This window comes from Macrotis lagotis, chromosome 2, assembly GCF_037893015.1.
Source record: "Macrotis lagotis isolate mMagLag1 chromosome 2, bilby.v1.9.chrom.fasta, whole genome shotgun sequence".
NCBI lineage: Eukaryota > Metazoa > Chordata > Mammalia > Peramelemorphia > Peramelidae > Macrotis > Macrotis lagotis.
Window position 1 is genome coordinate 194647153 of NC_133659.1, and position 142773 is coordinate 194789925.

The 142773-nt window shown below is 43.8% G+C and overlaps 4 protein-coding genes across 8 annotated transcripts; 2 read left to right on the forward strand and 2 right to left on the reverse strand.

Annotated features, from left to right (window-relative positions):
• The first annotated feature begins 22144 nt into the window (after positions 1-22144).
• Positions 22145-55429, forward strand: ITGA3 (integrin subunit alpha 3). 3 transcript variants are annotated; one of them, XM_074224244.1, is made up of 26 exons: positions 22145-22460; positions 34709-34836; positions 35298-35377; positions 37132-37381; positions 38705-38791; positions 39144-39351; positions 40009-40202; positions 41494-41582; positions 41984-42120; positions 43069-43155; positions 43506-43573; positions 43970-44106; positions 44867-45016; positions 45392-45489; positions 45680-45827; positions 46286-46354; positions 48054-48133; positions 48245-48322; positions 48615-48717; positions 48947-49123; positions 49379-49507; positions 52074-52187; positions 52693-52791; positions 53461-53586; positions 54038-54188; positions 55339-55429. In XM_074224244.1, exons 1-25 carry the CDS (start codon positions 22246-22248, stop codon positions 54146-54148), a joined length of 3162 nt encoding a protein of 1053 aa, XP_074080345.1. In that variant the 5' UTR covers positions 22145-22245; the 3' UTR covers positions 54149-54188; positions 55339-55429. The 3 variants fall into 3 exon arrangements, with proteins under 3 accessions (XP_074080345.1, XP_074080346.1, XP_074080347.1); XM_074224245.1 differs by lacking the exon at positions 22145-22460 and adding an exon at positions 32113-33432; XM_074224246.1 differs by lacking the exon at positions 22145-22460 and adding an exon at positions 33605-33797.
• A 7564-nt stretch (positions 55430-62993) lies between these two features.
• Positions 62994-90016, forward strand: PDK2 (pyruvate dehydrogenase kinase 2). 2 transcript variants are annotated; one of them, XM_074224248.1, is made up of 11 exons: positions 62994-63219; positions 66221-66362; positions 77532-77603; positions 78408-78592; positions 79151-79240; positions 79615-79692; positions 79857-79933; positions 80060-80158; positions 80508-80615; positions 81066-81179; positions 82186-90015. In XM_074224248.1, exons 1-11 carry the CDS (start codon positions 63102-63104, stop codon positions 82324-82326), a joined length of 1224 nt encoding a protein of 407 aa, XP_074080349.1. In that variant the 5' UTR covers positions 62994-63101; the 3' UTR covers positions 82327-90015. The 2 variants fall into 2 exon arrangements, with proteins under 2 accessions (XP_074080349.1, XP_074080350.1); XM_074224249.1 differs by lacking the exon at positions 62994-63219 and adding an exon at positions 64997-65742 and having other exon boundaries at positions 82186-90016.
• On the reverse strand, positions 85178-97900 carry SAMD14 (sterile alpha motif domain containing 14). Of its 2 annotated transcripts, XM_074224250.1 has the most exons (10): positions 97125-97900; positions 93563-93729; positions 91823-92111; positions 90898-90985; positions 90609-90683; positions 90325-90488; positions 89825-89842; positions 88082-88263; positions 87694-87849; positions 85178-86855 (listed from the first exon to the last, which is right to left on the reverse strand). In XM_074224250.1, exons 1-10 carry the CDS (start codon positions 97162-97164, stop codon positions 86700-86702), a joined length of 1335 nt encoding a protein of 444 aa, XP_074080351.1. In that variant the 5' UTR covers positions 97165-97900; the 3' UTR covers positions 85178-86699. The 2 variants fall into 2 exon arrangements, with proteins under 2 accessions (XP_074080351.1, XP_074080352.1); XM_074224251.1 differs by lacking the exon at positions 89825-89842 and having other exon boundaries at positions 88082-88204; positions 90329-90488; positions 97125-97176.
• A 14160-nt stretch (positions 97901-112060) lies between these two features.
• On the reverse strand, positions 112061-140969 carry PPP1R9B (protein phosphatase 1 regulatory subunit 9B). The gene is given in 11 exon segments (XM_074224247.1): positions 112061-113788; positions 114591-114687; positions 115932-116161; positions 117113-117166; positions 117287-117439; positions 118515-118650; positions 128240-128344; positions 131530-131650; positions 133788-133920; positions 139474-140158; positions 140160-140969. Coding segments are annotated over 11 exon segments (2478 nt in total). The 5' UTR covers positions 140870-140969; the 3' UTR covers positions 112061-113734.
• Positions 140970-142773: the final 1804 nt, after the last annotated feature.

The window sequence follows — 142773 nt, forward strand, 5'->3', positions numbered from 1 at the left end:
GAAATCAAATAGAACGTGTCCATTGAATATTTTAAATTTAATTTTAATAATCATTTTTGTCTATGTCTACTATGTCTACTGTTTATATATCACAGCTGTTCCTGGATATAGCCCACAATTACCAATTCTCTCTCTCTCTCTCTCTCTCTCTTTTTGCAAGGCAATGAGGTTAAGTGGCTTGCCCAAGGCCACACAACTAGGTAATTATTAAGTGTCTGAGGCCAGATTTGAGCTCAGGTACTCCTGACTCCAGGGCTGGTGCTCTATCCACGGAGCCACCTAGCCACCCCCACAACTACCAGTTCTAATTAAACCCTTCCTCACATTAAAAACAAAATAAAACAAAAACTCAACTGATACACTGAACACATCTGACAATGTGAGCCCCTACCTTTATTGTGGAGGAGATATATTTCATTTTCCATTTTCCAGATCCATTCTTTTTTTTTTTCATTTAAGGCAATGGGGTTGACTTGCCCAAGATCACACAGCTACATAATAATTATTAAGTGTCTGAGGCCTTATTTGAACTAGGTCCTCCTGACTCCAGGGCCAGTACTCTATACACTATGCCACCTCTAGCTGCCCCTTCTAGAACCATTCTTTTTTTTGCAAGGCAAATGGGGTTAAGTGGCTTGCCCAAGGCCACACAGCTAGGTAATTATTAAGTGTCTGAGCCCGGATTTGAACCCAGGTACTCCCGACTCCAAGGCTGGTGCTTTATCCACTACGCCACCTAGCCGCCCCCCAGAACCATTCTTAAGGCTGCTTTAAGAAGTTTTGGGGTGGGGGCAGCTAGATGATGCAGTGTATAGAGCCCTGGAGTAAAGAGGACCTAAGTTCAAATCTGGCCTCAGACACTTAATAATTACCTAGCTGTGTGGCCTTGGGCAAGTCACTTAACTCACTGCCTTGCAAAAACAAAAACAAAAACGTTTCAGAGAGTGGGAGATGGGGAAGAAAATGATGCACCTTGACTGAAGTACACTCAACATTGAACTGAGTCCTGGAGCACCCCTGACCTAATCTGCCTGAAGTACCTGAAACATGACTCTAACCTTTCTGGCCCCAGGCTCTCACCCTTCTAACCCTACTACCTTGACTATCAGGGAATACTAGGAACTGGTTGTTGTTGTTTTGTTGATTATTTAGTTCCAATTCTTTGTAACCCCATTTGAAGTTTCCTTGGCAAAGAGACTTTCTGGTCCAGCTCATTTTACAGTTGAGGAAACTGAGACAAAGAGGATTAAGTGACTTGCTCAGGATCACACAAATTTGAATTCAGGTCCTTTTGACTCTAGTACTCGGCATCATCTAGCAGCCCATAGGGGCTGAACACCTGTTCTCAAAGATTCTGTGTACTCTTTACCTCAACCTGCCCTCATATTTCCATCTATTTCTCTGGAACTGATAGTTAAGTCAACCTTGCCATTGTTTCTGTAAAAGATATGGAAATCTACTGGCTACATGTCTGGGCTTCTTGGTCCAACGCCCTCTTTAGTGATCAACATTTCTCTTGTTCAGTGTCTCCTTTCCATGTCAATACCCTTTCTTTCCACTCTTCTGCTTTCCTTCCATTCTGCCCTCCAGAACCTTCATTCTATTATTTACTACCCTTTATATTAGAGCTATACTCTCTTCCTCCCACCTCCAAATCCCTGACCTAGTTAATTAATCAACAAATAATTATTAAAGACCTATTATGTGCCTGCACTAAGCTAAGTGCTGAGGATACAAAGAAATGTACAAATATCCTGTTTTCAAGGAGTTTGCATTCTGATGGGAAGACAACATGAAAAGCAATATGCAAATACATGAAAGACACAGGAAAAATGGGAGGTAAAGCACTGGGAATAGGGGAGCAGAAAGAAGAGGATGATGGAAAAGGCCTCTGGAAGAAGATAGAATTGAGCCTGAGTCTTGAAGGAAGCCAGGCAAGCCAAGAAGCAGGGTGGTGGGGGTGGGGGTGGAGTACATTCCAGTCATCTTGGACAGACCATGCAAAGGCAGTGAATGAGAAGGGGACAGGGTATCTAGTTCTAGGAAATGCAAGCAGGCTAGTGATGCTAGATCATAGCAGAGTACGAAGAAGGGAATAAAGTGAAAGAACAGAAAGAAGAAAGGTGAGAAGGAAATTTGTTCATCTTTATCCTATATTTATTTATATGTGAAAATGTCTCTCACACACAGAACATGACGTTCCTTGAGGGCAGTGATTGTCTGGTTTTGTCTTTGTATTTCTAAAGTCTAGTCCAGATGTGTAATAGATGCTGGTAACTGGACTTGAATTGATTTGAATTGTCTTGACTTGACTTGAATTTCCTTGAGTTGACTTGAACTGAAAAGAGCAACAAATACCCATAATTATAAGGAACCTGAAAAACAACCTTGGCATTCTGGCACCTCAGCCCAGGTAATAAGTTGGTTTAGGGAGTGGGAGAGCAGCCTGGGGGAGATCCTCCAGGAGGAATCAAATGTTTGTGCCACTCTGGGAGGGGGGGGGGCTGAAGTCTAGAATACTTCCTCTAGAATCCAGGGGGATTATACTAAACTCAGATCAGAGAGGTACAGGGAAGACTAGGGACTCATTCTTCCCTTCCTCAGAGACACTACAGCAGAGATGGCTCTGGAGGAGATTGTGAGCCTGGTGACTTTACACAGTCTTCCCTCAATGGAATCTAATTCACTTACAAGTCATGACATCGCTTCCTGATATCATGGTTCTCTTCCAGAATAAAGGGCAAACAAATAACAATAGCAAAGAAATCTATTACTTAGGAAGTCCTCCTTAACTGTGGTCCCTATACCTTTACAACCTTTCTCAAAATCCTCTTTAGTCCCCTAGACTGTTGACTAGAAAACTGCCTTCTAGAAAACTATAGAGTAATCAAACAATAGATCAATAAGCCTTTATTAAACTCTTACTTGATGCAGCAAATGGACTGTGTGACCCTGGGCAATAATAACTAAATACATGTAGGAAATATACTGAGTAGATTGAAGATGATATCAGAGGGAAGACAGAAAAAGGTGGAATTTGAACTGTTTTCTAAAATGGAAACCAGAAAAGCCAGGAAGCCAGAGTTGAGGAGAGATAACATTCCAGGCATGGGGGTCATTTAGGACAAAGAAAAAGAGTCAGAGTGTGTGTTCAGTCATTTTTCATTTGTGTCTGACTATGACTTCATTTGGAAAGGAGTAATATCTCTTCTTCATTTGCAAAACCACTACTGTGTCTGATTTTCTGTAAAAGTCTCCAAAAAGGTCTCCTCACTCAGCTTGTTCTCTTCTCTAGATCTTATTCTGCTTCCACATTAATTTTCATAAACCTCAGGTTTGCATGGAGGAAGGGGGAGGGGAAAACCAGGGAATCTGACAAGTATAATTCAATATGAATCAATTGTTCCCTTTTACCTACCAACTACTATTATAAAATGACAAAACAGAACAGAAAGGGATCTTAAGGATCATTTATGGCAGAACCTAGTATGGAGTTATAACTCCAAGTCTTTAGGCTGGCATTCAAGGCCCTTTCCATTCTCTCTTTTATATATTTCTCCATTTTTTTGGAGGCAATCAGGGTTAAGCAACTTGCCCAATGTCACACAGCTTATAAGTGTCTGAGACTGGATCTGAACTCAGGTCCTCCTCTCTCCGGGGCTGATGCTCTATTTACTTTTTCACCTAACTGCTTCCTATTTCTCCATTTTAAATAATGAATATCTATGCATGCAGTGAATAGCTGATCTGGAGTCAGGAAGACCTGAGTTCAAGTTCTAACTCTGACATATACTAGTTATATGATCCTGGGCAAGTCACTTAAGTCCCAGTCAATTCTATAAATAACAGAACACATAAACTTCTGTATTGGCAGAGAAACTTTCCTTACTAGGACTTCCTCATACCACTGAAATCCCAGATCTGGTCCCCTCCTTTCCCTGGAGGGGGAAAAATAGATATAAAGAAGCTAAAAGTAACCTTAGTTTACTTTGAGTATAGTAGTTTTTAACCTGAGTTCCTGACATATATAAAATTTGTATTTCCCTAGAATTGATTTCCTTTGTACTGCTTTATATTTTATATTATATACTTATTTTTTTAAAAGTTTTAATATAATTTATGGAACAAAACAAGTTTCCATTACACAATATAATAAAAAAAGATAATTGCACATGTAACTGCAAATCTATTTTGCATAACTTACTATTCTTTTTAAATATGTAATAGTTATCATGTAAAACTCTTTTTTCTCCTTTTTTTCTTCCCCTTTCCCTATATTATGTATTTAAAGATTCTTTTGAGAAGGGGTTCATGGTCTTCACCAGATTTCCAAAGAGTTCTCTTCCCCTCACCTTCTTGAACCCCGCCCCCCAATTCTTATTAACAATCTGGATCTCCAGAGGGTTGCTGACTACTCTTCCCATCAGAATTCTAAGCATAACCCTGAAGTTGATGGGATTTTCTGGAACTGTTGCTCATGTGACCCTACTGGTATGCTCCTCATTGATTGTCTGTTAGATTTAATTAGCTTTTAGAAATGATGCTTACTAAACATGTATCCAAAGGACAATTGTCACAGAAACATTCCCCCAAATCAGGAGTGCAATTTCCCCTTGTACATTCCTGGAGAGAATGGACTCAAACTTAAGAGAACACATGTGGTCAGTGGGTAAACTCAGAAATCCCAGTTATTACGAGTTCTTTTCTCTCTTCATGGAGTGGACATTATCGGAATATCAGACCTTCCAACCTTTCAAAATTTGCTGGGTCAGCATTCCCTGGTGAATGGCTGAAAGGAGAGAAACTAAATTGTATTCCCTTTAACTACATGAACTGGTACACTTTACTACTTGACTAGTTAGAGATGTCATTTCAAAGGTGCCTAGAGGTTTGATTGATCCTTTCAGTCAACTATGAGATATTTCCTAAGAAGTGGTTATCTGTTGGGGTTTTTTTTTTGGGGGGGGGGTTAGGTTTTTTTTGCAAGGCAATGGGGTTAAGTGGCTTGCCCAAGGCCACACAGCTAGGTAATTATTAAGTGTCTGAGACCGGATTTGAATCCAGGTACTCCTGACTCCAGGGACCGTGCTTTATCCACTGCGCCACCTAGCCGCACCTGGTTATCTATTTTTAATCTGATGAACAAAGGACTTCACTCTGCCCAGGTTGATTAAAGATTTGTTTGTACCTATTTTATACCTTTGACTAATCAATTGATTTTGTTTAGAAGTCTGGGTCTTCTTTGTTTGCCATAATTGAGGTATTTATAATAAAAATTTTACAAATAGTAAGTTTCTCCTTGGAACTTCCATTTGAGAAAGGACAAAAACCAGCCATACTCACCTCTAATACAAGCTCAGCTCTTGACTCTAGACTATCTTTCAGTTCTCTACTTCGTGAGGGGACCTTTCTCTCTTATCCCTCCTCAGCTCCTTTTATATATTGTCTTCCCCATTAGAGAATAAATGCCTTAAAGGTGGATTCTACCTGTTCTTTTTGCTTGTATTCCTACTGTTTAGGACAATGCCTTGCACATAATAGATGCTTAATAAATGTGTTATTTATATTTATATATAGAAAAGATAAGTAAGACTATCAAAGACACCAGGACTAAAGGACTCCCCTAGACTTGACATTTCAATCTTGGACACTGAAGTTCATGGCTTGCTATCATAATCATTAAGAAAGCAGCATAGATGATGAGGAAGAGAACTCTGAAAAGCTTTGTCATTCTCCCCATTGATCAAGAGGAACTGACTAATCAAAATGTTCTTATTTCTAACTTGCATGTTCACAGATTAAAGCAAATATAGACAAGATTTAACCTACTGAACCTGTATGCTAGTCTTAGCTAGTGAAAAATTGATTATTATTGTCTCATTTCAAAGCTAGCATGCTATTAAAAGTTGCTAAAATTGTTATTAAAAAAAAGAAAAGGAAAGGGAAAAGAAGGGAGAAAATTTTCTACATTGATCTTCGGATATTAAAGTTTGATATTAAAGAGAGTACCAGGTATATTGTGTAAGAAAGTATAGCAAAAGAGAGGCTAATAATTCATGGAAGCCTATATCTAAGAAAAGACCTAAGGAAAAACCCCCAGTTTCCAATGTCTATTTATAAATACATGAAGTGTAGATAATAAACGAGAAAAAGTAGAGATTTAATAAAGAGACACGTTTGAACATGTAAGTATCACTGATAATTAAGAGAATATAAATAATAATTGCAATATGGATCTGGAAAGACATATTTTATTCAAAGGAAATCACATAAAAAGTGAGGGGTTAGTAGTATTAGATAATAAAAAGATGGATATAGACATCAACAGAGGCAAATATGAATATGTATAAGGATATGATATAAACATGGACATAGAGTTAGATAGAATCTATGATAGAGAAGAAAATAGGAAAGTCTATCAGGTTTTATGTATAAAGAGGGTAAAAAGCTATTATGCTTGTCAGACAACAACAACAAAAACCAAACACCAAACCTGGCATTTGCCAAAAAAGGGTAGGTTGATAAATCCCTTCTCGCTGCTGAATTCTGAACCTCAGAGAAAAATTCTACATTCTCTTTCAGCACAGAAATTAAAGCAGTGAAATACACATATGCTTACATGGTAAGCAGTGGTTTAATTCAGTCATATCAAGGATATACACACCCATAATGGTTGATCCAATTTTCCCCTAGGACACATTTCTTAGTTCTTTGTCATCCATGGGTAAAGCCAAAAGCCTGTCTGAGTAAAGGAAAGTACATCTTGGTTCATCTTTTGGATTTTTACATTTTGGATGCATTGGCTCCTTTGGGGAATAACATCTTTTACTTCTTACTTCAAGATCTGTGCCTTTGGCTTTAGTACACTACAATTAGGTGAAGAGATCTTGCTTCTGTATTATTATTTTTATCCTTTGTACTCTAGTGTGAAGTTAGAGAAAGGAGGTGACATGTACCAGGTAAGTACTCTACACAGATCCTGATTGAGACATCTTGGGACTCTGAATTATAGAACTCTGTGATGGGCAATTTCTTTTATGATACAAGCCCTACTTTCACCTTCCAATCCAAAGTCATCACTGCAGAGAAGGGGCTGACCTTCCTTATGACCCATCACTAATATCAGCTACTAACCAACTTCCATTGATGTTTTAGTAGACACAGTAACCCTTTGAATAGCAGCACCTCCCCCAACCCCCCACATACACCATCAATTCTATTACTAGGCTAGCCCTGAAAGCTACAATATAAACAACTTCCATAGAGATGTGGTCCAAAAACTGTTCCTGACAGAGTTATAAGATGTAGAGACCAAAGATTGCCATCGGAGTTCTTGGCACTGTCAAATGGTTCAATAATTGGAATTGATGTGATTTTATCATAGTAGAAACTACATTACTTTGTTGCTATACCTTAAAGATCACTTGACTAGTAGTTAAAAGCTTTTCTAAGTATTGCCTCCCATAATTTTCATAATTTAAACATCTTGAGATCAGAGTCTCCATTATTTTCCTATTTTTATCCCCAAAACAGTGCAATGCTTTACACATTTTTGTTGTTGTTCAATCATTTCAGTGGTGTCTAACTCTCTGTGATCCCATTTGATGTTTTATTGTATAAAATTTTCCTCTTCATTTCCCTTTTCAACTCACTCTATAGATGAGGAAACTGAGCAAACAAGATTAAATGACTTGCCCAGAGTCACAGTTATTGTCTGAGGTCAGATTTTAAATCAGGAAGATGAGTCTTCTTGACTTCAGCTGGTGCTCTATCTACTGCACCACCTGGTTCCCTTTACACACAGGAAGTGCTTGATAACTTTTTTGGTTCATTCTAGCTTAGGAAATTACTTTGGGGTAGGAGTTAAAAAATGATATTGACTTGGCTGGTATCATGCATCCAGATGGGGGATCCCGCTTATGTAGCATGACTTTGCAGGAGGACATGATTTTAACTATATTAAGATGGGAGGTCCAGATAGGAGATGAATTTCTAAAGGACTAAGATTGGTTATTTTTGTTTTTGTTTTCATTTTGTCTTTAGTGCCTTTTATCTCATTGGATTGTTTACATGTGTATATAAAATATATGTACTCTGTACATGTGCTTAAATATGAAATCAACAAACATTTATTTTATTTACATTTGGTTTAATACAATTATAATTACATTTGTAATACATTGTGTAATATATATCTCTATCATTACTTGAAATTTCCTACATAAGGCTTACACTTCTTGTGACTATATCCATGCAGTTATGATCACATCTCCTAAATGACTTAACTGTCGCTCATTTGGGACAATAATAATTAGTGCTCATCCATAGTCTGATCTGGGACAGCAGATATCAAAGGGTGGATGGCCTGGTATTAAAAACCAAAATCCCTTTACTAGATCTTACCTTCTTTTCAACAATCTTCTATCTCCTCTCCATTTCTCAGTCAAACTTCTTGAAAAAGTTGCTGACTGCACGCTCATCATCTTCAATTCTTCCTCTTTCACTCAAGGTTATGCAAAAATCTGGCATCTAAACTTATCACTCAACTGAAATCACTCTTTACATAATTATCAAGGGTTTCTTAATTATCACATCTAATTTTTTTCTTTTTTGGACTCTCTGGAACATTTGACACTTCCAAATGACCTCTCCTAGATACTCTCTTTTCTCTGGGTTTTCTTGACACAGGTCTCTCCTGGTTCTCCTCCTAACTGTCTGACTTCTTCCTCAGACTCCCCGGTTAACTCTTCATGAATATAATGCTACCTACCTATGTCCTGAGGCTCTATTCTGTATTCTCTTCTTCTATCTCTACAATCTATAATATGATCATCTCATTAGCTCTCATGGTTTCAATTATCATCTCTATGCATGTGACTCAGTCTCTTTCCTGAACTCCAATCACAAAGTACCAACTGTCTATTGAACACTGAATGTCCTCTAGGCATCTCAAACTCAACATAATCAAAACAGAACTCATTTTCTTTCCCCTCAAGCCCACCCTACAAGGGACCACCCAGGTCACTGTGACTAGGATTTAAATTGTTACCTGACAGGCATGTTCTGGAGCCCACTCTAACTCCACTCTTAGATTTTTACTGTAAAAGCTTACACCTTAAATATAAGCAAAGCTCCAAATATGGTCTTGATTTATTGTTTTGTTGATTATTTAGACTTAAGAAAGTGATGGAGAAAATGTTAACAATGCAGATCAAACATAAATTTATTTTGTGTTTGCATTTTGGGGTGGGGGAGAATTGGTAAATTGGTAAATATTTACCAGCAAACCATGCCTGTGGCACACACTAAACTCTTACATATGTACTTGCTGTCTCTCCATGCTTTCCTGTAAGCTCCTTGCCAGCAAGGATTGTTTTATCTTCACATCCTTGGTACCCATCATAGCCCCTAGAAAATAGTAGGTGCTTAATAAGTGCTTGTTGATCTAATGATTAATTTAAAGGAGAATTTGATTAAAGAGAAATGTGAAGTTCTCAGAAATGAAAAAAGATACACATAAAAGTAGAGAAGGGGGAAGATACTTAAAAAGAAACATCTCTACCAACTCAGATCTTTAATAGCTCTGTATGGAAGATGGGTACTAGAGAAGAATTCAAAAGAAGTGTATGATGTCAGAAGAACCAAACCTATTAAGAGCTAAGGCTAGTAATCCTCCCAAATACTGAGCTAGCTCTGGCAATGCACATATCAACCTCATTGTCAATGTGTATGTCCTTGTAAAGAACACTGCTAAGGTAAGTGAACTTGTCCACAGCACTCAAAACTCCTCCATTTGCTGTAATCGATGGCCCCACCTATGGATGGTGTGGTACTGGCTGATGATGCACTTGTGTTTTCTTGGTATTAATTGTTGATAAAAATTAGCACAAGTGGCAGAGAATCTATCCATACTTTGTTGCATGTTAGCCTCAGAGGTTGTATTAAGTGCACAATCATCTGCAAACAGAAGACCGTGCTTCAACACTGCCTCCATTTTGATCTTGGTTTGTAGCCTTTTCAAATTGAAGAATTTGCCATCAGTGCAGTAGCTGAACTTGAGGCCATGTTCATCCTTAGTGTAGGTGTTTGATAACATGGCTGAAAACATCATGCTAAAAAGTATGGGAGCAAGGATGCATCCTTGTTTCCTTTCATTGGTGACTGAGAAATCTAGAGAGCATTGTCCACTATCCAGAACCTGGGCAAGCACACTGTCATGACATTTTTCTACAGTACTGATGAACCTCTTCAGGAAATCAAATTTTGAAATAATCTTCCATAAATCTTCATGACTGATGGTATCAAAAGCCTTGGTCAGATCTACAAATGTTGTATAGAGACCTCCGTTCTATTCCTGGTATTTTTCCTGGAGTTGTTGGGCAGCAAACACCATGGCCACTGTTCTTTGACCCTTTCTGAAGCCACATTGGCTCTCAGAGAGATGACCATCTTCCAGGTAAAGGATCAGCCTATTGAGAAAGCAAGAATCATACCAGCAATGACTAAAAGAGAAATACCATTGTGATTGTCACAGGACAATCTATTCCCTTTACTTTTATAGAGATGGAAGAGGTAGGCATTCTTGAATTCTTGGGGGATAACCTCTTCATGCCATATAACCTGGAAAATTTCAGTCAGCTTTTGGATGAGCAATTGGATCTCTTACCCCCTCCCTCCCCCCACTCCCCCCCCCCACACACACACCTTGTGGATCTCAGCTGGAATAGAATCAGCACTAGGTGTTTTTCCTCTTGAAAGGAGCCTAATGGCACTCCAAATCTTTTCTTCAGGGGCAGCTGGAAGACACAGTGGATAGAGCAAAGGGCCTGGAGTCAGGAAGACCTGAGTTCAAATTCAACCTTCAGACACTTAAAAAAATTACCTAGTTGTGTGATCTTGGACAATCCCTTTGCCTTGCAAAACAAACAAACAAACGAAAAACAAAAAAATAAGCTGATTTCAACTTGAGATAAACAGTCACTGGTTTCTGCATTGATTGATGATGGTCTGTTAAGAATACTATGGAAGTGTTCAGCCTATCTCTCTAGGATCATATCCTTATTGTTAATCAATGTGGATCAATCTTTACTGGGTAGTTGAGATCTGAAAAATAGTGTGGAGAGAAGAGGTATTAGACTGACTACAGAATTGAAGGTCTACAGAACCATTGGTTGACTTCATTGCTGTATTCATGTGAAACCTGGACAATCTCCTAGCCCCATGTCAGGAATCTGAATCGTTTCCATTTAATTTGTTTTAGGAAGATTCTGAAGATCACTTGGAAGGAGAAGATACTGGGCACTGAAGTCCTTTCTCTAGCTAAATTATCTAACATTCAAATATTACTACAAAGAGTGCAACTACGATGGACTGGACAAATTGTTAGAATGCCAGAAGTATGCTCTTCAAAAAGACTATTCCATGGCAAACTCACAGAGGGCAAGGGGGTCATAAGAAGTGATCCTGGGATACCCTGAAGGTCACTCTCATTACTGATGATGTTGCACTCCTTGAGAAAGGCAGAATTGAAGCAGTTCAAAGGAAATATGACATAAGCTAAGAGTACCCACCCTAGGTATTCACATAGACATTTGTGTCCAACCTGTGGTAGAGCATTCCAAGTTTGTACTGGTCTGATCAGTCATGGTTGGACACGTAATTTTGTCTCAAACATAGTGATGTCACTTTGGTCTTGTAATGAAGGACAAGAACAAACCAAGGTTAGTAATATTTTTGGTTAATAAAAGGGAAGTTAATAAAAAGGGAGTTTTGTGTGCACACACACGTGTGTGTGTGTGTGTGTGTGTGTGTGTGTGTGTGTTTCATTATGTTGTGGGAAAGAGGAAAATAAAAAAAGAAACTTGTGATCACTGCCAAGGGTAGATAAAATGATGTTAATGTAAAATGCTGAGAAGATTGGGGTACTCAACTCTTGTTTTATTTTGTTTTCTTTCTGTTTTTTCTTCCTAGGAGAATGGTCTTAGGAATGGGACAACTAGAATGAAAATGCTAAGTAGGGAATGGAAACTTTAAGTAAGTGAAGGAATGGTTAGATAACATCTAACTGCATTCAATGGTTTTAGGTTGCCAGACCCAGACGTCCTATATCCTGAGTTGTTAAAAAATCTGGCAGATGTGGTTACTGAGCTCTAAGATCAAAATATCTTAGGGAATAGAGAGGCATTGCAGAACTGTTGGGGTTTAGTTGTGTCAGACTCTTCATGACCTTATTTAGGATTTTCTTGGCAGAGATACTTGAGAGGTTTGACATTCCCTTTTTTATCTCATTTTACAGATGAGGAAACTGAGGCAAATGTTATGTGATTTGCCTAGGGACACAAAATGTTCCTGACTCCAGTTTTTGCCCTATATCTACTGTGCCACCTAGCTGCCCACAGCAAAACTAGAGAAGAGAAATTGTCCAGATGTTCCCCCAATGTGGAAAAAAAAATGAAGTCTTAGAGTTATAGGCCATGAGTTTGACTTGTATTCCTGGAAAAATTCAAGAATATATTATAAAAGAGATGACCCATGAACATGTAAAAAAGAGAAGCAATGATCACTAAAAGGCAGAATGACTTCATCCAGAGCAAATTTTTCTCATAAACTTGCAAATGGATGAATATTGAAAACCACCTTTGTAATTGGAAAAAAATAATAAAGTAAAAAAAAGAGCAAGTTATGTCAGATAAACTTCCTTTCCTTATTTTCACATAGTCACTTGATTAGGGAAATGCCATAGAACTAGTATATTTATAGTTAGGTAATGAAATTGAGAGACCTGAGTTCAAATCCAGCCACAGCTACTAGGTGTGTGACCCTGGACATGTCACTTAATTTGTCTGCTTCAATCTCTTCATGTGTAGAGTGAGAATAATAATAGCACCTATCCCCTAGAGTTGTTGTGAGTATAAAATGAGAAGACATTTTAGAAGAGTTCTACAAATCTTCAAGTGCTTTATAAATACTAGTTATCATTTCAGCAAATATTTGACAAAGTCTCTTCTGCTGTTCTTGTGGACCTGATAGAAGGTTTAATTGTTGCTCAGTAATTTTTCAGTCATATTTAACTCTTTGTGACCCCATTTGGGGTTTTCTCAATAAAAATGCTGGAGTGGTTTGTCATTTGCTTCTCCAGCTCATTTTACAGATGAGGAAACTGAGGTAAACAATTAAGTAAATCACAGGTAGTAAATGTGCAGTTGGATTTGAACTCAGGTCTTTCTGACTCCAGGTCTGAGTCACCTAGCTATCCAGAAGATACAATTAGGTGGATTCAAAACTAGATGAATCACTGAAACATAAGAGGATTGATGTCAACTTGGTGAGATGTCTCTAGTGGAGTGCCCTGGTTCTCTATCCTTGTCTATGTGCCAATTGAACGTGTTTACGGAGGAGTTAGAGAATGCATAGATAGTATGATTACTAAATCTGAAAAGGACATGAAGGCAGGGGAAGCAGTTAACACCCTTAATGATGGAGGCAGGATCCAAAAATATCTCAACAAGTTAGAACAATGGGTTGAATCTAAAAAGACAAAACTGAATGGGAACAAAAATAAAGCCCTATATTTGGGATTAAAAAAGAAATCTTCAGGGGCAGCTAGGTGGTGCAGTGGATAGAGCACTGGCCCTGGAGTCAGGAGTACCTGAGTTCAAATTCTGCTTCAGACATTTAATAATTACCTAGCTGTGTGGCCTTGGGCAAGCCACTTAACCCCATTGCCTTGCAAAAACCAAAAAAAAAAAAAGAATCTTCACAAGATTGGGATGTATTGCTTCTTGAGAAGATCTGGCAAGTTTCTTCAAGAGTACAAAATGGGAGTTTTTCTGTTAGGAGACTTCTGAAATACCATATTCCATTCTGGATACATTTCAGAAAAGACATAAGCTAGAGTACTGTCCAGAAGTCCAGAAAAGAGTGGTCAGAAAGGGGAGAGGCCTGGAGACCATGTCTTAGGAAGATCATCTGAAGGAAATGCGGATGTTTAGTCTAGAGAAGATAAGTTGAAGATGGGGGCAAAAGTGAGGTCTTCTCTTGATAGTTGTCTTCAAATATTTGAAGGGTTGTCATAGGGAGAGGGATGAGACATGTTCTTTTTGGCTGCAGAGGGAAGAACTTGGATCAATGGGTGGAAGTTGTAGAGAAGGCAAATTTAGGCTTGAAGTAAAGAAAAACTTCCCATGAAGTTGTGCTATGCAAAAGGGGGATTTGATCCTTGGCCTCCTTTAAGTCTCAACTAAGATTTCATCTTTTATTTCCCAAACTCCTCTTAATCTTAGTGCCTCCATTGTTGTTGTTGTTGTTGTTGTTGAGTCATTTTTTTAGTCGTGTCTGACTCTTTATGACCCTTTTTAAAGATTTTCTTAGCAAAGATACTGGAATGATATACCATTTCCTTCTCCAACTCATTTTACAGATGAGGAAACTAAGGCAAACAAGGTTAAGTAACTTGTCTAGGGACCCACACCTCTTTTTGAGGTCAGATTTGAACTCAGAAAGATGTCTTCCTGACTCTAAGACCATATCCTAGCTGACCCCTTAGTGCTTTTTCCCCCTGTCAATTATTTCCTATTCATCCTGTATGTAGTTTGGTCTTTATATATTTATTTACATGTGTTCTCTTCCATTACACTGTAAGCTCCTAGAGAGCAGGGACTTTTACCTATGTTTGTGTCCCCAGCAATAGACTGACTTCAAAAATGTTTTTTGATTGATTGAGGGAGGGAGGTAGTGGATTTCCCTTCCCTGGCAGTCTAAACAGAGATTAAATGATCACTTGTTGGTATTATTATAAAAGAGATTTTTATTCCAGTATAAGATCTACTAGTTGCTTCCTGGAATTTCTTCCAATTCTGATCCTGTCACATTATGTTTATACAGGTTCAGTTCATGGCAACTTTTTTGACTAATATATTACAAAGTTTGTGATGGGAAGCCCTGGGTCCTGGACATTCCTGGCAGCCCACCACATGCATTGTAGATAGTAGTGGCAGGTTAGGACAGCCATCTGTGGCTGTCAGGAATAGTGTGTAAAGGGGACTGACCTGGATATGGATCAAACCCACAGACTGACTTCAAAAGCTCCAGTGCTATCTCATCAATTAAGCTCACAAGTCCCAGAGAGGGAGGAAGGAATGGATGGAAGGAGGAGAAAGAAGGGCAGAATGACAGGAGAAGGAAAGGAGGAAAATCTCTTGTGTATCATGTTAAAAGGGAAATATATTAGGAAAAATAGACACCAGTGTCCACCCCTGATGTAACCTATCCAGAGAAACTTGATTTGGGAGCCTGGTAATGGATGTTGGCAGGGAGATGCCCGGAATTCCTTTGGTGAAATAAACCAAATGGCATTTGAAAAAGTCCTACTCCTCCAAATATTCTAACAATCAGGTGGTTTGAGGAGAAAATGGCTAAAAATAAACTTTGGCAAAATCCAGTTGGGAGAGAGAGGTGCATTTGAGAACAGATAAAGAACTGTGACTTTGGGTAGGCAAGGTAGGCAGCCACCTTGGGCATCATGGGAAGAGGGAGTGCACCAAGGGAACTTCTTTACATAAATATACATCTTAAATGCCAGAAAATTCCTCTCTCCCCAGCCATAGGCATTGTTTTGTGATCAGTCAAGTCACTACCTGTGGAACCTGGTTACTTCACCTCTAGATCTCAATTAATCTGTAAAACTAGAGGGCTTGACTATGGAGGATCTAATGTTCTTTTCATCTCTAAATCTATGATCTTAAAACCCCATGTAAGCACCCTTCATTACAGTGAATGAAAAAAACGAAAGCCCAAAGCTTTATATGAACGAAATCCTCTAGGGGGCACAATTTTCAAACCTTACACTAATACCAATTTCTGTTGAGGTGGGTGAAATCCATAATAGGGAGTTTAAGAAACACCTGCAGGCCTTCTTATCTTCCCACCCCAGAGCTGAGTTACCACTGTGCCTCATTCAATCAACAAGCATTTACTAATTTCTTTAATAATTAAGGTCTTTGGGGGCTACTTGGTGGTGCAGAGGGAGAGTGCTGACCTTGAAGTTAGGAGGATCTGAGTTTAATTAAATCTGACCCAGACTCTTGACACTTACTAGCTGTGTGACCTTGGGCAAATTATTTAACCCTGATTGCATCTCATCCAGGACCATCTCCAGTCCTGATTCATATCTGGCCATTGGACCCATATGGCTTCTGAGGAGCCCCTCATTCAAATCCATTTCATGTGTTTATTATCATGGCATCACCTCTCTGATGTCATGATCTTCTTTGAGAATGAAGGACAAACATCATCATCCTTAAGGCCTTTAAAGCACTGAGTGTAGAAAGACAGACAAAAACATTTTTCTGGGCCTCTAGAAGTTTACACACTAAAAAGATGAAATAATGTATGTCTATAAATATGTTTATAAATGTCTATAATATATATAGACCCATATATGGGTCTATATATATGGATATATAATGGGTATATATAGGTATAAATAAGTATACAAAAATGTACATAATATAAGACAGACACATTAAATAGGAGATCATGGGAAGACACACTCTGGGGGTTAAGGATTAGGCAAGGAGAAAAGATAGAAGGAGGGATTTGAATTGAGTTTTAAAGAAAGCCAGGCAATCAGAAAGCAGAAAAGAGGTGAGAGCATTCCAGCACTGAGTGTTCTACGAAAATTAGCCCCTCAGAACTTCCTAGCTCAGACTCACTACTCCAACAATTGACTCAATTCTATCCCTCAATTTCTCATGCCCTCCAACCTCCCTGATTGGAAGTCTGTTTTCTTCTTCTTTTCCAACTCCCCAACCCTGTTCGTGTCTTCATTCCCTCCCCTAACCCTTCCCCTGTTTCTTAGTGGAAAATTCATTCTTTTGCACTTGTCTGTTAGTCCTTGTCTGTGTCCCTGGAGAGCACCCTATCTGACAGAAGTCCTCATGAGACCATGCTTGAGGAGTCTGAGCCTGGAGTGAAGCAAAGGGCGGTGCTGTCAGAGTTAAGTGATTTGAAGAGGTTGGAGAAGTAATAGCTAGCAGAGAGGTGACTGCTTTAGGGGGGGAAGCTAGGAGTGCAGCGGATAGAGCACTGGATAGAGCACTGGCATTGGATTCAGGAGGACCAGAGTTCTAATTCAACCTCAGACAATTGCTACTTGCTAGCTGTATGACCTTGGGCAAGTCACTTAACTCTGCCCTACATCCAGGATCATCTCCAGTCATCCTGATTCATATCTGGTCACTGGGTCCAAAGGAGAAAGTGAAGCTGGTAACTTAGCACAGCACTCCCTCACTGAAATCCATTTCATATGCTTATCATGGCATCACCTCCCAAATGTCATGGTCTTCTTCGAAATGAAAGACAAACATTATTATTATTATTATTATTATTATTATTATTATTATTATCATAACTCCTCCTCTTTGCAGTCACTGCCACCTCCCTTTGCCTTTCCCTGATGTTCCTCTCCTCCCATCAGCCTTTGGAATCTGGGATCTTCCCCACATTCCTTGGCTCTCCCTCCTCTTTTTTCCATGGCTTTGTCACTCTCCCTCCATAAACTAACTTCTCCATCTAACTCCCAGTCTTCCTCTCCTTGACTAATACTCCCCTGTCCTAGCTTCCACTCTAACTTTAAAACTACTATTCCCTCTCCTAAAATGGACAAAAAATCCTTATCCTTTTCCTACTTCTCATCCTTGCGATCAGACATGGCAGTCATTACTGTTTGGAATGGTAGGGGAGATAATTGATATGTAGCCTGGACCCTAATCCTAAGAGATCTCAAAGTACTTTTCAAATAGGAGTGCCAACCTCAAACCCTTGATCACTAATGATATCTCTTCCTGTTGGCACACTATCTCCCCTTTACAACTGACTATCATTTCCTTCTGTCTGGTATGGTCAAACAAATGGTTGGAACTACAGAGCAAAAAAGGCCAAAGGCTGTGTGTCTGTCTAGAAGAGGTACCTTGCTCCATTTCCTGAACCTAGTCTGCAATGTGGTCACTGTGTCACATGGGGAACTGGGATCAGTGCCATAACAATAATAGAGATTTTATATAGTGTTTCAAGGTTTGCAAAGCACTTTACACACATTGTCTCACCAGAGCCTCACAACAATCCTATAAGAGAAGTGTGCAAGATATTATTATACTCATTTTACAGATGAAAAAATTGAAGTTTAGGGAAGCTAAGTAACTTAACCAAGTTCACCAAGGTAGTAAGTTTTTGAGGCAGTATTTAAGCCTAGTTCTTTCTGACTCTCCTATTCATTATGCCATCCTTCAAATTCTAATTTCTTCAACCTCTTTGCAACACTGCAGAAACAAAAACTTAAACATTCTGATCAATGCAATAACAAACCACCATTCCAGTAGACTTATGATGATCTTTGTTATCTTTCTGACAGAGAGGTAATAGACTCAAGAAGTAGAATGAGATATACATTTTTGGTGATGGATAATGTGGGGATTTGTTTTGATTAACATTATATCATGGAGGGGGGCAGCTAGGTGGTTCAATGGATAGAGCACAAGCCCTGGAGTCAGTGGGACTGGAATTCAAATTTGACCTCAGACACTTAATAATTACTTAGCTGTGTGACATTGGGCAAGTCACTTAATCCCACTGCTTTGCAAAAACAAAAAATAAACATAATATTCTTGTTACAAAGGTTTTGTTTTTAAAAAAAAAATGTTAAGGGGGGAAGGTGGGAAGGAGAGAGGGATTAGGGAGGGTTTTCTACCAGATTGAGAGAGAAAGAGACAGAGAGGTGAACAAAAGGAAAGCCAGAAGGAATGACAGACAAGAAAGACAGCTTTGAACATTATATGTTGAATTTTTATTTACTTAAAAATAAAAGCAAATTCTACATAATAAAGACTCACAGATTCATGTCCAATTCTCTCCTGTTCCACAAGGAAATAAAAAAATAAAATAAAGAACTCTTTCTCCATAGTCCAGACCATCATCTATCTACAGCTCTCATCAATCTATTCTTCAATTTATTGTCACTTTTCAGTTGTGGTACTTCATGACCCCATTTAGGGTTTTCTTGGCAAAGCTACTGGAGTGGTTTGCCCATTCTTCAGCTCATTTTACAGTTGAGGAAACTGAGACAAATAGGGTTTAAGTGCCTTGCCCAAGGTCATATAGCTAGTGAGTATCTGAGGTCAGATTTCAATTGAGGAAGTGTATTCCTGACTCCAGGTCAGGGATTCTATTAACTTTGCCACCCAGCTGCCCCTCCTTTGATTTTAGACACAATTAATTTAATGTATCTTTCTATTTGATAGGGCATCAGTGAATAGAACCTGGGCCTTGAAGTCAAGAGGGTAGGTGTTTGAATCCAGCCTCAGTCACTTGACACTTACTAGCTGTGTGACCTTGGACAAGTCACCTAACACTGCCTCACATCCAGGGCCATCTCCAGTTGTCCTGATTCATATCTTGCCACTGGGCTCAGATGGCTCTGGAGGAGAAAGTGAGGCTGATGACCTAGCATAACAATCCCTCACTCAAATGCAATTTATGTACTTGTCATGGCATTACCTCCTGATGTCACGGTGACTTCCAGAGCAAAGGATAAAAACATCTGTTTGATTGCTCTCCTTGTTTTATACCTTTGGATGTAATGATAATAATAATAATAATAATAGCCAACCTTTTAACACTTACAAAGCACTTTACATGTTATCTCATTTGAGTCTCACTATGGGAGTAAGTGTTATTTTTTACAGATTTTACAGATGATGAAAACTGAGATAGAAAGTGATTTGCCTGGGTCACACAACCAGAAACCTGTCATTCCAACATCTGGAGGTACATCAGTCTCCATGAATTGATAATAGTAGCTTATATAGCTGCTTACTATGTCCTGGGCATTGTGCTAAGTATTTTCTTCTTTGATCCTTAACAATAACCCTGGAAGGTAAGTGCCATTATTATTTTCTTTTGCAGACAAGGAAACTGAGGCAAACAGAGATGAACTGATTTACCCAGGGTCACACAGGTAGCATGTCTCTAAGGTCTACTTGAACTTCCTGACTCCCAAGCTTGTTGCTTCCCCCACTGTGGGTTGTCACAGACTGCAAGGGAATGGATCTGGCCTAGTCTTAATGACTACTAATTGAGGCTTTCCAGTTAGAAAGGTAACCAATTAGGAGGTATCTTAAAAGAGGAGATGGTGAAAAATTGAACATCATCCCTTCCAAAGGCAGGGGAACAGATGAGGTATTTTCAGGGTCCTTTCTAGTAATCTTGGTCGTGGTTGATTGTTTAGGAGATCCACCCACCTGCATAGGAGCCGACACCCAGGTCAACAGTGCTCACTGGCTCTGCCTCTCTGTGCAGTCCTCAGAGGCTTGGCTAAAGGTCAGAACCCAACTGAAGTCAGAGAAAGTCCAGGGTGGGGCTGCCCCCAAAAGATAATGGAGTATGAGAGGGGGAGGGTAATGGGATCACCCTTTCCAAGAAAGGCTCTTTAAGGAAAGGAGAGGATAAACCAGCTAGGTTGGATTCAGTGCAGTGATATCTTGTGGCAGTTGAAAGAAATAAATTTCCTCCAGTGGGATTTGGGAAATATCAATTAGGCTAGAAGTCTCTCTGGATTTGGAGGTTCAAATTCTGCCCCAGACACTTCTTAGCTGTGTGAACCTGGGCAATTCAGGGCATCTAGGTGATTCAGTGGATGGTGCAATGACCCTGTAGTCTGGAGGACCTGAATACAAATCTAGTCTCAAAGGAAATAACTGTGTGACCTTGGGCAAGTCACTTCACTCGGTTTGCCTTATTTTCCTCATCTGTTAAATGAAGTTGTAGAAGAAAGTGGCAAACCACTTCAGCACTACTGCCAAAGTAAAACCCAAATGGGGTCAAAGAGAGCCAACACCCGACTGAGAAAAATGACTCAACAACAACTTTGGCAAATCATTATAACCTGTCTGCCTCAGTTTCCTCCTCTGTAAAATGGTATGATAATAGTTCCTACCCGAAAGAGCAATGAAGATAGAATGACAGAACAAGGGTAATTATTGTTACTGTTATCAAGGGAGGTTGAGGAACAAGGACTCCAGCGTCCACCCATTTCCCAGCTCTCTAAACAATATATCAATAAAGGGGGATGGAAATGTAAGGGTGACTTAGTTTCCCTTTGGTAAAATAGTTCTGGAAGATGCTTTGTTAGGGCCCTTCATGCTGTGTGGTTACTAATTAATGTTAATGCTCCTGTTGTCAGTCATCTGGCATGTTCTATCCCCGGCTCTTTCCCAGAAACAAGCAAAGCTTGGGATAACCGTCCACACACAGCGCCTTAGAGAAGAGAGGATGGATGGCTCAGGGTCGCCTGCGTCCTTATCCAGAAGGAAGCCAGGAGTGAGGCGAGGCTGGGATCCAAACCAGCCCCAAAGCCGGACATTCCTCGCCGGAGAGGAGCGATGACCCCGAGAGGCTCCGGCCGGCGGCTGACCCCTCCCGGAGGGCACGGGGCCGGAACGCGATGGTTGCGGCAGCACCGAAAGCCGCAGTGGCGGCGGCGGCGAGGACAAACCCCGGGGCACCTTTCCCGCCGCCCTGGCCTCCGCACCCGCGGGCTGACCAGCGGACTCCCGGAGACGACGTGAGCAGGTCTTGGGGGGGGGGGGGTGAACAGGTGCTCAGGAGAGGGCGTAGAGGGAGGGGCGCCGCTGCCCCTTTAAGGGGTGGTTTGCGGATCCCAGTCCTCCTCCACCCTTTCCCCGGAAGAAAAGCGGAGCCAAGGCCGAGGCTGCTAGGTGGGGAGGTGCGGAGCTGGGCGTGGGGAGGCGGGGCCGTGGGACCCCTCCCAGCGGCGGTCCGGCCCCCGCAGCCCGGAGCCCGGATCTGGTGGCAGCGCCGGCAGAAGGCGAGGAGGGCACCGCCAGCGCGGAGCCCAGGCGCTGCAAAGTAGCAGGAGGGCAGGGCCGGAGACGCAGGGGACCGGGGAGTCCGCCTCCGCCGTGCAGGCTGCGGGGACGCGGCCCAGAGAGACGAGGAAGGGGAGGGGAGAAGCGGGGAGCCCGACCCGGCTGGGTGGGAGAGCCGGCGAGGACAGGGTGGGACACTGGCGGGGGCACCCGACTGGACTAAGTGGGGCCACCTGGCGGGGCTGGCGGAGGGGCTGTAGGCTACGCTACGGGCGGCCGCGGGGCAAGCAGGTGAATCTGAGCCCCTACACCCCTCTCGCGCCCCCAGCATACACCCAGTCGCCCCACCGGGTCGGCTGTAGCCATGGACCCGGGCCCCCGAGGCCGCCGCGCCCCCTGTGCCCGGCGCCTGCCCCTCTGCGCCTTGGCGTTGGCTCTGGCCGCTGCGGGCTGTCGCGTGGCCTCCGCCTTCAACCTGGACACCCGGTTCCTGGTAGTGAAGGAGGCCTCGAACCCCGGGAGCCTCTTCGGCTACTCGGTCGCCCTCCACCGGCAGACTGAGCGGCAGCAGCGCTACCTGTGAGTGGGGGCGGGGCGGGGGCGGGGGGGGGGTGGTGGTGGAGGGAGATCAGGACATCAAAGAGGGACCTCCAGCATCCCCCATCCAGTCCTCTTCCTTGGAGCGCCCAGAACGCCCCAGGGTTTAAGGATTTATGGGCCCCGAGGGGTAGCTTTGCTGTGAGTAAGGGTTGAGCCGAAGACGGGGTGCAGCGGTGGCGGCGACGGAATCTGCTGGAGGAGGAGAGTAGATAATCCCTAACACGTGCGAGAGAGCTGCCACAACCTGCCTCTCCCCTCTAGAAAAATTCCCAGGCTTGAGGCACAGGCTGGGGGTGGGGTCCCCTTTGTGCCTGGAGACCCCGGCGACATGACTAGGAGCGACTGGATTCCTGAACCCTTCCCTCTCTTTGAGATTTTAAGACTAGACATCCTTTCTCCCTCCCAGCCCTGTCCTCCAGTCCCCCATCCACCCCTGACCTGGTCGTGGGGAACCGGGATAAGGCCTAAGGGAACAGCCATTCGTCAGAAAGAAAGCCTCAGCTTGCTGACCCTCTTCCCTGCCCACTCTCCACCTTTCCTGACTGCACCAGCCATATCCTGAGCATGTCCAGCATCCTAAGATCTAGAACTGAAAGGAACCAAAGAGAAAATCTAGTTTTAACTCACTCCTTTTTACAGAAGAGTAAACTGAGGCCCAGGAAAGGGAAGAAGCATTTATCTAGGGTTATACAAGAAGTAAGTCATTGATTTCTCATTACATCTAGAGCCTTCTTGGCTTACAAAGCAGGTGCCTTTGCTATAGTCACCCTATGAAAAGAGCACGATACTAGAGGTTCTCTTCACTTAACAGATGAGGTGAAGTGAGCCCCCAAAACACTCAGCTAGGACAGGGTCTGGATCTGGATTTGAATTCACATCCTCTGATTCTAAGTGGAGGCTTTACCCAGGGATTTAGGATGAATGAACTGGATAGAGGCTGTTTCTTTCATTGAGGTCAGGGATTGCTACCTTGACCTAACCCATGTCCACCTCCTTGAGGTTCTAGTGGTGGGAAGAGGGCATACCATCCCAATGTTTTCCTTCCCTCCAACAGTTAGGACCCCTATCCCCACCCCCTTTCTCCTCAGCATCTTTTCCACATTCCACACATTCATGCAGGATCTTCAGCCTTGAGTGTGTTTGTTTTGGTTTGTAGAGGAAAATGGCATTTTTTTTCTTCCTTTCCTCTCCTCTCTATTTCTCTCACCTCTAATAGTTGCTGAGAAAAAGGAAGGGGACAGGGAGTTTAGGGTTCTAGAGGGGGAAGATGTTAGCATTCAGCTGTTTGAGTCCTGAGTCCTCAGTTAGACATAGTGGTTGTTTCATTGACTTATTTCTTACTGGATTTTGTATACTTTGGGGTCCTGGATGGGATATTTGTTCAGTCATGTCTGACTCTTCATGATCTTCATGACCCCTTTTGTGGGTTTTCTTGGCAAAGATATTAGCAAAGTGTTCCATATCCTTTTTAAACTCATTTTCAGATGAGGAAACTGAGGCAAACAGGGTTAAGTGACTTGCCCAGGGTCACACAGCTAGTAGGACTCTTTGACCAAGTTTGAATTCAGATTTTCCTGATTCCAGGCCTGGCTTTCTATTCATTGTGCCACCTAGTTTCCTCACATGGGTACAGACTGGGCATTTATTTTATTATTTTATTTTGGTGAAGGTGGGCTTGGGAAGGAAGACCTTCTTGAGAGATGGGGTAATGGATGTGTCAGGTGATTTGGGTTGTTGTAAGGCAAGAGAAAAAAGAGGGGGGGATTAATTTTCTTACAGCTGGATGACGTTAATGAAAAGAGCCCTCAAACTATACTCCTAAGATGCAGTGTACTGGTTGAAGGTACTTGGGGAACTGCAGCAGAGCACATGGACCCACCCTGCCTAGCCTAAGACCTAAGTGCTTCTGAGAAACTTGAGAAGTGACTAAAGTCTAAACCTTCCTAATAGCCTTGACCTTTGACCCCTGGCTGGTAGTTCCCAGCTTCATCCAGGGTTTAGCCCTAATTTGGGAAAGTTGAGAAAGAACTGAGGAGTCAGGGCCACTGAGTTCTCCTCCTGATTCTTGGCCTGAAATCTGCCACTTTTCTGTTTTCTAAAGGAGACTATCATTGGAGACCCCAGTTAAAGCTTCTTCCTTAGTTTATAGTATAGCACTGGCTTTTTAAGCATGAGCCAATATGGTTCAATGGCACTCTCCCAACTCCTGAAAGGCAGGAGACCTGGATCCTAGTCCTGGCTGTATGACCTTGGGCGAGTCAATTCCCTTCTTTCAAATTTCCTCCTGTAAAACAAAAGATTTGAACAGAAGAGATGATTTATCCAGTGAAAAGAGCACTGGTGAATTATTTGTTGCCTTGGGAGGAGGAAGGGAAGGGAAGGTGGTAAAAATAAAAAGTATGGAACTCATAAACTTGCAAATGAATGTTGAAAATTATCTTTGCATGTAATTGGGGAAAATAAAATAGAATAAAATTTAAAAAGATAAGAAAAGACCAGTGAGGATATGGATTCATTGCTTTGCTAACGTAAGTCACTTAATATCCCTGGGTCTGAATTTAATCATTTGTTAAATGAGGGGATTGGATCTGATGGCCTCTGAGAGCCCTTTCAATCCTAAATCTATGATCATCTCTCAGATCCCTTCTCCTTCCCCTGGTTCCCAGAGTGGAAACTATCACAGGGTCATGAAGGCTCAACTCTGAATTAAATCATTAGGTACCTCAGTCTCATTCTTCATTTTGTTCCAAATGTCCTCTTCTGGGGCATCTCAAAGCTCCACTGCTCAGAAATATAAAATTTTTGAGCTAGAATGGATTTTGTAGTGTGTTGCCTCCTTCCTCTTGCCCCAAAATATCTCTTCAGGGTTTTTTGAGTGCAAAGATTCTGGATCTGTGACAACTGAATATGATCTTTGACTTGCCTGAACCTGAAAATCTAGGTCATGTCTAGGGTGGGGGAGGAAGAGTATGGATGAGAGAGGTGGAGAAATTGTGATTTCTAGGTCCCTAGGGAAGTTTTCAGTCTCTTGTTCTGCCAGAGACCCCTCAGCAGGGCCAGATGGGTTTGGATAGAGACAATCAGCTGTGTATCCAGATGTGAGCAGCTGCCTGAAAAGTCAAGCTGTGAGTTGAAACCTTCTGGCCAGGCCCTTGAGCTATTGGGCCAGGACACCTAGGTTCCTCTGGGGGAAAGAGAATCAAAGACAGAGGAAACAGCATTTCAATCCCTGACATTTATTTTGAAGTTCAACTAACATAAGCTGACATAAGGCCTACTGTGTGCAAGGCGATTTGGAATGGGCAGGTGGACTTCTTCTCAGGCTGATACACACACACACACACACACACACACACACACACGCACACAAACAAAAACAAAACCTGATTATCAAAGAGAGACTCAGAATCTCTGAGCTCTCAAAATCCTGAACAGGACATTTATGGGCAAGGGGAAGGAGGGAGAAGACTATACTTATAGCTCTAATTTGTGCATGTGTGTGTGTGTGTGTGAGGCAATTTGGGTAAAGAGACTTGTCATAGGACACAGAATTAGTGGTTGTCAAGAGTCTGAGGACAGATTTGAGCTCAGGTCCTCCTGATTCCAGGATTGGTGCTCCATTCACTGAACAACCTAGCTGCCCCTAGCTCTAAAATTCTATGACTGAGCAATGGGGCTTTGAGGTCATTGGAATTACTCATTGCAATGAGTAAAGGAGGAAGCTGAGACTATTCCTTGGAGAGAATATATTCCAGTGCCCTTTGCTATTATGCCTAACAAGAACCTAGCATTTCTGTAGTATTTTAAGGTCTTTTTTACATATTCATGTCATTTGATTCTCTCAACAACTCTGAAAGGTAGGTACTATTATTACCATTCCCGTTCCTGAGGAGACAGAGGCTGAGAGAGTTCAAGTATAACACACCATCTCTGTGTTTGCCTAAGAATACTAGGTTTCTAGAATCCCAATTTAGGTCATTATAAGCAGTAAGTTCCATAAGGAGCAGATATGATCTTAATGGGGCTAGCTCTTCCTTTTCCCCCCTACACTGGCCCAGGGAGCACTATGGGAAGAGAAAACTGTGGGTACCTGTTCTAGATCCAGGAGTGCCTAGTGTGATCTCTGGAAATATGCTTCCTCTAGGGTAGACTGAGTTGGCACTCCCTGGGCTTGGTGCCAGGTTGAGGAGCACAACAGCCAAGGCCTTAAGGCCTTAGGCACCCATCACATAAGATGAACCTTTTTCTTTGTCCTATCTCTGTTTCATAAGCCAGTGAGAAAGAAAGTCCTTCACCTTGGAACAAATATAGTTGTGTGCTGGCTTCTTTGGGCAAGGAAGAACAGGTTGATGGGGGTGGGATGCTCTTTTTTCCCACAAATGGGCTTGCAGGTAGACATTTCTTAGGATCCAGTAGGGAAGAAGACACCAGAAAGTGAGAAATAGGGAAAAAGGTATCCAAGCATCTCTTTCTTTCAATTAATAATGAAGTATTAGCTAACCCATAGATAGAGGAGCTGGAGAAGATGACATTGACCTTGGCCTACTTTGGGTGTTTTTCCCAGCTCCTTTCTTCCCTCCTTATCTCTTTCTTCTTTTTTCTCTCATCACTTTCTTTCTCCCTCCATCTTTCTCTCCCACTATCTCCCCCAATCTGCCATCTCTCTCCACCTCATCTTTCTTCTCCATCTTTCTCCATCTTTTCCTTCTTCATTTCTTTCCCTCCTCTCTCTCTTTTTTTAGGTTTTTTTTTGCAAGGCAAATGGGGTCAAGTGGCTTGCCCAAGGCCACACAGCTAGGTAATTATTAAGTGTCTGAGACCAGATTTGAACCCAGGTACTCCTGACTCCAAGGCCGGTGCTTTATCCACTACGCTACCTAGCCACCCCTCCCTCCTCTCTCCTAACCTCTCTTCTTCCCCTTTGTTACTTTTTCCCCCTCCTTTTCTTCCTCCTCTTCATTCTTTTTCTTTTTCCTCCTCTACTCTTCCCTTTCTCCCCTTTTCTCTCCCTTTTTCTTCTCTCTTTCCCATCCATCCAGTTACTTTGACTTGAGGAGCTGAGTCACTGGTGGGGAGAGGACAATGGGGGGGGGGGGAAAGAGAGGGAGGAGGCCTGCTGTTCCATCTTGGGCACTATAGAGCTTTGCTACTACCAAGGGAGAGTCCTCCAGGGAGATGTCTAATTCAGGAAACAGAGTTGGCACTGAGTTGGGATCCAGGCAGCAGGGAGCTGCTGCCCCTAGGCAGAACATGCTCCTTCCTTCTTCTTACTGCTCCCATCCCTTTGTGGAGGAATGACCTTAAATCAGAAACAGCAGACCCAGAGGCAGGGTGGTTCCTGGAGGCAGCTCCATTGAATGGAACCCACCTTTGTTTAGCTGTTCTCTAGGAGGCCCCATACCCTTTCTGGAACTGAATTTGCCCTGACTTCTCTTATTGGGAGAAGGGGAAGAGAAGGATCTACCTGAAACTTCCTCTCCCAAACCAACCTCTCCAAAGTGAAGCATTTGAAGAAAGTTAAAAGCTATTGTTACCCTAACACCATCCTCTTCTCCCCTTTCACCTCACCCCAGCCTGCCTTTTTCTTTGGAGTAATGGATGTTGATGCCCCTAACCCTCCTGAGTCCTATTTCCTAGCTTTTATCACTTCTGCTGTTTCTCTACTTTGATGCTCCATTAGCTTTGAACTACTAGAGAGAGAGGGTAGGGGAAAGAAGCATTGCTTCTCAGTATTTCAGTTCCCCAGAGCCTGGGAGGGGCTTAGCTACCTTACAGAAAGAGGATGAGAAAAGCAGCTGCTTTGCAGGAGTTTGTCAGAATCTTTTCTTCATCTTGCCTCTATTTCCCTGATACCATCTCTGAGTGATGAGAGGGGGGGAAGTACTGAATACATGTGAAAGAATTAGATCTTAAGATAATCTTTATCCCTAGGCCTCGATTTCTCATCTGTAAAAAGATAGAGTTGAGGTAACTGTTGAAGTTAGTTTAAAGTTGAAAGTTCGGATTTGAAACTTTTGTGTTTCCTTTCAGCTCTAGAACTATGGTTCTGAGTTTTCTGAAAGGAGAATCCTCATTATTGCTATTCCATCCCTTTTGATGTTCAAAATCATTTCAGTGTATAAACTTTTGCCTTGAACTCCCAATCAGAAGGGTCAGATTTAGGAGATTGGGACAAAGAGAAGTAAGAGACTGAGGGAGGGATTCCTCCCCTATCCCACTGACTAGAAGTTGCCAAAACCTTCTTGGCTCAGAGGTTGGGAATTACTTATTCAACAAACATTTATTTAATACTTATTATGTGCCTAATACTGTGCTTCTCAATGCTGGACATGGTTTGGGCAAGGGTTATTATATATAAGGGCTCTTATTCTATCTCTGGTTTAGGTTTGGTTTGGAAGGGAAGGCTAGCAATCTACTTCACACCTTCAGGCTTTTTCCTCCTTTCACGGAAAGGTTTGGAAAAAGAGATGAGGCTGTGTCACCTCTCTGGTTGACCTCTCTGATTCTTAGACTATACTCTGTGATGGTAGTAAAATTAGTGGTACTTTAGAATGGAACTCCATAGAGCTTGGCCTTCTTCACATGCTTCCTTGAGGGCTCTCATTTGTCTGCTTCTCCTGATTATTTTGGCTATTTTTCTCACTCTGAATAGATAGTATTTTCTCTATTCTAGATTGTTGTTTATCTTTCATTCTCAAAGAAGACAATGACATCAGATAGGTGATATATCATGATATAAAAGTGAATTGAATTTAAGTGAGGTAAAATTGGGCAAAGGCACTGCCTCACTTTCTCCTCCAGAGCCATCTGGGTCCAGTGGTCACATAAGGATCCAGGAGGACTGGAGAAGGCCCTGGTTGCAGGGGGAGACCATGGTCTTTTTAAGCTAAGGTCTTTAAGAGGTCTTAGTTTGACTGAGTCAATGCCCATTCAGTGATTAGGCTAGGTGAGGAAAAATGAAACAAAGAATGACCTCTTTTGCTTAGTCAAAAAAAAAATCCATCTGGGAAGGGAAGACCCTCAAGGTTTCTGGCCCTAATAGAAACAATTGCTATTTATATTCGCTTAGCCAATCAGGACCCAAACAGTGACCAAGTGTGGCTTGGCCTGGGACCTAATGTTGGTCAATTCATATCTGACCTCTGGACCCTGATGCTCCTGAGAAGATAGTAAGGCTGGTGATTTTGCACAGCCCTGCCTCATTTAAATCCAGTTCATTTGCATTTCTTGGCATCACCTCCCTGATACCACGATCCTCTTTGAGAACAAAGGACTAACTACAGCCTAGGTGAGCAGTCAGAGCTGTCCCAATGCTGACCATTTGGGCAAAGGTTTTCTCTCTCTCTCTTTCTTTCTTTCTTTCTTTCTTTCTTTCTTTCCTTCCTTCCTTCCTTCCTTCCTTCCTTCCTTCCTTCCTTCCTTCCTTCCTCTCTTTCTCTCTTTCTCCTCTCTCACCTGTAAGTGCTCTGCCCAAAGGAATGTAAATTTTGATTTCTGAAACCTAGAAAGATATCTTGGGGCTTACAGTTTGGCATGATTCTCTGATTCTCATTGATTGGCCTATTCTAGATAGATTTGAATGGAGGGAGGATGTTTAGGTTGGTTTCTGTAGCTATAGATATAAAGAATTCTGGTTCTCAGGGGACATCAGGCAGAAGTTAGAGGGAATATTTATTTGTTTTGCCTTGAGTGGAAGGTAGCATCTGACTGGAGACCTAGGATTGGAGTTGCCCCAGCCATATTAACTCTGACTCTCCTTTGAATTCAAGGATCTAAGAGTAGGATGAAGGGGGGGGGGGATGAGCTCAGTGATCTGGAAAGAGAGAAGGAACAGACTGTTTTTGTCACAGAAATCCATGCTCATCCTTCTCTCTCCACATTCTCCCATGCTATCTCTGCCCTGCTTGGCCTTTGAGTGAGTGGGTGAGATGTTGAAGCCTTTCAAAGGATCATAGATTTAGAAATAAAAGGGACTCTAGAGGCCACTGAGACCAGACTCTACCCTTTTACACATAAGGAAACTGAGGCACACAAAGGGCAAGTGACATTCCCTCATGGTCATATAGTTGGTATTGGAGGCAAGAGGTGAACTAGTTCTTTCTGACTTCTATGCCCAGTGTACTACCTACTATGACTATAACTTTTTTTTAATAAGTTGAAATGCTTGTCTATGTGGCTCCTAGATTCCAGGAGCTTTCTCCTTTTCTCTTCATCAGAATCTCCCAGTTTAGTTGTGATGAATGCAAAACATACCTTTGTTACCTGCTTCATATGCCTCTTGTTCTGTCATATCTAAATCTTTATGACCCTGTGGATCTTTGTGCTTTGGGTTTTTTTGTCAAAGATACTAGAGTGGTGTCCATTTCATTTAAAGTAGGTCACCAATCTGTATGCAAATAGAAGTTAAGTGACTGACCCAAGGTCACAAGCTAGGAAGTTTCTGAGTCTGGATTTGAACTCAGGTCTTCCTGACTTTGAGCTCAGCACTCAATTATATCTCCTAGCTGCCTCATTTCAAATGCCTTAAGGTTGGTCATTCATTTTAGTCATGTTCTTTTTAGTCAAGTTTAGTTCATGGTAAATATACAAGAGTGGTTTGCCATATCCTTCTCCAGCTCATTTTATGGATGAGAAAACTGATGCCAACACAGTCAAATGACTTGTCCAGGATCACACAGCTAGTAAGTGTCTGAGACCAGATTTAAACTCAGGTCTTCCTGAGTTTAGTACTTATGTGCCTAATAATACCATGCTTCTCAATTCTGGACATGGTTTGGGCAAGTCATGTTTTTGTTATATAAGGGCTCTTATACTGTCTCTTAGGTTTGGTTTTGAAGGGAAAGCTAACAATCTACCTCACATTTTCAGGCTTTTCTTCTTTCATTGAAGGATTTAGAGAAAGAGATATATCTCCAGTCTAGCCTTTTCCTTTCTTCCCTTTGTTTTATGATATTAATGCTTATCTAACAGGATATCATGTGATATTTGTGTTGATGTCCCTTCATCATATGCTGAGATGCTACAAGACTAAGACCATAACTAAACTTTGCATGTCTCCTTGCCACTATCACAATGCTTTGCATATATAGTAAATCTATGTGGAATAGACTTGATTCTAATCTAGGAAAAAAATCAACCTAGTCAAACTGGGGTACACTAGAGTTAGTTACTGCTCCCCCCCATGCTGTTAGGGCTCCTACCTGTTCTCCTTTCTCTGTCTCTGATGCCTACATCTCTCTCTACCCTCCACCTTTCCCTCCAACCTAGTATAGAACTCTGAAGTCGAGATCTGCTCCATCCTGGGCAAGGAGCCAGCAGGGCTGGAGGGGCCTCTGAGCCAGGAGCTAAAAATACCCATGGGTTGGGGGGAAGGGGGGGTTGGTGTTGAGGGAAGGTTCCTTGTGGAATCTCTAGGAAGGGAGGGGATTGGATTCCAATGGAATTGGTGGGGGGAGGTGACTTCTGTCTGAGCATCCCTTCTTTCCCCACTCCTCAGTGTCCTTAGACCCAGGGCTTGAACTGAGGATGAAAGAGAGGAGAGGTAGGCAGACAGATAAAATTGACTGACTTCTATTCTGCTGACTCAAGATTTTAGGAGGGGGCTGAGTTTGGGGGAATGAGAGGGGAGGGCTAGCTTACATGTCAGAGCATGCCAGCTGCTCAGCAAGGCAGAATATTGTCTGGGCTGGGAAAGAAGGTGCCCTACCATTCCCCCTCCCCTGTTCCCCACAAAGAAGCAGTAGCAGTCTATGATTCAGGCAGAGAGAGTGGAGACAATTCTTTCAGTTACATTTCATTGATGGAATCTAGCTTAGACTTTCTCTAGGTCCCCATTCTTCCATCAAGGACCAAAACCATCTTGAGATGATTTCTGCCAGCCCTTTGCCTCCAGGTTGAACTATGTTCAATCTAGACAGATCTGTTTTTTTAAGAATCCCCTACCCAGTCCACAATTTGTGTATGGATGTCCTTAGAGATGGGAAAACCTACAGGATAGCTAACCTCGGTCTCTCCTGCTGTGATGTTAGCCTATGCCTTCCCAACAACCATCTTTAAACTTCTGATCCTCTCTTCTGTCTGACTAACCTGGTAGGCAGGGGTCTGTTGGAGTCGGCTCAGGCTGGGAGAGTGGATTGTTAAATTTTCAGTAAGAACATTGATGCCCCAGAAATCAACGAACTCTGAAAATTAGGACTTAATGTAATGTTGATTCGATAGATTTGAGAAAGTAATGGAGAACATTAATGTAGTTAAAACTTAAGATTGTATCCTGCAATTTCAGAAAAACTGATTCTTAAGCATTTATGAGTAGACTGCAGCTGATAGGATAAGGATTCCAGGACCCAGTAGAAATGGGGCCTAGGATTTCTGGTTTCATCAGTCACATTCCTATGCATAAGGAAGTTGGGTGGCAATTAATTAAAAAGTGGCATGATGGCCTGGGTCATTTTCCCCATCCCCCACCCACCCCTGGCTCCTGGCTCATATACTGAGGGGGTGGGACAGCAGCAGGCTCTAGTGGGTGGTCAGTCACCAAAGAGCAGCCTGGTTTTCCTTGCCCCTTCCTGTATCAGACTAGGAAGTGACTAACAGGGGGCTGACAGGGCAGGGCTGGCACCTGGCCAACCTTGTACATGTTGGTACTGCCAAGGAAAGGGGGAAGGGGACTCTTCTTAACCCCCCCTCCCTCCTCCTAGTACCCCCAGGGCCTTAGAACAAAACTATTGCTGTTGAGGTGTGTAGGAAAGCATAGATTGTGTCTTGCTTCCCCCTTTCTGAGGCTCCTCAGGCTCTGCATTCCTGACATGAAAAGGGAGGGATCTCCAAGTCTCTGCATGCTCCGGGTTTGAACTTCTCCTCCTCCCATCTGCTGCTCAACAGCGACTGAGAGTCACTGTCTAGAGGCAAAGATTGCATCCTGATGCTGCCCTTGACTCTCCCTTGATGCTAGGTGTGTGAGGGTCAGAGAGAAAAATTTTAAAAAAGTCAATGGTGGGTGGGTGGGAGGGAGAGAAGTAAACATGAGGCATCTTAGACCAAGAATTGGATTAGAACCCAGGAAACAGGGCAGGGAGCAGTAGCCTTGTCCTTGTGTGACCTGGGGGAGAGCAAGGGAGGGAGTCATGAACATCCGTGGCCTTACTGCTTCTCAGAGTTTATCTGGTTGACCCTATCCTCTGCTTTAGCTATCTTTGCTGAAGCAGCAGTAGGGCTCTCTGTGCCTTCAGAGAATTAGGAAAGGATACCAGTTAGGTTTGGGCAAAAAATGATCAGAGCCTTCTTGAACTGGGTGGCTGGCAGCCTTCTGTATTGAGGGTAAGAGATGCTATGAAATTATAAGCACTTAGATTTCACAATTGATTAAATATCATGAGAGAGGGGGGAGGGGAGAACAGGTCATCTGGAAGGATGGTACCATCTTCCATAGGAATAGGGAAGTTCGGAAGAGAGGTGAGTTTAGGGAAAGAATTAATAAATTCTCTTAGAAATGTTGAAAAGTCGAACAATGAGAGGAGACGTAGTGGAGTCCTTTTGTGAGCATCCCCAAAGCTTTCTCTAGACATTTAATTAAACAAAGAAAAGAGAGATATAAGCTGATTTAGCTTGAGCAGGTTGATTTTATACTTTAAAAAATTTTTTTTGGAGGGTTTGGGTTTAGTGAGAGTTTTTTAAAGGATGGTAGAGACTTGGGTATGTTTGCTGATAGAAGAGAAGGATCCAAAAGGCAAGAAGAGTTTGAAAACTGAGGGGAGTGAGGATAATTATGGGGATCATTTACTGGAGAAGATGGGAGGACATGGAATTGTATTTGATCAAGTTGGTCTTCAAGGGGAGGAGGATAACATTGTTTTCAGAGACCAAAGGAGGAGAGAATAAGGAATGAAGTCAAGGGCTTGTGAGATGTAGTGATTGAGAGAAGGGGAGCTCCTAGTGCATGGTCATCATTTCCTCGGTATGGTGTAAGATGTTCCTTAGGCTTTACTCAGATGCTCCTGTACCTCTCAGTGTCATGTCAGATTTTGGGGGGAAATGATTGCTTTCCTGGAGGAAGGGGAGAACCGAGGCTTGCACAGACAATCCTTGGACCATTCAGTTAGGGAAAGGACCCAGTTGTCCCATACTCTGCAGTACAGGTACCCTTTTTTTAGGTACCCTTAACCTTGGATGATAGATCAACTGAGAGCCAAATGTTAGCCTGACCGCTACTCTCTTTTCTGCCCCCTCAGACTACTTGCTGGTGCTCCTCGGGACCTTGCTATACCTGATGGCTACACCAACCGGACAGGTGCAGTGTACCTGTGTCCCCTCAGCAACCAGACAGATGACTGTGAACGGATGGATATAGAAGAAAAAAGTAAGGGGGAAGACACTCAAATCTCCTTGTCCTGATTATTCCCTTTGGGCAAAGTCCTATGGGAGTGGAGTGGATCAGAGGAGATGAAGTTATCATCCTAAAAAGGAGATCACAGACCCTGCCCTTCTCAGGCTGGAGATAGATGGAGCATAGATCACCCTGGGAAGAAGAAGAGTGGAACATTTCAGGAAACTGAGACAGAAGAAAGGGACTAGGTTGGGGGAGAGGAGGCTGGTGTCCAGGGTATGCAGAATAGTTTAAAGGAAAATCTCGGGGCCAGAAAAGGAAAGGTGAAGGACATTTGGGGAGTCAATCTACTTAACTGATATAGAGAGTTTGAGCACCCAGTTTTCTGCCCTTGAGAAGCTTTGGGGTACAAGCAATGTGAGAAGTGAATTGTTTCTGTGGGGTATACCTCCTTAGTCTTCTCTTCCTCTGCTCACTCCCACCTTTGCTTTTAGGTAATCCCATGCAGCACATTATTGAGGACATGTGGCTTGGGGTGACAGTGGCCAGCCAGGGACCTGCAGGCAGAGTGTTGGTGAGTAGGAAGATGTGTCTTGGGTCATTCACAGCCCCTATGCTCCCCTTGTCCCTTCCAGATTATTCAGATTTCCCTGGGGGTTGGGGGAGTGGTGGAGGGAATATTACATGGCAGAGGAAGAAGCAGGAATCTGAGTACCTGGGCCTCTGAGAACAATGTATGTGTATGCCAGTGTTCCCTAGGGGGTTCTGCAGCTCTTCACAGGCTGGGTGTGGTCCAGCCCTAGTCCATGTCTCATTGCTCTTCCTTGCCCCTTGGGTGCCCACCCTTCGTGGGAACAAGCTAAGTGAGCCTCTGGGAGGAAAGGGCAGAAGGGGCCCCAGGCAGCACAAACTTGGCTTTAATTGCTTCCTTTGGGAGGGAGGTGGGGCAATGGGAGCCAGGAAGAAGTGACACAGTTCCTGGGGAACCTCGCCTTCTCCAGCTTGGGCGTCAGTCAGGAGCTTCTGTCTACCTTGGGGCACTCTCCCTTTTCTTGTGCTATTCTTCCTTACACCTTCTCACCCTCAGACCTCAGTGGTACTCTTCTTCAGTGCCAGTTATTCCTATGCCAAGCCCTCCACTTCTGGAGAAACAAAATTCTGGAATCCCATTTTGAACTGAGTCTAGACTCTATTACACAGAACCACAGATCCAGAATTCTGCCTTTGAATTTTTTTCTGGATTCCCAATTCTTGACCATTTCTATATCAGTCCAATTCTAGAATAATGTTGTTAATGGTAATGAACTAACATTTATACAGCCCTTTAAAGTTTGCAAAACACTTTACAAATATTATCTCTTCACAATAACCTTGGGAAATAGGTGCTATCATCCCCATTTAACAGATGAGGAAACTGACACAGACAAAGGTTAAGTGCCCAGAATCTTTTGAGTGTCCGAGACAAGATTTGAACTCAGGTCATCCAGACTCCAGGACTAACTGCTGTACCACCTAAGTGGCTTTTCCCCTATTTCCTCTTGTTTTAATAATGATAGTAATAATAATAATAATTATTATTATTACATTTATATAACCTTTTAAGGTTAGCAAATCATTTTATGTTTTTATTTCATTTGATCCTCATAATAATTTGGGAAATAGCTACTATTATTATCCCAATTTTACAGATAAGGAAATTGAGACTGGGAGTTGTTAAGTGCATTACTCAGAGTCACAGAAATAGTAAGATTCTGAGGCAGAATTTGAGCTCAGATCATCCTGAATTCAAGTTCCTTCCTATTCTTTCTCCCTTATCACCTAGCGTTCATAGGCGCACGCATACACATCCACATCCACACACACACATCCTCACACAACACACACACAATCTAATTCTAGGTCAACATCTGTTTTTTGTTTGTTTTTACTTTAAAAGAACAGGGTATTCAGGAGTGAGGGGACAGAGCAGGATGTCTTTAAATTACTCTGTGATCAGTTTCTTTCAAGGACTGCCCCAATTCATCCTTCAATGATAATCCCCCAAACTCCCTTATTTTCCAAGGAGTGGTGCTCATTTTTCCTCTTCTCCCTCCCAGGGGGAATCTAATACTCAGAAAAAAAGATATTCAGCATCAAAAGTTAATTGAAAAAATGAAAAGAACCCAGGATTTCCTTATTTTCCACTTCCAAAACCACAGACAGTCCAGTGAGAGAGGTCTAAGAGACAAGCAAACAACTGCCTGTCCAGGTCTCCAGCTGTGGGACCTTTGGTGTGATATATAGGCTGGGTTTTAACAAAGGCTTTGTCTGGGGGGGGGTGGTCCCCAGGTTTGTGCCCATCGCTACACCAAGGTGCTGTGGTCAGGGCCAGAAGACCAACGGCGGATGGTGGGAAAGTGTTATGTGCGGGGCAATGATCTGAAGCTTGACCCCAATGATGAATGGCAGACTTACCACAATGAGATGTGCAATAGCAACACAGACTACCTGAGCACAGGCATGTGCCAGCTGGGCACCAGCGGGGGCTTCACCCACAATACTGTATATTTTGGGGCACCTAGTGCCTACAACTGGAAAGGTGGGTAAGAAAAAGTGGGAATTGGTAGATAACATTTAACCCAGGCTGGTGGTAGGAGTATCAGGCAGAACCTTTCATCCTGACTTATCTGTTCTCAATACAATAAGTGCAACTGTTTTATAATTGTGAAATGAGTTTCTCATTTTTCTTCTTGTTGATGGAATCAATAGGTGAGATCCTTCCCTGGGGATCAGTCAGAGCAGGAGCTTTATCTATTACTGCAGGCCCAGATGCTTGACTCTTTCTCTACCTTCCTTTCTCTCTCCTTCCTCTCTCCCTTTCTCTTTCCCCCTGCCCTAGATTCTTCCCTCCTTTTCCTCTCTCTCCTCCCCCATCCTCTGTGTGCATCTGTCTCTCTATCTCTTTCACTCTTTCTTTCCCCTTCTCTCGCTGTTTTTCTTTTTCTGTCTGTCATTCTTTCACTTTCTCCTTCTTCTCTGCCTCTCCCACTCTCTCTTCCTTATTTCTTCTCTCACTTTCTCCTGTTTCCTACCTTCTCCCTCTCACCTCTCTATCTTCCTTCCCTCCCTTCTACACTATTCCTCTCCCTTCTTTTTCTGTCTTCCTCCCTACATCTCTTTATCTTTGTCCACACAAACATACCTCATGTACTACCATGGCTGCCAACCAGAGCAAAAGGAGAGCCCTAAAGTTGATGTGAATAGCCATTAGAGAGAATCCCAAGAACCAGGTTTTCTTGGATCTGAAACTATCATGACTAAGAGTCAGAGTTTGGGGGAGCAGTAGGATAGAGGAGGATGCAGGTTGCTAATGCAGAGCCTAGAGAGGATCTCTTTGTAGCAGTAGGACAATAGCAGAATAGAGTAGAAAGGCTCCTGCTCTTGGACTCCCAGGGTCTGAAGTACAGTCCTGTCTCTATGCTCCTTGTTACCTGTGAGACCATGGCACAGTTAATTCACTCTTCTGAACCTTAGTTTTCTCATTTCTAAAATAAAGTGAGTTAATCTGAAATGATGTCTCAGATCACTTCTGATTTTAAGACCTTGGAATCCTTTGATTTTCATAGGGGTTCTTTCTGGGTTGTAGTCAGTATAATTTAGAATAGGAAAGGACCTTAGATGTTGTCTAGTTCAACCCCTTTCACAAAGGAAGAAATTGAGGTTCAGGGAGAGATCTTCACAAGAGATCTCAGAGCCAGAATTTGAACCCAAGTCTTAAGAGTGGAACATCTTTTCCCTGCTATTGTGCTTGCCTCCCTGAGGAAGGGTGAGGGATCCTTGGAGAAGATGGTGGTGGAGAGTTTCTATGAAAATTCAGAGTAAGGAATTGAATTCATGCTAATTGTCCCCCCTTCCCCTTAAGGCACCACCTACATGATCCAGCGAAAAGACTGGGACATTTCAGAGCGCAGTTATACAGACAAAGAGGATCTAGGGCATCACTATATTGGTGAGTCCAGGGCTGGAATTCTTAACAATGGACTGAAGAAGAGACAACTTGATGGGTAGAAGAGAAAATCTGGTGGAAGTAAAATAAAAGCCCAGGTGTCTAACATAGTCACCCCCTTTTTCAATATATTCCAATATAATAGATTTCCTTTGTAACTGTATTTTATTTTATGCATTTTAAAAACATGATTCTAATAAGGGGTTTCCAGAATGGTGCATAGCACAAATAAGGTGTGAAGTATTCCTGGCCTAGGGCATGCATCCCAAGAGAAATCAAGGAAAGTGATTAGAACTGCACATAGCATGCATTGAGGTCCCTTGTGACCCAATCTCTTCTTCTTATTTTCTCCCAGGGTACACAGTGCAGGTGGGGAATGGTATCTTGCACCCTGAGATTCTCACCATTGTGGCTGGTGCTCCCCGGCACCGCCATGCCGGCTCTGTCTTCCTCATGAACCCGGGGGCAGGTGGGGAAATGGAGTTGAAGCAGGTCCTGGAGGGGAAGCAGGTGGGAGCCTACTTTGGCAGTGCCATTGCCCTAACAGACCTTAACAATGACGGGTGAGTGAGACTTTAGATCTTGATGGACCTTGAACTTTTCACTAATCCAGGGATCATTCTTCTCTTCTAAGGCAGTGAATGGGAAGAGACATGTGTAATTATGCTTTCATTTTCATTTCCCCTCATTGATTTGAGATCAGAACTTGTGGTGGGCTCTAAGTTTGAGTATCATTTGTAAACAATTTGTCTTTCTGATGCATGAGTTTTCATGTGGAGGATAGCTGTATATGATTCTTGAAGACATTTAAAACTTTCATGTTGGGGCAGCTAGGTGATATAGTGGATAGAACATGGTCCTGAAGTCAGGAAGAACAGAATTCAAATCCAGTCTCAGACATTTAACTAACAATCACCTTGCTGTATGACCTTGGGCAAATCACTTAACCACATTGCCTGGCAAAAACAAAACAGCAACAAAAAACTTTCATGTCATTTGTGGGACAATCAAGTAGCTTATTTCTCATGGCTTGTTCATACTCTTGTATCACACAGGGTCTTATATGGCCTTCCTATGCCCAAAACTTAAGACTAAAGGCCTTGACCAAGACAGTCCCAAGACTATGTGGATTTGTTTCTGGGTAGAGTATCTGTAGTTCACTTTGAGAGGGGGACATCATAGAGCCATTTGCCCTCACATCTTCCTCTCCGCTGGGGTAGGTGGCAAGATCTCTTGGTGGGTGCACCCTACTACTTTGAACGGAAAGAAGAGATCGGTGGTGCAGTCTACATTTTTATGAATCAGGGGGGCGCCTTCCCCACTCTTCCTTCTCAACACCTCCATGGCCCAACAGACTCAACCTTTGGCTTCTCTGTGGCCAGTCTTGGAGACATCAACCAGGATGGTTTCCAGGGTGAGATTCCCCCTTCTCTTGCCTCCTCCCAACACCCTCTCCCCTTAGTCCTTCAAGTCCACAAATATTTACAGAATACCTACTTTGTGAGGGCAATGTGCTGAATTGCAGGGGGATGGGGGGGGTAAGTACAGAGAAGAATTAGATAGTCTCATTCTTCCCAGAAATTACAGTATAGTCAGAGGAATGACATGCACCCAAGAAAAGATGACTAACAAAAAAAGGGCAGTTGTTTAAATGCCAAATATGTATTACACCCAGAAAGCTCTGGAGTTTAGAAGAGGGAAACCATGTAGCCTTAGGACTTCAGAAGAGACTTCTTAGGAATAGTAAGATAAGATGGGCATTGAATAGATAAGATTTAGATAGTTACAGAGAAGAGAGGCCATGCTGGAGGATAGTATGTAGACTGGTGGGGAACAGCAAATAGGGTTCATATTTGGCTGGGGTGAGCAAATAGGGTTCATCTAGGGAAGTAGGAGCAGGCAAGGCTGGAAAGGTGAATGGAGGTCAGAGTACAGAGGAACTATATCTTTTAGGAACAAAGGGGCCTTTGAAGGTTTCTAAGTTGGGAAGTGAGTAACATTAGTCTTCTACAGCTCTGACTAAGAAAGAATAAGGTATTGGGGGTATGTCAGGGAAAGAATCCTTGCAGTAGTCCAGATAGACTCTGAACTAGAGTGATGTTACAGGGTCAAAATACATTATTATGGAAAAATCCGCAAGACCATAGGTTCAAGGAACTCTGTAGGTCACTGAATTCAACTTACATGTTTTACAGACGATGTGGCAGGTGAAAGTGAAGGAGGAATCTGAATTGGTCTTTAAAGTTTAAAATATGGATAATAACAGGGAAACAAGAGTGGGTGGAGCTGATTTTGAAGGGAAAATGACAGCTAATGTACCCAGAGCTCTAGAAAGAGAGTCAGGACTAGATAAAATCTTAATTCTGTCTCTACCTACCTGTACAATTAGAGGCAATCTTTTTCCTACTCATGATCTCAGTTTTCTAAGGGTGTTAAATTAGTTGATTTCTGAGGGTCATCTGAGTTTATATTTCTATGTTTTTGTTTTTTTAAGTTTTGCAATTTTTTTGCCCTCTTGCTCTGTGATGTCTGGCCTTTTCTTGATGGTGCCCCTCCCTCTACCAACCTCCACCTCTTTCCATAGAGATCACTGGGAAATAGTGACTGTTCCATTCTGACCTGAAAACAGTATGGGAGAAATGGGACAGGTTCTCTGAATGAACTGTTACAGGATGAACCACTGTTTTGCCTTCCTTCTCTCCTAGACTTTGCAGTGGGTGCTCCATTTGAGGGTTCGGGCAAAGTCTACATTTACCACAGCAGTGCTTCAGGCATCAGGGACCAACCCCAGCAGGTACAGGAAGCATGCATGCCACTGGGCTGGCCAATTGTTTATCAATCAGTGTATTCATCCCTCCCTTCTTGTCCAAGTGCCTGTCTGTTCCCATGTACCCGTCTGGTCTTTCTGTCCATCAGTTTACTCTTCAACTGTTGGTTGATCCAGCTGTTTAAACAGCCAGCCACAGAAGATTTCCATTGACCCATCTATGTCTAGGGCTATCTGCCTCTTTACCTTAGTTCTGGCTGCCCCTCTGTCTGTCAGACCATCCCTCTGGTTGTCATCCCCATCTTGCCCGCCAAACATACACATAGAAAATAGGGTGAGGGATAACTCCTCAAACCCTATAGCCCCTGCAATCTCCTCTGCAATCCCTCCCTGCACACACTACCACCACACACCCACTTTGCTCCCAGGTGATTCATGGGGATAAGCTTGGCACCCATGGCCCAGCCACCTTTGGCTACTCGCTGAGTGGGCGGCTCGACGTGGATGAGAATTCGTACCCCGACCTGCTGGTGGGGAGCCTGGCTGACCGCATCGTGCTGTTGCGGTGAGCAGGATGGGAAGCATCCTCAAGGGTAGTGGGATGGACTGGCTTGGGGGCCCCATTAGAAGTCAGGAAGACCATGCCTTGTCTATCCCTTGCTGTCTTTCAATCAGAAAATGTCTATTGAATGTCTTTTCAGTGTCCAGCTCTCTGTTTCTTTGTCTCTGTCACTCTGTCTCTTTCCCTCCTTATTTCTCTGTCATATCAACTTCATTCTCTCAGTTGGAGGCAGGGTGGTAAAGTGGTCAGTCCTTGATTTGAGATAGGATTGATTCTATGATGATATTAACTAGGATTAATTAGGTCCAGTGAATAGAGCCCTGGATCAGGAATCAGGAAATAAGTTCAAAACCAGTCTCATGTACTTCCTGGTTATGTCTCCCTGGGCACTTAATTTCTGTCTGTCTCAGTTGTGTCAAAAATGAGGATAATGCATCTACCTCTCAGGGATGTTGTAAGGATCAAATGAGATAATATATCTATAAAAGTGCTTTGCAAACCTTAATAAGTTATACAAATTCTAACTATTATTAGTTTGCTTCACTTAATGTACTAAATGTCTCCCTTTCTCTTGAGAGGTCACCATTCTATGGGCATCTGGCCTACATCTGGAACTAGGTGATAGGGGTGAGGAGGAGCCCAGGTTGATCTGGACCATCTCTTTTCTCACCCCACCCCCAAGAATTCGAAGTCGATATAAGCTACAGAGAACAGATTGACGAAATATGTTCTTTGCCAAGTCATGCCCCATCTTCTTGACTCAATCACCTTACCTGTGACAAGGGGATGTTGGATTAGATGGGTTTCAAGATCCCTTCTTGCTCTAGAATTCCATGCCTAAAGCTCTGAGTTCTTCACAGAACAGGGAAGGGACTTGGGGGATTGCCCACACTGTACAATCTGACAACCAAATGATATTTGCCAAGAATAGACTTCCCTTCCTTCCCCTAGAGCCCGTCCAGTTATCAACATACTCAACAAGACTCTGGCAGTGAGACCTACCATGGTGGATCCCACCCACTGTACTTCTACTTCTTGGTGAGCTACTCTACCCTTCCCCTTCATCCCTGCCCCATCCCCTGCAGAATATAAGCTTCTAGGGAGAAGGGAGAGTTTTTCATTTTGTGTTGTATCACAAGTACCTAGCACATAGTAAGTGCTCTTTCTCTCTCTCTCTCTCTTTGAATGAATGAGAAGAGCTGGACTTTAGAAACAGGCATTGCTGACTTCCCCACTTTACTCAGAGTCACCCTGCTTTCTGTCTTCCCAGCAAGATTCCACTAGCCTTCTTCTGATGCCTTTCCTTTCCTTTTACTAGTGGCTGGGGAGGCAGGAGCAGGGATGCTTATTGTCCCCTTCTCTTGACCTCCTTCTGGTGGTCCTTGTAGCATTCAGGTCGAGGTTTGCTTTGCCTACAACCAAAGTGCAGGGAATCCAAGCTACAGACAAAACATTGGTGAGTGTCTTGAAATGGGGGTGGTTAAGGGAATCTGGGTATGGGACTTAGGGGTATAATGCAAAAAAACCCCAAAATTTGGATTTGATATTCATTGAGGAATTCAAGATCCCATTCTACTACTTGCTAGTTTTGTGATCTTAGATGAGTCACTTTAACCCCTTAAAGCCTCAGTTTCCCCATCTGTAAGATGGAGGTAGCAAAAGTTGTTAGCCCCTGAAGGCACTGTGGGGTTATTGGGGGAATCAGAGAGGGTAATTTATATAAAGTGTTTTGTAAAGCAGTATAGAAACCCTAGCTGTGATCTCTCTCTATGTGTTATACAAACATTAAACTCTATTATTCTTACTCTATTACATGTCTACTCTGGTTGACCTCCTTGCTGTCTTCTCCCAGTTCTGGCATATACCCTGGAGGCAGATCGAGATCGACGCCCACCCCGAGTCCGGTTTGCTAAGAGTTATTCTTCTACCTACCATGGATTGTTTTCCATGCCTAACACCCGCTGCCAGACCCTTGATCTGCTCCTGTTGGTGAGTAATGGGCAGGTGTGTGTTTTCCAGTGTGTTCATGTGAAAACATTCCCATCTGAGATGATTGCAAGTAGCTGACACCATTTGAGCCAAGCAGTTGATAACACAGATGGATGGATGAAGAAGTTAAGTTTCAGGGAGGACAAGGAAGGGATGGTTCTCATATTAGGGAGCCAGTTAGGCCTGGAATTGAGAAGACCAGAGTTCAAATCTGGCCTCAGACACTTACTAGCTGTGTGACCTTGGGCAAGTCACTTCACCTTGTTTGCCTCTGTTCCCTCATTTGTAAAATGTGGGAGAATAACTATTATCTACCTCCCAGGGTGACTGTGAAGATCAAACTGAGATTTATAAAGTATTTAACCAGTGTCTATAATTTAATAACTTCTTGTTTCTTTCTTTAAGTATTCTGGGAATGAAGTCAAGTTAATAGGCATTTATTAAGTTCTTACTTAACTGCATCTACTTCATCTGTAAAATGGAGGTAATGCAAGCAAACTCCCCCACAGGGTTGTGAGGATCAAGTGAGAACATATCTGTAAAGTGCTATGGAAATAAATGTTAGTACTATGATGACAATGATGACGATGGCCCTGACTCAATTACTTTATGAAGTATGATGTGCCACTTTACTAGAGTGGAAGGGTAAGAGGGTTCTGTCCTCAAGGAGCTCTATGTGGAGGTCTCTCTGGAGGAAAGTTCCAAGAAAGGGAGCTATGGGTGGAGGGGAATGATCTTCAGTTTCCCTCTCCTCTCTCAGGACAACATTCGGGACAAGCTCCGCCCCATCACCATCTTCATGAACTACTCCTTACCAGAGAAGCTTCCCAAGCGTCCACGCCTGGGACTCCATTCCCTGGATGCCTTTCCTATTCTTAATGAGGCCCAGCCCAGGGAGAACCAAACAGAGGTCAGTTGAGTAGGTATTTTGGAGTATACATAGAGGAAGGACTGGGAAAAGGGCCTTGGGGGAATGGAAGAGAAGCCTAGGACTTGAGGAGTCGGGTGGCTGAGGGTGGTATAGGTCTGAGAAGGAGGAGGATGATAAAATATATTGCAGGGCTCAGGACCAGAGCACCCTCTGCAAAGAAGACCTTCAAGGACTAAAGATGGGGCAGTATCTGCTATCTGTCACAACCTATTGCAATATGGATTTGGGGGCAAGGCAGCAGCATTCCTCTTCTAGGACAACTATTCTCCTGACATGAGGATTGGCAGGAATCATGTTTTCTGATATCCTTCGATCCCCCTTACTATTTTCCTCCTCCTCTTTTCTTGTGTTCAGATTCAGTTCCAGAAGGAGTGTGGTACTGACAACAAGTGTGATAGTAACTTACAACTTAAGGCTGCCTTCTTGTCCGAACAGTTACAGTCCATTAACAGGTGAGGGACCAGGCTGAATAGCCTGAATAGTCAGTTTAGGTCATGCCTCATTGTTCTGGTGGTAGCTAATAGGCCAGGACTGGCCTCCCAAATGAGGACTGTGAGAGATGGAATCAAACTGTCCAAGAGGAAGTTGAGGGGTGGGGGGGGGCAACTCATTCCTTACCCTTCTTTCCATCTCAACCTCTAGACTCCAGTATAGTAGGGATGACCAGAAGCTGTTCCTAAATATCAATATAACCAACATGCCCAGCAGGGACCGAGCTGGGGAGGATGCTCATGAGGCCTCTCTCACCATAGTTTTGCCTCCAACCTTACTTCTCTCCTCTGTCCGCCCTGTGAGTTTGCCCATTCCTATCCCCAGTTATGCACTGAAACTTAGAGAGGTCTGATTGGGAGAGTAGGTATATATCTTAGTTGCATGTTGATTTGAATTCATTGGGATTCACTGTGTACCTCCCCCAAATCCCCACCTCCACCTCTGTTTAATAAACAATCCCCCTGTTGCTATTTGTGGTTGGGCTGGAAGAACTGGTTGAATACTACCTGAGCTGGCCTGGTATTCTTGCTGCTTTCCCCTCACTTAACCTCCTGGCCTAGAATTTCTTGGGATGGAGATTCCTGAGTCATCCACTAGAGGAGAAAGCAGCAGTTCCTTGTTTTTTTATGTGGAGGATGGGTGAGAGTCAGTAAATCAGTGGACTCCACCACTGAAGCATGTTTTGAGAAAGATAGACCAAATCCAACTAACTGTTCTTGTTCCCCAAATCTTTCTCCCATCTTGTCCCATCCCAAGGCTGGAGCCTGCCAGGCCAATGAGACTATCCTATGTGAACTGGGAAACCCTTTTAAGAGGAACCAAAAGGTGAGAAATTCGGGGAAGGATATAAAAATGATAGGGTAGATTGCCTTGACCTATCCCTTTGTTTTTATCTGCCATTGTGCTTTCCTCCTCAAGTCTAAACTCTCTTTTAGCCTTCCTGGTATCTCTAAAGCTAAGGAAGGTACCCTGGCTTGGTTGGCTTCTTACTTTGTTCTGTCCTTCTCTATTTCCCCAGTGTCATAGAACTAGAGAAACAGGGAGAACACAAGAGTGAAGAAGAAACCATAGATGCAGAAAATGACAGGGATAGATAATGGACTGGAAAAATTAATTCAGTTCAACAAATGCCCCTCTAACAAATTTAGGGATGAACATCACCCCATAGAGCTCATATGGGTATCAGATATATGCCCTGCATTAGCTAACATTCACAACAACCCTCACTCCCCTCTGATGATGATTGGCTCATTTCCTTTTTTATAATCTGAGACAATCAAAGAGTATTTTCTTTTTTTTTAGTTTTTTGCAAAGCAATGGGGTTAAGTGACTTGCCCAAGGTCACACAGCTAGGTAATTATTAAGTGTCTGAGGTCGGATTTGAACTCAGGTCCTCCTGACTCCAGGGCTGGTGCTCTATTCACTGTGTCACTGCTGCCCCCAAAGAGTCTTTTCTAACATTGCCTCATAAATGAATAAAAACACATAACCTTTCATAATTAACTCTGAGTCCCCATTCCAATTTTTAAATAAATCAAAGAAACTTTTACCCATAAAATTCATTCCTATTTTTCTTTTTCCCTCTCACTTCTTTGCTTCTTTCTCTGTTCCTCCCTCCTCTATCCTAATTTTCTAGTTCTTTATTCTAGTTTTCCTCTTCCTTTTCTTCATTCCCACTCTATCCACTGCCCCTACCATTCTTCACCTCTCTTTCCCTCCATCTCTCTTTTTGTTTCTGCCTCTTTCCTTCTTTCTCTGTTTTTGTTGACCTCTCCTTTCTCTTCTCTCCTTCCATCTTCATAGGTTTAAATAACCTTATTGTTACTGGCTGCGCAATTTATTGCAGTAATGAACAATGTAAAGACATTTAAATATTTCAACAATGTAGCATCTGTGAGAAAAAAATCACAGCTCAGGAAACCTTTAAGTAGAGGTTGCAACTGTTGACTGCTGTAATTTAGTTCCCTCAAGATGCCATCTCCAAAGGATAAAAGTTAAACAGTTCTTTCAAAAAGTTGCTTCTCAATTCTCCATGATTGTAAACTCACACAGTCTTCCAAGAAGTTCTCTTTAATTCTAACTTCCTGGGTCTCACAAAGTCCCAATTAGCCAGGGCAGTTAACTCTTTCCAGATGACAATTAAACAGTAACTCCCCGAGATTCCATTCTCTCTTAAAGATGCAGTAACTGTAATCTCAAGGAGAGAAGCCATTGAAATGAATGTTGTTTTGCTACAGTTAGCACTGTACTAAGTGAAGAGAAGAAAAAGAAATAGTGCCTTAGTAGCACAGATATTGGTAGTAGATGAGCAGCTTTCACCAAGAAAGAAGGGAGGGAAAAGAGACAGTCAATGAGAGTTGAGTATAGAAGAGGAGAGAAACCCTCAGAAACAATAGGAAGAAGGGGAGGGATACTGAATAAATAAATATATTCCCAGTGTTATACTTTCTTTATTTTTATCCTTGACCATGGAGACAAGAATTCAGAGACCATTAACCTCTCTCATTATACCTTCCTCTCAAAGATGGAGTTGTTTATTGCCTTTGAGGTCAGAGGTATCACCCTACAGACTCAGGAAATTGAGGCTCAGTTGCAGCTTTCCACGTGAGTGGGGGTGAGGTGGGTGGGATAAAGATGTACCCAAACTTGACTTTTCCAACTCCCTTCATGGAGGGGAATGCCTTTTCTCTGCCATTCTCCACTCTATCTCCCTAGGTCTAGTCACCAGGATAACCTAAAACCTGTGACCTTGATGCTACAGGTGGATTATATACTTCAGGCCTCACTTGAAATGTGGGTAATTCCTTTTTTTGACCCTGTCTCCACATATTTTGCAAGCTACCTTCCCTTCCCTTAATCTGAATCCTTGCATTGACCCAAATCTCTCATTACATAAATACCTGCCTCTGTGCTATCTCCCATCCTGTTTCCTCCATCCTATATTCTATCTCTTTTGTCCCATAGCCTTTCTCCCCTTCCCCATTTTCTGCATATCCCTCCATCATCATCTTTCTTGCTGTCCTTGTCTCCTTGTCCCCTCCCTATTGCCCAACCCCACATCAAGTTCCTGTCTGTCCCTGCACAGGGTGAATCACCGACTACAGAGTTACTTTGGGGGAACAGTGATGGGAGAGTCAGGCATGAAAAATGTCACTGATGTGGGGAGCCCTATCACTTTAGAATTCAAGGTATGGAAAGTTCTGGTGTTGAGTTGGAGGATAGTGGTAGGGAAGAACTTGGGTCTTTTTGGAAGGACTGGGGTTGATTGAAAGGCTACAGGTTAAGGAAGTAGTCATCTTGAAAGACTAACTGGGAAAATATGGTGACCTAAAGGGTGCTAATGTCAGGTCTGATATTAGAGGGAAAGGGGTCAATCTGGATTGACAATCTTGGTCCTGGCAATTTTTTTACTTACAGGTGAGCTCAGTGGATGAGGGGCTCGCAGCTTTGGGAAGTCTGGTGCTGGGACTGGAATGGCCTTACGAAGTTAGTAATGGCAAGTGGCTTCTGTATCCCACTGAGATCATCATCCAGGGCAATGGAATCTGGCATTGCCAGCCACCTGGGGATCTTATCAACCCCCTCAACCTCACTGTAAGTAAATCCTTCTCCTCAACCCCTGCTCTAGCTCATCTGGGGTCTAGATATCACCTTTACCAATTACCAGGGGCTTAGATCTACCTGGAAAAATGAGGCATTGAGCTTTGCCTGATGAGACTTGCCCTCTTCCTTTGTTTTGGCCCAGACTAACTCTCCTTTCTTCTCCCTTCTCCTCTCTCCCTGTGTGTCTCTTTTTCTCCTTCCTTCCCCCCTTTCCTTCCTCCCTGTCTCTCCTATTCTTTCTGATAGCTTTCTAGGGATGAAGCCCCTTCACAGAGTCGACAACGACGACGAAGGGACCTGGATCCTGAAGAATTACAGGCTCCTCCTCCTATCACCCTGGCTACTGCTAGAAAGGCAAAGTCAGAGACTGTGTTGGTGAGTATCTGGGGAAAGGGACTGATGCTTGGTTGATTGATGTTCACCTGGCTGGGATGTAATGGGGGCTGGATGGAAATGCAGAACTTTGGAGGTTTACAGCAGAAAAGGATCTTGGAGAATATCCAGTCAAGCATTTCATTTTAAAGAGAAGGAAAGTTATGTTAAGTCTAATCAAGTGAACTGTATTATATACCTACTATATGACAGGCTCAGTAGTAGAGTCTTAGAGCTACAAAAAAATTAAAACCAAAAAAAAATCAGTTGCCTGAAAGACCTTATAAGTCTCTAGTGGGAGAGATATATAAATAAATATGTACCAACAAGATATAAATGAGATAAGTTGGATATCATTAATCAAGGAAAGGTCATAGCTATTAGGGGCACTGGGAAAGACTTCTTGCAGGTGATAGGATTTTAGTTGAGACTGGAAGGAAACCAGGAGGCAGAAATGAGGAGGGAAGGAATTATAGGCATGGAGACAACAATACTTGATCAGGAGATGGGGAAGGGTCTAAGGGGACAGTGTAGATCTGACAGAGACTTTGTGGAGAGGAGTAAGGTGTAAAAAAACTGGAAAGGGGGCCAGCTTAAGGTCTTGGAAAGCCAAACAGTAGATATTTAAATTTGAAACAAATAAAGAGATTGTCCAAAGAGTAGAAGACTTAAATTCAATATGATGTTCCCCCTATTATTCTCAAGAAGATAATGGGGGAGGCCACTGAGGTTAGGAGTCAGGATAATGTGAAGCAGAAGGCCTGAAAAACCATTCCTTGGAAGTATCAGTTGAAGGAGCCAGGAGTATTTAGTCTAGAGAAAAGAAGACTTAGAAAGGATCCCATTTGGCCCTTAAGTAATTAGGTTTTTAAAGTATTATTTAAGTATTTAAAGTGTTTAAGTATTTATGATGTCATGTGGAAAAGATATCTGCTTGGACCCAGAAGGTACAATTTAGGACCACAAAAGTGGAAGATGCTACTTAATATAGGGAAAAATTTCTAAGAATTAGTTATCTGAAAATGAGAAGAGCTTCTTAGTAAGGTAGTGGAAATATGTATTCAAGCAGAGATCTAATTATCTTGAATCAAAGACTTCTTCCAGTACTATAATCCTGGAATATCAATTGGCCTGGCCTTTATTTATTTTTAATCATAAGTCTACCAGAAATATTTTTATGTGTGTTAAATTTAACATTGTTTAAATCCAAGCATTTCTAATTTAGAAAGAGAATTAAACAAAGTTACAAAGTACCATTCCTACCCCACCCTTATGTCCTTGCATATTTTGAAGTGGAACTATATGTAGGTTGTTTCTGGAGTCAGGAACATATGATTCAAATTTAACCTCAGGCCTTATTAACTGAATGACCCAAGGTACTTAACCTCTGTCTCAGTTTCCTCATCTAGTAAAATAATATTAGCACCTATCTCCCAAGGTTGTTGTGAGAATTAAATGAAATATTTGTAAAGCACTTTGCAGACCTCAAAGGGTTATGTAAATGCTAACCATTGTTATTATTATGTCTCTGAAATAAAACTTGATGTAACATTTATAAGAATCTAGAATAAGGGAAAGATTATGTTTGAGATCACAGTATGGTAACTTTGGGTTAATATTCTTCTCCACTTAATAGAATTCAGTTGCTTAATCTTCTCCTAAGTCTACTTCAATTATTCTTTTGATTCCACCTCTTAATTGTTCTGAGGATCCTCCTCCTGGTGGAGAATGGAGAAAATTGCTCACAGTTGGGGCAGGGACAGGCTTATCTTTTGTTCTTGATCTTTCTATATTTATGTTAGCCTTCAGCAAACTTCTAGAGAGAAAATGGGGGAGAAAGGACCAAGACTCAATAGGAGTAGTTATTGTTTCAGCTATGTCTAATTCTTTGCGACTCCATTTGGTGTGTTTCCTTGGATGAAATACTAAAGTGATTTGCCATTTCTTTCTCCAAGTCATTTTACAGATGAGGAAACCTGACACAATCAGGGTGAAGTGACTTGCCTAGGGTCACAAAGCTATTAAATGTCTGAGACAGATTTGAATTCAGAAATAATAGCTAATAAGGATCTGAGGTCAGATTTGAACTCAGGAAGATGAGGCTTCTTGATTCCCAAGTCCAACATTGTATTGATTGTGATACCTAGCCACTCAAAGGAGGGGAGACTAGGTTAAAAATGTTTTGGATAAAGGGAGCAGGGCTGGTTGGGAGGGGTCAGGGGAAACTTTGAGGAATGGCTTATGGAGAACAGGGCTGGCAAGGAAGAAAAGCTGAAGTGAGTACATAGGGTGTGGTATAGATCAGTCTATATGTATCAACTTTCAGTGTATCAACTTTCAGTTTTGTCTTTTCATCTCTAGTGGCTAATTAGGTGTTTGACACATAGTAGGTACATAATAAATGCATATGAATCAGTAAATGAAATTGGGGATATAATGGACTGCTTGTCTGCCAGTGGATATATGAATGTATTAGGTAGATACAATAAGGACCACGAGGAGAATGGCTAGGAAAGGAGAACTGAATTCCTTGGACAAGATTCTCTTATTCATTCTCTATTCAATCCAGTCCTGTACCAATGGCCAAGCTCGCTGTGTATGGCTCGAGTGCCCGATTCCTGATCCTTCAGTACCTTCCATCTTGACTGTGCAGGCACGAGTGTGGAACAGCACCTTCATCGAGGTTAGTAGCCATGTTAGGAGGGGTAGAAGAGTCCAAGCTCTTCTGGGCTATCACCCCCATCTCAGCCATTTTTAGGGAGATAAGAGGGGAAAAAACGAACTAGCCTAGCCAGGCATGTCACAGCAGGACTCATCATCCTGGCCCCAAGATATCTTCATTTGGCTCTCTCTGGGTGATTGCCATGTAACTGGTATAGTGGTATTGCAAGTGGGTATGAAATTTAGTTTGCATGTTTCTGAATAGATATTTGAGGTTTCTGGATTCAGTCAGTGTGTCTGTGGGTGGACAGGTGAGAAACCAACTAGAGAAACATTGGAGTGAATAGAGCGAAGTTTATTGGTCAGTCTTTGGAGATGGGTCAGGGAACTGAACCTTTGAAAAACCTTCTCTCCTTAATCTGCCCATGCAGTTGGGTCTTTGTTGATGCTGTTCTGGTTGGAGTAGAGGGGAGAGTCATGAAGAACACTGGCTATCTCTCTTACTTTATCCTGTCTTCTTGTTGCAGGATTATAATGATTTTGACAGGGTCAGGGTAGAAGGCAAGGCTACACTCTTCCTCCTAACTGACATCTTGACTATCAATATGAAGAATACGACAGTGTTGGTGAGTCACAAACAGAAATCAGAGGGTTTGCTTTACTTTCACTTATGTCTACTCACACACAGAAAGCTTTATTTATATGGTACTTTCCAAAGACCTCCCTTATCCATTATCTTGGCAATCTCAGCTATTCCCTTCCTGATCTCTGCCTGTTTAGGAATTCAGTGCAAATGGCATCATTCTTAATTTACAGACAAAGAAACTGAGGCTTATCAAGGTGAACGGATTTACACAAAGCTAGGTATTAGTGGTCAGAAGGAGATCCTGGTATCCTAACTCCCAATCTAAGATTCTTTCCCTAACACCATTGTCAAAAGGTTAAGAAGTAAGAATTGGTTTTAACAGAAAATCAAACACTAGAATCTTCTCATTTGTGTGTGCACATACTAAGGGCAGGAATTGGGGCTGGGGGAAGAAAGGGACACGAGTGTCTTGCACATGGGAGCGATTCTTCTCTAGTTGTGAAATCAGGGGCTTGGACGGTGACCTTTGCAAAGCCAAACAGGAATTTTTCCTCAGCCTCCAGGCGCCCCCTTCTGGGAGACATCCAAACTGCAGGGTCCCATGCTCAGGTCTGAAAAGAAAGGAATTGGGGAGGAGGGAAGGAAGATAAGGAGTCCTTCTAAATGGCCTTTCTCTTTTCCTCTTTCCATGACTACTCTCCTGCTCCAGTTTTCTGTGAATATTGATTCAGAGCTGACAGAGGAGCTTCCTGCTGAGATTGAGCTCTGGTTGGTTCTGGTGTCTGTTGGAGCTGGCCTATTACTGTTAGGGCTTATCATCCTCTTACTTTGGAAGGTAAGTGCCCCACTCCACATTCATCCCCCTCCCTTCTCATTCCATCTCCCAGGTCCCCTTCACCCTCAATTCAGCTTCCTTCCCATTCCTTCTTCCCTTTCCTAGTCCCTTCTTTCCCATCTCCCCACCTTCCCTATTTCTTTCTAGTTCCCATATTAGATACTGCCCTGGTAGCATCAATGAAGGTAAAAGCTCTTGTCAGAGTACAGCTCAGATCTGGAGAAGAGGAGTGGATTCCACAGCTCTAGCCCCCAGTTGTATCCCAGTGACCACCATAGGCCTAGCCATGGGATCCATGGTTCTGGTTGCCCAAGCTCCTTTAGGTCCAAGGAATGGGACCTAAGTGTCCCATCCTTCAACCCTTGCATCTTTGCAACTCCCCTAGCCCCCACTGGTGGGGGCATACCCAGCCTCAGCCCATCTATTGACTCTGAATCGCCCTCCCCCACAGTGTGGCTTCTTCAAACGAGCTAGCACTCGAGCCCTGTATGAAGCCAAAGGGCAAAAGGCGGAGATGAAGAGCCAGCCTTCTGAGACGGAGAGGCTGACCGATGACTACTGAGGGGAGACCCATCCCTCCCCACCCCACACACACACCCCGGGTAAATCCTTCCATTTAAAACTAACAAAATCCAAAACAAAAGAACACTCTTTCTCTCAGATCCCTATAGTCTCTGGGGCTGAATCTATCCTGTTTTCTCTTCCTTTGATTCCCTTTTCACATCCCAAACTCTTTCAAGGTGTCTTCAGATTTCTCCTCTTATCCCTGGCTCTATACTCACTCTAAGAAGAGAAAGACTGATGACCTAGTGGAAGACTATAAAAGTACAAACCAAGGGTTCCTTTCCCCTAATCTTGTTCCCTACCCTTTTCCCCTACCAAGTTTCATAGTTTGCTCTCCAAATCAGAGAAGTAGGATCAGGGAGAGGCCTTTGGACATGAAAGGCTATAGGGGTTTGAGCTTTTGGGGGCTCCAGTCCAGCCTGGGCTGGACATCTTTATCTTTTAGAACTGGAAAAAAAGGCCAGGAAGCAAAATATGGCCTTTCCTAAGGTCTATCTTGGTCCCTTTGCCTTAGGCCCAAAGCTAAGTGGGATCCCTGGAGGAGACATGGAATTATTAGATACATTTCATGCTGGATGATCCTGTGCTTTCTAATGATTCTCCCTGGGACCATATCTTTATTATTATTATTGCTGTTTTGCTTTTTCCTTCAGTGGCCCTATTTGAAATTGATAAGATCGTCCTGATTGATTCCTTCTTTTCTCCCTGCAATACTCCTACCCAAGAACCTCAGTTTTTGTCCCTCCATCTCTACTTTCCTTCTTTTCCATTCTGTCTGTTTTCCAATTCCTCTTCCTCTTTATCCCAGGAGGTTCCCTACTAAGGGAGGGGAGGGATGGGGGTGGATGGAGGTAAGAAATTTTGGGTTGTGGGGAGGGAGTTTCCTGATATTTAAGAATTCCTGACTTGATGAAGGAAGTAGAGGAAATTGTCTGGAAGCACCCTGAAAAAAAAAACTGGTACCAAAGGTTAAACCATATTTTCTTTGGGGAGTGAGAAGTAAATTGAAGAGGGGGTTCTACTGGAAGACTGGGTAGGGAAAAGCAAGGACACACTCCTCTTGGAGCACATCTGACCTGCTAGCTTGAAACAGCTGGATGAAAGGATATTAACATTCTTTGTTTTCTCTCTTCCCTCCTTGGGGATTTGTTACTTTCTGCCCCTTCCCTACTGGCAACCTTTATACAGTGTGACTTCTTCAAACGGACCCATTATTACCGGATCATGCCAAAGTACCATGCTGTGCGTATACGGGAGGAGGAGAGGTACCCACCCCCAGGGAGCACATTGCCCCCAAAGAAGCACTGGGTCACCAACTGGCAGGATCGGAACCGATACTACTGATATTTTCCTAAGTTTCCATCTGTGCCTGTTTTAACACTCACTCCCCACATCCAGCCTCTTTCCATTCTATTTATCAAAAGCTATGCTTCCTGCTTACTGCAGGGAGCATCATTTGGTCCTTGGTACCTCTGAGTCCAGTATTCTTTTCTCCATGTCCACACATTTCCATGCCCCACTGTGGATAGGGAAGTGCTTTCTCCTTCCTTCCTAAACATAATCTCTCTCTCTCTCTCTCTCTCTCTCTCTCTCTCTCTCTCTCTCTCTCTCTCTCTCTCTCTCTCTCTCTCTCTCTCCCACACCTCTGTCTCTATATCTGTCTCTTCCTCCCTCTCTCCCTCCCCTCCCCCAGATACACATATGCTGAGTACTCATTCCTCCCTCCCCTAGCTTCTTTCTGGCTTTGAGGTGGGAAGAGACTGTGGACACCTGTTTTGACCATGTTCACACTACCCCTTGTTCCTGCATACCTGTGATTCCATGTATATGTTCAAGGGATTTACTTGCATACATGTGACTATGCATGGAATATCCCAGTCCTTGTTGGTGCCAAAACCTGGATGTTTCTCCCTATTCTCTTCTGGCCTTCTCCATAACCTTACTTCCTTACTTAACCCCCTGATCCCCTGGGGTCAGGAAGAATGAAAATCCCCAAGTGTTATGGGGAAAGAATCACTCTTGACCTTCACACTGGACCTACTTTGAGCCATAGCCACTGGATTGACTCTTCTTGGGGGGTGATGATGACTGCGCAAGTTGGCTGGGATGATGGCCATCTAAGGCTCCTAACCACTCACAGACAACAAAAGAGAAACTTCTAAGGTGAGGAGGAAGTTGACGAGTCTTTGACCTTCCAAAAGGACTTCATAACTCCTCTCAAAGACTTCTATTCTCCCTCTTAGTCACAGACTGAATCTGCAGAAAATGTAGCATCCAACAGGAAGGCTAGATACAAGATTGCTGCCTGACAGTTGTCCCTGTTCAGGGTGAAAGATATACAAGGAGATGACACTGATGTGATCAGAATGGGGAGACTTACAGGAAAGAAGAGGGATTGGCAAGATGGACTAGGTATGAGATGGAAAAGCCAGTACTTCTCCATCCTACCTCTTTGCCATCCCACCTCCCTTGCCATTCCTGTATCCTAGCAGGGCAAATAGAGGAGGATGAGCTGAGAGAAGCTGATGACTTAATGAATGTAGACTAGGGTCTGAGGCTTTGGAAACAAGCCCTTGCCCTTGTCCAGCTGGACCTCTCCCTCCACCATTACTCTCCATGACAGCTGCTTTGCCACTTTTCCCTTGTGCTCCCCACCTCAACCCCTCATTGTGAGGCAGTGGTCTGAGATCACTGGGGAGAGTATTGTTTTTGGAGGTCAAAGTCTAGATTATTAGTGCTGGGGCTAAGACATAATTTGCCTCCCTCCTCTGCCCAAGGGAAGTCAATGGAACTTTGAGGTTTAATAGACCTCTCTTGAGTCTGGACCCATGGTTAGGGTCAAAAGATACTATTTGTTCCCCTTCCCTAGACCCTCAATATCCCCCTTCCATGGTACTGTAGCAGGGGAGCCCCCTCCCCACCCTCGTGCCTTCACTGTATATAGGCTTCTGGTGGCAACCAATAAATTGCTTCTGATTTGTAAGATGTGGTATCTCACACTTTTGTCCCACTTATATCAAGTACCACCTGCTACTAGATGAAGTCTTGTGAGAGGCCATTGATTTCTTTCTGATCCTCTTTGGATGAGGAGACTCCATCTGACCTCTGAAAGGTCCTCGGTTGATGAAGGAGACCTCCTTTCTGTACTTGGGGATATCAAAGGCTGATGGGTTGGATCAATCAACGGACATAGATCAAGCAGTATTGCTTAACCCAACATTATATGCTGGGAGTACAGACAAAAATGACTTGACATCAGGTAACTTACATCTTTAGGGGGACATGGCACATATGTATTTATACAAAATACAAACTGGACAAATTTGAGGAGTGAGAGGACAGCTGGTGGTACTGTCAGGAAAAACTTCACATTGAAAGTTGTACAGTGATAGCATTCCAAGAGAAATAGAAGATTCTTAAAGGTAGTAGCTTGGCAGAAATGTCCAGTCATGGGAAATGAGCAGTGCAAAGGCAAGGACATGGAAGATGGAGTGTCAAGTGTGAATAATAGCAAGAAATCTATTACAAGACCAAAGAGTGTGGGAAGGGAAATAATGTAGGGGGCAGCTAGATGGCACAGTGGACACACTCATCTGTCCAGTCCAACTTGTATAAGAAAGAAAGCCCCACTATAAGTCATTCACCTTTGAATGACTTGAAAACTACAAGGAGCTCACCTCTCTAGGCAGCCCATTCCACTTTTAGAAAATTCTCATTTTTAAAAAGTTGGGCCTTTCATTAGCATAATATGCACACATTAGCTACAGGTGAAATGGTTAGTCAATGACTTAACTCCCTTATATTTAAGATTTTTTCCCCCTTTTCAGTTTCTACTAGTTGCTCATAGTTCTGCCCTATGGAGTCAAATAGAGCAAATCTGTCACCTCTGCTTTGATAGCCTGTTGAATATTTGAAGAAACCCAACTTATTCCCCTTAATTTTTCTATTCTCTAAGTTGTAAAGTCCTAGTTCCTTTAATGGATCTACATATGATTAGTCTCTATTTCCTTAATGTCTTGGTTTACTTTCTCTGGGCTTATCAATAATGTGTCAATATCTTCCCTTCTTTCCCAAAACTTAGGTCTAGGACAATACAATATTCAACTGTGATCAGTCTGAGACACAGGAGAGTGGGGTTATAGCCTTCATTATTATATAGTCTTAATTGTTCAGCTCAATAATTTTCCAGGCATGTCCAATTCTTCATGACCTCATTTAGGGTTTTCTTGGCAAAGCTATTAGAGTGGTTTACCATTTCCTTATCCAGCTATTTTACAGAATTTTGATTTGATTACTGACTGCAAATTGAAGCATCTCTGAGGTACCACCTCACATCTCTCAATATAACCAGAAAGGACAATGATCAATGTTGGAAGGGATGTGGGAAATCTGGGACACTAATATATTGTTGGTGGAAATGTGAACTCATCCAACCTTTCTGGAGAGCAATTTGGAATTATGCCCAAAGGGCAATAAAAATATGCATACTCTTTGATCCAGCTATACTTCTACTGGGTCTTTTCCCTGAAGAGATGAAAAAAGGGTAAAAACATCACTTGTACAAAAATATTCATAGCAGCTCTGTGTTTGCAAGAATTGGAAATCGAGTCATCAATTGGGGAATGGCTGAACAAATTGTGGTACATGTACACTATGGAACACTGACAGTCATTGTTCTATTAGAAATCAGGAGGGATGGGATTTCTGAGAAGCCTGGAAAGACTTTCATGAACTGATGCTTAGCAAGATGAGCAGAACCAGAAGAACACTGAACAACATAACAGCAACATGGTAGTATTGATCAACCTTAATGGACTTGCTCATTCCATCAGTGCAATAATCAGGGACAATTTTCAGGTATCTGTGATGGAGAATACCATCTGTATCCAGAGAAAGAACTGTGAAGTTTAAATAAAGACCAAAGACTATTACTTTAAATTTAAAAAAAAGTTGTCTTATGTATTACATAAAAAATAGAATTTTGATGTACCCAGGGTCATACAGCCAGTATGCATCTAAGATGAGATTTGAATTCAGGAAGATGTTTTGTTTTGTTTAGGTCTTTGAAAGCAATGGGGTTAAGTGGCTTACCCAAGGCCACACAGCTAGGTAATTATTAAATGTCTGAGGTTACATTTGAACTCAGGTACTCCTGACTCCAGGGCTGGTGCTCTATCCACTGTGCCACCTAGCCACCTAGCCACCCCCTGGAAGATGTTTTTCTGACTCTAGACCTAGTACTCTATCCACTGCGATATCTGGCTGCTATATTCTTTTTTTCTTCAATTTTTTTATTTTGTTTTTACCAATTACATGTTATGAAAGTTTTTCAACATTCATCCACAAGCACATGCATATTTTTAAGTTACATAATTTCCTTTCACCTTCCCCTCAATGCTGAACAGTCTAACGAATATTGTATGTACACATTTGTGATTAACATGCTTACAGATTAGTCATTTTCTATACGAGGAGGTAGAATTAAGGGAAAAGAAAACCATGAGCTAAGAAAGAAAATCAAGAGAAATTTTTAAAAAGTGAAGGTGGTGTTCATTCAGATCTTGTAGGTTTTTTGTTTTGTTTTTCTTCCTCTGGACGTGGATAGCACTGTACATAGTAGGTCTCCTAAGTTTGTTCAAGTTCTCTGAACTGCTGAGAGGAGTTTCATCCATTAAGGTTGATCAGCTCACAATGTTGTTAATGTGTACAATGTTCTCTTGATTCTACTCCCTTTACTTAGGTCCTATAATTCATTCCATGCTTCTCTAGAGTTCAGCCATTCATCATTTCTTATAGAACAATAGTACTCCTTACCAGTCATATGCCATAACTTGTTCAATCATTCTCCAGTTGCTGGACATCCCTTCAATTTCCAATTTTTACCAAAAAAAGTGCTATAATATTTTGGAACATGTGGGACTTTTCCTATTTTGAAGTTCTTCTGGCTATAGGCCTAGTATTAATATTACTGGGTCAAAGGGTTTGATCAGTTTTATTGCTCTTTGGACAGAGTTCCATATTGCTCTCCAGAAATGGTTGGATCAGTTCACAACTCCACCAAGAATGCATTAATGTCCCAATCCTTCTACAACCTCTCCAACACTGATTTTTTGGGGTTACAACACCTTTTTGCCATCTTTGGATGCTATATTCCTTTTTAAGGCTTTTTTTTTGCAAGGCAATGGGGTTAAGTGGTTTGCCCAAGGCCACACAGCTAGGTAATTATTAAGTGTCTGACCCACCTAGCTGCCCCAATGGATACTATATTCTTAACTGAATGCTTAGATAGGAGAGATTAATCAGGTTGAGGCCCCTGATCAATTGATGAGCTTATGTAAAGTATGTGAGCCTTTGGATCATCTGATGAGTACTGCCTCATGGAAAGCATGGGCATGGTCCATTGATGTCTTATTGAGATAACATTTGAGGAGGTACCTATCAGATATTCCAAAGGTTGGACACCTTATAAACTCAGTAGATTGACTGGGTCTCTTGTCAAATTGATCAGGGAACTCCACTGGTCAGTCCCTTTCTTCCCCCAAAAGGATGGGTGATTTGATTATTATGCATATTCCCTCCAATGCTACCAGTACTGAGAGAAACTTCTATTCCTTAAATGCTGTATGATCCACAGGCTCATAGGTTTGAAAGTGGAAGGACCCTGGAGGTCATGGAGCCCAACCCCTTAATTTTATAGATGAGCAAAGGGAAATTGATAAAGGTTAAGTGACTTGCCCAGGATCATGCAATAAATGGCAAAGATAAGGCCTTCCTGATTCCAAGTCCAATGCTCCATCTCCTACTATGATAGTCTTCTCCACTCCCTCTCAATCTTCCAAAGAAGATTCATCCAGCTGAAGCAGTTTTCTTTTACTATAACATTCAGGGAGCAGCCAGGTGGCAAAGTAGATAGAGCAAGAGCCCTGAAGTCAGAAGGACCCTAGTTTACTTCTGGCCTCAGACACTTACTGGCTGTGTTACCCTGGGGGAGGATTGCCTTAAAAAAAATACTGTAACATTAATGCAGTCTGAAATCCCATTAGTTTATTTGACTGTTGCTTAACCCTGCTGACTCATATTGAGCTTGCTGTTCATATAGATAGGCCTATTCCCCATGGAATATTATTTAGCCACATTTCTCAATCCTGTATTCATTCATTTGGTTATTTTGATCTCATGTAGGACTTTACATTTATCTGTCTTAAATTTCACATTGTTTAGTTTCAGCTCCTGGCTCTCACCTATTGAGATATTTCCAGATCTGATTCTCTTGTCTCACTTATTTCACCTTGGTGCTGACATTTGATGACCTTAAGCTGTTCTGGGGGGAAAAAAGTTAATTTCAAATAAAATGGAGGCTCCATCGTATCCTTTTTTTTCCATATAGGAGTTCACAAAGCTCAAGCCCCATTCCTGAGGTAACTGTGTTTTGGAAAGTTTAAGGAGTAGTTATAGAAGCTGGATTTGGACACAGGTCTCTTGGTAATTTGTCAGACGGCTAGAAGGCAGTGGGCCTAGAGAAAGATTTTAGAAGTGTGACCCTGGACGAGTCACTTAATCTTGTTTGCCTTAATTTCCTCATTTATAAAATGAGCCAGAGAAGGAAGTAGCAAATCATTCTACTATCTTTGCTAAGAAAACTCCAGATGGGGTTACAAGAATCAGACATAATTAAGCAACACATTTCTGCTAGGTTTTTTGGCTTCTGGTAGTCCGTTGGTTCTCAAACACCCAAGGGGGCCCCTGCTCTGAAAGTCAACTGGAAGATGAGGCTTCACAGATGGAGGCCCTTTTGAGCCGGGGATCTTCGGAAGGAGCCTGCATTCTAATTGGGGAAAGAGAAAGTATTACAAGGATACATTGTATCTCTCCCCCTTGCCTCCAGGAGGGGCCTCTGTGAAAGTCCGGGTCTTTGGGACATTTCCCAAGAAGAAACTTTGTCTCCGGAGGTGAGGCCGGGCACGGTCATCGCTGCGCACCTGCCCACCCCGCCCTTCGGACTGATACCACCTGTGACCACGAGGGGGCACCTGCCCGCCTTTTCCTTGAAAGAGTCAGGGTGACCCTGAGGAGTGACGCGGGGAGTGGGAAGGAGGAACCCACAGGCGGCGGAGGCGCGAGTGTGGGGGCTGGGCTGGGGGAGCGTAGGCGTGCGTGCGTGCGTGTTATGTAACGGGGTCAGGATTCCCGTCGTCACCCCCAAATGCCCAGTGACGCGGAGGGGGATGGGACCCCTGAGCGCCGGGAGGAGGGGTTCCCCGGGCTCTTAACCAGACCCCGAGTGTTGCATGACAGCTCATCTCCCGAGGCCGCGGAGCCGGAGAAACCCGAATTCGCCCGTTCCCATCACTTGCCGGCCTCCCTCCTCGCAAACGGCCGGCCGAGTCGCCCGAAGACCTCGGGCCCCGGGGCGGGAGCGCCGGGGCGCAGAGGGGCCTTCCACGTCCACTCGGGGGGAGGGATGCGCGGGGGATCCGGGGGTGGAGGGCCGCCCCAAAGCGCAGGCGGAGGAGGAGTCTCATCTCAGGAGACCCGGAGGAAACTGTTCCCTAGGTTGGGGAAGTTGAACTTGACCTCTGGGGAGCGGGGCGGGCCAATGCGGGGAGGGAAGGGTTAACAGCTCCGGCTTCGGGGGCGGGAGCTCGGTCACAACATCAGACGAGCCTAGGCCAGAAAGGGTTAAGAGGGCGGGCTCCCTAGAAAGCCACGTGCCGAGGCACCTTCTCATTGGCCAGGCGGGAGTTGTTTGTGCGCGATTATTGGAGGCGGCCGCGGGAGGGAGAGAGGTGATTGGCCGGAGGAGCGTAGGCCGCTGAAGAGGGGTTGGGGGAGGGGAGGAAGGAGCAGGCTCGGTGGCTGGCCCGGGCGTCGGGAACGGGAGCTGAGCAAGCTGGGCCCGGAGCGGGGCCGCCGCCGCCGCCGCCACCGCCGCCCTCGTCACCGCCGCCGCCATGCGCTGGGTCCGCGCGCTGCTCAAGAACGCGTCCCTGGCCGGGGCGCCCAAGTACATAGAGCACTTCAGCAAGTTTTCCCCGTCCCCGCTCTCCATGAAGCAGTTTCTGGACTTCGGTGCGCAGGACTTTGGTCAGGGAGGGGGCTGGGGCCGCGGGCTGGACGGAGAGACGGTGGGGGCAGCGAGAGCTGCAGTCTGGCAAGGGTTAATGGAGAGTCCGGGGCTCCACCTGGCGAGGGTCAGTGGAGAGTCCGGGGCTCCAGGCTGGCAAGGGTTAATGGAGAGTCCGGGGCTCCAGCCAGGTGAGGGTCAGCGGTGTGTCCAGGGCTCCAGGCTGGGAAGGGTTAATGGAGAGTCCGGGGCTCCAGGCTGGGAAGGGTTAATGCAAGGAGAGGAAGGGGCTCCTGGCTTTGAGGAATTAAAGAAGAGGTGAAGAATTGGCCTTTTAGTCTGGGAGGGGTTAATGGTAAGACTGGACAGGAAGAGGTCTCTGGACTCCAGTCTGAGAAGGGTAAATAGAAAAGCGAAGACTTAAGTAGAGGTTCTAGAAAGGTTTGAGTAGAGGAGACTGGGAAAGGGAAGGGGTTAATTGATGAAGAACTCCAAACCAGGGGTAGTTTATGGGGAAATCTGGAGGTGAAAGCAGGATGTTGAATGGGGAGTCTGTGCATAGGGGCCTAGGGAGGGAAAGGTTAAAGAGGAGAGTTAGGATTTGGAAAGAGTTGGAGGTGAGGGGTGACAGTAGCAGGCCAGATTGATGGAGGAAGGAATTCTAAGCTGCAAACGTCTTTCTTCTGGGAGAATAGATGGGAGGGAGAGGTAGGTTGGGAAGAAGAGTTGGAGAAAGTTTGGGAAGGGGATCCAGATATTTAAGGATTATTTGTTCAATAGGGTTGTCCCCACATGTGGTATCCATATGGGATAGGGAAGAAGGAAACATAGGGAGCTGGAGCTGGACAGGGAACAGCCCACCATGGGGAGGGTCAACGATATAGCTTCAAATGGGATAGTGGGGTGCCTAGGTCTTGTGCAGAGAATGACAGAAACAGCAAGAGGGGGTAAGAAAAAAAAAAGGTTTGTAGACCTCTGAGTAAGACAGGAGAGACTGCTGGGATATGGGACCTTAGCAGAAGAACCTGTCATGGCAAGGAAAGGGAAGAGGAGGTCTCCCACTAGCAACCAGAGGGAGGTATTAGGGGTGAAGGGTGGGTTTGGGATTTCATAGTCCACTCCCCTACCCCCATTATTTTCCAAGGCTGCCCATCTAAACAAGGACATTTGAAGATCAAAGCTGTCCAAGGCTCCCAAGCTGTTTTGCTTGGGGGTTTTTTAGGGTTTTTGTTTTTTGTAAGGCAATGGGGTTAAGTGGCTTGCTCAAGGCCACCCAGCTAGGTAATTATTAAGTGTCTGAGACCTAATTTGAACTCAGGTACTTCTGACTCCAGGGCCAGTGGTCCATCCACTGCACCACCTAGCCGCCCCTCCCAAGCTGTTTTTGTGGGGCAATGAACTATAACTGAGGACAGAAACACTATTAGGTTCCTTGGGGGCAGGGTAGAGGAGAGGAAAAGAAATTACCTCTTGGTCTCCACTTGTCTTGTGGGCCAGGATCACCTTGTACCAGTCCCCATGATAGTGGGTGGGCCAGTTAGAGGCTGTACTAACTGGGCTTATAAAATGGGTATTGTGTATGCACAAGTTTATCCCTTGGGCACTTCTTTAGTGACAGCTGGGGGGTAGGGAGGGAGGTCTCCTAGATCTCTGTGGGATTGGAGAGATAGTGCCTGGCTCTGGTTACAGTTTGCATCACTGTGGGGGGGGGGGGGGGGAGAGGGGGAAGTTGAATACAGAACTTGGCAAGAACCGAGGACCAGAGTGACTGTGACAGCTAGACATCTGCTTATAGGTCTCGATCCTTCTCTGCCATTCCTTTATCATCCTGACTGAGCTTTGAGCTGCCTCCCAGGGGGAGAATCCCTTTGCCCATCCCTAGTCATCCCCAACCAAAAATCTAGAAATCTCAGGTCCTCGGGTATGAGGGATGACCCAGGGTCAGAGAAAGCAGAGGAGGATGAGATCCCAGTTTCCCCTCAGATAGGCCCTAGGGCAGGTGGTTATTGTACATCTGGCCTCAGCAGGGAGGAGAGCCTAAGCCAAAAATGATGAATTTTAGATCTATTCCTGCAGAGATAGTGAAGCAGGAATAGCTTGGCAGTATCATAGTATAGCAGAAAGAGTCCTCTCTGACTTAGCAGTCAGAAGATCTGGGTTTGGCCTCTGAAACTAAAACCTGTATGACACTGTACTTAATACCACTGAGCCTCAGTTTCCTAGTATATAAAATGAGGGGGGAGGGGCATCTGAGGACCTGTCCAGCTTCAGACCTATAATCCTGTTTCCCTCTTCTGACTTGCCTCTAATTTCTCCCTGCCCCAGCTCATCTTCTCTTATTCAGGAAAGTCAATATTCTAATCCAATGGCTCTCCAAAGCTCAAGAATTCAAGTTTTTTCTTTAGAACAAAGCCAATTACATTTGATTTCTCTCCATTTCATTCCCTGCTATCCAAGTTACTAGCTCTCGATGGAGAAGGAAAAAAGGAGAAACTTGTTGACTGAAACCTGGGGGAACCTGGGTTGAGGTAAAATACATATAACTATGGAGTAAAACTGGGGAGTATTAGAGACAGGGTAGATGAGTGAAAGATTGGAAGGCAGGAGACCTGAGTTCTAATCTAGTTTTTTCCACTAGCAGTGGGAATTGAGATAAATCTGTAAAATAAGGGGGTTGGATTAGATGGTCTCTAAGGGTCCTTTCATCTCTGGCAATCATTCAGTAGCTCAACAAGGACTTCTGATATGTGCCTGTACACATATGTGCATATCTACATATGTACATATACACCTGTGCTAGGGATAGGGGCCAGGAAGACAGCAAAAGGAATAATGCTGCCCTCAGGGAGCTCACATTCTATTAGGGGAAGCAATATGTACCCAGGGGACTCTAGGCAGAACCAATAAAAGTTCATTTTAGAGTGAGACCCTAGCGTGTGAGGGATCAGTCCTGGACTCTTGTAGCAAAGCTTCTCTGATGACAGTTCCTCTCTTTTCTTCCATCAGGTTCTAGCAATGCCTGTGAGAAAACTTCCTTCACCTTCCTAAGGCAGGAACTGCCTGTACGCCTGGCCAATATAATGAAGGAGATCAATTTGCTTCCAGATCGGGTCCTGGGAACTCCCTCAGTACAGCTGGTACAGAGTTGGTAAGACACACTCGCTGTAGTTCTCCCTTCAGTTCCCCTCAAACACATACATATACATAAAGAAACAGAGTGAGAAAGAGAGGATGGAGGGGAAACAGAGGGCAGGAAAGAGAGGAGAGAGACAGAATGAGAAAGAGGAAAGAGAGGTGAGAGAGAGGGGGAAACAGGGCAGGATAGAGAAAAAAAAGGAGAGTAATAGAGAGAAAAGGAGAGAGGGAGAAACAGAAAGGGCAGGAGAGAGAAAGAGGGAAGGAGAGGGGGAAATGGGACAGGAGAAAGAAAGAGGGGAAAAACCTATGGATTATATCAAGGCTAAGTGTCTATATTGGTAGGGGAGGGTCGAGGAGGGGAGAAAAGAGGGAGTGAATTTTCTGACAAAGTTACATTTAAAATTCAGTGTTTTAATTTCATGATGCATAATTAAAGAATTTATGTCAAAAGAAAGACATGAGAGAGGAGAGACAGAGATAAAAAGGGAAATGGGGAAAAAAAGGGAGGGCAGAAAAGAGAAAGAAGGAAGGAGAAAAACAAAAAGAGGGTGGGGAAGAGAGCAAGCATCTTCCTTAGTCACGATGATGGTATCCAAGTTCTTCCCACAACTCTGAAAAGATATCTCTATCTAGTGTCTGTCCCTAGATTACTCAGTGTGTCTCCTTCCATGGAGCAAATGAGACCATCCTAGAAATAACACATTATACAGAACTCTCTTTGATTCAATAACCCAGACTTCAAATGGGAAATCCTTTCTTTCCCAACCAACCCTCCGCAGCCAGGCTAGTATCAGTATTATCTGACTAATATTAGAGAATTCAAGAGCTTGGGTGGATTTGGTAAAAAATAAACAAGGTTAACCATAACCAACTGATCTAAACCTTAGCTTTTAAATAGGGAATTGAAAGATCTGGTATCTAGTTCCTCTTTTAGCATGGTAGAAAGAATTCTATATTTGACATCAAGGGACCTGGTTATTCACACCATTCGCATGATCTTGACAGGTTGCTTACTTTTGACTGTGCCTCAGTTTCTCCATCTGTAAAATGGACTGAGGGCCCTTCCTGCTTTTATCGCTGCATTTGTCTTACTAAATTAACTACGTGACTTTGGACAAGTTGATCCTACTCTCTAGGCTAGGATTTCCTCATCTTGAAATGAGGTGGTTTTTCTGAATGGACTCTTAAGGGCTCTTTCCTGATCTGACATTCTGAGATTTTGGTTGCTATTTTTGTCTCTGCTAGTAAAGCAAGAACAATGATGCCAATTTTCTGTTATTTTTTTTTGTTAAGGTGAGCTAACTCTCATTTTCAGTGCAAATGTTGCCTCTTGATAAATTCTATTACTGGAGGAAGCCCCTTCCACTAAACCTTCTCTTTGCTGACATTCTAATCAGAGCATAAGGCAAATGAATATAGTGAGAACCCTGGATTTGGGAACCCAAGTCCCCAGATTTATATCTGGGCCCTGCTTCCTGAGTAGCTTGGATCAAAACCTTTGTTAAACTTGTGACTTTATGTCCCTTCACTGTCCTAAGCACCATACAGATATTATCCTGTTTTATTATCACAGCCACCCTGGGAGGTAGGTACTATTATGATCTTCATTTTACAGATGAGCAAACTGAGGTAGTTCAAAGGTTGAATGTCTTGTCCAAGGTCACACAGATAGTAAGAATTTGAGGGCAGATTTGAGCTTGTCTTCCTGACAAGCCCGCCCTCTATTGATTGCACCACCTACCTGTCTCCAACCTATATCTAACTCCTGTGATCCATTATGACCTAAAATTATTTGAGCAGGCAATACTTTTGCCTTAGAAATACACTAATGAAATATATAAATGCTGTCTCTTAGGCCTTAGTATTAGGGAACATTTCCTATGATGAGGGAGGGAAGGAAACTTTGGAGATTAAGGAGATTAAGCCCATCTTTACCTTCCAAAATAAGTTTTAGCAATGCCTTTTGATTTTATATCAAGATCATATTCAGATATATTTCCCTCATCTCCTTCCCCTACCAACCTTACTCCTACCTCATAAGTCTTCCTTTGAGAGATGCAGACTGAACTCAGGTCATATATGTGCCACACCTATCAGTTAGCCAACAGCTCTCTACCAAAAGGAGAGGCACTCTTTCTCAAATCCTCTCTGGGGCCAACATTGGATAGTACCATTACTCTGATATTCATAAGTTCATATTTACATCCTAGATTGACCCAGATAAAAGGACATTTTGTGCATACATAAGTTCCAATTTAATATACATTTTTTGAACTATGGCCATGGTGGTTTCACTCTGTTCAGTGGTTTCCATATTCCTCACTATTCTGTCATTTATAGTCTTAGAGAGTTGCTTTAAGCATTAAGCACCTCATAACCAGGATGTGTCAAAGGCAGAAGTTGAACCCAGGTCATTCAAGGTTATCCCTCCATCCACTACACTTAATTGCCCCTCATTTAATATTGTATAGGTAAAAATAATGGCTACTGTGAACATTTTCTCTCAGAACTCCTATCCAACATGGAGCAAGACACTGACTTTGGAAAAACTGACTTCAACTAGAAATGAGTTAGGCTGGACAATAGGAATACATAGTTAATTGAATTTTTTCCCCTGGTGCCAGACATTTGCTTCAGGAAAAATCAGGTCTGACCAGGATGAGTGGACAGTGAATGGGTGATGTGCTCAGGAGATTGGGCAGAGACCAGAAGATTCAGAAAGGAGCCAGATTTAGGGCAGGCCCAGTAAGGATTTTCTGAGAGTTAGGATATGTAGCTGGGAAATCATCTTTGGAGGTATCTTTGAGAAATAAAAGACTGAGAACACAACTGTAGGGGCTTAATGGGCTACCCCATAGAGGATGAACTTGACTTTTTACCTTAGTGGGAAAAGAGAGCTTGTTCACACAAATATTCCCTTTGCCTGTTATCTCTTCCCTCCTCTTTGGGGGAAAGGAAAACTTTCCCTTTGGTTAGTAGGATGTCAGACCTTGATTATAATTCCTCTGGTTTAACCTTGACTCCAAAGCTCTCTTTCAAGATCTCAAAGCCCAGTATTTGCTATGTTTTACCTCCACAGCAAATTTATAGGGAATAAATACTCAGGAGGGCTGGTGAGGTTTAGGTAGGAGCCAGGAGATGCTACCATCTGTTCCTCCCCTCCTCTTCCTCCTCCTCCTCCTGTCCAACTGATGATCATACTGTATCTCCCTCTGGCTTCTTGGCATCAGAACAAGACCTGCTCTGATTAACCTCCCCACCCTCCCAACCTCCTCCCTGGACACCATGTTCTTGAGAGAGTGAAGAAGAACTGTACTGAATGTTATTCTTCCCTTAAGTTATGTGTAGATTCCAGTATTGAAAAATGTTATGTGCTTATATTTGTTGACTGAGAAATTTGGCTTGGCCCAAGTTACCCCATTGTAATGTATATAGCTCCAGGGACAATGAAGTTGTCCTTAGATTAGATTTATGTCATGATTCAGATACTGGCTATGTTAGCTTGGACAAATCATTTATCCTTTATGCCTCCTTGTTTCTTTCCTGGGGAATAAAATAGGGATACATTAATTTGATGCCTCTTTCTCTTAGGGGTATTATGAAGAAAGTGCAAGTATGCTAGAGAAATTTGAGCTAGTGTTTTTTTCTTACTCATTTCATCCCCCAAATCTTCTTGTCATGGTGTAACAAGGATGCAGTGCTGGTTTCTAGAAGGTATATAGGTGGAGAACAAGATTCATCAAACTGGAAAAGTTTCTTGTGTGGGCTTTTCTACAGACTGTCTTCCAATGATCAGCCCAATTAAGTGTGGTAAGCCCATCTTTGAAGGCTTGCTAAGTCAACCCCTTAAAACTTCTCCTTTGGTTATGTTCAATGGAAAGAATATCCATATCAGTTAATCTGGATCCTTGAAATATTAATGCTTAATCCCTTAAAATAAAATAGATGTGAGAATGGGTATAAACATCATTTGAGGACCTTAAGTTAATCCATAGAAGACAGTTCATCAACAAGGTAGATTTAGCTTGGTTTAAATTCAGTGTGATAACATTTATATAGCACTCTAGGGTTTACAAAAAAGAATTGTTTTGCCCCAACAATCCTGTGAGGGTTGACAGAATAAGCACTGTTGGTATCTTGGAGTAGAGTCTATATTAGAAGAGACCCATATCACAGGAGGGAAAGAATGACAGCTACCACAGGAAGGAGTAAGGTTAGAAAGGATGCAAGACTTGGTGACAGGAAGGGCTGACTGAGAGATAGGGACATCTTTTTCTCTGAAGGCTCTTTTATAAAAATTGCAGGGTTTTCTTCTGACTGACTTGACTTAATGGGGGGGGTGACTTGAGTGGAGGTGGGGGGTTGGATAATCATCTTTGTATGGTGCCTCTCAGGCCATGAATCTGATAAATCAAGGGTTAAAACTTCTGAGTAAAAAGTTTAGAAACCAGAAAGTGCTGAAGAAATGTAAGGTCATATTTATAGCTTTGGTATATAATTCTGAGGACCATTCTCAGAGTTAATAATTATAGCTACTAACATAGATGGTCTTGGTGGGAAAAGAGAGACAGAGAGAGAGAGAGAGAAAAGAAAGAAGAAGAAGAGGAGGAAAAGGAGAGAATGCTTTAAGATTTGCAAAGCAATTTTCAATGCATTTTTTGAAACTAAATAAACTCATTATCCAGAATATGACATTGACAGTATGGACAGTATGAATAAAGTAGGGAATCAGTTGGATTTGCATAAAAATATGACTCAAATTTAAGGACTTTTCAGATTGGAGTGGGATATTCCACATCAAACAACAGTCCCTCCAAACCCTGGTGTGTGTGTGTGTGTGTGTGTGTGTGTGTGTGTGTGTGTGTAAGATAATGAAGAGACTTGTTTATGATCATATAGTTACCATAAGTCAGAAGTTGGACTTCAGCTTAGTATCCCCTCCATATATATTTTTCAGTTAATCAATTAACATCAAATTCCTACTATATGCCACTGTATTTCTTTCTCAAATATGAGAAAGTACATTTGTGTGTGTATGTTCATATATATATATATATATACATATATATGTGTGTGTGTGTATATACATATATATGCCTACAGATAGATATAATGATAAAGAGAAGCATATATATGTATGTAACATATAGAAGTTACTTGTATGTGTGCATGCACGAGAGAAAGAGAGTCAAACAGAAGCAGAGGGAACTGGGACACAGTAGGGATTACAGAATCAGAATTTGGAGTTAATGTTACAAAGAGAAGCTGCTACCTGGAGACTGTATCTCTCAGCAGGTGTAGTTGCTGTTCAATTATTTTCAGTTTCATCTGACTCTGTGACTGGGTTTTCTTGGCAGAGATATTAGAATGGTTTGCTATTTCTTTCTCCAACTCATTTTACAGGTAAGGAAATTGAGGCATACAGGGTGAAGTGACTTACCAGGATCACATAGCTAGTAAGTGCCTGAGGTCATATTTGAACTCAGGTCTTCCTGACTCCAGGTCCAGCACTCTATCTACTGCATCCTGGCTGCCAAACTGAGATGTCCAGGTTTTCAACTAACCCTATGTATTAGGTACCTTTTCCCATAAGATCACATTTCCTGTATGATAGTAGGTCAACAGGAAAATAGAATTAATGTTACAGAAGCTAACTTACATTCAATGTGATTGATGTAAACTTATCTGTACTCTCATAGAACCAGTAGAAAATTGTCTATAGAAAATAAAAGGGTTAATGGAATAAAATCAAGACTGTGAGTCACCCCTTTCTCTGACAGATTCCTTAGAGTCATAGAAGGAGGGTGCGATTGAAATTATCACCCTTTCTTTCACTTCCCACCTTCTTTTTGAATCTCTAACTTAGAGCATTATTGAATAGAAATGAGATACTTGCTGCCTTTGTGAAGCCCCTAGTCTGATGGGGAAGACATAGACTCTGTCCACAGGCAGCCCCCAGTCTAAGGGAAAAGACAATCTCTCTAATAGAGCAGAAGATATTAGATTGAGAATTTGAAGAGACTGTAGAGTTCTTATTCAACCTCCTCATATTACAGATGAAGAAATAAGCCTAGAAAGGCTAAATAAACTGTCTATACTAAGGTATTAAGTCAGAGAGTTGGGATTTGAGCCTATTTTAAATCCAACATCAGCCTCAAGGAGTTATTCCTCTCTTCCCCCCCCCCCCCTTAGGGAGACATGACTCCTTCCCTTGCACAACTTTGAATACTGTTTCCATATGGTTTTTGGTCACAATCATGGAAGCATCCTTTCCCAATCCCAATTAGTCTATCCAACCATCTTTTTTGTATTCACTCACATTTCCAAATGATAGATCTCCTCAGAGTAACACAAAAACATCTCTTTCTTCACTGTGCTCATCAGACCCCTCATCCTCCTGGTCAGAAATTGTCCATTGGGAATCCAACCCTCTGAGACACCAAGGTGATCTTTATAAAGTGTACCCCAGTGTCCTGGCACAGCAACTGATTGGGGAAAATATTTGAACAATCTAAAATAGGAGAAAATAGACTTGGAAACATTGTATGATGAGTATAACAATCATATAGAGGTGACCCTGGATCACTTCCTGGAGGAGGCAATTGTGGTAAATTTTTTTAAGTCCTGAGCAATGGTTTCAAGGTTGGAAGGAGGTGTTAAAGAAGGGGATTGGGCTGACTTAGGCATTGATCCCAGGAAATAACAGAACAGAGTCACAGAATCATAGAATTTGAGAGGCAGGAGGGATCTCAGTGACCGCATGATCCTTTCTTTACCTGAAAAATCTAATCACTAAGATACCTGAAAAGTGGTCATCTTGAATCTGCTTAGAGATTTCTAGTGAATGCAGCCACCACCCCTTGAGGCAACCCATTTCACAAAAGCTTGAAATAATAGGAAAAAAATTTTTTCTCAATACCAAGCTTATATTGGTTTTTGACAATGTCTATCCTTGTTTCTGGATCAGCTTTCTGGAGCCAAACAGAACAGGTCTAATCCCTCTTTCAATGTGACAACCCTCAGATGCCTAAAGACAGCCATCATGCTTCAGCCTGGGTCTTCTCTAAGCCAAACATCCCCAACCCTTCACCTGGTCCTCTTATGACATTGATTCATGGTCAGGAGATCTGAGTTACTTGGATCCAATCTCACTTTCCTTTTTGGACAAATGGTCCCTTTGGCCCTTTCAGCTCTGACATTTTTCCTTTTTTACTCTGAAAGGCAGCACATTGAAAACCATGAGAATTCTAAACCATGCTTTAGTGTATTGCCCCAACCACAAGACTGGGGCAAGGACAAAGAAACCACAGAGCTCTCCCTAGCAGAACGAACCCCGGATGCATGTTGTTAGGCAAACTTTTGGGGATAGCATTTGAATGCAATTGACAAGCAGAGCAGAAAGAAAATTATACTTTTCCCCTATAGATTTTTTTCCCCTCTTGCAGAGGAGGAAGGAAGAAAGGAATGAGAATCCACTTGTTCTGACTCCCAAGCCTGGCACCCCCCTCTCTTCCCCGATCTAAGTACTACCTTCTCTCTGAGCACCTTTTCTCTTGACCTGTCAATCAAGGGAAAGAGCAGAGTGCCCTATCAGTTTTATAGTCAAAGTTGCCATCCCAAACAGTTTTTCTCAAAACAGTTGACTTTGTTCCATTTTCATGCACATGTGACCAGCTGTTCTACCCCCCTGGGCCAGTGAGGCGTCAAGATGAATTGATATGAACAGACAGAGGTGTCTTCCTCTGAGCTGTACAAAGAAAACCCCAGCTGCCTGCCTCTGCTCCCAGCAGTTTGGACTCTGATCTCACTCACTGGGCCCCTTGGAATAAACAGGCAGGGTATACCCATCTGCCCTTGGCACAACTTTCTCCCCTCTGCCTCAATTCACCAGGCTTTTTCCTTCCAAACAATTCATGCATGAAGAGATGCCTCTCTGAGAAGTCTTGGCATAGACCCCAGAATTGATGCTACCTACCCCTTCTACTTTTGATCATTTCCTCATACAAATGCTCTAAATTGTGTATCTTCTTTGAAAGAAGGACCTAATGGGGGCAGCTAGGTGGCACAGTAAATAGAGCACCGGCTCTGGAGTCAGGAATACCTGAATTCAAATCCGGCCTCAGACAATAATTACCTAGATGTGTGACCTTGGGCAAGTAACTTAACCCCATTGCCTTGCCAAAAAAAAAAAGAAGAAAGAAGGACCTAAGGCTTTTAATCCCCTGCCCCACCTGTAAACCTGGGCTTCCCTTTTTCTCAGCTGACCATACTCTCTTAAAAGAAATCCCTCAGGGATATAAAGAAGGGCACCCCTAACATAGGCCCAGAGCCTCATTGGTACCCAGACAACCTGCCGGCCTGCAGACTCCAGTCAACTTGGCAATACTCAAGCTATCTGCTGTCTAGCATTATTTTATCTTTCCAACTTTCAGCAACTCTATGTAATGTTTCAGCAAAACTAGATGGCTCAGTGTCCCATCTCTACCATGTATTTGCCTGACTCTTGGCCTTTATTCATGGTATTTCATCCACCTGGAATGCTCTTTTCCTCCTCCTTCCCTCTCCCCCCCAGCCTTGAAATTCTACCCAGCCTTTAAAGTTCAGCTTCCCATTTTACCTTTTCAATGAGGAAGTTTCTTTGTTCCATTCATTTATAATGACCTTTTCCCCTCTTGGCCTTCATATAACACTTGGCTCCTCTTTTACACCTTTGCTGGGAGGAATCTTATTTCAGCACTGTATCTTCCCTAGTTCTTAACTTTAAACTCTACAAACTACAGTAGGTGCTTAATGGGGGAAGAGGCCTTCTCCCCATCTTCTAAACCCTTTCTAAAGATGTCTGATCTTGTAACTCCTTATTAACAAGATAGGAAAGGCAATTTGAAGGCATGGGAAAGAGGCAATTGGTTACTTCTAATGGACTGCTAGAGTGGAAGGAGAAGAGGGAGTCAAGGGTGATGGTGAAGCTTTTCTTGAGTTCAGATTTGGCCTCAATTAAACAAAATTGAACAAGCATTTACAATAATTCAATGAATATCATGTACCTACTGTGTGTAAGAAAGGTACTTTCATGGCAGGTACTGGGGACATAATGACAAAATGGAAATAGTCCTTGCTCTCTAGAGATTTGAATTCAACAGCGGGGGGTGAAACCTATATACTAAGTTATAAATGCAAAGTATATACTAAGCAAATACTTTGAAAGAAAAATAAGGAATTTATGATTCAGAGGTAAGGAAGGAAAATGCTTTTTAGATATAGAGGATCATCTGGGCAAAGAAAGGGCTGGAGTGGGGAGATGACTATCACATAATATAACTCTCAGGCTAGTTTGATTGAAATTGAGTGCATAAAAATAGTGTGTAATATAAGTGTAAACATTGATAGCCAGATTATGAAGGCATTTCTACATCTGACTGAGGATTTTGTATTTTAATAGGGAACCCTTGAATAGTTTGGTTAGGGGAATGATATGGTCAGATCTGCTTTAGAAATAGCAGTTTGGAAGCTGTATGACCAAAAGATTAAAGAGGATGGATGGAAACAAGGAGACCAATTTCTGGTCTATTTCCATAGTCCAGATGAGAGAGGATTAGGGCCTTAAGTATAGAGCCTATGGGAAAGTAAAGAAAGTAAAGAATGGATGTAAGTAATATTTAAGTCAATCTCTCAGTAAACATTAAGGGCCTACTATGTACTAAGTACTAAGTGCTAAGTTGAGTGAGAATGGATAGGATTTAGCAACTGATTAGGTGAATCAAAGATTGCTGACCCTAATGGAAATGGGAAAATTGGGAAGGGTGATGAATTACAAGACCTCAGTTCTGACAAAGATTCTGGCTCCCAATTCATTCCATTTTTGTGCTCAATCTCCCATTTCCTTGCTTAGGTATCAGTGAATACTTGCTTCTTGATCCTTGGGGTCAGTTCTTCCAGCTCCAGTCCTAGCCAATTCCCTCTGTCAAGTTTGGGATTCATTTCTCCAGAGCTATCTTAAGCTATTCAGTCCTGAGGGAAAGACCACCAGAGCATGGTTAATTACATGCACCGTTAGAGTTGTCCAGGATTCAAAGTCCAAAGGCTCTGGGACTTAAGAATCAGAACATCTGAATTCTAGGCTAGACTCTGGTGCGAAATCCATGTAACTTCCCCTGTCTCCTCTGTTTCACAGGCCTATTGGACAGTCTAGTGAAACCTATGGACCCTAGCTTAGAAGAATGTTTTTAAATGCATAAAATAAAATCCATAGGATTACAAAGGAAGACAATTATACCAAAATTTAGTTCTCAAAAAATTTCTTTTAGAGAGCTCATGGACCTTGGGTTAAGAATCCAGATGAATTACAGAAACTAGATGAGTTATAGGCAGCTGGGTGGGGCAGTGGATAGAGCACAAGGCCTGGCATTAGGAAAATTCATCTTCCTGAATTCAAACCTGACCTCAAATATTTACCAGCTTTTTAACCCTGGACAAGTCCCTTAACTTCCTTTGCCTTAGTTTCCACATCTGTACAATGAACTGGAGAAGGAAATGGTAAAACATCTCAGTATCTTTGCCAGAAAACCCCAGAAGGGACCATGAAGCATCAGACACAACTGACCAATAGCAGCAAGACTAGACGATCTCAAAAATCCCATTTCTAAACTTGACATTCTGGGGTTCTGTGATAAAAGGCTATTGAGAGATAGAAAAAATAACAGAAAGTCACTTGAGACAGCATGGAGTAGGAGATGGGGTATTGGATCCATCTAGAGTCCCCCCCCCCCCCCGGGGGGGAATCAGAGGGGTTAGAGGAACTGGGATTCTGATCACAATGTTCTGTGCCTTGATTTCCTCTATAAAAGGCTGCACTCAATTACTTCTTAGTTCCCTTCCAGCTCTGAATCTACACACACACACACACACACACACACACACACACACCCCTCTTTCCATCCTTCAGCCTTCACATATGTACCACAAAATGACAATTTGGTAAAAATTACACATCAAATTCAAAAAAGATGGTACAGTAGAGTTGGCTTCCCTGAGGACAAGGGAACACAGGGAAATGAACTGATCAGAGCAATTAGTCTGGGAAAGTTTTATGCAAGGGTTGTTTAGGTAGCAAGATTGATTTGAACAGATAGAAGACACTGTATCCTTCTTCCTTCCTCTCCCCTCCCAACTCTACTCAAAGGTATGTCCAAAGTCTTCTGGATATCATGGAGTTCCTGGACAAAGACCCTGAGGATCATCGGACTCTGGGACAGTAAGTGATTGAAATCTTTGGATATACACAGTTGAATTCAACTCTACCCTGGACTGAGTGTCCTCCAGGGCCAGAGCCCTATGCTGTGGACTGGGACCTGATTGAAGAAGAGGAGGAGAAGGAGAGGAGATTACTGCTACTTCATAATCGGTTCCAGTGTGCTAGAAGAAGTCACAGACTCTATTCTCCTCAAACTTCTTAATTAGATACAGAAACGAAGGCAAACTCTCCAGCTAGACCGAGCTGTGGCCTCCATGCTTGACAATTTGTTCTAGTGGGATGGAAAAGGGATAAAGGTTCTGGGAGTAGGAGGAATGTCCTTGGATGTGGGATGAGGAGGGCATTCCAGGCCTCAAGGCCTAAAAGTCTAAAAAGGGGTGAATGCTGGAGTGCTAATATAAAAGGGAAACAGTGTCTGTTCTCAAGAGCTCATATTCTAGGGGCAGCTAAGTGGTGTAGTGGATAGAGTACCGGCCCTGGAGTCAGGAGTACCTGAGTTCAAATCTGGCCTCAGACACTTAATAATTACCTAGCTGTGTGGCCTTGGGCAAGCTACTTAACCCCATTGCCTTGCAAAAATTAAAAAAAAAACAAAACTAAAAAAAAAGAGCTCTTATTCTAATGCAGTTTCAGCTGTAAGTCTGATGAAAAGAACCTGTGGTCCTTAGGTACAGTGGCAAAGCAGGTGGCAATGCATCTCCTTTGTTGTCAGGGTGCAAGAAGAGGCAGGAAGCCTCTGAGGGGCAGAAGATGGATAGTAGGTTGGGGAGGAGAAAAGCAACTCTTCCCCCCCACCCTCCCCAGGTTCACGGATGCCTTGGTCACAATTCGTAACCGGCACAATGATGTGGTGCCCACCATGGCCCAGGGCGTGCTGGAATACAAGGAAGCCTATGGGGATGACCCTGTCTCCAACCAGAATATCCAGTACTTCCTGGACCGATTCTATCTCAGTCGAATCTCCATCCGAATGCTCATCAACCAGCATAGTGAGAACCATAGAAAGCAAGGGGAAGGGGGGAATTGAGAGGAGAGAACTGTTTAATCAGAGGGATGAGAGGAGCTGGGAGACAGGTGTCAGGTGAGGGAAACTAGGAGTGTGTCAGAGGATCCAGAGAGATTGAGGTGGGTATCAGAAGAAAAGAGTTCCAGAGGAGCCAGAGAGGTGAGAGAAGTTGATGGACCTAGTCAGGGGGTTAGAGGAGCTAGGAGGGATCATGTGAGAGTAACTGGAGAGGAGTCAGAGAATCTAGAGGAGATTGTGGGAGTCAGAGGCATGAGAGGAGTGGAGGGGTTTAGGTGAAAGAAGCTGGGGGGGAATCAGAGGGGTTAGAGGAACTGGGGACAGATAAGAGGAGCTAAGAGTACTCAGAAAGGAGAGAGAAGCTGGGAAGGCAGAGGACTTTTGTGGAGGGGGGCAGGGGAATATCAGTGAGAAGATCTGGGGTGGGAGCTGGCAGAGGATCCAAAGAAGAGGGGGGTTGAGAGGGAATGAAAAGAGCTGGCAGGAACCCAACAGGATTACAGCCATCCCCTTACTCCCCCAGCTTTGATCTTTGATGGCAGCACAAACCCTGCCCACCCTAAACATATTGGCAGCATTGATCCCAACTGTGATGTCTCCGAGGTGGTGAAAGGTGTGTGTGGGAGAAGTGGGTATGCTATATGGGGAAGTCACCAACTCCTTACCCTCTTCCAGGTCCTAAGGGGACCAGCAATAACTCCATAACTCCCCCTGCAATCAGAAATATACCCCCAGGATCCCCTTAGGGGGAGGAGGGAAAGTAGAACCTCATGTCTCTTAAGGGGAAACCAGCCAAATGAGGCAATTATTGGCACCACCTAGTTGGCAAAGAAAGACTCTTACTGAGCTCCCCAGGTAGAAAGCATGTCAGACTGTAAGAGTGTGTGTGTGTGTGTGTGTGTGTGTGTGTGTGTGTGTGTGTGTGTGAGAGAGAGAGAGAGAGAGAGAGAGAGAGAATGAGAATGTGAACTCTCCTCTTTTCTCCAGATGCCTATGATATGGCCAAACTCCTGTGTGACAAATATTATATGGCCTCTCCCAGCTTGGAGATTCAAGAGATCAATGGTAAGCCTAGGGTGGGACAAGCCTCGGAAAGTTTTCTTAGGAGTGGAAGGGCAGAATCAGTCAAGAAAAACATTCTGGTTAATGAGAAGGGGATGAAAGATTAGAGTGGGGTGTGAACTGACCTTTTGGCAACTCCCTGATGTTTGAACTCTGCCTTACTCTAGCCTCCAGCTCCAAACAGCCCATCCATATGGTCTACGTGCCCTCCCATCTCTACCACATGCTCTTTGAGCTCTTCAAGGTGAGGAAGCTCTATGAAGGGAGGAGGGGGTTGCATGGGAAAGAAGGGGGGATCTGCTAGGAGAGGAAGGGTCTGAAGAAGAAAAGGACCCAACTGGGCTCTCTAACATTTTCCCTATCTTCCCAGAATGCCATGCGGGCAACCGTGGAGAGCCATGAGTCCAGTCTCACACTCCCACCCATCAAGGTGATGGTAGCCTTGGGTGAGGAAGATCTGTCTATCAAAGTATGTGAGTTTTGACTCTGGGGAGACTGGAAGCTGCCAGAATTGGAGTTGGGAGGGGGAAAGAGGTTAGGGATGTAATAAGGTTGGGAAGTGCTCTGAATGCTAAGGATGGGGTAAGTGGGATAACTTGGATTAGAGCTTCCTCTCATGAACTCCCATAATTTGAGGCTATTTCCTTTGCCCCAAGACTCAGAACTTAGTTTGGATCAGATAATTAAGGGAGGAAGGATTGAAAGAGGAAGAAAAATTGGGGGACAGAAATATTTGGAGTTTGGGAATTAAGGTAGGTGGGGTTAAGGTGCTATCACCTGGTGAGGGAAGAACAACTAACTTGTCTTGTTTCACTTAGATGAGTGACCGGGGCGGGGGTGTTCCTTTGCGAAAGATTGAGAGGCTCTTCAGCTACATGTACTCAACAGCTCCCACTCCTCAGCCAGGTTCTGGGGGGACCCCTTTGGTGAGATGGACCCTCTACACCCTCATCCCTACCTCCCCAGTGGTTTTCCCTTTCACCTTTTTTCCCAGGCTCATACATGGACTTCTCTCTGTATACTCATCTGTCCCCCTCCTTGATCTTTCTGATTTTGCCTCTATCATATTGTTGTAATTTGCCTTCTGTCTCTTTATCATTCACTTTCTCTGTCATTCTCTCCCTTTAGTTCTTGGTATCTTGTTGTTTTTACACTTAGCTGTTCTCTTGTTCTCTTTTCTCACTCCTCCACCACAGCTCAGTCTTCCTCAGCCAAACATGCTCATCCATCTATAACTCTGGGTGACTGTCCTTCCCTTTTCCTAGCTTTATCTCTCCTCTTTCCATGTCACTGCTAATATTCCTCCATCTATAATTTCTCCTTCTATCCCAAGATCTCCCTTCCATGGAATAACCAAGTACCTCATTCCCCTGCAGGCTGGTTTTGGCTATGGACTACCCATATCCCGGCTTTATGCTAAGTATTTCCAGGGTGACCTGCAGCTCTTCTCCATGGAGGGCTTTGGGACTGATGCTGTCATCTATCTAAAGGTGAGTGATTTTCTTCCTCCTTCCCCTTGCTCCCCTGTGACATAGCTGACCAGTGTTGAAATAGAACAAGGAGGGTGGCTAGGTGGCGTAGTGGATAAAGCACCGGCCTTGGAGTCAAGAGTATTTGGGTTCAAATCCGGTCTCAGACACTTAATAATTACCTAGCTGTGTGGCCTTGGGCAAGCCACTTAACCCTGTTTGCCTTGCAAAAACCTTAAAAAAAAAAGAGAAAAAAGAAATAGAACAAGGAAGAACCTACTGCTTTCTCTATCCCTGGAAATGAGCTCTTCATCTTAGCCCTCACAATCTTAACCCTGGTGCCTGTAACTAAGTCACTGTCTTGTGATGGTGGGAAGGAAGGAGGAGGACAACTGTTCCCTGTCCCCAGATACCAGGCAGGACCCTCAGAAAATCTTCTTATCTACCTCTGGGTCTCAGAGGTCTAAGGTTAATATTGTGGAAAGCTTTGACAGAAGCTGTCCTACTGTGGGCATCATTTGTGCCTGCTGCCCCTCTACCTCCTTCTCTGATGAATAATGAGCCAACCAAGGACTCCATGTCATGGCCTGCCCTGTTCTGCCTAAGGCCCAGCTCTGGTACTGAGAATTCTCAGGGCTAGTGTACTAAGACCTGGAACTCCACCCATCCAGGGAAGGCCTGAGTCAGTGTTGTTTGGAAAAGGATCAGTTTGCCAGAGCCTGGAGGAGGGTGACCAGGGGCCCTCAATAAGGCCTTCTGCCACTTCTCCCACCAGCCCTGACACCAGGATCAGTTTCTCTGCCTTTTCTGTTTTGGACAAAGATTCAGCTTGCATGGGAGATGTGATAACAATCCAGAATAGCTCTAATTTCCAGTAATGATTATTCATGGTTCTCTAGAATCTATGGATGGTCTTGGGAGAAGAACCACTGGGGGCTGACTTTCTATGACTACATGATTTTCGGGAATGCTTTGAATGTTGTGGGGTGGGTAGGAGGTGATGCTGACTCCTCCACTTCCCTCATAGGCCCTGTCAACAGATTCAGTGGAACGCCTGCCTGTCTACAACAAGTCAGCATGGCGTCACTACCAGACCATCCAGGAGGCTGGTGACTGGTGTGTTCCTAGCACAGAGCCCAAGAACACCTCCACCTACCGTGTCAGCTAGACAGGCTGCCAGGGGAGGAGAACTTGGGAAGGCTCTCCTTGCTGGCAAGTCTCCTCCTAGCTTTGCAGTGATGCCTATGAAGACAGATGGATCTCTTTAGGGATTGGTCACCCTGATGACCTATCCCTTATGTTCAATCCCCTAAGGGGTCAGGGGATGTTGCCCTAATGACCTTTTGTTTCCATGGAAACTATGGTGATGTCCTTTACTACACTGGCCCCCCCCAGGTGCCAATTTGTTTCCATAGAGACCCCTGGGTAACTCTTCCCTTTGGACCTTCCCCTTTGGCCTAACCATCTCAAGTTGGGAGGGAGGGGCAGGGAAATGTTCCCCCTGATTACCTGACTGTTTCTATGGCAACCACAGTGTGGCCTTCATTACAGTGGTCCCCAGGTGCCAAATTGTGTCTCCATAGAAATTCCTGGGGAGACCCCTAGGGTGGTTTCCTGGTGACTTGTCCCCCCACTACCCAAGGGAAGAGGGAGGGTCTCCTTGATGACTTGTCTATTTCCTTGGCAACTGGGATGATTTCGTCACTATAGTGTTCTAGGTGCCAATCTCTGTCATCATAGATACCCCTGGGATGGTGTCCTTGGTGACCTTCCTCCTAACCTTCTGCATCCCAGTTAAGAAATGAGGATTCTTCTTGACTCAAAGGCAGTGATGACCTCACTATAGTGACCCCTGGGTCCCTGAAAGGATACCTTTGAAATGGTCTCTCTGGTGAACAATCTCCTTGGTTACTCCCTTAGAGTGTCCTGCGTATCTCCCGAGGGAGGTGTCCCAATGGCAATTTCTGAGTGGTAAACCCACCCAAGATAAAATCTGTCACTTCTCAAGCTGGGGAGTGGGGCAGTATTTTGGGTGCTTTGCTACTCACCCACTTTTTCTAAGTCTTCCATCTGGATCCTTCAGCTTGGCTTTTCCTTCTCCTTTGAGCCATTGTTCCATCCCAACTCCCCCCCCACACACACACACAGACACACTCCCCCAGGTTGGGCTCTTATCAGTGTTAAAAAAGGACTGGTTGAGGTTGGGGGCAAAAAAAGAGAGAACATCAGCAACTAGTAGTGGAGCAGAGAGGCTCTGGCCACTATGGTGTCCATTCTGTTAATAGGCTTATCAAGCTTCCAATTTTTATGGTGTTGATGAGGGAAATGTGAGTGAATGGGGGAATTCCTCTTTTCAAATATTTTGGGACAAACATTGGTCTAGTGGGAAGACTCCTTTTGAAGGAGACTAAGGACAGCCCCAAGCATTAGTCTTCCCAGAGTTCACCAACCCCTCTGCCTAAGCAGTGTTTTCTTCTCCCTATTTGGTCCAGGCTCTTTGTCACATGTACCTCAGCCTGCCTGCAGCAGCTGCAGTCTCTTGACTCCCATGCTGTCATTTCTGCCCTCTTCCCCCAAACTTCCCTTGTGCTTGGTGTGACTTGCTCTCCCCCCTAAGCTTTATGTATATAACTAGTTTTGTATCCCTGAGATGGCCTGACCCTTCTCAGCCTTCCAGCATACAAGAGGTCAAAGTTGTGTTCCTCCTGGTGGCACCTGGTAAAAAAGGAAATTGAATGAGATTCCCAGTTTGGTTACTTACTAGTGGTGGTGGTGGGGCAATGAAGAGGGATGGGGAATGCACCTAGACCAAGTCCTCCCACTCACCCACATTCATGATATCCTATAACAGATACAAACCCTTTAATATGAAGAATATGTCATGCTCTCAGCCCCCTAAAATACACTAGATAGTCTAACAGATTCAATATCTAGGTCATATATTCATCATTCACACAATACTAGTGTCCTAGCCTTTGCCAGACAGTTCTGGTATGCTGTCCTGAGTATGCACACCAGCCTTTGTTACCTATACAGAGTTAGAGAATTGTCCTATCTGGAAGGTCTTTTAGGGTATATCTACTCCTCATTTAATAAGTGAGGAAATAGGCCTATAGAGGGGGAAAGTCTTTTCCAAATCCCACATTAAGAAATAGACTTCATATTTGAAACCAGGCCCTCTGACTAAATCTATTGTTTTTCCACAATACCACTCTATCAAATGAACATGACCTTGGTAGATTCACCTAGGCTTGAAATGAGACATCTCAAACATAGTCTAGTTTTTTGCATTCACCCACTAGAAATATTTAGACCCCTATCACACCCATACTTTTTATGCCTCCTTCCCAAGGAGAAAGGAATGTTGGAAATCATCCAGTTCTACTCACCCCTCTCCCCACCACCAATTTTAACAAATTAAGGTCCGAGTCTCTGATGATTTGCTCAAGGTTACACAGTAACAGAAGAATTTCAATAGCAGACTTCCTATCTTTTCTCCTTAACCACTCCTTTAAGGGAGGGAAAGGAATAGCAAAGTAGGAACTGAGGTCCTTCCATGTCAGAGTAGATAGCAATTTGTGGAGAGAACCTGCTTTGGAGACCAGTCCCCCAGAAGCAGGTAGAATAGCCAGGTGGCACAGCTATCAGTTGTTTGGAAGATTCACGGAGTCTCTCTTTGTGACCAGATTTTTACTAGTTAGTCTTCCAGGAGAGAGAAGAAACCTTCATTTTTCTCTTAGGTGTTCCACTTGCTTCTGGTTCTTAGAGGGAGAAGCCAATGAGCCCTTGGATGAAGACTTTGGGACATGGGGGTAGGGAATAAGATGGCCACTGTTTAGTATATATCATTCCACTGTGACATTTCCTAACAAGGGCAGAAGCTGGTTCTTGGCCCATTGCCATAAAATGACCAACCCTGCCCAGCCTTCCACTAACCCAGTGGGAAGGACTGGGTCCTGCCTATCCCTGAAGACACTTTGGTGCCCTCTGCTGGCTACTCTCTGGCTGTGTCCATCACTTCCAGCTCTAAATGTCTATGATTTAATTCTCCCTTCTTGGGAATAATGAGTATGATCCAATACTTCCCCTTCCTCTACAAACTCTATAGGCCCTGGAGTGGGATTGAATGCTTTATATCAAGTTTAGTAGGAACAAGTGAACCTCAGACTAATTTTTAAGGACAATCAATGGGGCACACCACATGGAGTGCTTTGAACTTTGAGACATGAGGATTTGTGGCTGGAGAGACACTCAAGAGGCTTTTGTGGAAACAGGAGAGACAAAAACCTTGGGACACAAGAAGCAATTTGGGATTGGACAGGATCTCACCTGGAGTGAGGGGAATGGGGTTGAAGAAGCTCACATCTGTCAACTTCCTGTTGTAACATTATTTTTGTTAATTAGATGTCAAGCTCAATTGTTTCTGTTTGTTGAAGGAACACAAGTTCTAACATTTCCCCCTAACTTTTGGTCAACCCCTCTCTACTTATAACTCTCCTTTGGCTATCAGTGTATTGGGATGGGGATGCTATAGTGTCTACAGAGTGTATTCCTACTATCATCATCCCTAGGAGGAAGGGAAATAAAAACCAAGCATTGGTTTTGAGCCATAGGTCAGACCAGAGTTTGTCTAGGAACCAAAGAACAGGGATACCAAAGAGTAGACTGACAAAAATGTAGTCATTCTTAATTCAAATGTTAGAAAATGAGAGAGAACATCTTTTTTTACTCAGACTTCTTAAGTATTTTAAGATCTCAAAGAAGATTCCCTCAATTTTCACTATTATTCTGACTTGTCTCTCCTGATCTTTCTTACTCCTGTCTGTATGTTTCCTTTCTGGGGAGTCTTTTTATGGATGCAGACAACATTCAAACGCCAATCCTAGCAAATTTTCCTTTGAGTTCCCTCCCCCCCCCCAAGAGTAACCCTAAACCAGAAACAGGAGTAATAACACAGTCCTGTTACTACCCCAACCAACAATATTCTTGTAATATGGGACACTGATTTAGCCCCTAGTTCTCACTGCATTATTAACTCCTTAGAATCTGGGAACTTTTGGAGCGGCTAGGTGATGTAGTGGACAAAGCACCAGCCTTGAAGTCAGGAGTACCTGGGTTCAAATCCAGTCTCAGACACTTAATAATTACCTAGCTGTGTGGCCTTGAGCAAGCCACTTAACCCCATTTGCCTTGCAAAAACCTAAAAAAAAAGAATCTGGGAACTTTGGAGATGCTTCTATCCTCAACTCAATACCAAATATGTCTTTGAAAAGATTTATTCTTCTGATTCCTCCCCAGGAAACCCCCTTTTAATCAGTGGGGACCCATCCTGGGATTTGAATGGGTTCTGAGAGTATGGATTGGAATGTGTGCCCCCAAGGGTGTGGGACTTTGGGGCTGGTCCAAGCTTTCATGCCCCTTCTTCCAGAGGTCCTGTGATTCCTCCTCCCTCCCCCTGGGCTGGGGGAAGTAGAGTATGTGGGGTTCCCTGCCCCAGCAGGCAGGGAATCATGCATGGCCTGTGTCCTAGCCTGGGAACTTCTAACTTTTTCGAGCCTCAGCCTCTTTACGCTTCTGTTTCTCCCGCTGCCGTTCAGCCTTCTCCTGAGCCTTTCTCTCCTTCTCAGCTGCTGCCACCAACTCCTTCAGCTTCCTTTTCACCAGTGCCCGATCATGGGAGTTGTTGAGCCCCAGGCTCTAGGAAATTCAGGGAAAGTGCATTGGAGGGGCAGCAAAGATGTTAGTCATCCCTTTAACTGACTGATTCTTTTAAGGAGGAATAAAGGAGAACCTTCTACTTTCCTCAATCTTATGCCTTTACTAACTCTTCTCTGAAGTATGACGTGCACACCTTTATTCAGCTCACATTTCTTTCTGCCTAGGGACTTTGGTGAGAGATCAACATTCTAGGTGCAGAAATTCAGACAGAGGATAGGAAATGACTTGATTATAACCTTTCCCCCAACCCTGCCCATAGATCCTATCATCTCCCCTTGGTATCTCCTGATCCAGCTACCAACAGCAGAAGTCCTTTTCATCATCCCCACCCTGGAGAGTAGTAGCATCTAGGCTGTCCCTCCCATGTAGTTGGGCAGAAATTTTGAAGCACAAGTTTAAAAAAAACTTCATGGACAGATTGTAAGTCAATATATGTCATCCCCGCCCCTTCACCATTTCTCAATACCTCCAGCCTGGGAATGGAAAGTCAGGCCTGAGATATCTAGGACTTTCTGGATAAGAGACTCAGAGGCAAGACCTTAGTGGGAGGCCAAGGTTTTAGACCTCTGCCTAGAATACAGCCTCCCTTGCTCAGGACCAACTGGATAGTTAAAGAGTGGGAAGACTCCTTCTCAGAGCCAAAGAGTGCTTTGGAACCTTTCCCTGTAGGGAAGAGCACAATTAGAATGAGGAGAGACCAGAGTCTAAGGTCAGACTAAGGACTTCCACTGGAGGTCTGTCAATCCAGTAATTAAGCTGGGCTCACTGGTCTTGGTGCTCCAGACCCACCCACATAGGGGTACCTCCTCTCTCAAACCTTCAATTTCCCCCCATCCAGTTGCAGCAGCTGCTGTCCATCCACTTGTCTAGCTGCAAACTCAGCAGTGTACTGATCCAAGTTGAGACTCTCTAGCCACTGGCCCACTTGTTGACTAGTCCAGTGGTTGGCAGTTGGAAGTGGCTCATCTAGGAACTGAATAATGGGAAAAGAAAATGGGGGAAGGGAGACGATTCTTTCATGGCCTTTTCACGCATCCTAATTTTGCACCAGAGATTTTTGGTGTTTGGGGTCAGGGTAATAATCTTCAGGTAATAGGTTAGATCACAATGTCTCCCAGGTTTGTAATCCATATTCAGGACCAAGGACAACTCCCATCTAGGAATGAGGAGACCTTTCCACCCTGCCTTCCATGATTAGAACTCACCTCATCAGAAGATTGGGATAATGTATGGTAAGGGTAGGAGCACTTGGGGTCTGGTCGGGAGCTGCTCAGTATCTTGGGACTGCTGCTGGGAGGTGTAGAGTCATCATCACTCAGGGTGGATTCCTGAGGAAGATTCAAATATTCAGGGAGGGAGCACACTTTGGTGCCTGCAAGTGTCTCTGCTTAACACCTGCCCTTCAGAGGACTTTACTTCTGGACCTGAAAATCCTGAACTGAAGAATTTTTTTTGAGGTGTATGTGAGGGGTAAGGAAGACAGGAATGAAAAGTACAAGAAAGAATGTGGATGAAATGTAAGACTTGGTCTATTCTCCAGGAACTTATTTATGGTCTATTTGGAGGAGTTCTAACACTAGTAATGCTGCTGCTGCTAATAGCAACTGACATTTATAGAGTCTTTAAGTGGACCAAAAAACCTAGGTTCCAGTCTTTATTTATGACCCTGGGCAAATTATTTAACCTCTCAGTGCTCTCAAGAGTCTCTGGGACCAAAAATTGAAGACAAGGCTATTAATGAGTTCTCTTTACAAATGAAATCTCAGGTATAGAACCTTTCTTTTAAGATTTACAAAATATTATGTAAATTTGATGTGGAAAGATATTATGATTGGGCACGGGGGTTGTTTTAGGATAGAAAAGAAGAGAACATTCGGACTTGAGATAGGGAATTATAAGGCTTCTTGGAATGAGTGGGAGTAGAATCAAGCTTTTAAATACAGGGGTGAATCTTTAGAGATCTCTGATGATCTTGAAGAATAATGAGTCCTTGCTTGGGATTTTAGTTGCAGATCCCCAGAAAAAGGACTGGTATACTTTTTTTACTCCATTCTCTGTTTCTAGGTAATCAATTGGTTGGCTTAGATTTTCATAGAAGGAGTCATAGATTTTCATAGAAGGAGTAAATGGGTTTGTTGGTGTTTAGTTGTTTTAGTCATGTCTGATACCTCATTTAAAGATATTAAAGTAGTTCGCCATTTCCTCCTTCAGCTCATTTGACTGATGAGAAGACTGAGGCAAACAGGGTTCAGTGACTTGCCCAGGTTCACCTCTCTAGTAAGTGTCTGAGATTGGATTTGAACTCAGATCTTCCTGACTCTAGCCCAGGCCCACAATGGCAGTTATGGAGGAGAATTTTGTCCTATGTGAAGAAAGTTGCTGAAATCCAACCTCCTGGATAGAAAAGAGGAGATTTGGAGGATGGGGTAAAAGCAGACTTCTACTCAGGGAAGGGAGAGCTCTTGAGTTTTGACAATATTTTGGAAAGAGAAGAAAATCTTAGAATCCAAACTCTTTTCTAGAAAGAAGCAGTGCCATCACTTAGGGTTGCATCACCCACAAACCTAAATTTGATTTTAGGGATCCAACCTTCCAGAGAGAGAAGGAGACTTTATAGAGGACCTATCTATGTAGTTGAGAGTAGCAGCATCTGATTAAGTTGTGACTTGGGAGAGGAAAAGACATAGAGTTTGCCCTCTGCTATTAGCTTAGTTTTTGTAAGGTGCAGATCCAAAGAGGAACTCCAAATGAGTTAGTTTCTTTGAGTTAGAAATGAGTAATATAAACCCTCAGACTAACTTAAGCAAAGAGTTAGATGCATTTTCTCAGAATATTAGAAGAGTTGCCTTCCTTATGAGGCTAAATTCATATCCCTTTGGAGGAGTCCAAGCCCTCAAGAAGTAGCCCTCAAACCAGATAGGAGTATTTGAAAAGAAAGTAGAACTCACAGGAATGTGAGGAGAGTTCTTTATTTTCAGGGGACTATACTGAATTGTGGAGAAGGTGGAGTTCACTGCTGAATGAGAAGAATTGTATTGATTGTTTAGGGGCTACTCCTTTGTCTTTTATGCCATATTGGGTTTTTCCCCCCTGTATTTTCTATGAAGTGAAATAAAAACTATTCTATTCCAGAAATATGCCTTATTACCTTGAGTATTTAAATAGAAATCATGGAGAGTTGAACATGAATCATAAATGAGCTATATTCTGAAATTTCCCAGAGGCAACTCTGGTGGGAGTCAACAAAAAGCCTAAAAATTATGATTTAGAAGTGACAACCACAAAATTGGTCCCAGACTATGGAAACTCAGAGCTTTGAGATAATATGTTACAAAAAAGGGAATAAATGTAGAAAGCATCGAAATTTGGAGATGGGGGGGAGGGAGTTGAAATTGTTAGGCACAAAGGAAAGTCCTAAGAGCATTAGAAGTTAAAAGGACAGCCATGCTAACCTGAGAAGCTGACTTTTTGGGACTGAAGCCTTCATGCTTAGGGGAGCAGGCCGGAGAAGCAGTGCTCCCAGAAGAAGCAGAACCTTTGCTGCTATCAGTGAACCAAGAGAAGGGCAGGAAAGGGGAGCCACCTGTTCTGCCAGAGCCCTCCACCGACTCCCTGTAAGGAAACAATGCCAATCAGAAGACAACAGAGAGTTCTAGGGTGATGTAAAAGGCTTGGATTTTAGTGACACCACAGCACTGGCAGGCCAGTGATACTAACTGGGTATTGTGTTACCTGCTGCCCATTGACAGTCGGTTGCTCCCCTTCTCCTTCCTGCTCTTGCCCGTTGATGCTCTGCGCAGGGTAACCCTGTGAGAAGAACAAAGAAAAATGTAGGTGATAAGCTTTTGGCCAAGGAGATATTTTGATGCCTTGGGACTAGGAATGAGAAACCTGCACAACATGTTAGCATTGACCCCTTGAAGGTTCCCTCATTCTCTTCATTTTCTATTTCCTCCCCCCCCCAAAAAAACTGAGGAAAATAGCCTATGTCTTCCCTCAGATTCTTAGGAAACTCTCTTACCCCAAATCCAAAAATTTTCGACGAGTCTTCTTGTCCAGACCAGTAGTGGGACTGGCAGGTTCAGAGGGACTGGCATCTCGGCTGTCATCTTTTGAAATTAGAGAAAATAATCCAAGGGATAGTTTTTCTCACAAAAGTTTAAATCCTGTCTCAATCCCTACCAGATTCAACTGGGAGCAGAATCATGTCTCATCTGAACATTATAAATTTTCATTTTTCTACTTTATTATAGGAAGGGATCTTAGAGACCATCTAGGTTTTTTTTTTAACAAATTAAAAAACTGAGGCTCAGACAATGATTGTCTAAAGACACTTTACATAAAAAAATTCTCCTGACCTCAAATCCATTGTGCTTTCATTAGTACTTAGTACAATTCTCTGCATCAATGGTTCTCAATCAATGTTTGAATGAAAGACAAATGGATGGATGGATGGATGGATGGATGGATGGATGGATGGATGGATGGATGGATGGACTTTCTTCACTGTCCTTTCATAGTACCTGAGGTTGTGCTGGAATCAACTGAACCGGTACTGGAGTTTCCATTGATAAATTCATTATGATCATTGTGAAATCAACAAATGTTATAAATTGGGGTTTGATTTATTTGCTTTGGTTGTCTTGACTTAAAGTTTGAGAGAAAATATTAATGAAGATTAAACTTGTGTGCCTTTTACCTGCTTGCTGAACATGGGCCAGCACACCCTGCCGCAATACTACACATTATTGCAATCCTGACCTTAGCTGGGAAATCCTATGAACAAAAAGGAAGTTCCTTATCTTGTAGTCCTAGGGACTGATAGGGGCAGAGAAGAGAGCAAGGGAAGGGAAAAAAAGAGGAGTCATCCCTTGGCTTGCAGTGCCACCCAGCCCGGCCGCGCATCTAGACTCCTTAAACTTGATCTGACTGTAGTGTGTTCTCACCTTCGCTGTGCGGCTCTGCCCGGTGGTGCCGTCGCACAAAGCTGGGGGAGCTGTCAGAGCTGGGCGCTGAGCGTGGGGGCGACGAGGAGGCAGCAGCCAGAGCCTCGTGGGAGGCTGCATTGTGGAGGGGTCGGTAGCGGGTGCGGGGTGAGGGCGGCGCTTCGTCTTCTTCCAAGCTCCGCCGCAATCCCGGCGGCTCCAAGGTGAAGGGCCCCCCAGGGGGAGACCCCGGGCCGGAGTGAAGTGGCGAGCGCAACCGGTGTAGGGGGCTTCCACAGCCATCCGTCACCTGCCGATCCCGGAGTGATAAGCTGGGAGCCTAGTTCTCCCGAGTCCTTGGGGTGGGGTGATGGCAGGGAAGCGAAAAGGGGGACTGGGAACCTTGCAATTGGATCCATTTACCCTCCATAGGCTAGAAGCCAAGGGACAAGGACAATTAATCCCTCTGGCTGTGGGATTTCAACTCCGGGACTCCAGCCTATGGAGTTCCATCCTCTTGAGTGTTCCCTGAGAAGGGTTAGGAGGCATCAGCCTTATATAGGTTGAGAGGATTGACACTGGGGCCTAGGGCTGTGTATGTCTTGTTACCTTGGAAAAAGGTTCAAACTCTTCTGTCATTTAGCCCCTCCACAATTATTCAGGATTCTGCCATTCTAGCCTCATGCTGCTGTCCTCCAAGTATTTACTCCAGATGCTTCCCCTGAATGAGGCCCCTGAATTCTACCTTCAAACCCTTCTTCACTGTCATTTCCTGGCAGGCTCTCTTCTTTCTCTTTAGTGAATTCAGGGTGTTTCTTTTTATTTTTATTTTTTGTTTTGTTTTGTTCTTAGTCTGGATCTATGATTTCATCTATGTGGGAAAATCCCTGCAGATTCCCAGCTACTCAGTAACTTGCAGTTTTAGAGAGGTACTTTAGGGAGGGGTTACATCCCTTGCACAGGATCCTCTAGATAATATTTTATCAGAGGCAAGATTTGAATCCAGGCCTTATGTATTATCCTACAGTGAAAAAAATACTAGCTCTGGAGTCAGAAGATGTGGATTTGCATCCCTCTGATATTTATTACTTGTATGATATTAGCAATTCCCATAACTACCCCAGGCCTCAGTTTCCTCATCTGTGAAATGAAGGGCTTGAATTAGTTGACCTCATAGGTTCAACTCTAGATCTATGATCTTTGTGATCCTTTACAGTATGCTTTGCTGTCTAATCTACACATTCTTTGGAGTTTAAAGTTGTGATCTTACCTGTCTTTTATTTTCCTACCTGTCGCTTTATGTATATATATATATTTTATTCACATTTAAAACAATTTTTAACATTTGTTTTTTTTAATTTGAGTTCAAAATTCTCTCCCTTCCTCCCCCTCCTTCTCCTCCTTGAGAAAGTAAGCAATTTGATATAGATTGTCCTACTTGTCTCTTAAAGTCCAACTCAAATGTCCCCCCACCTCCTCCAAGAAGGCTTCCCTGCTCATCCTGGACAGGACCTTATCCATTCTGATTTCACTTTGGTTTGTAACTCAATTACATACTTACATGATATCATGTAATATAGTTCTCTATATGGGTAGTTAATCCCTATATTATACTATAAATTTTTTTAAGGCAAAGACTGTGTTTTATCTAAATTTTGTATCCTCTCCAATTGCCAGCAAAATGTTCTGCATACAAGTATTTTTAAACCACTTACTATGTACCAAACACTTTGTGTGTGGAGGGGAGAAAGCAGCTCTGACCTTGACCCCTGGCCCTTCTGGGCCATCGCCCTCTTCAGCTGAGCTGGCACTGTCCCGTAGCCGAGAGCGAGATGGCCGGTGGCGCCTGCCCTTGGCCAGCAACTGGGCCCGGGCTTTATGGAGGCTGCTGTCCAGTCTGACTGTCTCTGGGATCACTGAGTCCAGGTCTGTGTCATAGACAGAGTAAGACAGACATCGGAGTGTCAAGACGAGAGACATGGATGTAGTAGATACAGGATAACAAAAAGGCATTGAGAGATGAAAATAGACAGACAGACAAAGCAGAGTTGTTATCAGGTCTGAAAGATGGAGGCAATCACTCTTGCACTCATGATCCTCTGTCACCTGGATTCTGTTGAGTGTAGACTAAACAGTACCTACTCTGGTTGATGCTCTTACACTATTCCCTCAGATATGATGAAAAGGGATCTTCCTTCCTCCCCCCCCCCAAAAAAAAATTTTTTTTGGAAAGTTTTGTTCTTTACAGATGAATTCGTAAACAACCTTTTGCTTACAGTCTCACTTAGCACTTGTGGACTTGTCACTAATTACTCCATTCATCCATAGAGTCCTCTCCCCAGAGAGATAGCACCTGCTCACCTATACAAAGAAGAACAAGCAGCCTATTGGACATCTGAGCACAGTAGGATGTATGCTCACATGGATGAAGGTATGTGTATAAATTCAGATTACTGTCAGAACTCCATAGTCTTTCACCTGGGGGAGTAGTGGATAGACTTCAGGGCTTAGAGTCAAGAAGAACTAAGTTTGAAAGTCCCTAAGTCTCAGTTTCCTCGTCTTTAAAATGATAGAATTGGATTTCCTGACCTCTAAGGTCCTTTTTAGTACAAAATCTATGATCCTTTGAATGATACTCACTTCCCTCCAATCCCAAATCTGTCATCTCACAGGTACCATCCCCTTTCTCTCTAACTCTTCCTGAAACCCCAGTGGCTCTTGGAGCTCATAATTGAGTTAGGTAGCCTAATAAAGCTGCTTCTGCTCATTATTATTGTTGTTATTGTGTTTTTGGTAGTAATTATTTTTCTATAAAATAAAAGATGACAATGATAGCTATAATAGATAATATCTTCTCATAAAAAGGTGAGAAAAACTAGCTAATAGATTACCTACTAAATAGGTAATAACAATACCAGCTAACGCATATAGGGCATGATGATTTACAAAGCCATAATCAACTTTGAGAAGTAGGTAAGACAGTCATCATTACCCTTATTTTACAAATAAGGAAACTGAGATTCAAGAGTGAAATGAATGAAATGAAATGCGGAGTAGTACAACTAGAAAGAGGCAGTGTGAACTTCAGCTCCAGTGATTAAGGTCAATGATTTAGAACTGGAAGTGACCTGAGAAATTACCTAATCTAATCCCATCATTTTATAAATAGAGAAATTGATATTGAGAATAGTGAAGTATGCAAGGGAGATTCAGATCTAGTTCTTGGCTTCAGATCCAGAGATCTAACCCTAACCCTAGCAGTGGGTGGGAGTGTGGAGGCATGAGTCTTCAAGGACTACTATGACTGCCCTCCCCCCCACTTCCAACCCTTGGTAGCCTTCCAGAATGGGGGAGCCCCAGACCAATTAGTAAGGAAAGTTCCTCCTGCTATGTAGTAGTTCTGTTTCTGGAAAGGAGAGTTAAAGCAGTAGCTATTCAGAGAAAGACAGCCCCAGGCAGAGTAAGTTCATGAATATTTAACGGGGGGGGGGGTCAAAAACTGATGGTAATGGAGACATAGAAGCAGAGAAACTATGAGAAGAAAAAGACTAAGCAGGGCCTGGGAGGGAGGGAGACCAAATCAGAGCAAGTTTGAGAATGAGAACTACAGAGATTGAGAGACAGGAAAAGACGGAGATGGAAAAAAATAGAGATGTTCACTTCCCCTTTTGTTCACATAGACTCTTCCATCCCACCAGGAAGCACAGAGACCCAAGGATTCTCCCCCCTGACTTTTCAAAAAGAGATGAATGAATTTTTAGAAAAGATGAATGAGGAAAGAAGGAAGGAAGGAAGGAAGGAAGGAAGGAAGGAAGGAAGGAAGGAAGGAAGGAAGGAAGGAAGGAAGGGTGAGTAGAGGAGAGTCTAGAGGTGTTGAGATGGGGAGAGACTGGGAAGTGGTAAGAGAGATTATAAATCCTGGGATTGGGAACAGGAAAGGATCTTAAAGATAATCTATTCTCCTTCATTTTACAGAGAAGGAAACTGAGGCCCTTAGAAGAGAAGTGAGTTTCCCAAGTAAGTACCATAAGTACCAGAACTGGAAAAGAGAGAAGAGAAAAGAGAGAAGGAAATCCTATGGGACCAGGGGTGGTGAACATTTTTTCTGCCAAGGGTCATTTGGATATTTTTAACATGATTTACAGATCATACATATTATCAACTTAAAAATTAACCTGCTATATTTGGTCAAACATTTAATTAATTCACCTTTAGAAAGCTCCTGGATTTATTGAATTTCAAATCCCTGCAATTGTCATGACAGCACCAGACCAAATGATTTTGAATTAGAGAGGTGACTAATGTGAAATTTGTGGAAGGGATTGTGGTGGGTAAATTTAAATAAGATATTTGTTAAGTGCCTGACACAGTACCAGGTAGCAGATAGTAGGCACTATTCAAATGATTATCCCTACCTTCCCTCCCTCCCTCCCTCAGCATATTGCATATAAGCATGTATCTGTGAACAAGCAAAAAAAGTATATATAGACAGAAAACAAATCCTATGTAGATTCTAAGTTATAAGTATGTCCCAATTCTCAACCCTCCATTGTTTTCTTAAGTCCAAAACCCAGAGTCATTTATTTTCAGGTACCAGGTAGACACAATGGTTTTGGCAGTACCTTCTAGCTCTGAGATTCTGATTTTAACTCATTCATGATTCATATAGGAGAAAGCCAGGCCCCAGGAGCCTGCTCTCAGCAGTCTCTCCTCTCCAACCCCCCACCTTTGCTTTTCTTCTTTTGAGCTTTTGAGTCCAATGTGGGAACATCAGTTGCTGCCCCCAATGCATGCTGGGACTGCTGCCTTGTGGGGATTCTACCATCTCTAGACAATAAATAAGGTGGGAAATGGGGGAAGTGGAGTGCACATGCGTGGGTAGGCATGTCTGATGATACACCTCTATGTGCATGAAGGAGGTTGCCTATGTGTGGGAAACTATACAACTTTATATTTGGGGGGGGTTTCCAAGGCAAATGGGGTTAAGTGGCTTGCCCAAGGCCACAAAGCTAGGTCATTATTAAGTGTCTGAGATCAGATTTGAACCCAGGTACTCCTGACTCAAGGACTGGTGCTTTATCCACTGCGCCACCTAGCCGCCCCTGTGGGAAACTATACAGAGGAAGTTCTGTGTATGGGGAAAGAGGCATGTTTCTGATAGGATGTGGGAGAAAAAAGAACTGACAGTCATAGGTCTCAGAACCCCTGATTATACTGTCTACAGCCTAACCCTTGTCTCTTTAATTCTCAAGGATAAGGAAGGCAAGGAAAAGGGGATTAGCCAGAGGCCAGCCCTGAGATCATAGGGTACCAGAGCACTTACCAAAAACCTCCTCGGGGTCTTGGAGCTTTGAGGAAGCCATGATGCAGGAGAGCTGGAGAGGAGGTGTTGGAGAGAGAGAAGCCAAGGGTGAGATGTACCACGTCTACCCACCCTATGCCTATTGGTCCTTCAGACATCCCCCTGCCACCCATCTGGAACTCTGCCCCTCAGCCCTTTTAAATGGAGGACTTCCAGATTAATGTCCCAGATCACAACAGAAGGGGACCAGCCTCAAATAGAAAGTTAGAACCCCAGACTTAAAGCTCTGAGAGTCAGATTTGGACTGATTTGCCTTGTGATTTCATATATTTCACTTAACTTATCTGGGTCTTGATGAGTTTGGTGGGCTTTTTCCCACTGTACTGAACCTTATGGATTTTTTTAAATTTAATTTTATTTATTTAAGGCAATGGGGTTGAGTGACTTGCTCAAGCTAGGCAATTATTAAGTGGCTGAGGCCATATTTGAACTCAGGTCTCCCAGACTCCATCTAGCTCCCCACCTTATGAATTTCTAACTGGGTTGGTTCTCTAGGAAGAATTTATGATAAAACTCGAAAGAGACTGGCACCATGTGAGAAAGGATAGAGAGTTTGATATCTACAATAAGGGAAGAGAGTGTCAATACCCAGGAAGTTACAGATCCCATTTAGTGTACTTGGCCTCTTCCTCCTCCTCTTCACCATCATAATAGCTAATATTTATATAGCACTTTTAAGTATGCAAAGCTCTATATGATATTATATCATTTGATATAACCACCTTTGAGATGGATGCCACTATAATAGCACTCATTTTTCATAGGTGGAAACTGAAGCTGACAGGTTAAATGACTTGCCAAGATGCATATAACTAATGAATGTCTAAGATAGGATTTGAACTCAGGTCTTCTTGATGCCAAATCCCAGCCTTCTGTCTACTGTGCCACTTAACTGCTTCTATTAATCAAAAATAATGTTTTAACTTAAAATTTTTTCTTTTTTTCCTTCCCTCCTTTCCTCCTTCTTCCCTTTCCTCTTTCCTTTTGTCATTTCTTTCTGGTTTTTTTGTCTGTTGCCAAGATCCTAGCACAGTGCCATGAACATAGTAGGCACTGATTAACTCTCTGTGGAATTGAGTTTCTTCTGTCCTATTCTCTCTTTGCAACCTGTCTTCCTCCCTCTCTATATTCTTTTTTCCACTGCACAATGCTACCACTTTGTATGTGGTGCAGCAAACAAAGAAAATATTTGTACAGTCACATAAACTCAACCTTTGACTGTCCTTAGGATTTTTTTTTTTTAGGTTTTTGCAAGGCAATAGGGTTAAATGACTTGCCCAAGGCCACACAGCTAGGTAATTAAGTGTCTGAGGTCAGATTTGAACTCAGGTACTCCTGACTCCAGGACTGGTGCTCTATCCACTGCGCTGCCTAGCTGCCCCCCTTATGATATTTTCAAACAGACAGACAGTTACAGATAGAATCAGAGAGGTCAAAGTACATAATACAAATATGGTGTCAAGACTGAGAATGAGCAGTACACAACATATTTATCAAGGAGAGGATTTTTTTTTAAACTGGATCTGGAGGTAAAAGACCTGATTTCAAGTCGACTCTTCCACTTACTACCTATATGATTTTGGACAAGTCATTTATCTTCACTGATCTTGGTCCTCATCTGCAAAATGGAAGTGTTGAAGCTCTTTAAGCTCTAATCTATGAAACCTCTTCTTCTCTAGGAATCTAGAAATGATTCTGAAGGAGAGATTTCAGTAATAGTGGGAGAAATGAGAGAAAGGGAAAATTGACAATATCATTGGTGATAGTGAAGGAGGTACAGAAGGACCAAAGGCAAAAAAAGAGTAAGCCAGGCAAATTGGGGCAATGCAAGAGGAACCTTGAGGCAAATCTAGACATAATTTGGTTGCTATGACTAAGAAGTTAGCTGAAAGCACTGCTAGTAATAATAACTCCCATTTGTATATAGTAGTCAACGAAATACTTTTCTTCAGTCATCAGCAAATCAATTTGCTTTACATTAAACAAAAGATTTTCTTTACAGCATTTAAAATGAGTCCACAAAGTAGAGATAGGGCTTGAATATTTCCCCTAGAGTTAAGTATGCACTCCCCAGACTCTGAGGTGGGGATACCAAGGATTATTAGAACTGTTGTATAGGTGGTAAAATTGAATCTCAGACAGATGGAGTGACACTCAGGGGCATAAGAGAAAAATGGTCCCAGTGAGTGGGTGAAGTTACTCTCCACTGGCTCTCTTCTTTCCACTAGGAACAGATCCCAACTTTTTTTAAATTCTAATTTATTTGTTTATTTACACATTACTACAATAATCTTGTTGTAAAAGTAAACATAATCTCCCCCCCTCCCGACAGAAACCTTACAAAAAATTAAGTGAGAGAAGAAAATAAAATTGTACTTCAGTCTGTGTGGAGATAACTATCAGCTCTTTCTCTGGCATGGCAGGTCCTAACTTTTTTTTAAAGGTTTTTGCAAGGCAAATGGGGTTAAGTGGCTTGCCCAAGGCCACACAGCTAGAATTATTAAGTGTCTGAGATCGGATTTGAACCCAGGTACTCCTGACTCCAAGGTTGGTGCTTTATCCACTATGCCACCTAGCCACCCCCAGATTCTAACTCTTAATCCATTCATGGCTCTATCTGATTCCAGTCTTTCTCTCTGTGTCTCTGTCTCTCTATCTCTCTGTTTCCATCTTGGTTTCTCTCACTCTTATCAGCTGAAATCCTTCCACATTCTCTTGCAGAGGAGGCTCCTGACTTTAGGGAGAGGGTAGGACATTTCCAGGATAGAGGAAAGGAAACTTGCTCATCTTGGATGTGCTTGGGAGAGGTAACAAAGTGCTCCATAATTTCTCTCTCCCTGACCCATTATTCTAACAATTCATTCTATTGATCTGCTTCTTCTAGCTGCCCCAGAAGTACAGCTATCATTGACTTGGGCCCAGTTGAGAGGGAGAGAATGGATCAAGCACTCCACCTAACAGATTCCAGAACTATAGGGAGGATAGTTTTTCAAAAGAGGTCACCAATTCTCTCCAAACTCCACTGATCTAATATTATTTTGATATCATTGAATGCTGAGCCCCTACTTCGACTTTCTTATGCACCTAGGAAGTAGGATTATTGTCACACAGTGGGTTTTTCCATGCATGAAATCAGGGTGCCCCACACTTTCTATGGTAAAGAGAGGAAGAGACTTCTTTACTTCCGAGGTCTTTTATCCATGTTGGGTACTATTCTATCTCCAGCAAACTAATTTTCTAGACCCCATATCTCCTTCCTGCCTTGAATTTCTGCCAGAGCATGAAACCAACTCCACTGACACAGACAAAATCCATCTCTCCTTCACTGAAAGCTTCCCAGAAAGCCTTCCAACATGACCTATCTTCCCTCCCTTTCTGTTCACCAATAGCCTAACATACTCCCCACACATGGGGAACTGGGTCTTCTCTCTATTTTCCTTGATTATTTATTTGTAATTTCAGCCTCCACCACCTCTACCCTTGCTTCTGCTCCAGTAAGACTTTGAAATCCAAGAATGAAGGGACTCTTACCAACTCTTGACTGAGGTGGTGCCCCCTGCCATCTCTTAAAATAGCCATCTTTGAGAATGAAAATTTTTGACAGCAGCATCATTGGAGACAGAAAACTAGGAGAAGACCCTAGAAACCTGCCTGAGGCACAAGTCCTCCAGCCTGAATGCAGTATAAAAAAAATGATCCCAACCTACCCCCCCTCCAAATGACTCCCACTGTTCTGTCACTACTCCCAAAGGGATTTTTCTCCCAAGGCCCAGGCCAACCCACTAATTTACTTGTGGAAGAGTGTGATGATGGAACATAGTCCATGTCTCTATAGTACTGAAAAATTATAGAACCTCTATAATAAAAGGAGTGCAAGTTTCATTATTCTAATTTACAGATGAAGAAACAGGTTCAGAGAAGTTCTGTGATTTGTCCATGATCACACAAGCTAGGATCTGAACCCAAACATTCTGAGCAAGTTCACTGCTCTGTCGGCAATGCCATTCTAAAATGGAAAGGACCAGAGGGATGTTCTCAAGGTAAGGTCACACTTAGAGGAAGTTTTAAGGCAAGATGAGTTCAGGGATTTTAACTCTAAACCTCAGGTTTTTACAATACTGCCTCTCTGAGAAGGTCCTTTAAGGCCTCCCCCATCATCCCACAGATAGCTGCTTGAGACAGCTCTTCTTCAATTGAGTCCCAGAGAATTGGAGATCCCAGCTCCCCCTGTTTCCCCTTTCTCAAACCCAGAATCCAGCTTCTCTGAGTGGAAAGGGACTAAACCCCTCTGAAACCCTTTCCATGTGATTCTCCATTTCTTTGACCTATGGTAAAATATGGGAAACTCATATGGGCCCCACCCCACTCCAAATCAAATGCTGAATTTATCTATCTTCAGTCTAGGAGTAAGCCAGGGACTTAAGGTTCCAGTTGCCTAAGAAAGGAGTAAAAGGAAACAAGGTGTGAAGGAAATAGGAAAAGTAAAAAAAGGCAGAAAGGGTAGACTGGGTGGTGGGAGGGAGAAGAACAGGAAATTGAAGGCAAAAGAGAATAGGAGGCAGAGAAAGAATAAGGGAATGGAGAGAGAGCCAGTCTTAGACTGATAAACAGAAGACAGAAAGGATCCTTATAAAGTGAGGATAAGACAGCATGGGGTGGGGGGGGCGTGAGAAATATAGGAAGGAAAGAAGGAAGGAGAGATTAAGATATGGAGTGAATAAAATGAGGGGGGAAATAAGAAAGGGGGAGGAGCAGACCTAGGAAAGAGAAAGAGGGGATTGACTGCATCCATGATTAGAGTAAGGGAAGGACTAGGAGGAACAAGGGGTGGAGCTTGAGGCGAGGGAGGGGAAAGCTCTGGGGCAAAGGATCGGAGGGCTCCTAGCAGGAAGAGTCAGTTTGGGGTGGAAGGCTGATTGCTGAAGGCCTGGTAGGAGGGGCAACCAATTCCAGCATTTGGCAATTTTAATATGGGACTCTTGGCTATCGATTGACTTAGGGAGAGGGAACTGATTGCATTGGGGAGATGAAGAGGACCTCAATATTCTCTCCAAGTCTGTCCAGAGGTATCTTGGGTGATGGGGAAGGGTCATGTGGACCCCTCTCTATAGATTGCCCCCTATTCAATCGAAGCCAACCTGCATGAATGGAAGTTTCTCTCCATCTCATAAATTGAAATTTATCCAGGTCACGAAAGAGTTAATGTCTCTCTCCTTCTGCTGCCTTCCCTTTCCAGCTTTTTATTAATTTCTCTGGGGCTGGAAGGGATGAGATTAGCGACACAAATCCTTCTCTCCCCACCCCCCTCCTGTTAGCATCACCCGAGCTCTCCCAAACCCCTTCAGTGCTCTTCTCCAATGGGTAAAAGAAAGGCCCTTCCTTCCACCTCCCCGCTTTCATTCTGCTCCGCCCGCCCAGTCACTCTCTGATTCCCATATATGAAAAACAAGCGGATCCCGCAGCCAATATCCCCGCTGTGGGTTGAGTCTGATCGAAAATGCCTAGGAGCTTTCCCCCTAAAAGAGGGAGGGGGGAGGGCATGGACCAGCCCTGGCTCCCTGGAGCCCCCGCCCCGCCCCCGCGCCCGCCCTCCTCACCTCCAGCATCTGTCATCTTCAGCTTCCTAAAACCGAGGGGGCTTCTGGCTCCATGGTCCGCGGGGCGGGGAAGAGGGGGGGGGGTGTGGAGGAAGGGGGGAGGGGGTTCCCCACCGTGGCCTCTCCGGCCCCGTCACCCCGGGAGCAAGCAACTCCGAGCCGACGCACTGGGCTCCATCTAAGAGGGCCGGGCTGGGATGGTCCGGGCGTCTGGGATGAGGGATGGGGGTGGTGGTGATAAGGGGGGATGAGGAAATGGGGGATGGGGAGAGGGAAGAGAAAGGATGAAGCTGGGGAGAGAGAGAGAGAGAGAGAGAGAGAGAGAGAGAGAGAGAGAGAGAGAGAGAGGTTTGGAGGGAACAGGCGGAGCCCGGAGACCTGACAGGAGGATGTTCTATGCGTGTGTGTATGTATATGTGAGTGCGAGTGCGAGTGTGTGTGTGTGTGTGTGTGTGTGTGTGTGTGTGTGTTCCTCCCCTTCCCCCAGTCCAGCTGCCCCTGTCTCCCCTGCCCCGCTAATAGATCGTGGAATCGTCGCGTCAGCGTAGCCCTCCGGGGTCCCCAAGGGGAGGTGGCGATGCAGGGGGGAGGGGGGCAAGGAGGGCGGGCGCCGGATAGACAAAGAGCGGGAGGGAGGAAGGGAGGGAGTCAGAGGAGGAGTCGACTGGGGCAGGGAAGGAGGGGGAAGATGAGGAGGAGGAGGAGGAGGAGGAAAAGGTGGAAGGAAGCGTATGAGTCTTGGACTCTGGTGATCCCCCGCCCTGGGTTCTGCATCTACTTCTGGGGTGGGCTGGGGGCTGCCATGAAACATTTAAGCAAAGGGGAGCTCCCGAGACAGGATGGAGGGCACTGCTGGGGTCTTCCACTGGGATCAAAGGCCCCTCTCTTCCTTAATGAAGCTTATAGGGACCTGTGAGGTCTTAAAGGATCTATAGAATTAAGGGGAGGGGGTGGTTTATGGAACTCTGCTGCGAAGGGTCCGAGTCGGGGAAAAGGGGGTTTGTTAGCCCCCCTCCCAGCAAAGTTTAAAGATAGCGCCCCCCTGGGCGTTCACTGGTATGCAGGTGACTTCGGGATCATAAAATAAATAGTCGAGGACCAGAGATGGAACTTTTTGCCATTAAAACAAGTGCGTTTATTAAAACTCTTTAAAAAGGTCCCTCGAGCTTCCTCTGCCCTACGCCACCCCCTTGTGATTGCCTATGTAGCCTATCTCTAGTTGCAAGGAATTGGGGGAGGGGGAGTGTGAGATTATAAAATTTGTGGGAATATCTAAATCTAGCAATGTAAAGGAATTTAAGACCACCTAATCCAGCCCCTTTCATTTTATAGAGGGGCAAAGTAAGCCCTCGGGAAGTTTAGAGAATAGAATTCAGTTCTTTTTCCTTAAGAGAACCCGGGTCCAGTATTTTTTCCTCACTACATCATGCTCCCCATAGAGGAGGGGTTTGTGGACCTGTTAAAATATGTGTCGTAGTAGATAGAAGGCTGGGTTCAAGTCACAGGCATAACTCATACTGACTGTATAACCCAGGACTAGTCACTTAATCTCTCATCTCTGAAGGCAGCTCTTTAATATGAACTGTAGAGAAACTGTCAAATTGCTTTGATGGGAGTTCCCTTATGCCAATAAAATCGCAAGTACAATTTCTATCCCAATGAAGATAAGCATATAAACAAGAATCTAAGGGGAGGGCATACATGAAGATCCACTTATGGAACCCAGAGGCATCATGGAAACAGAGGAGTCTAACAGAAGAGTAATAGGTCTTATACTTGCATTATCCTTATTTTACAGTTGAAGAAAATGAGAAATTAAGTGACTCATGAATTGATTTGTCTAAGGTTTAGGCCTACTAAATGATAGAACCATGGCTTGAAATCTTTTTATTTTTACATTTTTTTTTTTTGCAAGGCAAGAAGGCCACAACAGCTAGGTAATTCTTAAGTGTCTAAGGTCGGATTTGAGCTCAGGTACTCCTGACTCCAGGGCTGGTGCTCTATCCACTGCACCACCTAGCTTCCCCTGGAATCATCTTTTGACTTCAAATCCAGCTCTTTTCCCATTAAAGCAGAATATCTCCAAATACTCAAGGACCTCCAGAGGAAGAGTGCTATGAAAATATATAGCTAAGAGTCTATGGGAGACTTTGAAAATCTTAAATATGCCAGTAGGGATTGTAAATTCCTTGAGGGCAGAGACTATTTTTGTTTTTGTATTTCTAGCACCTTGAACCTTATCTAATACATGTTGTTTTTGTTAAGTTACTTTTCAGTATGGTTAACTCTAGATGACCCCATTTGCGATTTTCTTGTCAGAGATACTGGAATGGTTTGCCACTTTCTTCTCCAGCTCATTTTACAGATGAGGAAGCTAAGGCAAACAGGTTTAAGAGATTTGGCCAGGGTCACACAGAGAGTATGAGACTAGATTTGAAGTGGTATGCTATTTCTTTCTCCAATTCATTTTATAAAGGAGGAAACAGAGACAAAAAGGGTTAGGTGATTGGCCCAGGGTTGAACAACTATTAAGTATATGAGGCCAGGTTTGAATTCATGAACATGAGTCATCCTGATTCCAAGTATAATTCAATTTATCTATTCAGTCACCAGGCTGCCCCTTCTTAGCACAAAGTAGAAATCTAATAAATGTTTGTGGAATGAATGAATCTATGGAAAGTCTATTTAGTTTATAGAAGTTTTACTCTCAAGAGTTCAGATATCCCATCATTGTTTGTTCTCTCCATTTTACTCTTCCTTCCTCTCAAATTTAAATGTGCTTGCTGTATGACATCTGTTTGCTTACGCAAAGTGAACCAGATTACATTTGTTTCAAGAGCTTTACACATACACATGCTTTGTCCCTGAATCCCAGAACCATCTTGGGTATAGGATCCTTAAGCCAGAACTGAGCCCAATGCTCTATAGAGCTAAAGTTGTAAGGTTTCATCTGAGGAGGGAGACAGTGGGTTATAAAATGGGCTGCAGGCAAGGTGTGCCAGAACCAGCTCCTACCTTTTCTGAGAGTCCATTGTTAAATTTTTAATGTAACCATTTATCAATTGACAAATGCTAAAAAGCAGAGTTTGACTTAAGATTTTGTTGATTGTCTAGACTTAAGTGATGGAGAAAATAATAATGCAAATTAAATGCAGATTGCGTCCTGCTTTGTTGTGTTTTTTTTTTTGATGAAGTCATATGCTAAACATTTTCCAACATAACCTTAGGATGAATGCTCTTAATATGCCAAGTCTAGAATCATGGGCACACTAGCATCTTGAGACAAAAGCACAGAACATAGGTAAATACCCTGAGAATGATGGGGGAGGCAGAGACTCCAACAAAATCAGAAGAGCAGACCGTGGAGGGGTCAACTCCACTCATTGGCAAAGATTCTCTTCCCCAAGTGGTATTTTGGTTTTCTTCCTCCCTCCAGATCCTGACTCCTTTTCCCTTTATTTCCCTTTAAACAAGTAGTATATCCTTTCTATGGCTAGGAAAAAAAGAGGAAACCCTCACATGTAGACAGTTTACAATGGGTGCATTCCATTAATAACACCTCTCAGCATTAATAACACAGTCCATCAGAGGAAGTAGACTATAGTAGAGACATTAGATTGAGAGAGGAAGGAGACCTAGATTTTATTTCTGTCACCAACTCACTGGGTGACTTTGAGCATCACCTCTTCTTTCTCAATTTTTCTGTTTGTAAAATCAGGGGCTTAAGTCCAGTTAGTTTCTAAGTCTCCTTCCAACTTTAATAGTTAATATACTCAGGGAAATTAGGTAGTACAGTGGATAGAATGCTGGCCTTGAAGTCAAGAGGATCTGAGTTTGAATGTGACCTCAGATACTTATTAGCTGTGTGATCTTGAACAAGTCACTTAATCCTGATTGCCTCCATAAATAAATAGTTAATAATACTATGTAGGAGAGGCAGCTAGGTGGTATGGATGCTGAACTTGGAGTTAGGAAAATCTGACTTCAAATCCTGCCCTCAGACACTTTTACTTGCTGTGTGACAAAGAGTAGATCATTTTATCTTTATCTGCCTCTGCATCTCCATCTCTAAAATGGAGATAACAATACCCTAAAAAGGTGGTTGTTGTTGTGAGGACCAAATAAGACAATATATGGGAAGTGTTTTCTATGGAACACACAGAGAACTCAACCATGAAAACAATATATACTTCACCCAATAGAGTCTAACGCCATTCACTGTCTTTCTGCTAAATCCAACCCATTACAACACACCTTGTTGTCACACCTGAAGTGAGCATGCACTTGCAAAATCTCTAGGTACAATATGTGAAAGGTCCCTCACATGCACACATATAGATATGGCACAACAGGTAGTCATCTGAAAACAGGAAAATACCCCCTCCCTTCCTGACCTGCCAGCTGAACACAAGAAGACTGGAGAGCCTATTGATTCAGCAGAATGGAATTTTTCAAACCACCCCATTCTCCACTGTCTCCTATCAGCTGCCATTATGCCAGGAAGGGGTAAACAAGATGGACTTCTTGAGGTTTTAGGAGGTGATCTTTATTATGGGGACTGCCTTTGTGTGGATAAGTTATGTCTGACTCTTCAAGACCCTGTGGGTTCCATTGTCCATGGGGTTTTCTTTGCAGAGATACTGGAGTGGTTAGTCATTTCCTTCTCCTGCTCATTTTATATATGCTGAAACTCAGGTAAACAGGGTGAAGTGATTCGCCCAGGGTCCACAGCTAATAAATGTTTGAGGTTGGATATGAACTTAGATCTTCCTAACTCAAGGCCTAGCACTCTATCCAACAAGCCATCTCATATCAGGGAAGGTTGTCTTCCCCATATTTCTGAACCTTTCCCAGAACCATTGGGGCAGTAGATATTTGGATAGGTATGGATGTGAGGTGGATAATTTCCACCAGTTTTCTCATCTATAAATGAGAAGAAAATGACAAGCCACTTCAGTATCTTTGCCAAGAAAACCTTAAATAGGGTCATAAAGACTATAACTTTTTTTTTGAAAGACAAGTTAAGTGACCTACCCAGGGTCACATATGAACTCCTAACTCCAGGGCCAGTGTTCTAGCTACTGAACCACTTAACTACCCAACAATTATATTTTAATCTGGTTTGGCAGTGCTCACTTTAAAATGCTAAGGGCTGCAATGTGGCCAGCAGCTCTATCTGCTCCTCTGCCTAGACAACTTCCTAAGGCTCTAAATATAGAGCAGGTGTTGACCTATGGTAGTAGAGGGGGAGTTTCTTATGTCAATGAGACAGGTGCCATCCATGTTCCATTTCCTTATGTGATTGAGTTACTTATACAGTCTTAAGATTTTCAAAGTTCTTCATATTTATTACCTTATTTGAGTCTCACAATGACCTTTGCTCATTATTATCCTATTTTTACAGATGAAGAAATTGAGGCTTAGGGAGGTTAACTGAATTGTCCAGGATCACAAAGCTAAAGAAAGTATTTAAGGCAGGATTTGATCCTAGGTCTTCCTTATGCTATGTTTCCACAATCCTGACAATATAGTGGAAAGAATACTGTTTATTCAGGTCGCCTGGGTTTACTTCTGCCTGTACTAACTCAACTTTTGTGTGTAACCATAAATAACTTATTTTCCCTCACTGGAATTAATTTTTCCTAACTATAAAATGAGGAGACTGGGATTAGATGATCTCTATAATATCTTCTCTCTCTAGATTTTATGTCACTAGATTCATCTGGCTTTTACTCTACTAAAGTCATAATAAAGAGCAGGTAGATAGATATCTTGTATGTACTGTGAAATCCCAGGACCATCAGGGAGTTTCCTATCTGACCTCAGCCTCATTATCTCCTCCCTCTTAGCATGGCCTAGAGTCATTTCCCCAGGGTTTCACCAGCCAGGGATTCTGGTATGCCACTCTTCAGTTCCATTAATGGAGAAACTAGGAAGCCAATGGGATGAATCAGCAATCCAAAGCTGGGTCAGGAAAGGTAGATAAGCAGCGCTTTTATATAGAGGATTTAGAAGCATCTTTTCCCACCCTCCTTCAGATATTCCCTCTAATGATGGGCATCAGGTCTTTTGAATAGGCTTTTGAGTTAGGCTGGGAAAGCCTCTCTCCAGACACCAAGATACCCATCTACACCCCTATTCCCATCTCCAACTTCCACACCCCAGTCCTGCCAGAAGACTAGATCTTTGAACAAAATACTGGAGGATCAGGATGCCAGTGCTTCCTCTACCTCTTGGGAAAAGGGGAATAGGTCAGGCTCACCTCTCCTATGGCAGAGCCTAGGTACAAATCCCACTTTTCTTTGTGATAATAATAGCTGACATTTATAAAGCATCTATTATTTGCCAGGCATGGGTTAAGCAATATATAATTATTGTCTTATTTGATCTTCAGAACAACCCTGGGAGGTAGGTGCTATTATTTTGCATTAGGATGAGGAAAAGTGACTTGTCACAGTTAGGAAGTGTCTGAGGCTGGATTTGAGGTCAGGTTTCATGACTCCAGGGCCCACACATTACCCACTGCACCACCTGGCTACCAACTTTTTAGCAGGTAACTCCCACAGAAGCCAAAATGGTCACTTCTGACTACTTTTCTTTTCTGAACCCAACCTTGTTTTCCCCTCAGGCTAGAATAACTTCTATTTTCCAGACAGTTGTACCCCATCCTTTACAATCTAGCATAAACTATATCTTTCAGTAAATTTCCCTTGATATGAGACTCATCCTCCAACAGCCCCCTTCAGTGTCTACTTGACAGACTACAGCTCCCCGTGGTTCTGGTTAATGAAGGAACAGCCGCCCTCCGGGAGGACAGGGCTTGCCTCTTCTCCCTCAGACTTGGAGCTTCTCCGAGAAGGAATTGTGCCTCCTCTTCAAATAGGGGCTGTCATAAGACTCAGGAGGGGATTGCTCTCCCCAACTTCTGGACTCTCAATCCAAAATCAGGTGAGACAGACAAAGAATAGGCAGTGTGGGGTTGGGGAAAGATGTTGGAATTTGAGTTAAAAGTATTTAGGTTAAAATCATAGTGCTATTTACCAATCTCTTTGAGCCTCAGTTTCCTCATCTGTAAAATGAAGGAGTTGGACTAACTTACTGCTATGATGTCTTTCCAGTCTTATATGATCCTGTACCTTAGAATCAAATGTCTCTGCCACCTATGTAATAACAGTGAACAAGACACTTCATTTCTCTAAATCTGTCTCCTCATTAGATAATATCTGCACACAGAAAATTGGTAAATCTTAAAGGGCAAACAATCATTATTATTACCTCCCTCATGAGTTGATGGGAAGAGAAAAATGGAATTGCAAAGTACTATATCAATTAAAGGCACTAGATGGTGCAATGGCTAGAACACCAGATATGGAGTCAGGAAGAGATGAATTCAAAGTCTCAGACACTAGCTTTGTGACCTAGGCAAGTCTTTTGATCCTGTTTGCTTTAATTTTCTCATCTGTTAAATAAGCTGAAATGAGAAGGAAATGGCAAACTACCCCAGTATCTTTGCCAAGAAAACCCCAAATAGAATCACAAAAAAGTCAGATATGACTGAACAACATCAAATACCAATGAAAGGATTATTACTCTTAATAATAGTAATGATAAATATTAGTAGTAATAATGGTGGCTATTTGAAATGTAAACTTCAGAGAGCAAGGATGATTTGGTTGCCCAATGATTAGCATAAAGAAAATGCTTCACAGTGACACTTGGTACAAAGGGAAGAGTACTGAAGCACAGAACCTACATTCACATTTTGCCTCTGACCTTTACTGTATGACTTTAGGCAAGTCACTTAACAGCCTTTGACATGAATAAAATTGATAGTATCACAGCTCCAATCCTGCCTGCCTGGCTAATTGAATAAAGGACCAGGATCTGGAGAAATGACCAGAGGAAAGGGCTTAAGTTCAGTCCTATGGGAATCTGTTTGATTCAGTAAGTGGATAAATAAATTGAAATTACAACAGAAAAGATTAGTAGACCTGCCTGTAGCTCTAGCCCCTTGGTTTTTAGAATTTATTATGTTTAATAATAATATTAAGTTTAATTGTTGCTCAGTTGTGTTTTGATTCTTTATGATCTCATTTTGGATTTTCTTCACAAAGATACTGAAGGGATTTGTTTCATTCTTAACTCATTTTACAGATGAGAAAATTGAGAAAACATCTTAGGCTAGATTTGAACTCAGGGCTTTCTGCACCACATACTCTATCAACTACAACCAGCTACCTAATAAAAATAACTGACATTTATAAAGTCTTTCAAGTTTTGTAAAATATTTTACACATATTGCCTCATTTGAGTCTTACAATCACCTTATGCTATAGGTATTATTTTTCCCCCTATACAGATGAAGAAATCAGATTTTAGACAGATTAAGTGATTTGTCTTTTGTCATGAAGCTAGTAAGCACCAGAGGGAGTATTTGAACATACATTTTCCTACCTTCGAGTCCAGATTGCTAACCGCTATGATAGGATTTGGGTCTAAGTTTCCGTACTTCAAACCCTGGATTGAACTTGGTGCTGAGGGAGAGAGTGGTCTCATTTTGCATGGGGGCAGTCACTTAATGAGATGTAAATTGTTGACTTCAGTTACAAAATTCCAAATAATTCATTCATCACTAATCCACTTGGGAAAGGGGGTTGCATGAGAAGCCAGACTCCAGTTTTGCCACCACCCCCATTCCACCCCCACAACCTTCTCTCTCCCTCCTTCCCCTCAGAGGAATAAGTCAGGCATAGGCAGATGGGGAATGGGGTGGGGGGCTGTTTTATGGGGACAACCTGACAGAGGGCGTGGTCCATACAAAACCAGGGACAATACATACATATATATATATTATATACAGAGACATGGCCCCTCAGCAGGGGAGAGAGGCAGGCAAGAGAAACCCAGAGATGCTCCCTAGCCACCTCTCCCACTGCTGCCCCACCCCATCCTAAGCCTCTAGCTCCCTTCCCTCCCCTACATCCACTTTGCCCCAGAGATCCCTCCATCTGCCAGGGATGAAGTAGGGGCAGGACACAGGAATGGGGACACTGAGACATCCAGCTCTTTGTGGGGGAAGGCAAAGAAGAGGGGAACAGAGGAGGAGCAAGGGGTCAAGAATACTGATCGTAGGCCTATTTACAGGGGGAAGCAGAAATTATAGCTGTAGTCTCTAAAAATAAAAAAAAATGGGAAACTGTTGGGTGAGGAGAAGATAGTGATGGGGTAACCTCTAACCCTGGCCCAAGCAAGGTCCACCCCCTTCCTCCCACCCTCACCCACCCACCCATCCCTGCCTGGGACTGCAGGGGTTGATGGGGGGGGGGGGGGTAAGATAGAAAATGAAAAAACAAACAAAAAAAACAAAACAAAAAACTAATGAGAGATAGATTTTGAAGGTGATGGAAGGTGGGGAAGGAATATTGGGGTCTCTCCTCCCTTAGCCCAAGCCCCACTCTTGGGAGAAAGGATATGTCTGTGGAGATTGGGGATGAGGGGGAATGTAGAAAGAGGTGGTCTTATTTAGAAAGTAGGTCTGTGGGTAGCCTACTATCCATCTCCAAGGAGAGGAGGGGACCAGGTGACTGGGGAGAGAGATATGTGGGCTGGGTTGGAGAAACTGAGGTGGCACTGAACCAAAAAAGGGGGAGCCAGGAAGGCTTAAGCCACTGAGAGGTTGAGTTTTGACCCTCAACAGGCACTGGGGGGAAGAGGGGTGCCCTGAAGAGAGACTATTCAAAGGAGCCCTGACCCAGGACTAGGAATTAAAGAGTTAACATTCAGAGTCTAAACAGCCAGAAAGAGTGAGTTTTCTACCTGCCCCCTTTCTCCATCTGTCTCCACCAGAGGCCCAGTTAACTAAAATGGATGAAAGAACTCTATCACTATTTGGCACCTGCAGGGTGAGGGGATAAGGGGTACAAAATTCAGCGAGGGAGTGGGCACAGAGAAATGATTGACTGAATGGAGTTTGCCCCAGGGAAGTGAGAAGGAGGTTGGGGACCCAAGTGTCCTGGGTCCTCCCTTTGCTCCCTCTTGATTCCCCTCCGTGGATACCAAGAAAGGGAAATAAACCAACCAGAAGTCAGGGCAGGGTTTGACCCAACCTCCAAGCAGCCCCTTGTTCTAGCCACCCTGCCCTAGGCTCTAGGCCCAGGGAAGGCCGGATTGGAGGAGGGCCACTGGCTCACAGTAGGGGGAAGCTCTCCTCACCCCAGAAGCAGGAGTAGGATGAAACTGAGACAGCAAATTGATCACCGAGGTGAAGTAGAGGTGGGGAAAGAGGATGAGTCAGGAATGAAGTCTAAAGCCAAGAGGTCCTGGGGGTCCTGGTGGCATCACAGGGCCCCTTCAGTTTTTGAGATCTTTGGGGTAGGAGCAGTGGAAAGGGGAGAGAGCTGGCCAAGAAGTGCAGTGGCCATTCCCCAAAAGTCTCCAGCTACTTCCCTTCCCATTCCAGTTTGGAGGCAGTGGCTTGGAGTTGGACAAGTTTAGGTGGTGGGCAGTAGGTCCATTTGTCCATCTGGAGCCCACCCTGCAGACATGCCCAGAGACAGCAGGAGGGATCACCCCATAGCACCCCTCAAAGTCATCAGGAGTCTCCCTCCACCCTGGGCAGCCCCCTCAGTCTTGGGGAGATGGTGGCAAAACTGTCTTTCAGGATAGACACAGGCCAAAGGAGGGAAGTCACATTCCCTAGTCACTTCTACTTAGGCTCTGACTTGCCAAATGAAAGATTAACCCAGTTGAGCCCTAAGTCCAGAGGCCTTCCCAGCTGTTCCTCTGGTCCCTGAAGCAAGGAGGGAGATGGGGCAGGGTGGGGAAGGAGGGAATTGGGGCACCTGTCCCCAGGTGGGGAGTGGAAAAGAAAGGGTGAGGATCGGGGTGGGGAAGGGAGGAGGGAGGAGAGGAGGGGGAGAAGAAGGAAAACCAAGGGTTGGGGGGGTTAGATATTGACTGGGGATTGGGTATGTGTTAAGTGGAATTGGAATTCCTCATTGTCTGTAGGTTCCCCTCTAGTTCCGAAATCTGAAAAAAAAAATACAAGTGATCAGGCCGGACTAGGGACAGTGAACAAGATGGAATAACTGACTGGCAGCAGGCCTGACCCCTTTTCCCAAAAACTACATACTTCCTAAGGGACAAAGGACAGGGTGACACTATCCCCATTCCCACATGCAGCAAGCTCATGTGAGTATCTGAGACCACAGCGGTGGGGGTGTTCAACTGAGACTCTCCTCTTTGTCCAGTCTCTTTTCTGAGAGAGGGATCTCTCTCAGATACTCTGATTCTCTTCCTAATGCTCTATCTCTGTCTCCTTCATCTGTTTGAGTGTCTGACTGGCTCTGATACTTTCCTTCTCTGTCTCTCCCTCCCCCCTCCTCACCTTGTGTCTTTTAATAGGGGAAAGTGGGAAGGGAGGGTTTTTGGAACAAGTGGTACTTGCCTCTTGGATTCCCTCCTTAGAAGGTTGGCTGGCCTGACAACCTATGAAAAGTCTCAACCTGGACCAGGCAGTACCTATGATTGGTTCCTAAGCTCTTATGTGAAGAGATAGGCAGGGAAGAATGTTCATCCCTCACTTCCATTTCCACTCTTCATCTCCTAGAAAACTCCCTTCAGGAAGTAAATTCAAGTAGTCTAGCTTTCCAGTGTCTGACCTCCCAAGAAGCCAACCCTAGTGGTCCCCTCTCCACACCACTACCCTATGTTGGTCACCCTGAGAAGCAGACAGAAGGCTCATTAGCTCACCATGAGCTTTGTAATGTCCCTGATGATTAGATGGAGGCAGGAGAATGGGAGAGGAAGAATTGCAGATTTGTTACCCTACCTTGTCTCGGAGTTTGTCTATCTCCTCCTTCCGAGCAAGCTCTGATTCTTCCAGCACCCGACGCTGGGCAGTTTCCTTCTTCAGGAACTCGATCTCCCTTTGGGAAAAGAAGGGAGGAAGGTGGGTCAGGGCTGGGTACAGGGCCTAAAGAGGAATCCAGGTATCTTAGTTTCCATCTCCACTGCTCGGGGATGGGGGGGGGGGGTGGTGGATTTCCTCTAAGAACCCAGTGTTCTATGCCAGGATTGTCCACAAAGAGATTTTTTTTCCCTAGAGTCCCCTAGAGATCCATTCCTCCTCAGGATGTGTATGTTGGGTAGGGGGGGGAAGCATAAAAAGTAGTGAGAAGTAGAGGACCAAATTCCTGGGGCTCAGGATACAGAAAAAAAAAACTAAGTTTCTACCTCTATTCTTTTTTTTTTTTTTTGAGGAAATGGGAATTAAGTGGCTTGTCCAAAGTCACACAGCTCATAATCTAAGACTAGATTTGATCTCAAATCCGCATGATTTCACAACCAGTACTCTAACCACTACACCATCTAGCTGCCTTTTTCTATCTCTCTTCTAAGAGGTGAGAGTCAGCAGGGGTTTGATACTCTTTGGAGACTGATCTTTAGAGAACACCCTCATCTCCCGGTTCTCTTTTTCTCAAAATACTAGGTTTCTGTCCCTTTCTCAGCTCTGAGAACCTTTGCTTCAAAGATCTTTTTTTTTTACTGAGTCATCACTACTCAATACTTGAGGACTTCTGCACTCAGTTCATCAGAACAGTCCCTGGCCCATATATATATATATTTATACACACACCCTAGGTACCATCCATCTGACCTTGTTCTATGGGGATCCACACCTTCCTTTAGATTTCTATTGTGAGACATTTCCTCTCTTCAGGGCCTCCCACCTGAGGTGTACAGTTCTCTTGGACCTTTGACTTCTCAAATGACTTTCGCTAGATTGGGAGCCATTAGTATTTATCTTGGATGTGTACTAACTTCCCTTTAGTGCCCCCTCCCTATCCATACTATTCAGTTTCCCTCCCTCTGGTCAGGCTAGATCAGCAGTGGAAAACTGAAAGAAATCTTGAAGGCCATTTAGTCCAATCTCCTCATTTTAAAAATGAGGAAACTGAGACTCATGGAGGTAAGGTGACTTTGTCAAAATTATAAGGTAATAAGCAGAAGAGATAAAAATATGAACTCAGATCTTCTAACTCCAAAGCCTGCCCTTGTTCAACTATCCCATGTTGTTCCTCCTTGGTTCAGATCCATGATTCTCCAATACCTTACCCCCCAGCCCCAAACCTCCACCCTCCCTGACTCAGACCCTTGCCCAGGTCCATACTTCTGCTGGTAGTCCTTAATGAGTCGTTTGGCTTTGCTGTACTTTCGCTCCAGGGCCTGATACTGGGCTTGAGTCTCCCTGAGGTGCTCATCCACAGCCTGGCATAGGCTCTGCGCCTCCCCCCAGTAGCCCTCCAGTTTCTCCATTCTCTCTTTGTTCTCCTCCACGCTCTGTTCTAGCTGGGCCTTTTCCGCTCGCCATCGCCCCTTCTCCTGCTCCAGGCCCTGAAGCTGAGATGGCATCAGAGAAGAAGGATCAGGGGGAGAGAAAAGTAAATAACAAAAATGTTTGGGCTGTGTGTCTAGGGATATTTCAAACCCAAAGACTTTCTCTAAGATCACAGTCATAGGATGATAGCTTCAGAACTGGAAAGGATGGTAGGGGTCAGCTCTAATTTTATAGATGAGAAAACTGAAGTGAGAGAGGCAAAATGAAAGTAAATGGCAGAATTAGTCTATGATATCCTGGTCTACTGGCTACAAATCCAGTGCTCTTTCTGCTGAGAGCCATCTTCCCTTCCCTTTTCCCCAATGATTTTGCACCTTCTCAGGTCCCCTGCCTTCTCTGCCAACTCCTTTTCCTTTTCTGATCCTATAATTGTGAGATTCTCCAGGAGCTCAGTACTTGATGCCTTGCTGTTCTGTCTCCACATTCTCTCCCTTGGAGAAATGATGTTATCTCCTGGCTTCAACTATCACTTCTATTTGGATGACTCCCAAATCTTTATTTCCACACCAGGCTGAGCTCTTGAGCTCCAGATATACAGTTCCACTATCTGCTGAGCACCTATCTACTCACCTTAGACATCATGGAGGAGATACATTGGGACATACTATAGTCAGTAATTACAGAATGAATTCATTACTCATAGCTATCCCCTCTCCCTCTAGCCCATCCAAATTCTATGCCCTTCAAGGGACAAGTACATTCCATCTTCTCTATGAAGGCTTCCCTAACTGCTCTAGGTCAGGGGTGTGAGTGTATGTATGAAAAGGTCAATCAATCATTCAATCTATCCATCCACAGCTGTTTATTAAGGAACTACTATGTGTCAGCCATAGGAAACAAGTAAAAGAAGGAAGCAACCACTACACCCAAGGAACTTACAAGGACAAAGCCCCTACCAAGCTCCCTCCAAACAAATCCAAAGAAGCTCATGGTAGTCCAAGACAATCACTCACCTTTCTTTTCAGCTGCTGGATCTCAGCCTCAGTAACAGCATGCTTTATCTGGAGCTATTGGGAGGAGTGGAGAAACTGATTTAGCCCACAGTCTACCCAGGATGATACCCCAGCAGCTGGGCACCCGCATCCCCCTTCCCTCTTTGACCCCTGGGAGCCCTCCCCCACCCCCACCTCCTTAAACTTGTGCACCAGCTTCTCGGGTTCCATCTCTACTGGGGACAAGGCGTCCTCATTTTCTGCCAGTTCAAACACCTCTATGGCCATTTCACTGCCTGGGAATGTAGGGCTCATCTCCTCATCCTCATCTGTGGCATATTCGCCTGTCTGAAGGAAGGGAAACAAGGCAGGTATGAAAACTACATCCTGATTCCTCCCTTTTTTCCTCACCTAGACTCCACCTATCCACCCATCCACCCCCAGACTTAGGGCTATAACTTTGTCCATCTGGAAGCTCTGCCTCTACCTTGGGCATATTTCCTAAACTCTCTATTTGACTAGGATCCACCCTTGGTACAGTGTCCAAGACTTTACTTAAATTTAGTTAAGAGAGATTATAGAACTGGAATAGTCCTTAGGGGTAAAGGAAGACAGGAGACAAAATATACACAGCAAGGAATAAGTATATGAAATTCTAACCTTAAGAGGTACAGGCAGGAAATATAAGTGGATTCAAGAAAGGATTGGACAAATCGATGACCATTAGAACCATAATTGGCTATTAAGAGATGCTGAGCCATACTTAACCTTGAGAAAGAACAGTGGGAAGGAAATCAGGACTTCCCATGGTATGGAAAGGAAAGGGACTGTAAAAACCATCTAACTCAATACCTTCCCCCAAAAGAGAAGGAAACAGGCCCAAAAAGGGGGAAGAGATTTGTCCAAAGTCATGATAGCCTTTGAGCTTTAAATAATGACCATTAGAAAATGGATGGCCATGGTCCAGGCAGACTCCAATGTGAATGGAAGCCACTCTGGAAGTCAAGGCAATGCAGCCTTTTTTGTTCTCTTCCTCCTCTGAGCTATTATTTAACAAATATTGTGAATAATCATAATAGTTAATATATAAATGCTTTGAAAACCTTAAAGTACTTTGTAAATTCTAGTTATATAATTATAACAACAATGAAAATACATTTTGCACTTTGCATATATTATAGTGTATTTTTTGAGCCTTTAAGTCTTATCTCTGCATTATACTATAATCCCCCAGTGGCCAGGGAGAATGTCTAATGCATTTTTAAAGCACCTACTATATCCCTTTCAGAGCCAGGAGTATAAGGCTTTAGAGCTGAGGAGTGTGTGATGCCCCATATGACCACCAGGTGGCACCCACACTGACAGGTGAGGCCAAGTATACCCCTTCTGACACTGGACAGGTGGAATCAGGCCTCCAGACTACCTCTTCATCTTCTTCTGCATATTGGGCATATCTTTGCTCCATCATTTCTCTTTGCCACCGCTCCTGCTCCAGAGTCTGTTGGATTAGTTGGGCCACCTCACTCTGCTCTCCTGGACGTTCCCGTCCGATCAGAAATCTATAATGTTTGGAGGGAAGAAAGAAGAGAGATATCGTTTCAGTGATGGACTGGTGAATGTGCACAACACACTTTTAAGTTTAACTTGCATGAACATTTTCTCCATCACTTTCTTAAGCCTAGATAATCAACAGGAATAAATCAAGACCTGATTTGTAGAATTTGCTGATTTCCAAAAAGTAAAGGCTCACACTGAAAATTTAATGATTTCTAGAGGTGTAAATGATCACAATGAAATTTAACAACCAGCTCTCTGGAGCTTGTAAGAGAATCCCCTGGAAGTTCCTGTGTTAAGAGCTGGACTTTTGAAGGAATGGTGCTTGGTGAAGAAGGTGGAAGGGGCAGATATGAGAGATATCCTATGCATAAACTGGTCCAAAGTAGTTGATGTGATTCTGGGGATAACATTTGTCCCCTCTGTGTTTCCTTCTTTAAAAATCTCTATCAATCCCTTTTTTCTTGTTGTTGTTGTTTAGTTTTTTCCAATTACGTCCAACTCATTGTGACCCTATTTGGGGTTTTCTTGCCAGAGATACTGGAGGGGTTTACTATTTTCTTCTCTAACTCATTTTTTTCAGATGAAGAAACTGAGGCATACAGGTGATGTGAATAAGTGATCAGATTTAAACTCAAGTCTTTCTAATTCTAGATCCAGCCTTTTAGCCACAAGCTGTCCCTATTTATCTCTTTGCCTTGCATTCTACAGAAAGGGAAAAGCTAAAGTTAGGTTAAAAAGGCTACACTAACATTAATTATAAATTGCTTATCCCAGGATCACCAAGTGCCAAACTGGTTAGTGATCCTGGAAATAAATCATCCAGTTCAACTTCCTTATTTTCAAAAGAAACAAACTAAAAGGTGGAAAGGAGAAGTGACTTGTTCAAGGCCACAGAATTGGTCAATAGAAGAGCCAAGAATCAAATCTAAGTTTTTTGTTTCCAAGGTCAGACTCGGATCTTAGATTTATAGCTGGAAGGGATGTTGTCTGGTCCAATTCCTTCAATTTTTTTAAAAGAGTAAACTAAGACTTATAGACATTAAGTGACTGGCCCCAAATAACACAACCAGCCTTTGAATCTGTATCCTCTTGCTCTAAATTTGCCATTCACCTATCCACAATGTCAGCTCCTTGAGGATGTAAGTCTTTGTTTCTCTAGCATCTAATACTGTGTTTAGCACAATGAAGGTACCTAATATATGCTTGGTAGAAAAAAGAATGATCTCTCTACCAAGCTCCAGCTGCCACAGTTAAGGTTCACTATTTGAGACAATTCTTATCATAACTATCTATTCTTTCCAGGATTGAGAACAATACCTCAGTGAGGACTTGTTCTCACCATATATCAGTGTGGGCACCAGGAGAAAAAGGGAAGGGAATATAATTTATACTTGTTTTTCAATTGCTTTAGTCTTGTCCAACTCTTTATGACCCCAATAGGGTTCTCTTAGCGAAGATACTGCAGGGATTTGACATTTCCTTCTCAGATTCATTTAAAGATGAAGAAACTGAGGCAAACAGTATCAAGTGACTTGCCTAGGGTCACATAGCTAGTAAATGTTTGAGGGTGTATTTGAACTCATGAAAATGAATTTTCCTGAATAAACCCATTTGACTCAGTTTCCTCATCTATAAAATGAGCTGGAGAAGAAAATGGCAAACCATTCCAGTATCATTGCCAAGAAACCCCAAATAGGCTCATGAAGAGGTTGAACACAACTGAAAATTACTGAACAATAACAAAAATATCCCAGGAATAAGGAATTGTGCTAAGTACTTTTTTACAAAAATTTCATCTGATCCTCACAGCAACTCTTCAAGGTACAGTTGAGAAAGCTGAGGCAAACAGAGGTCAAGTGACTCATCCAAAGTCATATAGCAAGTTAATGTCTAAGACTGTATGTGAACTCAGGTTTCCTGACTTCAGGTGATTATTCTAGCCACTGTGGCCCTGTCTGACTCTTAAGGTCACTCAAAGGGGAGCCCAACTAGTTGGGCTTTTTTTCCCCCTAAATAGCCTAACCTCTGAGGAAGTAAAAAGATGCTGGAGGGGATAGCAATGGGATCTTTGTTCACCATATGTAAATGGTCAAAATGCAGCACTGCTTCCCTTCAGTCCTTCCCCATGAACTCTTTGCCTCTTCCTCTGTTATAGTATCTCTAAAACTACACTCTTCTGGTTTTCCTAACTCCTAATCATTCCTCCAGTGTACTGCCTCCTTGTCCATATCCTGGGACTAGAAGTATGCTAGTAAATATTTATTAACCAAGGGGGCAGCTAGGTGGCATAGTGAACAGAGCACCAGCCCTGGAGTCAGGAGTACCTGAGTTCAAATCTGGTCTCAGACACTTAATAATTACCTAGCTGTGTGGCCTTGGGCAAGCCATTGCCTTGCAAATAAAAAAAAAATCTAAAAAAATATTTATTAACCTCCTCCCCTGCCTCCAAATGTCTGACACACTTTTAAATTTATTTTTCAAGAAAACAATAAATGAAGCTTTGAGGTATAGTTATTGCTGATATCACAGGTGTAAATACTCAAATTGAAAATTTTGAAATTAGCTTTCTTAAGCTTTAGAGCTAGCTCCAGCATACTTCTGTCCTATCCTGGGTCCTTTTTTCTTTTCTCTCTTCAATCAAGCAAGCAATCAATCATTTATTAAGGGCCTACTATGTGCCAGTCACTCTATTAAGTGTTGAGGTGACAAAAAGAGACAAAACATAGACTCTGTCCTTAAGGTGTTTAGAATCTAATAGGGAGACATCAAACCAATAGATACAAATAAACTATATATATACAGAATAAATAATAAACAGGAGGAAGGAATAGAACAGAGAAGGATTGGGAAGAGCTCCCTATAGAAGATGGGATTTTAGATGGGACTTAGAAGACAGAGAAGCAAAAGGTGGAGATGAGAAGGAAGAATGTTTCAAGCTTGGGGGCCAGTCAAAGAAGATGCCAGGAGCTGTGAGGTGGACTGTGTGTATGAGGAGTTGGAGGGACTGGGAGGAGGGAGTTTGTTGTCCTCCATAGTAACAGGGAGAAGGAAGAGTTTAGGGGAAGAGAAAATGAGACCCATTTTGGACCCAGACATTTCATTCACTCAGAACTGTAGCTCCAAATTATAGCTAAAATATCGACCCACCAAGTATCAGATCCTGAACAAGGCTTTTCCTATTTTGCATTTTCTTCAGATTTATGTTGTTTTTCTGTAGGTTTGTTCACCCTCCACACCCCCAAGAATGTCAGCTCTCCTTAAAAAGCAAAGGTTGTTGGGGGGGGGTGGAATCAGGGTGAAGGCAGGATTTCCCAGAGGCTCAGCCAAGAAACTCCAAAGGCCTTAAAATTATGACTCTAACTAAAATTTGAGAGGAAGAACCCACAGAAAGACCCAGTAAGGCAATTTTCCAGTCCAAGGTAACCTGGAAGATCTGTGGGAAGGCTCTGTTCCACTGGGTTGGAGGGGGTGGCTGCATAGCTGGGATCACCTTGGGCCAGAGCAAATGAGCTACAACATTCCAAGAATAGTCTGGAAGCGCTTAGGTCCCTGGGGGAGCTAGCCAGTGGCAGGTGGAAGTGGTATCCAGACTTCCCAACCCAGGGATCACCAACCACAACTTGGAAGATCAGGGGAAACTCAACCAGAGTGAGCACAGAACCCAGGCCAGTGAGGCCCTCAGCACAGCCTCTATAGGTCCACATTCAAACCCTGGTCACCCTCTAGGGCCTCCTTTTGCCATAGAGCAGGGACACTCCTCACAGCTCCAGGGCAGAGGGGAGTGCTTGTGGTCATCCACAGAGCAGAGTGCAGGCAAGAGAGCAGTCAGAGCCTCTCATAGTACACTGAAGGAATTGAGGTCCTTGTGGGCATGTTCCATATCATTAAAAACTCAGGAAACATCTCAAAACTAGGGAATAGGCTGGATAAATGAATAAACAGGAAAAAAAGAACCTGACCATAGACAATTACTTTGGTCCCAAGGAGGATCAAAACATACTCAGAAGATGACAAAGTCAAAGCTTCTGTATCCAAAGCCTCCAAGAAAAATAGGAATTGGTTTCAGGCTATGGAAGAGCTCAGAAAAGATTTTGAAAATCAAATAAGGGAGATAGAGGAAAAACTGGGAAAGGAAATCAGAGTGATGCAGGAAAATCATGATAAACCAAGTCAGCAACTTGATCCAGGAGATACAAAAAATTACCAAAGAAAATAACATTAAAAATCAGTTTAGATCAAATGGAAAAAGCAGGCCAAAAAGATAAATAAGGAAAGAATACCTCAAAAAGCAGGATTGGCCAAATGGAAAAGGAGATAAGCTCTCTGTTAGGGGTTTTTTGGTTAGTTTTTTTTTTGCAAGGCAAACGGGGTTAAGTGGCTTGCCCAAGGCCACACAGCTAGGTAATTATTAAGTGTCTGAGACCAGATTTGAATCCAGGTACTCCTGACTCCAGGGCTGGTGCTTTATCCACTATGCCACCCAGCTGCCCCTACCACCTAGCTGCCCCTGGAGATAAGCTCTCTGAAGAAAACAACTCCTTCATTTGTAGAATGGAGCTAAGGGAAACTGATGACTTTGTGAGGAATTAAGAAACAATACAACAAAACCTAAAGAATTAAACACTAGAAGAAAATGTGAAAAATCTCATTGAAAAACAACTGACCTGGAAAACAGATCCAGAAGAGACAATTTAAAAATTAATGGACTACCTGAAAGTCATGACCAGGAAAAAATCCTTGACTTCATTTTTAAAAAAATTTCTACAGGAAAATTGCCCTAATATCCTAGAAGCAGAGGGAATCTACTGTTTACCTCCTGAAAGAAATTCCATGAAATTAACTCCCAGGAATATTATAACCAAATTCCAGAACTTCCAAGTCAAAGAGAATATATTACAAGCAGCCAGAAAGAAACAATTCAATTCAAATATTGTGGAGCCATAGTCAGGATTACACATGATTTAGCAGCATCTACATTAAGGGCTCAAAGGGCTTGGAATATCATATTCTAGAAAGTAAAAGAGCTTGGATTAATACTGAGAATCAACTGCCCAGCAAAACTAAATGTTCTCTTCCAGGGGAAAAGATGGACATTCAATGAAACAGGGGACTTTATTTATTCATTGGTTTTTGCAAGGCAGTAAGGTTAAGTGACTTGCCCAAGGTCACACAGGTAATTATTAAGTATCTGAGGCTGGATTTGAACTCAGATCCTCCTGACTCCAGGGCCAGTGCTCTATCCACTGTGCCACCTAGCTACCCCCAAACAGGGAACTTTCAAACTTTTCTTCCAAACTTCCAAACAGAACTGAACAGAAAGTTTGATCTCTAAGTACATGACTCAGATGAAGCATAGAGAGGGTAGATGGGAAGGCCAAATTAGGAAGGACTTAATGATGTTGAACTGCTTGTATTCCTACATGGGGAGATGATACTGGTAACTCACATGAGCCATCTCAATTAATAGAGCAGTTAGGAGGAGCATATATAGACAAGGCACAGGAGAGAGCTGAATATGAAGGTATAATAGATTATAAAGATGGAGTCAATGGGTGAAAAAGGAATGTACTGGGAGAAAGGGAAAGGGGGTACAATGGGCTAAGATTTCATGTAAAAGAGCGATGAAAAAATTTTTGCAGTGGAGTGGGATGGGGGAAGGTGAGAGGGAATGAGTGAGCCTTCATTCTCATCAGAAATGAAATGACATACACAATAAGGTATAGAAATCTATCTTACTCTGGAGATAAAAAAGGAGAGGAAGGGGATGGGAGGAAAGGGACAGGGAGAGGGGAATGGGGAACTTTAGGTGATGGAGGAGGGGGAAGATCATTGGGAGGATAGTCAGATACAACACACTTTTTTTGTTTTTTGCAAGGTTGTTGGGTGTCTGGGATGGGATTTGGGCTTAGGTCCTCCTGGCCCAATGGCTGGTGCTCTGTCCTCTGTGACTCTTGGCTGCTCCATAACACACTTTCGAGGAGGGACATAGTGAAAAGAGAGAGAGAATAGAATAAATAGGAGTGAGGAGGAATGGATGGAGGGAAATACAATTAGCAATAGCAGCTGTGGGGAAAAAAAATACGGAAGCAACTTCTCTGATGGACTTATGATAAAGAATGTAATCCATCCCAGAGACAGAACTGATGGAATCTGAACACAGACTGGAGTATAATTTTTTCTTTCTTTCTTTCTTTCTTTCTTTCTTTCTTTCTTTCTTTCTTTCTTTCTTTCTTTCTTTCTTTCTTTCTTTCTTTCTTTCTTTTATTTTCCTGAAGTTTTTCTATTGGGGGGCGGGGGAGAGGAGATTATGTTTACTCTTACAACAAGACGATTTTAGTAACAAATAAATAAATAGATGAATAAGAAGTTTAAAAAAAGGAAAACAAAGTGAACATAAAAAAAGGTTGTTTGTGGGTACCTGGCTCCAAGAAGATGCTTAATGTAAGTTATTCCTTCCCCATCATGACTTTCCCCATTGAGCTTTTGCTATATTGCATGTCAATATAAGAAATTAAATGAGAATTTGAGAGGAGTTTTACAGAAGGCACAGATAATTTATGAAGGCCAGCAGATGATACAGAAAAAATTTAGAAACTCAGAAATACATTTATATATATAAAATACATTTATATATATAATACATTTAGGGGCGGCTAGGTGGTGCAGTGGATAAAGCACCGGCCCAGGAGTACCTGGGTTCAAATCCAGTCTCAAACACTTAATAATTACCTAGCTGTGTGGCCTTGGGCAAGCCACTTGACCCCATTTGCCTTGCAAAAACCTAAAAATAAATAAATAAAATTATATAGTATTTTTTAGTATTTTTACTTAACATTGACTTACATGGCCTAGGACCAAATACTTAACCCAAGTTTTACAATAAGGTACTGTAAACACTCCATAAAAGAAAGAGAAAAATTCAAACTTCTTTATATGAAGGGAAAGCCAAATAAATTTACTCAGATTTTCCAGATCATAGGGATGTTGCATCCTTAATCCTCTCAATGTGGAAGGAATAATTGTAGATTTTTGTTGTTGGTTTTTTTTTTTTTTTGCCAGGCAATAAGGTTAAGTGGCTTGCCCAAGGCCACATAGCTAGGTGATTAAGTGTCTGAGGCCACATTTGAACTCAGGTACTCCTGACTCCAGAGCGGGTGCTCTATCCACTGTGCCACCTAGCCACCCCCATAATTGTAGATTTTTAAAGTGAATGAATGAATGAATGGTCTCTTTGCCAACCTCCAATGCCAAATTTCCAACTGCTTACTAGACATCTCTATTAATTTATTCAATATAGAAATGATTATCTTTCTCTTGATTTCCCTATTTCTGTCAACAGTACCACCTTTCTTTCAGTCAACCAGATTGGAAACCTTACTGTTATCTTTGATTTTTCTCTTTCTTTGGCCTCATCATCATCTCTCAATAGCCAATCAGTTGTCAAGTCTTGTTGATTCAATTTCTGCACCATATGTCATATGTATTCATCTACCATTTAATCTCACAGTTACCACCCGAGGAAAGACTCTTTCATCTCCCTGAATTCCTGGCTTATCTCCTTGCCACCTTCCTCCCATCTCTACTTCACAAAGATGCCTGACTATCAGATTTCTTTAATGTACCTCTTACCTTCCCCCAGGCATCCCTCACCCCACCTATAGACTGTACTTTGCCTTCCTTGTATCCTCAGCACTTAGCACAGAATCTGGAATAGACACATAAATGTTTATTGACTATATACAATTTAGACTCTTTAGCCTGGCATATCCTGACTTCTACAAACAAGTCTCACTCTTTTAATACCTATTGTTATAAGTTCTGTTCCCTTTTCTATATAATAAATGACATAAAGGCAGGAAACATTTTTTAATGAGCTTTAAAAAAGAACCTCAACTTTCCTAGTAGCTAACAGAAATGTTTCTAAATATATTAGGTGCTTTAAAATATGGTTGTTGAATGAATGGAGATATTGGTAGTAATTGGAATCAAATTCTTTGGGTGTGGAGGCAAAGTGTTAGAAGGGAAGGGATGGTCATGCAAACAGGACTAAGGGAGAAGAGAAGAGTGTTTTGAGTATCCTCCTGCCTACAGAACTTCAGGAAGGGGAGGGGAGATGAAGAAGGGAGATTAGGATAAAAAGGAAATGGCAGAAGGCCTAGGTCCTCCTGAATCATGTTTCCTCCCCTCCCTACACACACACACACACACACACACACACACACACACACACACATACACACGCACACACTTCCTATTTCTCTATTGCTCATGTCCTGAACACCAACCCTTCCCAGAAGAGTAGTTCCCTTCTCCCCAGGGTCAGGATAGGGAGGAGTAATGATAGTAATGAGGGTATAAAAGGGACAAAGGCAACAAATGAGGTGGGAGAAAAAAAATTGGAGATGATGGGAGGAGAATTTATGGGCCAATCTATAGTCCCTGGCATCTAATTCTGATTCATTTCTTTTTTTGGCAAGGCAATGGGGTTAAGTGACTTGTCCAGGGTCACACAGCTAGATAATTATTAAGTGTTTGAGGCCAAATTTGAACTCAGGTCCTCCTGACTCCAGGGCTAGTGCTCTATCCACTGTGCCACCTAGCTGCTCCCTCCTTCATTTCTAATCAATGTCCCATCTCAGTAGGGAGGTACAATGAATGGTATAATCTAAGATTGCTTGGAGAGGGCTTGAGAATCAGAAGACTAGTAGAGATGGCATTTAGAAAGATCTGAGACAAATGAGGGAAAAGGTGTTTTTTATAAAAAGGCAGAAGAGCACTGGCCCTAGAGTCAGGAAGATCTGGGTTCAAATTTGACCTCAGGCACTTAATAATTACCTAGTTGTGTGACCTTCAGCAAATCACTTAATTAGCCCCATTGCCTGGCAAAAAAAAAAAGACATAAGAAAAGAGAAATGAAAAAAGGCAGAAGAGATCTGGAAGGGGTACCCTCTAGAGTAAGATTTCTCAACGTTTTTTGTGTCATGGATTCTTTTTTTCAGAATAATGTTTTTGAATGCATAAAAGAAAAATTACAAAGAAAACTAATTATATTGAAATACAATTATCAAAATATTTTAAAAATAAATTTGTAGATCTCAGGGTAAGAATACCTGATTTAGAGCATTTGCCCCTAATAATTCTGAAGCTATCTCCTTCCCACCTTAGTTACCAGGGCTGAACGAGGAGGCTGTGGACAGTAAAGTTGGGGAAGATTCTGTGGTGCTGGGCCTGCAGTCAAGGAGACCTAAGTTCAAATCCAGCCTCAGACATATGACCCTGAATCATTTACTTAATATTATTTGCCTCAGTTTCCTTATCTGTAAATGAACTAGAGAAGGAAATAGCAAATCACTCCAGTATCTCTGCCAAGAAATACTTGAATGGAGTCATGAAGAATCAGACAGAGCTGAAAAAATGCACTCTGTAAAAAAATGCACAACTGTCCTTTCTATGTCTTAATCCCCAAGGTAAAGCCCTAATCTTATCTGAGTGGAGCCATATCTATTGTAGATGGCATAGTTTGGTTGGCTGTTTTCTAAGAAGTATGAGGTTCCAACACCCACCCTTCTCCCAGAACCCGGAGTTTCTCACCGCACTCGGCCCTTGGTGTTTCTAAGCACAGAAGCTGCAAAACTCTGAGTCACACCCACCAAGCTGGTCCCATCCACTTCTACCAGGAGGTCATTCACTTGGATCCTAGGAAGAGAAGAAGGTTGAGAGTTAGAGAGGGCATCAGTCTCTGGTCAAGAGGACTGGGTCCATCACCACCTAGATTAGATTCCACTAGTCCAGTATTGGTTTTCCACCTCTCCCCAGCCCCCCCATCCCATACCCACCAGAGAAGGAAGAGATCTTTGGAGAAGACATCTGGAGCTTCCCAGAAGCTCCCTTTTCATAAGCTGTTTCCTACTCTGTCAAGCCCTCTGAATATCCATAGAATCATGTAGGAGTGTCTAACCTCCTCTCCCTACCTTCCCTTCTTCTCTCTCTCTCTCTCTCTCTCTCAATGTACTTTCCAAGACAAAGATATACAAGTTCACAAAGACATTATTTCCTTGATGCAAACACAACATATACACAAACTGAGATGCATTCAAACAGACATACTCATAAAGAAATATTCATGATAACAATGGGTGTAGTAAGCATGTGGGTGGCACAATGGATAGAGCCATCACATGCCTCCTCTTCCAAGTAATCTTTTGAATTCTATCATTCTCAGCACCTCCCTTTCAACTTAGTAAGACTTGGGGTGAGGAAGGAATGAATCAGAAATGTAGGAGAAGGGAAACCTAGAGTTAGGGAGTCCTGAGATAAAATCCCGCCTTCAACACTTCCTGCAAGTCACTTAATCTCTGCCTCAGTTTTCTTTTCTGTCAAATGGGGATAATAGCACTCTCTTTCCCAAGATGTTGTTAGGATCAAATTATTTGTACAAATGATCAATTTGTAAAGTGCTTTGCAACCCCTAAAGGGATATACAAATGCTGTTGTGCTTGAATCCCACCCTTTCCACCTTAACGCACATAAAATATAAACAAATATAAAATTTGTCTGAAATCAAATACATGAAGAAGAGTGCATCCCAAATATTGTAATGGAAGGAGTATAGGATTTAGTGCTCCTGAGGAGCCTGAATTTGAATCCCACCTCTGCAGCCTCTGACATAGAGTAAGCCATTTCATCTGTTGAATAATTGTTAAATAACTGTTTGAACAAATGATCTCTCTGGGCTTTGGTTTCCTAATCTGTAAAATGAGGGAGGTGGATTAGGTGGCCTGTAAGATCATTTTTAACTCTAAAAAAATGATATGACATACAGACACATATAACATACAAACAAATGAAAATGCACATCTGTATCTCTCCTTACCAAAATATAGGCCTATATTCACAAAGCAAGCATGCAACGCCCTTGTAAATACAGATGTTATTTCACAGCTAGGTGACTCAGAGTTTTGCAGCTTCTGTGCTTAGAAACACCAAAGGCCAAGTGAGTCTGACTGACAATAGGCTCTTAATATTTGTTTCCTTCCTATGGCTCCAATTGTTTCTTTCTCCCCTGTTACCCCCACAAGAGGGAGACTGTGAGTGACTCAAACTTGATCCACTAAAGAGGAAAGGGGAGTAGAGAAAGGAGTGGAAAATGGAAAGAGTCCTCCCCCAGTCCCTGCAACTCCAGAGATATTCCCACAGGACCCCATACGGGAATCAGAGGAAGACAATCCATTGTAAACAGGTTTCTTTCTCCCACCCATGCGCATGCGTCCAAATGCCCAAAGTTGTGCCTGGGCAGACACACAGAACCAGAGAATCAGAAATTGGCATCTCTACCCACACCCATTCATCCAGCCACAGTTAGGACTGGCCTGAAAGTATGTGGAAAAGTCTCTAAAGCTGAATGGAAAGGTATCTGAATGGAAAGGTAAGGGATGAGTCTGATTATGACCCCTATTATCTCTGCTTTGAGGACAAAAGATCAGAAGAAGAAACTCAAACCTTGGTAAAGCTCAGAAGTTGCCCCAAACCAATCTGGACAAAGAAATACAATTCCTATAACAGTATTCACAGATATAAAATGCCACAACGCACCTTTGTGAGTGCCTATACCATCAATTCACTAGTGTTGTGGGGAATTTAAGCAGGTTGCTATCACTCATTAGAACAAGTACAAGTTGTTGTTTTTGTTCATTCTTCTTTCTCAATGAAGACCAATGAAATTAGGAAGGTGACATCTTGACTAGCAAATGAATTGAATTTAAGTTAGGCAGAACTGTACAAAGTCATCAACCTCACTCTCTCCAGTTTAGTGGCAAGATGTAGATCAAGACAATTTGGTCTTTTCCCAGGTATCAGTTTGTCTGAGGCAATGTTCATTCAGTGATCAAAGGTTAGTTCAGAATTAAGGCAAAAGATGGCCTAGTTTGCCTTCAGAAAAGAATCAGTCTGGAAGGGGAAGACTCTCAGAGTTTCTAGCCAGAACAGAAACAATTGCTATTTACATTCACTCACAGCAAGTATAGACTGTATATCCAATAACAAGTCACTAACATTCTAACACCTAGATGCATATCTGCTCAGCTCCTCTGAAGGTTGCTACACAATTATGGAGGCACATTCTAGATGGCAAGAAAATACCAGAAAAGATGCCTTCCTTCATATTCTCACACACACAACTCTAGTGGTACCCAACATAAACTCATACAACCCACTACATTCAACAATTCATGGGCATTCATTCCTCTTGGAAATCCTGTCACCCAAATCCAGTCTGTAGGCTCTTGCACTTATTCCCCTAGAATTCTACCTCCCATTGGTGCTACAATTCATCACTCTCAAGAGAGGACACAAACCAATTAATGTGCTAACCTTCCCTTCCTGGCCTACCTTTCTTCCCATCAATGTGCTGGTCTTCCTAATGCCTTTCTGCCAACTCAGCTGGTAAGGCCTAGGCCTCTTATTCTCAAGGCTATGGGTTTGAGCCCTTTATTAAGCCCTTTCTTTGTAAGACATCATGGTAGAGTAGAAAGAGTGTTAGCTCTAAGTTGGAAGATTTGAGTTCAAACCTGTCTCTGACTCTTAACTACCTGTATGACCCTTCCCTCTCTTGGTCTCCAATTCCTCATCTATAGAGTGAGAGAGTTGGATTAAATGACCTCTAACACTCCTTCCCATTACAACTTTAGGATTCCTGGGGAAAATCTATGACCTAGAAGATTGAAACCTTCTATCTCCTGTCCAGGTTTCTATCTTACCTACAAAGGAGACATGGGAAAGTATCACATCAACTGTCAGCACCCACTCTGGAGAAAGAAGGGAGAAAGAATCTCATGAGAGCATCCACAGGCAGTCCCCATCTGGGATGGGAAAAGGACAGTTACCTGCCATCACGATGTGCAGCTCCTCCCTCAGTCACCGTCTTGACAAAGATGCCCAGCTTCTCCAGGCCCATGTCGGCCCCAGCACCCATGCCGATGATACTAATGCCCAGGCCTTCTGAGTCTACAAAGGGACAGATGGGAATGAAGAAGTCAGTGACATTCTGTAGGGGCTGGATTGGGGAGTGGGGAGGAGGACCAGAAATGCCTGCTAAATACTTGGGGAAGGGGGCATACAGTCAAGGTAATCTGGGAATAGACTCAGAATATGTTTAGCAAACAACAGGTGGGCTAGGGGATGAGGTCAAGAGACAAATAACTATTTGGTGGGTTGGTATTGGGTTGGGGGCAAAGTAGCAGGGAGTCTGAGGATAGGGTTGGTAGAGGATACATATGAAAAACTGATAGTCAAGGTAGCTAGTGAGCTAGCTTGGGATATGTGGGGGGGGGGGAAGAGTTCCAATCTAATCATTCCTCCAATAATTGCTAATCAGCCCTTCTCCCATTTCCTAAGGCTCAACCTCAACCCTGGGACCATCCATTCTCAATGTAGTCCCTACACTCCCACAACCTTCATAGAGTGGGATGCCAAGGAAGACCACACATGCTCCTGATCACTTCTTATTTTCTAATCTTCTCAAGGTTTGCAAAACACTGTAATAAGCTAGCTCTTTTTGATCCTTACAAGAGGCAGATAGCAGGGAAGTGACTTGCCTAGGATCACATAGCTAATAACTATCTGAGGTAGGATTTGATCTCAGATCTTCCTGACATCAAGTTCAGGGGTCACAAGGTCCTGGAAAGCTATAACAGACAGAGGGCAATTAGGTGTTTTTAGCTGTAATGAGGATCTAAAATGAATGATGTATGGTTCTGAAGGAGGGTTGGTGACAATATTTTGGATTTAAAGGGGACTAGGTGATGTCCTATGTCTTGATGGTGACTATTTTGGATCTGAGGCTAATCATTTTGGGTGGGTGATGCTCTGATGGAGCAAGATTCTGGATATGGGAGGGTTGTTGACAATGTTCCTCTGTGAATGGTTGGGATAGAGATTGGTATCAGTCCTGATGATGATGAATTGACTGTTATTCAATCAAACAATCTAACAAACATTTATTTAGCACCTGCTGTGTGCAATTGTGCTAAACATTGAAGATACAAAGACAAATTAAACCTTCCTGACCTTTCAGGAGTTTAGATTCTATTGGAATAGGGCAATGGTAAGGTCCACTGGAGGAGGGTAACAGTGTGTGGTTGTGACAGGGGTTAGGAAACAGCTTCCACATGTAGACACGTATAAAGAGAAGCCTCTATGCCAAAGTGTGAAATTCCTTAGTTCATCCTTTTGGTCTTAGAGATTCTATCAGGTTAAAATGTAAATGCCCTTGGTAGGAGACATAGGGTAAGTCTTAGGGAGGGCAAGCTTCTATCAGTCACTTCTATCACTTTGATATGTGTACCTCCCTTCCTTCCTTTCCTCTTGCCTCCTTTCCCTCCCTCCTTTCTCTCATTCCCTTCTTTTCTGACTTTCTTCCCTCCCTCCCTCTTTCCCTTCCTTCCCTCCTTATTTTTTCCTTCCTCCCTTCCTTCCCCCATCCTTTCTTCCCTCCATTCCCTCTCCCTTTCTTTCCTTTCTCTTTCTTTCTTTCTTTCTTTCTTTCTTTCTTTCTTTCTTTCTTTCTTTCTTTCTTTCTTTCTTTCTTTCTTTCTTTCTTTCTTTCTTTCTTTCTTTTTTTCTTTCTTTCTTTCTTTCTTTCTTTCTTTCTTTCTTTCTTTCTTTCTTTCTTTCTTTCTTTCTTTCTTTCTTTCTTTCTTTCTTTCTTTCTTCCCTTTTTATTAGGCCTCTGCTGCAATGAGCAGGTGTTAGGTTTAGGGGAGACCTGAAGAAATGTTTTATCCCATTCTTTTTAAATGAGTCATTCCAAAAAAATAGGTTTTAATAAGAAGGGAAGAGGAAGAAGTGTAAGAAAGGATAGAAAAGCAAATCTCAGACATAGTGCTACAAGGGAGAGAAGAGGGGTGTAACTCTTTACTGCAAGTGATAAGAAGGATGCTGCTTCTTATGACCTTGTTCTATGTTGGCCTTGAGTCATGGAACATATGGGGTAAAGTTGTGGTGCAGGGAATGGAACAGAGGAATGAGAGAGGAGGTGACTGAGTGTGGGGGCCAATAAGTGAGCAAATCAGTAAACTAGGACTGGAAAAGAAAACCTCAGAGCCTGGGTGAGAGAAGAGTACCCCCCAAGCTCCCACCTCACCCTTGTCCAGCTCCACAGGGAATAGCTCCAGCCTTTCCACCCGCTTCTCCAGCTCATATTCAGCTGAGGCTGCCATAGGATCCACATCCTCATTGCGACGATCATAGTCTTCATTGGAGTACGTGCTGAACACCTGGGCATAGGAAAGAGGAAGGTTGGAGGGGGACAGGGAAGGAGGAATGGGGTTAGAGAAGGTTAAAAGCTTGACCTGCAACAAAAAGGTGGTGACCAAGGCTGAGGCAGCAAGCTGCTCATTCCTCCTCCTCCTCCTCCTCTTTCTAGGTTTACTTTCCCCAAGTCCATAATATCTCTACCTTTGCACACTTAGGCAAATCACTTGACCTCTCTGGTTCTCCTTTCTTACGGTGTTAATTGTTGAAAGTTAACTAGCTCTAATGAGCAATGAAATGGTAAGTCAGAAATTGAAAACCAATAAGACACAGAAAGCTAATGAGAGAGAAAACCAGAGACAGAGATAAAGGAGATATGGAAGAGAAAATCTTTCAAGATGGAAAATGAGGAAGAAATAAAAGGGTAAGGGGAAAAAAGAGGAGGGAAGAGAAAAGATGGGAAAATGCAAGAGGAAAATAGAGATGAGTATTGAGGGAGCCAGATGGGGAGAAAGAGGAGGGGATTGGGTGTGAGACAGATGGGGGAGGGGAGGGAGAGAAGAGCAGGAAAGAAATGGATAAAGAAAAGGAGACACAACAGGAGACAGAAGCCAGAGAGTACACAGAAGAATCCTGTGTCTGCCTGTAACCTGATTTCTGGGGGATGGGGAAGACATTAGGGGGAGGGGAGGCAAAGGGAAAAAAATTCTCTCCCCAACTCCTCACCTTCTCCTTTAGAGAGAAGGGCTTTTCTTAAGGTGATCATAGTGGCCCACAATTTCTCTAGTTGCACCTTCCAGTGCCCACATATCAGGTCACTGAATTGAGACTGTCCTCATTTGAGACTGAAAAAACAAAAACAACCACCCTCCCCCCCCAAAAAAAAACCCTCCTAACAGAACACACATTTTCTTCTGGCACCTCCCACAGGAATCTCTTCCACTGGGAAAGAAAAAGGACATTTAATATCCTTCCCCAGCCCGCACCCCATCTCCCTACATACCTATCTATAACCAGGTATTGATATACCAGCAGTGCCTACAGGCATGACTAGAGAGTGAAGCCTGAACTTCTTTAGTCTTACTAGGGCACCATAAAATATTCCAGTGTGCCCAATGGGTCATGCCATTGGAGGCTCTCAAAAGATACTAGGGTCAAAATGCCACCATCCTGACTTAAGGGTAATTTTGGGGATCTTAGGAATTCTAAACAGGGCCAGCCTCTCCACAGGGTATCCTCTCTGCTCCTAGAAGATATAACAGATGCAGAACAGGGGCAATGTCCTTAAGGTCCCAGTGCTCAGGACATCAAATGTGGACCCCATTTGTTGCTCATTCTAGGGAGAGGTGCCTGTCTTTGGACCTAAAGTGTGGTGTGTGTGGGGGTGTCCACAATGGCAGATTAATGAGGATCATTTTGGGCTTGGTGGCATTTTCATGCTTCAATACTTCTAAAGACAGGTTGGTACCATTCAGTGCCAAGCGGGGGCGAGGGGTGGGGGTGGGGGGATTGAGGCCATCTGACAGCCCAGGCTAGTGGGAGGGGAGTACTAGCTTTTCTATATATTCCATAGAAAGCTTCATTCTAATACCAGGACTAGGGCACTCTCATTTCTCTGCTCAATGCAATGAGGGCAATATAGACACCCTAGAGTCCTCTGCTCTGCTTTGGTCCCAGTCTTCCAACCAACTGTGAGTTGTGGGATGGGAACAAAGAGTCACTGAATGTTAGAACTGGCAGGGACCTTTAGAACAATCTTCAAGCCAACCTATCTAGTCCAAACTTCTCATTTTACAGAAAAGGAAACTGAGGTCCAAAGTGGGGGAAGGAGCTTGGATAGCTAGTGATAAAACTGGAACTAGAACCCAGATTATTTTGGCAGATTTACCTCCAGGGACAAGTTTAGGGTGGGGAAGTTTTAGATTGCTGTGTGCATATCTTTCCATTCTTATCTTCTCACTTTGAAATGCTCTCTACCAGAACTATTTCCAGTCAACTGGGACTACTCACTGTTCCCTTCCCTTCCCCCAATAATAATAATAATCACTAATATTAATATAGTGCCATCAAAGTTTTTTTTTTTAGGTTTTTTGCTAGGCAATGGGGTTAAGTGGCTTGCCCAAGACCACACAGCTAGGGAATTATTAAGTGTCTGAGACCGGAAGCCATCAAAGTTTTAAAATATTCTTTATCCCATTTGGTCTTTACAACAACCTTTTGAGGTAGATACTATTATTAAACCCATTTTACAGATGAGGGAATGAAAGTTTGACTGTCACACAAGCTAGTGAAAGTCAGAAGCAGGATTTGAACTCAGGTGTTGTTGAAGGTTCAGTCCACCTCATAAGTGATTCATTACATTATGTTGCCTCCCAAATCCAGCTCATGCCTTTACTCACACCCATTCACAAAGGCCAGGCCCTTCCTTCTCCCCTCTTTCTTATTAAAATCCTAACCAAACTTGGAAGGCTGATTATCTCTCCTAAGCCTTCTCAGCTCACCTAAGGTCACAGGGATCTCTCCCTCCTCTGAATCCTACACCACTCTTTGTCTGTACCTCACACTCTGGCAAGCACTTATCATCCAGCTGCCTTGTCAAGTTAGCTATCTTCCCATGGGGTGTGTGTGTGTGTTTTATCTCCCCAATGAGAAGAGCTGGAGTCTTATGTTTCTCTCTAGGCCCCAGAGGGGTCTGGTACAATGTACACAGTCATCCAAGCCTGGTAAATGCTTGTTGACTGATCCTGCCCCCACTATCCTTTAGAGGGATCAGTTTATGAGTCTTGTCGCTTTGGGGTCCCAGGTGTCAAAAGGTTATCTTAAAGCCCCTGGAAAATGAGCTGGAGGACAGATTCCTAACAGCTTCAGTTAGGAGAGCAAGAAATCTGCCCAGAGGTCATAAGTCATGGAGCTAGTGTTTCTGGCTCACACTTAGAGATATGTTTAATCTAAGGTCTCAATTATTTCTAAAGGTCAAGGTTAAAAGTCTATAGGCTTCACAAAGTCAGAGGTTTCCAAGGAGTTCTTCTCAAACATTTGCTAGGTGTCAAAACACCTTGGAGTGGGACCTAAAGAAACAAAGTCCAACGATTCCTGATACTCTCACCTGCCCAAAGGTACTCCCCTCAATGGGTTAGAGGATTCTCTTATCTGCTTCTCTCCCCTCTCCCTGCCAAGGTTTTATCTCTTCCCTGAACCCTGTGAAAAGGACAGAAAGGCATAATGGTGGATTTGGATTCTGGGTTTGCCTCTGCCATTAATTATATGTGTGACTTAGGTAAGTCATTTTTCTTCTACTGATCCTGTTTCCTCCTTAGTGAAAGGAAGAAACTGGACTCCAGTGATCTGTTTCTAAGGTCCCTAGCCAGTTCTGACATTCAAGGACTCTATGGTCTCATCTGATTGGAGATCAGCTGGTGAAAGCGATAGCTAGGCCTGGACCCCTAGCTCCCTTTGCCCAGGGGTATAACACAGGTTCAGATTGTATGTGAGGGATGTGACCACCTACTTTTAACCCTTCCCATTTGAGTCTAGCAGGAAAGGGGAGAGTTCAGGGACTGGGAAAGGGAAATTTTGCCTCTCCCAGTCCCAAGGGGAGGAAGAGCTGGTCACTGGCCATGGGGTTGTTATGGAAATGATAAACAAACAGATGTGTGTGGGGGGGTGGAAATGGAATGCTAGCCCCTTGTGCCAGTCTAGGAAGGAGAGGGATAGAGAAAGGAAGGCCAGGCCACAGAGTTACCAAGGCACAGAATTCTGGAGTCTTAGTTCAAGAGTTAGGTCTGAATGAGGGAGTTCAATGCCAGGACATGTATAGGGAGGAAAGGAAGCTATGAAAAGGCTGGAGTTGTAGTGGTCTATCCTGGGGCACACCTGGGACCCTGTTCTTACCATCTCCAATACCTCTTCTCTAATACACACACACACACACACACACACACACACACACACACACACACACACACACACGACAAACTTCAATACATTTTCCATTCTCATCTAAAGAATCAAAAGCATTTCTTAGGAATGGTAGTGAGCATGGGGTTGGGGGAAGGGGAGAAGGAGGAGAAGGGAACAAGGACTCAGAAAAGGGAATCTTAATGGAGAAGCAATTCAAGGTGTCTAAATTCCCTCCCCCCACTTCCTTCTCACAGTTACTGAAGGAGTGATGCTAACCTCAGCTTTATCTTCTGTAAAATAAAAGGGTAGAACTAAGTAATCTCTAAGATCCCTTTTCTTAGCTTTACCATTCTATTAGGTTATGAGGGTGGTGGGTCATTATGATCACAGAAATGGAATCTACCTGGAGTCTTACCCAGGACAAACCTTGGGGCATAACACCCTTAAAATGATTATAAAGAAGGTGGGTGCATGAATCAGGCCCCCACCCTTTCTGGAATGTCTCCATTTCCCCATCCCTTTTTTTTCTTGATATCCTCAGGGGCCTTACCCATAGAAAGTCCAGAAGTCTTTCCTTCGAGCTCCTCCACCACCCTTCCAGAGTTAGATCATTATCTCTTCACTTGATAGATCTCAATCCACCTTTGTTAAACCTCCCAGGAAAACCTGGATCCTTCAGGAGTTCCAGTAAAGTGGGGGAGTTGAGGTGGGTGGAAGTTGGAGGGAAGTTCCAAGAGGAAGAAAGTCTCTAGACCCTATCACCTTCCTGCCACCCTATTAGTCATGTGATCCCAGTCCTCAGCTCTCCCTTTGCTACTTCCCCCTTTCACTTCTGCAAACTTGAAGTGGGGGAAATGCTGCTTTAGATAGGATAAGGGAAAGCTCTGCTTCCTTTTTACTTCCCCCATCCCCCATACACACATACACACCTTTGGGGGGGAGGGTCACAATCTCTCACACACTACTGGCCTCTCTTTTGTGTGCCTTCTCCCCTAAGTTCTGAGTTTTCTTTAAAGGAACTCTCAGGCTGTCACCCTCTTCTTCTCATCTGCATCCCACAACTATCCCACTGTCTGCCCCCAGGCTCCCTGAATGAAGGGATTTCTGGGAATGGGAAAAATAATCTGGCATTATCAAGGGCAGGACATAGACTGCCTGCCCCAGGCAGCTGTGTGGGTGAACAGGAAAGGGAGAGTCACCTCCTCTTCCTCCCTCCCCACCTTCTCCCTCTGGCACATAGTTGGAGGTGGGGGAGGAAGGGAAGAGTAGGCCAGCACACCAAAGGGGACCTGAAGGAAGGTTAACTGTAGATACTCTATCAGCCACCCTAGCAGGAGGGGGAAGCCCGAGATAGATGTAGGGCATGGGGAGATGGACTGGTGCAGTGCTAGCCTGGTGCCTACCCTCACACTGACACAAGGCACTACTTCTTAAGGAAGACTCTGATGGGCTTTATTTTATTCAATATAAATAGTTCTAACTAAGCAATATCCCCTCCCAAATATAATCACTTCTGGGTCAGGGCTGCGGGGAATAACTGGGAGGGGGCAGGGTTCCCACCAATGAGGGAGCTGACTCAACGTGCCAACCTCAGCTGGCAGGGCGGAGGCGGGCAGAGCGCACATGGCAGGGGGTTGTGTGTGTGGGGGGAGTGGGTGCCAGGGGACCTCACTTACTTGGATGGGTGCAGTGCTGAAATGAATCTTCCGACTGGGGACCGGTTCTTCCTCCTCAGAGAGCCCTGGGATCTCTACACACCCCGATTCTGGCTCGTAGGGGGGCTCCCCATCTTCTTCCTCCTCGTCGTCCTCTTCCTCCTCCTCCTCCTCCTCCTCCTCCAGTCCACTGCCCCCAGAGTCCTCCCCAAGCCCACTATAGGCGCTCACGTCCACTAAGTCCGCTTCGGAGAAGTCCTCCCTCTTAGACTCATCCCCTTCCTCGGGGGCCCCGTCGGGCTCCCGGCTTCCCCCCGAGACCCCTACTTCCCTCTCTCCGTCCCCGTCGCCTTCCGGGGCTGCTGGAGCTCTCTGCTCCTCTGGGGGCCCGGCGGGGCCCGGCGCAGCCACGGCGCCGTTCTCTAGGGCCGCGTGGACGGTCACCTCAGCCTGGATCACTTCTCCGGCGGCTGCCTCGGCCTCCGACTCCCCGCTCTCCTCCACCTCCACCGGCTTGATCTTGCGCACCTCCCGGGGCTTGGGGGGCGGGCGGGCCGGCGCCGAGCGGGGCAGTGGCTGCTGCGGCTGCCCCCCGGGGCCCCGCTCCTTCTCGGTGGTCCCGTCCCCCGACGGGGCGGGGGGCGTAGGCAGGAAAGCCCGAGCCCTCCTGCCGACCAGCCTGGAGTTCGGCGGCGGCGCCCCGGGCCCCCCGGTGCAGGCCGGCCCTGGAGTCCGCCTTCTCGAAGACCGCGCTGAGCTGGCTGACGGTCGGGGACACGGCGTCGGGGTCCAGCTTGTCCAGCGCCTCGGTGCTGCCATTGAAGCGCACCACCACGTCCAGTTTCCGGTCCTGCAAGCCGGCCCGTTCCTGCCTCAGGAGGCGCCGGGCGGCGGCCTCCTTGTCCCCGCCCGGCCCGGCCGCCGCCCCGGCGGGGCTGCGCTCGAACAGCTTCCTCGTCTCCTGCAGCCTGGACGGCGGCTGCGGCGGCTGCGGAGGCTGCGGCGGCTGCGGCGGCTTGGAGTCGAAGCGGCTCACCCGCTCCGACACGCTGGTGCCCAGCTTCAGCAGCGCGCTGTGGTCCACGTTCTCGTTGAGGCTGCTGGCCCGGGGCAGGGAGAGGCGCACCGAGCGCTCGGGTGCCCGGGCCGTGGACTCCGGTGGCCCGGCCCCCCCCGCGCCGCCGCTGCCCTCTCCCCAGCCGCCCGGAGGCCCGGCGGTGCCCATCTGGAGGAACATGCTCTTGATCCGGTGGACGTTGGAGCCATATTTCTTGTGATGGGGAACCTTCGGGGCCTCTTCTGCCCCCGGGGTGTCAGACGGGGCTTTCAGGGCCTGGATACCAGCCTCGTAGGCGCTGCGGTGAGGGGAAGCGCTCCGAAGGGGGCCCCCGGGGCCGCGCGGCTCCGTCTTCATCATGATGGGGGGAGCCGGGTTCGCATCCCCCCTTCCTCTGCCCCTCCTCCGAACAAGGGACCGGTTACCGTCCGGATCCCCTCCCCCCAAAAAACCCTCCAAGAGGCTGGCTCGAGTCCGACCCCCCCCAAAAAAGCGGCCGACCACAGTCGGAGCCCCCCCTCCCTCCCTCCCCTCCCCCCGAACGAGCGGCGGGCGGAATCCGGTTCACATTGTAGGCGGCGGTGTCAGCGAGAGACAGGCAAGCAGGCAGTCAGTCCATCCCCCACCCGGGATGGCAGATTCGGATCTCTGGGGGCCGGGGGACCCCGGGAGCCATGGTCCTGCCTCAGCTCTTCGAGGCTCTTAGGCTGCTGTCACTATTCTCTCGCCCAGCTCCTTCTGGGTCCAGACTCCGCTCACCCTCTGTTCCGGCCTGCCCGTCTGCCTGCCTGCCTGCCTGCTTCCCTCCCCCCCAACTCCCCTTTTCCTCTGTCTTTCTCTCCCTCTGCCACAGCCGCTGCTGCCTGAGAACTGAGCCGGTGCCCTTCTCTTAGCGGCCGCTGGGGGACGGGCCCTTCTGGGTCCTAAAGCGACAGGGGTTTCCGGGGACCTGGGCCCCAGTCTCCCCCTCTCTATGGAACCTTCTCTCCAGGCTCGGAGGGCCAGTCACTAGTGGACCCGCCCCTTAACCCCCCACAGCCAACACACCAATCAACGACAAGTCTGTCCATTTCCATCTCTTGCTCCGATCCAGAGACCTGAACACCCTTCAAGAAAGGGGGCACACTTTGCTGATTCTTTGCAATTCGTCCTCAAACTCTGGGTTTGGGTAGGAGTTGAGTAGGTCGGAAGGACTTGCTTTTAGGAAATACCCCCTGTGCGTCCAGCTGGGGGGAGGGGTGATGTTGGAGAGAGGTTAAATAGCTAAGAAATCGAGATCCAATCGGTCGGGATCTGGGTGAAGGAAAAATCAGCAGACCGCCACTCTGACCTTTCAGGGATCAGCAAACTGGGATTAAATGGGGTCCCGGTCCATCTCCTTGATCCTTGGAGCTCCTGGGCTGGGCGTTTCTCCAACAGAAATAACAGGTACTTGAAGATGATACCAAAAAGATGATAACCACCCTGGAGGTGGGACATTTTTTCCCCCAGTGGCATCCTTTACCTTTGCCTTTATGTTGAATAGTTATTCCTAGACGTTGGGCAAGGATTTAACCCTCTTTCCCACTCCATCCCTGTCTCTCCATCTCCACATCAGGCCTCCAGAAGCAGAGAGAATTGAGGTCCAGCTTTGAGAACAGCTTGGGGGACCCAAACCCTGTGAGAATTACGAAAACTGCCTTAGTAATGCCCCACCCTCAGGTACTGTGATCCATGGAAAGAATTTCTCCACCTCATCCCCAGAAAGTCTGTACCCTTTGCCTCATTTTCCCAAATCTTAAAAATGGGGCACACGGAGGACCCTAGGACCCAGAAGACAACTCAGGCACAAAGCCTCCCCCCCACTCGAGACTGCTTCCTGCATCTCTAGCCTTCCTGCCGCCCTCCCTCCCCTCCCCTCCCTCCTTCTCCGCCCCCCTTTCCTCTCTTCCCATCCTCCTCCTCTCCCCCCTCCGCACTTCCCACACTCAGGCAGCTGGCCCTGTCCGCCTGGAGAGAGGGTGGGTAGTGGAGTCATCCCAGGGATAGAGGGCCCTCCAAGCCCTAAGGAGAAGCTGTTGGGGCGGGGAAGGGGGCAGTGTCTAGAACCCTAAGATCTAGATAACCTGATCTTTGGGGATGAGGATAGGGAAAGGGTCTGGGAATCCCAGCACCGAAGTAGTCGACAGACAGGGCTGGAGCTAAAGGGTATTTGGGGAAAAGCTATGAGGAACTGAGCTCCAAACGAAAAGGAGACCCTGGAGTCTTGCCTCCTGTTTACACTC

Coding starts and splice junctions, on each gene's coding strand:
- ITGA3 (XM_074224244.1), top strand. CDS start 22,246: ATGGACCCGGGCCCCCGAGGCCGCCGCGCCCCCTGTGCCCGGCGCCTG. Junction 22,461..34,708: donor GAGCGGCAGCAGCGCTACCT/GTGAGTGGGGGC, acceptor CTGCCCCCTCAG/ACTACTTGCTGGTGCTCCTC. Junction 48,134..48,244: donor GCTCAGTTGCAGCTTTCCAC/GTGAGTGGGGGT, acceptor CTATCTCCCTAG/GTCTAGTCACCAGGATAACC.
- PDK2 (XM_074224248.1), top strand. CDS start 63,102: ATGCGCTGGGTCCGCGCGCTGCTCAAGAACGCGTCCCTGGCCGGGGCG. Junction 80,159..80,507: donor AGGAAGATCTGTCTATCAAA/GTATGTGAGTTT, acceptor TGTTTCACTTAG/ATGAGTGACCGGGGCGGGGG. Junction 81,180..82,185: donor ATGCTGTCATCTATCTAAAG/GTGAGTGATTTT, acceptor CTTCCCTCATAG/GCCCTGTCAACAGATTCAGT.
- SAMD14 (XM_074224250.1), bottom strand. CDS start 97,164: ATGGCTTCCTCAAAGCTCCAAGACCCCGAGGAGGTTTTTG. Junction 92,112..93,562: donor CAGAAGGGCCAGGGGTCAAG/GTCAGAGCTGCT, acceptor CGGGATCGGCAG/GTGACGGATGGCTGTGGAAG. Junction 90,684..90,897: donor CGAAAATTTTTGGATTTGGG/GTAAGAGAGTTT, acceptor TTCTTCTCACAG/GGTTACCCTGCGCAGAGCAT.